This window comes from Sceloporus occidentalis, unplaced genomic scaffold, assembly GCF_023333645.1.
Source record: "Sceloporus occidentalis isolate IW3139 unplaced genomic scaffold, rSceOcc1.0.p SCAF_103, whole genome shotgun sequence".
Taxonomy (NCBI): Eukaryota; Metazoa; Chordata; class Lepidosauria; order Squamata; family Phrynosomatidae; genus Sceloporus; species Sceloporus occidentalis.
This window is the reverse complement of record NW_028317083.1, coordinates 3,397,093-3,541,271: the sequence shown is the minus strand read 5'-3', so window position 1 is coordinate 3,541,271 and position 144,179 is coordinate 3,397,093. Positions and strand designations below refer to the sequence as shown.

Below are 144,179 nucleotides of genomic sequence, written 5' to 3'. Positions count from 1 at the left end.
TCTGTAGATTAGTGTTTAATAATGCTTCTACTACCCCTTTAATTTTAGTGGAAGGGTTTTCCCATCACCTTTACCCACCATAACTTATGTGATGGTATTTCTTGGCTACCCCAAGCCTCAAATATTAAGCCAGCATCACATCCTCATGCTGATGAGTACCCAGCCCTTGTAGGCAGGGGGTTGAGAAATCTGCTTCTCTTGCAGGCCTTCTGGCTGAGGAGGGAAAGAAGGGATTGCGTATGTTTTGGGAGTTTGACCCCAGAAGAAAACAAACAGCTGTCCATGAGCGGTGATCTGGCTACTTCACCTCTTAACTGAGTTTTGCTAAAGGCTGGCTTGTACAGTGGGCAATTACTGTCAAGGCATCCATGTATAAAGTGGATATAGAAGCAAAAGGTGATAATTAGACTTGGGCACCAGGGGGCTTTCATGAACTCTTCGTGTTCGTTTTCATGTTCTCCCAAAGACGAATGCACAAGTCTAGTGATAATTATTGACCTTATTTGCATGTGCCTACCTAGAATCCCTTGTGGTTTTCCATCATCTTTACTCACCATAACTTATGTAATGGTATTTCTTGGCTACCCCAAGTCTCAAGTACTAGGCTGTTATCACGATCTCATGCTGATAAGTTCTGTTAAGGCTGAAACCGCCTGGTTTTATCATTACGTGACAAAGTAAAAAATCTGTTGGGGGAACTGTTGTGCCTTGTCCTTGATGCTGGTGGGATTTTGGCTGTCCCACACAGTAGTTCAAGGGGGAACTGATGGGCTCTGGCTCAATCTGGGTGGTCCCCCACAACAGCTCAAGGGGGGCTGCTGGGCCCTGGCTTTCTGACAGTACCATGAGATTTCTGAGGGAAAAAGAAGCGTTCTGCCTTGTCTGGTGTCTGTAGATGAGTGTTTAATAATGCTTCTACTACCCGTATATATATGACTTGTCTTCCATATAGATCTTCCTACTCTGAATCTATCAACCATGTTAAACATTAACAATTACTTGTTAATAATGTTGCATGCAGGGACAATAGCTCCTTCTTAGACCTTATTTGTAAAAATTTTATACACCATGAATCTTCTTGAACCTGTCATATAGAAATAGTTTGAAGCAAGAAATATCCCATTGCCTTTGATGCGCTTATTTAAAGCAAAATGTTGCAGTATGTCAAAGGAGTTATCTGTTTTTTTTAATATTTCATCATTTATTAATAGTTCTAAGTGACTCATACTTGTTGAAAAAGGATAACGCGTGGGGGTCGTAATTAGATTATCTTTTTTTTGTGTTATATAACTTTACAGCTTTGTTGACAGGGAACCATATAATCAACCCATTTAATCAAATATCTCAGTGACATAATTGAGGAGAAATAATTTTTAAAAGCTTTCCGCTTAGCAGATATATTCAATATTTTTCAAGCAGCTTGTCTATAATTTTCCATTTTAGTTGCTTAAGAAATTGTAGCGCAGAACAGTGGACACTAATTTTTAGACTGCACCCATTTTATAGAATACTAAGTAAGTAGTGGATATATTATATGAACAATATAAAAATAAACAATAACAATAAAAACAAAACAATAGTGGTTGATCTTAGCCAAACATCATGGAAGTTTGATCCAGCAATCCCGCCTATGGTAGGTAGTACACCTAACCTTTACGGCACCAGATGGCTTTTGGGTCTAATGCCATCTGCAACCTGAGACAGCAACATTAATTTGATAAAATAGAATAATATTAATAATAACTATTATTATAAGTTATACCAATAATATTTAAATTAATTTTATTTTATTATTCTCATTTTTTTTAAATGGTCAGTTCTTTTTCTTTTTTGCCCCTTCCTTTGGGATATATATATATATATATATATATATATATATATATATATATTATATTAATTTTAAATACAATACTAGTGATATTAATTACAAATGATATCTTGACCACTCCAATTCTGGATAACTTCAAATCACAGAGATTTTTATTTCTTATTAATTAACACAGATTTACATAATAAATCAAGACCCTATTGCTGGTGTTTTAAAGTGACCTTTTTATATGGACGTAGACTCTTGCACTGTGAAACTAATCTGTAACGTCCATGGAGAGTGTACATTGAAAGACAAATTATCCATCTAGATATTGATTTGAAGATTCATTTAATTGAAAAAGTCAATCCACTGCAAAATCCCACGGGAGACGTGCCCATGCCGGTGATAAACAGGGACGCTAAAAAACACTTCGGTTTACAACATGCAAGAGATTAACTCAGCAGTCTGCCGGCATGAACAATTCTGCTTTTAATATTTAAAAACACTATTTGAATGAGATTATTTGAAAAATATTCTTTAGGATTTTCTTTTACTTGCAGTGCTGACACATACTACCCATAGCACCTTCTTTTTTTTTTTTTTATTTATTTATTTTTTTTTTTTATTTTTTTTTTCTTCTTTTGGAAGCCCGAGGTGCATGCTCCTTTGGGTGCCGCATTCTGTGCACAAGGCAGCAGAAGCCAGACTACGATACCGAGTTCCCTCACGGAGAACTCGGACAAATTCCAACCCCCCCATGGGAGGGTCGGATCTTGAGTCTCACCCCGAAGAGTGAGACTCCTTGCTGGCTTTTTTGGAAGGGGCCAGAAGGCACCCAATCCTCCTCCAGCAAAGTCCAGGCTTCACTGCCTCTTAAAAAGAAAACAGCGTCCAAAACGTGAGTACAAAATCGTGTGCCATAGAATAGTGAGGGCCAAGCCGTGAATTTGAAAACCGTGAATTCCAAAAGGGGGGCAAATTAATTGGCACTCGTGTAAACGAAGTGAATATATAAATTAAGAAAAATAATTTAGGGACAGGCCATTGCTGGCCTGCCCGGATTAAAAAATAAATCTTAACCCCAGGACCAGAAGGTACCTGGGGAAAAGTTAGTGCTGGTAGGCCGCCAGTGAGAACGTGCGCTCACCATATGCAGTGGCGTGCAATACCACACACGGTGACTCCAGCATTTCTGCCAGGGCAATTCCACCTCGGGCTCCATTTGCTATCCCAAACCCTAAGGCCAGAGAATCAGCATAGTCCCCGCCTTCCCAAAGAGGAACTACACTTGATCTTAGCCAAAAGGCCGAGAAGCGATAGCACCTTCTACCCTAATCCAATCACAACTACATTGAAGAGATGTTAATCACTGTAATAGGATCACTTATTCACATTTGAAATACCATTACATAAGTTATGGTGGGTAAAGGTGATGGACAACCCTTCCACTAAAAATCAGGGGTATGTAAAAGCATTATTAAACATTCATCTACAGACACCAGACAAGCCAGATGACTTGTTGTTCCCTCAGAAATCTCATGGTGCTGCCACAACCACAAGGGATTGTGGGTAGGTGCATGCAAATAAGGTTAACAAGTATCACCTTTTGCCTCTATATCCACTTTATACATAGATCGCTTGAAAGTAATTGCCCGCTGAGGACAGCCTTTAGACAAAACTCGGGAAGAGGTGCAATAGCCAGATCACCGCTCATGGACAGCTTTTTTTTTTTTTTTTTTTTTTTTTTTTTTTTTGGGAGCCCGATGTGCGTGCTCCTCTATGTGCTGCGTTCTGTGCTTTAAGGCAGCAGAAGCCTGAAAAACTACTTCTGGTTCTCCCCAAGGGGATATACCAGACTAAATTCCTTCTCCCCCCTGCGGGAGGGCCGGATCTTCGGGTCAAAACCCCGTAGGGTAAGACCCCTTTGACTTCAGGTCATACCCCGGAGGGTAAGACCCCTTTATGGAAGAGGAAAGGGGCCATACGGCTCTACTATACCTCTAGCCGCTGAATCAAGCTGCAACAGCAGTGCACTGCTCAAAAACATGTAGTTGCCTTGCCGTGTTCAGTAATGCCAGGAATTAATAGGCACATGTGCAAAAACATGCAAATAAATAAGTGTCCAGCCATTTCTGGCTGAAATAAAAAAAAATTCAGCTCATTCCACAAGCCCATAAGGGTCAGGGGAAATGAAGCATGTAAGGTAGCAGAAACTTCTGTGCATATCATGCGCACACCTTTCACAACAGACGTGCAGACTGTGAAGAAGTGACTCCCGCTTACGCTAGGGAAAATAAGCACCTCCTCCCCAAGGGTACTATAGTTGATCTTAGCCATAGATAGCTTCTCCCCACAGAAAACTTTAGTAAAAGGCAAAAGATTTATTCAGTCTGAGGAAAACCCAGAGTATAGCTGTTTCTTCCATAACATGACTCATCAGCATGTGGCTGTGATGCTGACTTGAGGCTTGGGGTAACCAAGAAATACCATTATATAAGTTATGGTGGGTAAAGGTGATGGAAAACCCTTCCAATTAAAAATTAGGGGTAGCCAGAAGGCTTGTTGTTCCCTCAGAAAGCTCATGGTGCTGCCACAACCACAAGGGATTCTGGGTAGGCACATGCAAATAAGGTTAACAATTCACATTTGCGCACATTTGACACTCTGAAGGTAGCTGTCAGTTTAGTAACCGGAGTTTCTCACCACCTCCTCACCTTTATAACTGAATCTACGTTCTCCTTTATAACCACATAATCTTCAACGCCCTGATATTTTTCTCCTATCCTAGCCCACTCTTCTACCATTATCACTTTCTCATCTTTCTCCATTCTATCCACTCCTTTTTCCATAGTGAACCTATAGAAAACTTGTCTCATATATTCACATAAATTTCTTCTTTTAACCTTCCACCATATTGTTTTTTTCCTTTCTAACCTCTTTCCATTCTCTTTGTTTCTTGTTATTGAATCTTTCTTCTTTTTTAATCCCCTTCTCTTTTTTCTCTTTAGCTTTACTTTTTAACCTATCACAACTTTAACACGACCCACTGTCATCGCTCTCTTTACTTTATTTACACGGGAGGAGGTCCACACCACTGGTGATTTGGTGATGGTCGCTCCTTCCATCTTGTTCCTCCTCAACCTCCTACTAGATTATTAACACACGAGAAGGGCCCTCTTGTTCTTGTGTACTGATATGTCTTAACTGTATGTAATGTAACAGACAGCATATAGAATTGTATGCAAAAGGATATACCGTAAGCACTTAAAAGCACTTCAGACTGAAGACAATACTCATTATGACGTACCTCTCTCAACTGATAAATAAATCAATCAACAAAGTGTATTGGCGGAGGTTAAACTAAAAGTTATGAACACTTTCATTTTCTGATGTTCCAGCTACTCTTAGAAGCTCGTTATTAATGTCAGAAAACACATCATGTAGATAACAGGTCACTTAAAGGACCCAACAAGGGTGGTTTGGCTTTAAATACCTTCCTCTTATACCCTGTGTGAAATTTAGTTGTAACGTTTGAAAAACTAAGAAGAAAGATACACCATGAAGTATCAGATGTCATCATGCGTGTCCCTGTTTTTCACTTTGTAATTTTCAATAACTCATTAGTTTACAATAAAAGTATTCTCAGTTTGCTATCATAAACCTATTTTAAAAAATGAAATCTAAATATTCAAATAATTTTTCAACATGGTAAATTGTTAGTCTATCGTTCATATACTAGTCCATAAATATCCTAATCATAAATAATCATAAAGTAATCATAAATATGATAACTTTTATTATATCTTACCTTTATATATAGTTATATATAGTTATTATTTATTTTTTTAATTTTTTAAATTTGTTCTGCATCAAGAAGTGAAGGAAGTGAAAAATGTGCGGAAAACCTTAACATTTCCAAATCTGCTGAGACATGAATGCTTGAAACGTTAGATAAATTGCAAAACAATTCATTGAGTTCAATACGTGCTTATGCCTAGGATTTTGTGATGGACAGAAATAAAGTTACAAAGCAAGGGCGTAAGAATTTGTCCATCCAACAATAAGGTGAAATAGTAAAAAAAATAACCCAGTGTTAACTCCTTCATTTCTGCACGGCGTTATTTTTATGACACTTAGAACCAAGGTAGAATACTTTGCCCACTTACAATATACTTCATCTCCATTGCTAACCTATATTACACTATTCTTCCCATTAGACTATAAGCTCTGCGGAGGTACGGTAATTTTCCATAGCAGATAGAAACACATATGAAAGCCCTTACACAGTTACCAAGAGTTCTGGTTATGCCAGCAGTCCTTAAGACAATCACCATTGCCAGGACTGCCTAAACCGTGTATGTCTGATACCCATATCAGTTGTTGTATAAGTTCAAAAGCCTCGGTGGTTAATAAAGTTACAACATTACTTGTGGGATCAGGAAATCTCTGTCTCTGTGGTTTGTTCCTTTGCTGTCACACTGTCGTTCATACTAACGCTCACAGTCTATACAATCCACAAGATGCAGTGCTCTAATTTCTAATAGAAAACAATAGGCAAATACAGATCTCTTGTGCACCACAGCGGCCTGAGCCCCTGGCTTCTTTCTTGCCCATCTCCAACCAGAGCGGCATCAGCTTAGTACTTGAAATCAGACCCACTGGGGCATTTCCAGTGTCCAAAAAAAAAAGGATGTGAAAAAAGCTAAAACGTACCAAATACAAAAATGGATGGTGCTCAACAGTGTAACGCCAAAAAAAAATGCATGTGGGATAAACTAATGAGTGGCCATTTAAGTGTTGGGTGCAACGCATAAGCCGTGTGGTTTGTGAAATCTCCCAAAAGGTAAGTTGAAAACCCAAGGGTTTAGGAGAAGGACCCACCTTAGGCTTCATAGCACCCTCAGCAAGAGGATCGATGGATCGCCACCTCCAAAATGGAGACTTGCCTTAGCCAAAAGGCAGAGAAGCAACTCACAAAGCAACTGAAAAATGAAGACAAAGATCACCAACAAGACACAAGGGACTGGGTTCTTACCAACGTAGGAAAGACAAATGTTCTAAAACCATAAATGGCTGGAACGAACAATGTATAAATTGAACTTTATGTTCCATATTAAAACGCAACATCATGATTGATATTTAAATGGTTTTATGAATGGCTGGACCTCTAGGTTTGAAACATATACTTTTTCATTTTGTTAATATTGTTGAATTTGTGATAAGAGGTCAATAATGTTTGTAGCTCCCATCTTCACCTATATTTCTGTCCCATGTTATCAACCCCTTCAATTAAGCATTATATATTACATATTATATGCGTTATACATTTTATTTTGTAAAAACTAGAACTGAAAATGAAAAGAAAGAAAACAGCACAATAGTTTTAATATCTCCAAAAAAATATGATACTAGTAACAAAAAATGGTGGGAGTTCCCCTTTAAATAAGTCATTATTACTCACACTTTTTTCCTGTTAAGTCAAAAGTGACCTCATAACCACTGTATTCTTTAGGGTGAATTTGATGTCAGCTAAGAGTTTATTAAACCTCTTTTAGTACATACACAATTGATTTCGTTTGAAACTCAAGTCACATTCTGCCGACGTGACACAACCTCCTAGATGACCCCCTCCTAGGCTTACACTTCTTTCTGTAAACCTTGTGACACTTCCGAATACAGTTTCCATTCCTTGGAGTAACCTTTCATATTAATGATTGTGGGATCATTGCTTTTCAATCTGCATTCTACATCCACCTTTCAACCCCCTTGTTTCATTAGTAAGCGGAATAATAAATGAAGACAGCTAAATAATAAGATTATCCCAATTCCTTGCGACTCATGTACGGCAGTTCGAATTAAATGGACGTGTGAAAGTATGGCACATTTCCTATTTCCTTGACAGCTTATTTCATGGATCACCAAGGAATAAGATGCAGCTGCTTATTCAACAGAGGAAAGAATGAATTCTCTTTTCATTCTTTAATACTTTATATAGCCTTTTCTCTCTGTCGGAGTATGCTTTTAATGGCTCCGGAATTTTATTGGCTTCTAGGTTGGGGCAGAGAGAAGAAATTTAAACAAATGATAGAATGGTCTGCCCTAGAAATTCTTCAGGCTTCATGAATAACTACTCTGCAGATAATAATTTTAAATGAAAGATATTATATATCCCAGTTTGAATTAAGTAGATGAACTCAATCCTTATATCAATTGAACGAATATATTTGTTGGAATGTTTCCAAGACCAGACAGAAGAGATATTATGGAGGTATATCCTCGTCTCGGTATATATCTTCGCTTCTGTCTAGCCATATTTTTATATATTTTGATAATGTGCAGTAATCATTTTTTTTAATCTTCATTTTGCTCTAATAGGACATTGGTTCTTTAAATGCAAAAGGACACAGAGGTATGTCGAGTTATCACCATACCTGGGAACTCTCCGGGTCGCGGGAGCGGGTTCTTGACACGGCCCGCTCCCCGCCCATTTTTTCCTTTAAATGGGGGTGTTTCCCGCTGCTGTCAGCAGGAACTCCCCCGACGTCAGCGGGAACTCCCCCGATGTCAGTGGGAACGCCCGCAATGTCATCGGGAACTCCCCCGATGTCAGCGGGAACGCCCCCGATGTCCGCGGGACCGCCCACTGATGTCAGCGGGACCGCCCACCAACGTCAGCGGGACTGCCTGCTGAAGTCAGCGGGACCGCCCACCAACGTCAGAGGGACTGCCTGCTGATGTCAGTGTGCAGTCCTGGCCGTGTCCAGCAAGGGAAGGCTTCGGGTAGCCGAAGCCGAGAAGTTCCCAGATATGGTCATCACCAAAGTGTCTCAATCCTCACTCTGCCAAGATAAATGAATGGTGTTTAATTTGTTTAAATAGTTAAGCAGTGTTGGGAAATAGTATCAAATGCCTGGTGGGCTGCCAGCCGACAGCGCCACACACTCACACTTTCTGCTGCTTCAGTGGCAGATCAGGTGCTGCAGTATGCAGCCAGATGGTGGAAATGCCCGGCCACATGCTATGTGAGCATAAAAACGTAGCGTGCGACTGTTCATATACAGCGTCGGCCGTACTAATGTCATCAGGTGGCCAGTGGAACATCACCGGTCTGTCCCTGCATAGTGGTAGAAAGCCAGCCTTGGCAGGACATGGGCTGAGTGACAGCTGAGATAACCGCCCTAACAAACAAGGCATCCAGCACTAAAGCTATTACCCTTCTACTATTTTACATTGAAATCTGCAGTTATGTAATGCACATAACAATATAAATTACAGCAGACAATGCAAAGATAATTTCCAATAGCTCATCGAGTGACTGATAAACTGAACCTTATAGGGCTATTCACAACCTTAATATTGTGCTTTGTGTTCTCACCAGTGGCCAGTTCCAGTTTAGACATTGTTACATAATTTATTAAGATTAAAAAAATGCATTGAGGCAATTTCCTATTTCTTCTCAACAATTCTTGGCTCCAAGAAGCAATAAAAATGTTTCCTGAGTCAGCAGATCTACCTGTGTTTAATTTAATTGTTATAGTCCTTCGTGTCCACTTTATAAGAAATAGCATCTAAGCCATTTCTTAAGACATCTAATTTATCTGTCAGCACAATCTCGCTTGGTAGTGAATTCTACATCTTGACTGTCCATAATGTTAATAAACAGGAAAAAAAACTTTTTTGGCTCCAGAGTGGACGTAAGTATATTTTATATTGAACTTGTATTTTTAATTGGATACAGAAAAGATGCTCCACAAAGGTTTACGATGCCTTTCAGTAGGCCAACGATCATAGCGTTAAGTGTAGCATTGTGATTCTTCTCAGTATATTGGCTTGGGCTCCATCATGGTCCAAGTGCAAGATATGGTGAGGTGGGAGGTGGGTTGAACTAGACATAGAAAAAATAGGGGATCTAGGCATGTGGTTTACTGATTTACAGCCACCCAGATTCTGCAAGACTATTGAATACATTCCTTAATGGTTCTTTATGCCACCCATACATCAAATCTCCTACCTTAAACAAATTAATGGTCACAAGGTAATGCTCTGTTGGGAACTGAACCTGAGACTCATGGGTTTGGTGTATGAACCATTAGGCCCACTGGCTTTCAGAAGTAGGATTCCATCGTATTTAAATTATCTATATGCTGGCTCCTGGTACACCTTTTGGCTCAACTGCTGGTCGTTGGCTCACCTGATGGTCATTTGTTATCAGAGACCATTATATATCCTACCCCGGAGCATTTTATGATAATGTGTCTATATTTGTGGATTGCTTCCTCGGCTTCAGACACCAACATGGTTTTTATTCTTTGTATTTTGTGATGTCCGTTGGTGCCTGTGATCAGCTCAATTATTCCATCCCCTGCATCCAAGTCCTACATGCATATGGTGCCTAAAAACTTGTCCTTTACCTGCAGGTAGCCACCTAAAGTTAGAGGCTCAGCTGACAGGAGAGCCTTTGTGCTGTACAAGGTCCAAGGAGCCAACCTGCGTAACTCCAGTCTGACCCAGTTTCCCTAGTCCCGACACAAGGTCATGCCATGATTTTAGTTAGCCTCTCATATAGCTAAAGATCCAAGCAGATGGGAAATCTTTAAGACAGCAGTGGTTCCAGACGAGGCACAAATTATTAGAAAATTATTGGAAAAAAAACTGTTTATCTGATCTCGGTACCTTCCTTGTCGCTCTACAAGACCCGTCTAACAGTGGGGCTTTTAGGAGAAGCATTGGGCAGACGCACATATTTTATACCTTTAGACCTAACTATAGATGTTAATAATGTTAAAGTTTAGGACACGGAAAATCAAAATAAAAAAAAAAGAAACAATATTCTCTTCAGGAGGGCATTTTCAGAAAATATTACATTACTAGCATGGTGCATTGGCATACGAATGTTCTCAGGTATATGACAGATATTAATATGTATCAAAGAACATTGGTAATTACCTTCATCTTCTTTCTGCACTGAAAGACCCGCATGTCATTTTGTTCTGTTAGGAAATGTGTATTCTAATGTAATACAATCTCTCAGCAAGGAGCACTGTTACTCTGTTATTGTGTGAATTCACAATACCCGTTCTCAGTTGATGGACAGAAAAAATATAGCAATATGGATTCAGTTCTACTAAAGAGCACTTCGAGTTCTAAGAGGACCGGGGATAAAAAAAAAAAAGATCGCCTTGTATTAATTCTTAATTTGTACCCAAAGAAAATGACCTAATATTAATAAAAAGAACCTTATACAGAATAACGATAGTTATTATAACAAGCTAAATTTATCAGAATTACGCAGAGTGTCACGGAAACCCAATAGATCAATGGGGTGAGAGGGATATTCAGAAGATAAAGTCGTTAAGTAATATGGATTGTATAATTTCTTGGATGGAAGATGCGAGGACAAAAAAAATGCTACCTCGCTGTATTATTTGTAACAATTATTTTTAAAGTGACATGTTCCATAGCACTAAAAAGAGGGGGAAAAAAGAAAATGCATAATATAAAAGCAAACTGCAAGTGTAAATTTTTGTGGTATGGATATCACTGTCATTGGGTGATGCTGACTCTCTGGGGGCAAACCGGTGGTAGGTACACACAATGAGGGACCCTCTGCTTCATGTGTCTCTCACCTTAGCTATAGGAGAATTGGTTGCCCTTTGGCTGCATTTTGAGAACAAAAAACCCTGCACCTTCACTAAAGACCTCCAATTTTGTAAAAGCCACTGGGCCAGGCTTAGCGACATACGCTGGAGACTCAATAGATACCCTTGATACATTATCGATATTGAGATGATGCATGCGGGAACTGGAGAAGTCACCTGAGCATGATTAAGTATGTCTTCACATTGCCTTGTTCTTTCCTAAATTGTATCTCTCTGTCACTGAATATTGAGTGACCTTGGTAATTCTCAGCTGTATGTTATAGATGTGTGGATTCACCCAAGTAACTGGTCAACCTCAACTATGGACAGTCAACAAACATACTTAGAGAGATACTAGAACATTTGACCAACTGAATTTTCTTGAGCTTCAACTTTTGGGAATTCTGCTCTGCATCACCGTACATTCTACCAGCTGCCGGATAATCAGAGATCGGTAGAATCAATGTCTCCTCATCATTTATACGACTGACGTACTGCACTTTGTTTCTAAAACTGCTAAAATATTCGAGCACTTTCACCTCAGACACCTGTCCTATAAATAAACTCTACCCTGAGATATGCCGACAGAGCATATGATTTATGAAGATTAGCCCCACCTAGGTTAGATCACTATAAGCTATGTAATAAGCTTAGGCATTGAGGTTTCCCCTATTGAGGGGGCAAGGATGGGGAATCATATTATTTCATGTTTGGTACCTGATAGAATCTGAATCCGACCTTTGTTACTTTTCTTGTTACAAAGAATTGGAGCAGGAGGTCAACTGACCTCCCAGGGCTTCTCTGATTTGAATAGGGTCAATGTCCAAAGATTCTTGTTTTATTTGTAGATAATTATATATGTCACATGGATGTGTCTGGCATAAGAAGAATCAAGGGCTGCGTTCTTGACCCCATTTTATGTGTCCCCTCAATGAACGTACCTGTATGTTGCACTGGCCTGGAGAGTATGTATACAGCAATGTTTGTTCTGGGGTACTGTATGTTTGGGCCACTTGGCTGGCTCAGACTTAACATTGCCAACCCACCCCTGATCAGGCCCGTTCTGTATATATGTAGATGCCTGCAGAAACGAAAAGGTACTTTAGCGTGCCCCGTGTTACTGCAAATTTCAAAATTCCATTTTATTTTATTTCTGCGGTGAAAATTAAAAAAATGTTAACGGGGGGGAGAGCTCTGTGATGGGGGGAAAAAAAAGAATATGCTTTCAAAGACTGTATTTTCTTTGCTGGGCATTGTTAATGCTGTTTAGACAGCTCAGTATGTCACTGTGTGATATTCACAAGGACCTCAAAAGCAGCTTGAAGCTTTGACATTTACACAATACATCACAACACATGCATATTCTTGTATTTGTTGGAAAAGCCGCATGGTGAATACATGACCTCTTAAACAAAGATTTTTTTACTTCCTAGTATACACTGTCGGGCATTGAAAACAAATGCGCCGTGGCCAAAATCCATTAGAACAAAAAAAAACAAACAAAAAAAAAGCTGTGTTTCGTTTGTATTGGTCCGCAGCCTATCAATGATTGATTTCTTGGCTGGCCCTTTAACCCTTTCAGCGCCAGAGGAGCGTCGCAACCCCTCGGTCAGCGGAGTGTTGCGTACGGCCGCGATAATCAAAGAATTTGTCAAATTTCCTTGGTCGCTCCCCGACTAAAGGCATTGCTCTGCTTGTAATAGAACATTATACATTATTAATTTGCCCTGAAGCACTTAACATCTTTTATTTAGAAAGAGATTTGATCAAAATCATGCAGATCTGATGTGAAGTTACTTTGGTGTCGATTTCAATTTTTTTTTTGCATTTCTTTATTTTTTTTACCTTTTTTTATTTTTTCATTTTTTTTGCTAAGAGGTTTAATCTACTTACTTAAATTACTTAATTTGTAAAGTAGATCAAAAAGCAGAAAAAAAGCTCCCATATTCTTTTATGTATTTAATCCATGTGAGACGATAATATAATATATATTGTACGCATTCTGTACCAATACTGGTTAAGAACAAGAACCCATGGACATACATTCGACTAAACGCAACTTTAATTTTCCACAAAAAGAAAACCGATGCTCGTTCATGCCAGTACCTACCCTAAGAACTCATTCTTAAGCCCAGCAAGAATACAATACCATTTAGATGCCGTTTTCTAAAAAAAAAAATAAAAAAAAAAAAAATCACTAAAATGCTTTCAGAGGTATTTGCTTGTTAAAGCTTTTTTTCCCCCTAAAAGGTCATGCAGAGTCTTTGGCTGATCCTCCTAATAAAACCTTTGAAGATAGAACTTTTTTTTTTGCTAGAAATATGAGCGGATAGCACCAAAAAATGGCAAAAAAAAAAATTGCAGCTTAGCAAGATTTTCAAATAAAAAGTTCATCCCTTTCTGGAAAGTTTCCTTCTTCGGTTGGCCTGGCCAAGTCTTTAAAGACACTGATGAAAAGCTCCTATCTTTTAATACAATGTGTGGCACTAATTAGGCTCGGCAGAGTATATAGCACACCGCACTGTGCCTTTCTTTTTAGCATTATTTTGTAATTAGTGTTCAGCTGCATTTAGATCTAAATTTGGCCTCTCATTAGCAGAACGAGAACACGTACACCAAAGAGACGGCTGGATGACGGCAAAATATATATATAGCTGGAGACTTCCCAGAGTTGGGTGGCTGGAGCTCCCACTCAACTGTTATAAGGGTGTGGGACCAGGGCCCGACTGGTGATGACTTAAAGGCCAGCGACTCCCTGGTGACAAAGTGCGGACAGACATATCCAGCCGAGTGTGTGGAGCTGTTAACCAGTGGCCCACCAAGCATTTGCCTAGTGTGCCAGATGGCCAGGTTGGGCCTGTGTAGGGTTGACCATGTGTTCCAACGATGTTGGCCTTAGTTAGCCTTTACATTAACAGGATGAGTCTGTTCACTAAAAGGAAAGTTGTGAAAATAGTTTGCAGAAGAGATGTCTCTAAAGGTCTAACCTCAGTGAGCTTCTGCTGCAGGATAAGCTTGGCTGCCCCTTTATAATGTATAGTTAATTCAGTAAGAAGTCACATCACCTGCTGAATTATACATTATACATGGCCAGCTCAGTCCTTCTTGCTGGAGAAACCTTCATGTATTTATTCACAACGGATAGTGAAGTGAGGGAGCCGAAACCTCATCTCTCCAGCAAACTCTTCTTCCGACTTTCCTTTAATTGAATAAAATGAATAAACCCCAAAGACTGGAGTGGGCTGAACTTGGGTAGGTAATGTGTGTGTGACCAAATACTGCTTCCCTGCTAGGTTCAAACAATATGACTGTTTCTCCACATAATTATTATGCGCAATACTATTATGCCTCCCAAAAATGGACAAAATCTGATTAAAAATAAGTATAACGAGGTTGAATGTTGGCGGAGCATGTGATGAGTTAAAGCATGGATGCGATAGATAGATAGACAGATAGATAGATCGATCGATAGATAGATTGTCTATTGTAGGAAGTACAACATATATAAATTCATATAAATTATCTAAATGTATGGAAACATATACAAATATATTCTTTCATTCCGCTGAATATTCTTTCACGTGAGAAAAAGGTATGTTTAATGTATGGTTTGCCTTTAAGTACCGTTCCCCGTAATTCATCCCTGCTCCAATTAGTACAATGTACAAGTCCCTTGCTAGCTGCCAACAGCCTTTTAATGCCGCGCTCTTTTCCGATTGAAATGCAAGAACCGCGCTCTGTGTTTTGAGTTCTGCAATTATGCGTGATTCAGATATGCTTTAGTGTTTTTGTTGTCACTACAGTGGGTGAAGCAATTGTGCCTGAGCGAAACCTCCCGACTAGCAGTATAAATGCCAATAACAGTGTATTTAGCCTTGCTTCATTGCCACATTTGCTAGAACAATATTTACATCTGAGGCTCTCTAAGGCATCCAGTCCCTTTTTTTTCTAAATTCCTTCTTCAGGAGCGAAGTTGACCGGAATTTGTGATATCCTGTAGATTCCTTTATTGGGAACAAGTCATTGTTGCTATAAGACAGAGAGTATATTTCTTTCAGTCTGTTAATGTGTGGGATAATCTATGGTAGGGCTTTTTTTTTATTAACACGTATGGTATGGTCAGGTAGTCAGAACATAATTTTAAGGATTATGATTGATAACAAAATTGCTGAGGATGACAGTCACACCTGTGTCCAGGTGCTGAATCAGGGTATGGGTACCCACCACACAGTAGGTCAACAGGGGGTACTTTTCTCTCCACGCAGGAGGGGTACTGGTTCAATGAGGAGCTGATCTGTAAGCAATGATTCCTTAAACCCTGGCTGATTGCTAAGATGATTTTTAAGATGCATGGCTCGATAAGAGGAGAGCCAGAGATGAATGGAACATTGTATGGCCATATCCACAATTTTACCAGGTCACCCCAATTTAAGTCCTTGTTGATTCAAATTGGGACTCATGTAGAAAAATTATTCTACCGAAATCCATACCTGGGAACTTAACAGGTAACGCTACCCAGAGCTCTAGCTCTTTTGAGGGATTTGTTTCTGGGGGTGGGGATAGTCATGTTAGGGGTGTGGTTAGCCCTGTGTGGGTGGAATTAGCTGCAGACAAGGGCAGGTCTAGCATGTACTGGAAGTGGGGAGGAAATTGGGCGGGGAATGGACCTGGCTAAAGACTTTAATTAATTTATCTATTATTAATTATTATTATTTCATGTACTGGTGGGGCGTTTCAGGTGAGGACATGCAGGTTCACGTGAACTTGCATGGCCTCGCATGTAACTTGCAAAATCACAGGTGTGTATTTCAGGGTAAGCCCATGAGCCATCATACCATGATGGACCATTAAAAAAAAAAGAAACCATTATACACTAGAATGTGGAGGTCCAACCACCCCATCACACTCTCTCCCCATAAAAACAATGGTTTGGAGTGTTTGTGACAGCATTGAATCAGAGGATTGTCTATTTACTGCAATTTCACACCATTACTGGTATACAAAAAGCATACAAACACTCCCCTAATAAACTAGGGTTTATATTCCATCCTCGGAGGATCCTAAGATGTTATTCCAACCTGTTTTCCAACATTCTGTCATGAAGGAATACATTATATTACCAGAAAGTTAGAACTAAGATGTAATTTCATTTTGTTTTCAATAGACCAAAGTTAAATCAATTATTCATTAGGATATTTTCTTAAAGTAGTGTCTTAGCCTTAATTTCCAATTCCCTTAATGCGGTGAGGATCCGTGTTGGCGAGCTATCAATTATTAATGAAGTTAAAATAATATTTGTTTTACATAGGATAAACTCCTGAGGGGTCGCATTAGATCTGCTTACAAATTCCGTGTTAGATTTGCTTTTCTACACAGAACAGACTGAAATGCGGACGCCGCTCGACGGCAGAACTTTGTTTTCTAAAAAACAACTTTTTTGCTCATTAAATCGTGTGCTAAAACAAACAGATGAGGGACTGCTGTGTCTAGAATTTTTACCAAAAGAAGCTCATACTTAAAGGGAAAGTCCCATTAAGAAAACGATATATATATATAAAAAATGCAGTCTTCAAGGGAAGACTCAGTTTGCCAACACCGGTCCTGAAAGGGGTTAAACTCATTTTGCTCCAATAACCTTCCTTTCTGGTCTGAAGGCCACCATTGTTATCATTTGTGATATTTTGGGTGACTCTCCCTCCTCAAACACCATACTGAGATGAGTCATTTTTGGCAATGCTAATGAAGTCTGTTCCTCCATAGACTTTCATTAGTCAGAGTGTCTGACTGGGTGTTTAAGATAGAGCCGTTCTATTGTTTACCAGTAGAAAATTAGGAAGATGGCTAATTTGCGGCTGCCTACAAAACATTATATTATGCAAAAACTAGAACTTAAAAAAAAAAAAGAAATTCCACAATAATTATGAAAATGTATTTTTAGTTTGATGCCAGTAATAGAAATTTGTGTTAAATAGACATAAATGTTATCGATTAACTCGTAATTCCAGTAGGTGAAGACCTTGCACGTTTGGTCCATTGGAACCTACTCCCGAGCTCATGAGGCCATGTGGCCTTATACATAGGTAAGCAACTCACAACTTACTCACAACTTACTCACAACTTACTAGTCAAAAGCCCCAAAGGTGTCAACACCAAGCCACATTTACTGGAAACATATAAACCATTCGGCCAATCAGCCCATACAGTCTGCAGGGTTTCTTGATGTAAAGAATCGAAACTTTCATTAGTTCTTGAATGAATAGTTCTCTACCATGAATAGCAGGTAGCAAAACATTATTTCTGACGGCTATTATGTAGGTAAGGTTTTGTTGTAAGACCATATAGGTGCTTAACCTGGAGACTGAATTCTATCAAAAGCAAGCTAGGGGATTTAAACCATTTATCAAAGCCGGGTTATATGACTTCATTTTTCCTCTTTACATAGCAGCGGTATATTCCCGCAAATTTCATATTTCATTTTGCCTGTGTCAGCTAGCACAAATGAAATCAAACTGGTTAATCAGATGCCTTTACATTGTTGGAGGTTCATTGTACGGTACTTGTTCCTTTCGGTATTTTAGAAATGAAAAAATGAAATTCTTCTGATTTATATAATGCAAAAAAAAAAAAAAGAATTTCACCCTACTTCTACCATAGTGCAAACCACATCAGGCAAAAGGTAACCTTATGTTATTAAGAGTCCTAAGATAAAATATTTAATGGTACCCAGGGGCATTAACGAGACCTGGCCCTTAATGGCTGGCGACCTCCAAATGACATTTATGCTGTTGACGGCTGAATATGAGTGGCCGCATCATTACATTTTTTAACCCAGGTAAGTGCGGCTGGTCATATCCAGCCGGTGGACGCACACTGCGGCAGAACAGGTGAGTATAATATGATGATGGCTAGTAGCCCACGGGACATTGGCCCGGTGTGCCAGGTGGTTAGTCTGGTACCAGGGTCGGACAGAAGAATACAGTTCAGCCCTGGCGCTTTAAGGCCAGCAGCAGCCTGATGATACATGGCCACGTGCCCACGTAGCACATGGCCAGGCATATCAAGGGCGCTGGCTGCAGGCTGCGACTCCCTGTCTGCTAGTGGCCCACTGGGCATGTGCACTGTGTGCCAGATTGTCAGTCCAGGCCTGGATGGTACCCATCTATAACCCGCTCCCTGTTATGCGGCGGAGGGCATACCTGGGAATCTCTGGGTGAAGCACCGGTTCTCCGGGTCAAGACCTAAATCCTCCGACTCGTGGGAGCGGGGTCTTGACACGCCCCGCTTCCTGCCCATTTTTCCTTTAAATGGGGGTGTTTCTCCCATTGCCCCCAACGTCAGCTGGACTGCCTCCGATGTCAGTGGAAACGCCCACCGACGTCAGTGGGCAGTCCTGGCCAAATCGCGCAAGGGAAGGTAGCCGTAGCTCAGAAGTTCCCAGGTATGGCGGAGAGGTTTGGGTCCCTGGGCCGTGCCAGCCTAGTTGGCCTTCGCCAGCATATGACACTGTCTGTAGTTTAGTGACCTGTGTTCCACGTTCAGTTTAATTATAACTAATCTGCTGTGATGTTCCATTGGTTTTATGCCCACAAAGACATACGGTTTATATAGATTCGCTGATTCTAAGAGTAAACTTCTAGAACATGCCTGGCTGGAAAAACAAATTGATTTAAGCTCTGATTGCTGAGTTATTTCATGAACCTCTTTAGAATCACATGTAGTTTATCCTTGGCCATGGATAAAAAATTGATTCACATCATGAATGAACGAAATTACTTTATATTTCTGCCAAGGAAACTGCAAGAATATTCATTAAAAAGGCCCTACAACTATTGCATATACTTTAAGGCATATGATAACAGAATTAAATAATAGAATATTTTAGTTCTATTAGGAAGCAGCAAGGTATCTTTCATAGTCCTTTATTGGCTGGGTAACTTGGAATACAATGATTCTGTTGCATAGAATAACATAACATTAATTATATAACATAGCCCATTTATTTGTCTCTTTTGCTTAGAACAATTGCCAGCATGCAACTCGCCTCCCTTATATATACTATTTCTCAGTATACTGACACTGAGAAATATTAACCTTTTAATAGCCCATCGTGAAGATTCTATGTAGTGATTCACCAAAGGTCTTCGCCAAATGACTCTAGCCGTCATGGAAAACTCGACTTGTCATTCAAGCAGAAATGGCAACCATAATATACTGGGAACCAAACACCAATTAGGAGTCTTAGATATGATCACGGCAGTGTGGAATAGGAAAGAGTCCTAATGTGTGACCCTCAGTGTTTGCCCCTTCATCCTGAGAATGGGGCAAAAACCCTAAGTGTTCCCTGGTATGGTCATCCAGTATCCAACAGACACCATATGACGTACATGTGGACTGGATAAACAGCATTCAGCCATGCGTCTCCAGCAGGACCCGATGTAGCACTGGGAAGGCAATACATATGTGACCCTATCGGCCACTGGCCACAGGCAGTTACCTGGTCTGGACCTACTTCTGATCCCAGACAGTTTGTGCTCTTTTGAATACATGTTGATATCGTGGCTACCTATAAATGGCAGGTAATGGTCTTATTGAAGAAAAAAAATACAAGAAATGAAATGATATTTTTCATATTTTCTTGTTTGTTGCTAGAAAACATAGAGGAATGTTCACTTGGACAGCTTTTGAATTCAGATAAGAAGTGTTTTATTTTTCTCCTAAAAACAGAAAACAAAAGACACAAATGTTAATTACAGGATTAAAATTCTGAAAAACGTTAATGGCTTCCAAAAAAAAGATACACTCAACCTGCCAAAAGACCACATAAGCATCCTTGATATTTATTTTTTTCTGTTTCATTTCTTTTTCATTTGATTAAAAGCATAAGTGATTACAGAAAGCGAGGCATTCTGTTGAAAAAAAAAAAAGAAAAAGGAAATTGTTTTTTCCTTTTAGAAAAAAAAAAAAAATACATATGATTTGATCAACAGTAGACAGAAGCATATTCATAATAATATTTATAAACAATATTAATTCTTTACTGCTGGCTCTTTGATTAAAGATTGTTTCGGATTCCTTGTAATAACAATTTTAAGATTTGCAGACAAAAGTAATTTTGATTTAAATAAAACCGGTGCCAACAGAGAGATTTCGTAATTCCTGTTTTTGTTTTTATTCCTATATAACTCAGCGGGGAGTTGATGAGATATATTAGATTGATAACATGATGTAATAACACTGATAATAATAAGGTATAGTACTCAGGTGGCAGTAATGCCAGCTCATGTAACTTGAGTTAATGGCTGGGCAATGAGGCTTCCAGATTTCACCGGCTTCATGGAAAGGGAGGACGGTGAGCTTGAACCTATTTGAGTGTTTCCTCCTCTTCTTCGTTGACTCTTTGCAATTCACATCTTCCTTTCACGGGAGTTGTTGAGACCTTTTTGTGACTTTTCCGCTGTTAAGAAACCCTCCGGTGGGAACGCGATGATTCTCATTAGTTCCTGGAGCTCTGCATGTCGTGTCATGTAACGTAAACATCAAGAAGCATAAGATGTGACTGGCTATGGAAGCGCTAAGTAGTCTGTTTTTCTGGGGGGGGGGGATCCGTAGGGTGAAAAGTTGAATTTTTTTTAGAATCCATGGTTACGTTTCTGTCTACCACTAGTAGCAGAAGTATTTTCGTGAGGCTCTCAAGAGGGCAAGAAAGACCAGGTTTGACTTGGCTTGTCCCATGGTGCAGCTGGCTCGCCCCAACTCCAGTGTTGGAGAGTTGCCAGCTAAGTATCTCTAGAAGACAAAATAGGATTGGGTCTCCACTCTTGGGTGGGTACCGTAGGAGACAAAATAATTGGAGGGGCCTAGAAGAGTCATCTGACTTCATTGATTGACTGCTTCCTGCAGCACCGGATTACCAGCGTTGTAGTCTTGGTAGAGCCATAAGTACTGATTCCATGCAGTGTTGAAGCTCAGATACATATACACAGGGTCTGTAGGTTATCTGCTTTTGAGTCAGCGATTCTCAACTGGAATTTAATTTTGTTAATGTAAGATGAAAGATAAGGCACCATAAGCTAGGCGTTTGGGCCACCGGCAGAAACATTTCACCTGTCTCCATTTTCAAACATCAAACCCAGCTACAGTATATAAACAAAATACAAAAAGTAGTATTTCCCTCCCATGGAAACTCTGCTGCCGTTTGCTTTACAAGCATCGTGACTCATGACATCATAAGACACGAGCGTCATGACATCATCAAGTGGAAATTGACAGTATCTGTTTCCGTGGTAGAAGACATAAGGTTTCCACACCAACATTGTTTCTTTCAGCAGCCAAATCCTAACACATAAAAAAGGAATTCATCTTATTTTGTGAACCTACAATATTAAAAGCTGGCGTCGTTTAATCTGATGCATTTGATGCAAATCACCCCGCAACTTGGAACAACATTCGAAATGGGAATCCTGTTTGACTAGTGGGGATTTATCTAATCCACCATGTTACCTCCAACACGGTCTTTTTTTTAATCTAATTGGTGAATTTTCCCTTTAAATGTACGATTTGGCTCTATTTGCAATTGAGAAAAATGAGCAGCAGCTGCTGAATAAATAGCCACGGAGAAAGTTATCAATACCTGGGAGGTGACGGAGGATTATCAGAGATCTCTATGGAGGTTCTTATTGCTCCTCCGCACTAAATATGTATGTGACTAGAATCCTGATGGCAGACGTGACATCATAGGATGCTCCCTGGGTAACAGGCTCAGAAAAGGAGATTCATATATCTCTTACCGACAGCAGAAGGGTCGTATTTTAATCCTTTAATGACAGGAACATCTAAATGGCCTCATTTATGGCATCTCCCAATGTTCTTCAAAACTTATTTTTAACCCTTCGAGTACCAGCAAAGTGGCAGCCTGTTTTTAGAAGGTTTAAACAGGAGTTGTTTCAAAGTCTATTAAGAAAGATCATGGTGAATGTTTCTTAGGGGCTGTTAAATCGTCTTGCGGAAATGTTTTAAAGGGGATTTAAATGCACAGAAGGTTTTCTAGGGGATAGAAGGGGGTCTTTACTTCTGACCCATCGCACCTGATGGACACACTCCAGAGCCAACTTACATCTGACATTAATCAACATTTTACAGCTGTTTGCATCACATACATACAAATAATTGTATTTATGTAATGTCTTTCTTTGTATTTTCTTAAATACAACAGGGGCAAGAGATGAATAATAATAATAATAATAATAATAATTTTTCTTAGGGACCTTAAAGCCTGCAATATCTTCAGAAATTCTACTCTACGCGGAATCAATTTTTTTCTTTGTTGAAAGGGAAGGGAGTCGTTGGTTAGTGACGCAGCGATCACTTACCTGATACTAAAATAGTTAAACCCTGTCTGGCTCGCTTAGACCGCTTTAGGCTTCAGACTGCATTCAGGAACGGAAATTGATTATTTTTGATCGGCAAATGAGTGAAGATATTTAAGCATATTATCAAAATGGTGACAAATTTTCTCTTTGGCATGTCAGTTATTTGAATGAATTTACAACTACAGAGGAAGAAGAAAAGATTAGGGAAAATAGAGGAAAAAAATGTATCGGTAAAAGAATGCTGCGAAGGAGCGTGTGCTGGAATACTAGTCAAAAAGTAATATGCGCATACACTTTTGGGCTTGTTTGGTTTTCTTAATGGAAATGTTTGTCATTTCCTGTTGCATTAGATAAGTGAACAACTACCAACTGTTGTCTGCGGTTGGTTTAGTAAAACAATTTATCGCAATAAAATATCAGCTTAACTATACTGCCCTCTGCTGGCCAAGTTGCAGTTTCCTTCCCATAATATACAATCCTAGCATTTAACACATTTAAGTCCCAGCAGCATTATCTTCTTTATTGTGAATACAATACATTGTATCCAGTGTATAAATGACACACTTGTTATAAAGAACCAATCGAGTCGATTCATAGAAACAGAATTGGACCATTCGGCCGATTTATTCTGCCCAATTTTCCTAAAGTAAGGACTGCTTAATCAGTCGTTGGCCTCGTCTTAGATTCAGGAGCCGTATGCCTTTCCCAAATATGTTTAAATTCCCTCACTGCATTAGCCCCTACCACTTCAGATGGGAGGCTGTTCCATTTATCTACCACGTTCCTTGCTACACTTCTGACCCTCTAGTTTTAGATTACGACCTCTCTTGTTCTAACATTTCTCCTCTGAAATAAACTTCCCTCCTGTACTTTATAAAATCCCTTTATGTATCACATCGCCGTCCTTTCTTCTTTACTGCCAAGCTGTACATATTAGAGGCTAATACAGTGAGGGAATTTAACCCCTTAAGGACAATGGGTGGTCCATAAACCCATTGAAAACAATGCATTTTGAGCCTGTACATGTACGGGCTTTGTCATTAAGGGGTTAATCATGCATCGTATAGGCATAAAGCTTTACCGAATCTAAGACAAGACCAAGGACTGATTAAGGTGACACTCTATTCATTATGTCTTTAAGGATGGCCCCTTTCCCTCCATGCCACTTAAATACAGCACATATGGTCATGTGAATTGTGGTGAGAGTCGCTTCCTTTATAAATGTATTTGCATGACACCAATCTGTTTTTGATCAATTTTTGTTGGACCGGACCCCTGTAGCAAGTTGAGGCAAAAGAAAATACCTGTTTATATGTTTTATTAAGGAATGTGCAATCATTTTGATATAAAAAACAAAATACTGTCTGCGCTTCTCACCCTAATAAAGTTGGCAACAAATATATAAACATAATATAAATGAGAGGTTTTGGTTATATGAATTGGCCAAAGCATAATTAAGCTCACCCGCCACGTCAAGGCACACTCTCAATAGGGTGAGAACCTACTCTCACCTCCTACATAGTGGGCACACAAAGCAGTTTATACTGCTACCAAAACCAAATTAATGTGTTGGGGGAGGTGCAATTAAACCTCCTCCCATTTAACCCCTGGACAGCAAGCTGCAACCAGACTAATGAGGAGCCAACAACCTCAAATATGTGCAAACAGGGAAAAGAAAAAATGTCGGTGCGCTAAGCTAGTCTCAGGCTCAAATAATACAAATGTATAATATGAGGCCTACCAAACAGTGTGAGCATGCTGCAAATACAGTGTGTTGGCTGTACAATGTATACAAAAAACAAAATACTGTCTGCGCTTCTCACCCTAATAAAGTTGGCAACAAATATATAAACATAATATAAATGAGAGGTTTTGGTTATATGAATTGGCCAAAGCATAATTAAGCTCACCCGCCACGTCAAGGCACACTCTCAATAGGGTGAGAACCTACTCTCACCTCCTACATAGTGGGCACACAAAGCAGTTTATACTGCTACCAAAACCTTATTAATGAGTTGGGGGAGGTGCAATTAAACCTCCTCCCATTTAACCCCTGGACAGCAAGCTGCAACCAGACTAATGAGGAGCCAACAACCTCAAGCGCAGACAGTATTTTGTTTTTTGTATACATTGTACAGCCAACACACTGTATTTGCAGCATGCTCACACTGTTTGGTAGGCCTCATATTATACATTTGTATTATTTGAGCCTGAGACTAGCTTAGCGCACCGACATTTTTTCTTTTCCCTGTTTGCAATCATTTTGATATATGATATCTTGCTGGCCTTTGATGCTGCTGATTGACATTGAGTGCTATTGTATAACCTACTTCTCATAATGTTTCCAAAACCCTTAACTTTACCCCATTGTATTTCTTTTCCCATTAACACACAATCTCCATTCAAAATAGCAAAATTACACACTAACTGTTTCCAATTCATTCATTTTATAGCTGCCTTGGCCAATTAAGAAGCTCTACATATCAGTATAATCATCTAATAAAAACATTTTCATTGGTCTACATTTAGAAACCTTATATATAATTCAGTGAAAATCTTGGCTTCTTTACCATCTCGCTCAATTAGAAGTTAAAATTGTCTTTAAAGTGAGCAAAATGTAGCATAAACAAGTATTAATTCTACTAACGATGTTTATATGGTTTTGGCTGCGAATTTTATGGTGGCTCATCCTGAGTGGAGATATTAAATATAATAGCTGCAATTTATATGGCTTGAAACCCCCAAAACAAATAGTGCACATTAATAAAAATAGCAGTTAATTAATGAAGAGTTATAGGAAACAGGTATTACAATCTAAAACACATTCAGAATGAAATACAGACATTAGGTAGACATTTAAAGAAATGCTGGCAGTTATTACACCCTCATAGCTTTAAAAACACTGTAAAGACTATAAATTCTTTTTTTTTTCTCTTCTGGATTGAAAAGTTTGGAACAATGTCTTGTGATAGTATCCTAAATAGCTATCATGATGTGTCCAATAATGTTCCAAGGTTAAATGAAGCAATGCGTGTAAGATTCCCTCACATTGCTCGATTTTCCCTAGGGACAGGCTAAGCATATGCCTAGAGGCCCCTGGCACTCTAATGGATGATCCAGCCACTGAACCTCTGCCAAAGCCCAGCAGCAGTAGTGGCAATGTGCAGGCTACTGTAGCCATGAGCTGGGCACTCGGCAGGGCACTTTACATGACCTTGAAGTACTAGCACGGCATCTCTCACCACGTTGGAGTAGAGCCACCGAAGTAGGACCTTTTGTGTGTATGGTGTCTTTGCATGCCTACACGCTGTAGGCTTTTGCACTTCATAGCCCATAGATGTTATGAACTGGTTTTTTATTCTATCTACTATTGTAGAAGGCTAAATTAAAGACAACATTAAGGTCAAGCACCACTCCACAACTGGAAATTGACAAACATCTGCTAGATTTTTGATGACTTAAACGAGGGTTCTGGAATCTTACAGTTGGGCACAATTTGGCACTAAAGTGGTTTTGATAGACTTGTGGCCATAGCCCGCATGCCATACACCTTAATGTACCCTGTCATGGACACTGTTGCCACTTAAATGACACCTTGACAATATCTTGCTCAATCACTCTTTATCTGAACTTAGCAAATGTTAATTAATTTTCCACCGAAAAGCCTCAGAACATTCTAAAAAAAAACAAAAAACCCACCCAGGAAATGACTTTTTCATTTTCAGGCTGAGTGGAACATAAGTGAATTCAACAAAATGAAACGTTATACCCATCGAAACGTTAATTGGAAATCACACTTATTTAGAATCTCCTAGACGTTCTTTGGGAACAGCAGGGAACACCTAAATTACCTGCACTAAATACAATTTTGACGAATTGAATTAATCACAGATTACATGCTAATAATCCTGAAAATATTTTTTTCCTCAGTAAATAATGGAAACTACCTGCTGGGTTGATACTGGCGGACTACTGTGTTTGTTCTTCAATAATTTGCTTCCAATTAAATGTTCATAGAACAGTTCTCTGTAACAGAGAACTAAGTATATATATATATATATATATATATATATATATATATATATATATATACATACATACATAAAGGAATAAGGGCATGGACTGCTGTAATGACTAGTAAAGTGAAAGCACTGAAGTTACTTTCCTGGTCATTGACTATTATGATATATATATATATATATATATATATATATATTTATTGATCAATATATATATATTGATTTTCCTCTTTGTCTGTGATTTTTCTTTCCAGGGGAAGGATACTGCTAGTTTTACATTGATGTAACCCAATTATCGTTATGAGAATATCAGTGTAGAAATTAACTGTCATATAATTACCTCCCACTCATAATATCTTACGTTTCTGCACAGCTAGAGCCAATAAGCCGGTATCAAAGTTTAACTTGATATTTTCTTGAAGATGTGATGACAGCCAGATTTTTCCTTTTTCATAAACAGAAAGAGTAAGCTATCATGAGTTGGAAAAAGTGCAGATAATCTCCCTAGTCCCCAACAATCTGAATAGGAACCCATGGTCCACATTAGTTCTGTGCTTAAGGATACCACTGCTGCCCCATCATATCTGCTCCTTTTGCGTATTCCACATAATTACCACTAAAATTATTATTCCGAGGGAGGACGACGTCTTTGTTTCTCTAGGTATGCTCCACAGGAACAGCAAGATGTCAACCAGGAAAACTGAGAAATGGGTTCTATCGCACATCAACGTTTCAAGAACTTTGAGTATGGTCGTATCACAGGCACTAATCAGGGCTGGTCATGATGCAATGTCTACTATAATTTGGGCAAAACACCAAAATCTGCATGGCTTGGATTATCATTTTATGTTTAGAGTCAAGCTGGAGCCAAGCCAAACAAAGCCTTGTGGTGGCAACCGTAGGTCCTTATTTCCAGCCCACTATTTAGGGAAGGAAAATTTGACTTTGATTTTATCTCCACAATGATGCTTAAACTTTCTCAGCTCGACCTGTGCTCTGGGCTTTCAAACCAAGCCAAATCCTGGCTTGAGCATCTCTAAACTCATATAAACAGCAAACATGTGGTCGTCCTCATACTCACTTAGCTCCTTCTATAACGGCTGCCATTTTACTCTTGTCTCCATTCACATTGCGACAGATCAGACCAAAGAAACAACGTATCTACCATCGATTTTATTTTCCTTCCTTTATATAATATAAAAGAACTATAAATAAGAAAACTAATGGTGACAATTTCCTCTTAAGCTATAGCATTTCTATCTCTCCTAAGACCGAAGTTCATGAATTCCCTGTTATTTTGGGTTTTTTTGTTAAATCTCCTCGGTCACCGAATCATTACTGCTCTTCCCTTGCCATATGGGGTCGGCAGCCCATCGCAGACAGACGGGAAGATAAAAGAATAAGGAACCGACTGCGATCGGACCATTACAATAGACTCGGCGCCAGGTGGCTGCACAGCGTGTGCTCATTCAAATGACTTCAATGATCATCGGGATAACAAAATCTCCATAATTTCTTCGAAACATTGTTACTAGCAGGTTCCCTCTGTAAACAGGAACACCTGCGCAATCTAAAACGCATTTACACTAGAAAATGCTATAGGAAAAGGTACATTAATCTCTTAAATTTACCAGCCCCATTGAAAAGTTCACTTGGGCTTTAAATATAGAGCGTGTTTACCGTTCAGTTACTTTATGGAAAAGAAATGGATTCTCTTAACATTTGACATGGTATTTGCATTATAAAAAAAAAAAAAACAGACTATTAACTTTTATCTTTATATTAAACTTGTTTTTCCCCCATCTGTTGAAAAATTTTTTTTTTTCCCTTTTGCCATTTCATAGAGCATTGCACTTTATGTTCTGAATTTGCTTTACTCTAAAGAATTTTAGTACGGTACATAAAAAAAACGGCACGGCAAACTTCTGAGGCCTTTTATATGTTTAAGTTGAAGTTCTCTTTGTAGAACGTTGGAATTTTTAACCCCATTGGTGTCAAAGAGGCAAAAAAAGGCATTGCTGGGACAGCTTATATCACCCAACGGATCATAAAGCGATAGTTTCCCACAATTAATTTTAAAAATCCATTATGTTTTAATATACTTAATTATTGCATATTTAAAGGTAGATATTTTTTACAGAGCATTACTGGCAAAGTTAAGCTCTGCCTAAATTGTTGGCGCTATATTAATATAATAATAATAATAATAATAATAATAATAAAAGTACTATATTTAAAACTAAAAAAGAGGATATTTTATGATTAGGTCATAAAGATGAAGGTGAGTCAGTTTAGTAAATATGTTTAAAGAAGGCAAGGATCTGGCGCATTGGGCAAATGTCCGGTGGGCCACGGGCCAACTATACCAAATATTCACCCAATGCGCCACTCCAGCGCCTTAAAGTGCCAGGGTCACCCTGTTATTGCCATCACGCAGTAAAGTATACTGTATATATAATAACAATGCCGTACCATATTTTTACATGAAATGGACAAAAGAAAGCTCCGTGCTAATGTTATATAAAAGAAATGCAATGTGGGCCAGCATTCTTTTAATTCGCCATGAACCGTATTATGAATAAGGCAACATGATGTAGGTCTGAGTCTGCCATGATGTAACTCAAATATCATCAAAGTCATCTAATGTCAAATCCATGATCTATCCTAGCATGCTGCATCCTGATTGGCTGTTCGTTTAACAGATAAGTGGTGCGTGGAAGAGGAAATGATGTCAAATTCCAATAGGAAGTTGGAATTACAACAGGTAGAAAGGTTTTACTGCACGTTTTTCTTAAAAAAAAATGGCATAAATGGAAAAGTTCTACTGATTAACAGCAACTTTAATTTTTGTGAGTCGCTTTAAATATACTATAACAACGTTGTATAATAATTGACATTACGCTCTGCTACATTAACTCGTCTATATCAATGGAAACCATTCACTGATCATGTTGAACTATACATTATACAGAACTGATGCACTACTGAGAATACCGAATTTATCTTTTCTCATATAAAACCTATTCATGTTTCGGTATTTCTTTTTTAAAGCAGAAGGGTGCTTCGACGCGCACCGGGAAAAAAAAAAAGACCTTTTTTTTGTCTATCTAATCTATGCATTTCTAAAAAAGAATTATTAGCATATTAATAAAAGTGCTGCAGATGTTGACATGTGAAAATCTCGGCGCAGAGGAGTTACACGTTATTATTATGTTTCATGGGGAGTTTAGGGAATAAAGATTCGCTACCTGTATTGGTCTCAGAAGGAAATGATTTGTTTACAAGTTGCTATGTCATTTATTGGAGAGAAATAAAAATTACAAATAGATCGCACTGCGTGTGAACCTTTCCAACCGAACAAATTCCATCTTCATTTCCATTTGAATGTGATACTAAAAGCGTTCGCTAAACAATACGTATTTCTGTCCGTAACCCAAATAAAAAGGCAGGAACTGCTTTGGGTAGAATGAACTCCCATAATAATACAGCTAAAGTGTAACATTAAGTGACGGCTAGGTGTTCAAGAGCTTCTCCTCAACCATCTTTGATTGGTTCCAATTGTTGGAAGCCGTACTTGGTCACTGTTGTCTTCTGTCTCTCTTTCTTGTGGTTTAATGGTATTTTTGTCCATCTTCTTCTTCAATGGATCATTAAAATATATGATGTTGCCATAGATGGAACACTGAAAAACTTATTTTAAAGGTCACTGGGACACTGCCTGGTTCTTCATGAAGAAACGGTCATAAATCCTACCACGGCATTATACAGCTGAACCCGATTTTCATTCTATCCACTTCCTAATGTTCTCCATGCAATCCAAACGAGAAGATCATCTACCATCCTCGTGTAGTATAAAAAGAAGGGGCAGGAAACCCCCAGTTATGATGTGACAAGGCTTCTTGTGGCGTATGCGATAGGAGATGTTAAATGAGACATTATAACATCCTACTAGCAGAGTAGGACGCATACATCTCTTGTTAAAGTAACCTAGTGGCCACAGAGGTTGAATCACAGCAAATAGTTTGAAGGCTGATATCTGGGATAGATAATGATAAGACAATCTGGTCCTGAGAAACCAACACAACGGAGCTTGACGTAAAATCCAAATACAGGCCAAAGCCATCAACCTATACAGCCGACGGGATGAGGAGTAGACACAAAGGTCCGAAAAAGAAGTTGTTAAGCCCAGTTTTACAGGAACATAATTTATTTAAAGTTAAAACGGCAACTGGGCAGTGAAATAGTGGATTCTGGGTTGAAAAAAAATATATAATAATACGGCATCCAGAAAGCTAAGTAACGTTATCCATAAATTTCAGTCAGTTGACCCAACTTTAAAGACCTGAAGCTTTAATTATCAACATTAAGACAAAAAAGGTATCACTCCCATCTTTGTTCAATGTGGCCCCATTGTCACACCACTGATTGGCTGCCTGAAGCAGCCAATCAGTGGCAGGAAAGTGTTTCTATTAAAATCAATGGGAGAGCTTTCAGCACATGCCCACAGAAAGGAGGCCAAACGATATGATGGCTTGAGTGTCCTTTTAACTTCTCAAAACATTGTAGATTGTTCAAAACGGTGATAATTTTTTTTTGCAAAATAATAAAAGGCTTTATGATTCTAAATATTGCTTTAAAATATACACATTATTCTGTACCCCAGAATCCGGACCGGTGGATCGCGCGCCCTATGAAGACAGTGTGGAGGCCCAGCGGATACTATATTATCTTTTTTTCATTTATTTACGTTGCCATCCGAATCAGAAGTGAATGAATTCATAGCTTTTCGAAGACATAGAGCTTAAAATACCGTGCAGATAGGATTACATCTTGCCATTTAAACATGCATAGTAAACCCATTCGTTCTCCCCAAAAAAAAACTGGCGACGATGCCAGGCTGTTGAAAATGCCATTAAATGTAACGGTAGCTACGTCTTGCCAGCTGGAAGCGAGACCAGAATCAAACATAAAAATTCCATGTCGTATTATAAGAAAAGGGCAAGGATGTGGCACGTTCCCTTTCCTGCGTTCTGTAATCTGTCAGCATTATTCCCGTCAATACCAGCATTTTAGGTAAGTATTATGTGGCGGGGGGGGGAGACTGCTTAGCACAATATGTTTAAGTGCTCTGGGGCCGGTAAGTGGAAATTCATTCATTCGAGTGGAAAATACCTTAAAGCAGATCTGTCGCTTTTCACATATCCTGTATTTTACAGCTCGGTGCTCTGAACAGAAAGATGTCATTGAGTTTACAGATGAAGAAAGATCTCAAGACGCATGTCATCGTGGGAATTGACGCTCACGTTGGGCAGGGCTTTAAGCCAAGGTCCAATCGTAGAGCCGTTGCTGCTCTTTGATTGGATCCTGTCCTGCTCAGCGCTGTGTGACTCTCGACGACTGTAGAAGACGGTGTCGGGTAAATAGAGTCGGGATTCTTCTCAGGGCCTTATATACATGTAAAGCGCTGCCCCCTGCTGCGTGGGATGTATAAACTCATGGAAAGCAATCATTTACTCAGTTATACACCCCACATACTGCAGGGGGCTGCACTTTTCCTTGGCTGGTCAGCAATATGTGAAAATTATATATATGTTCTGGAAAACATGGCTGATGTTGTCAGTGCCCCTTTAATGTCACACCCTGACACCATGCTACATGTTCATTTGCGTCCATCATAAGTACATCGTCACAGCAGGACTTCCAACTCCAACGTACAAAAGTGCTTTGGGATTACAACCATTGCAATACGTAATAAACCGTTTGTCAGGACTCGGGTGATCAGGTCAGGTAGGAGCCCATGCGCAGGGGATACTTGGGGTTCAGTATGTAACCCACGGTGCATGATTATGCAAACAAATACACCACAAACAGAAATCCAGGTAATGCAGTGTATTTCATGTATATAACAGGACCAGCAAATAAGGGTAATCTAGTCTAAGCAAGTAACCGGACGTATGGCAAAATAAAATACAGGTAATAAGTCTTTTGGCAGGGAGCCCGCTTGGAAGGGCGCGACAGACAGAGAGCCCGCTTGGAAGGGCACGACACAGACAGAGAGCCCGCTTGGAAGGGCACGACAGACAGAGAGCCCGCTTGGAAGGGCACGACAGACAGAGAGCCCGCTTGGAAGGGCACGAAAGGCACACAGCCCGCTTGGAAGGGTACGAAAGGCACACAGCCCGCTTGGAAGGGTACGAAAGGCACACAGCCCGCTTGGAAGGGTACGAAAGGCACACAGCCCGCTTGGAAGGGTACGAAAGGCACACAGCCCGCTTGGAAGGGTACGAAAGGCACACAGCCCGCTTGGAAGGGTACGAAAGGCACACAGCCCGCTTGGAAGGGTACGAAAGGCACACAGCCCACTTGGAAGGGTACGAAAGGCACACAGCCCACTTGGAAGGACACAAAGCAGGGAGTCCACTTGGAAGGACACAAAGCAGGGAGTCCACTTGGAAGGACACAAAGCAGGGAACCAGGAACCGTACAGGTGCAGAGCCACAGCAGGAAAGTCCATAGACTTCAATACAAAGGCCCTGACTAAAGGGCAGGGCAGGTTCATAAAGGCAGGGTAATCCAGGTAATAAGGCCCAGCTGGATGTAGACTAGTGCTCAACCCAGGTAACAAGGCACACCTGAGTTCTGAGTGCTCCAGAGGGTGGAGGGTGGCCACTAGTGGTTGCAGATGTAAACACCACAGGTATAAAAAACCCATGGTTCAGGCAGCAAAAAAATTGGTTCCTGACAGTACCCCCTCCCCAAGGAGCGGCCTCCGGGTGCTCCTGGGACTGTAGAGAGGCAGTATCAAAACCTGTGGTAAGAATTCCTAGCCCTAGCACGTAGAGCTTTTTCAAATACGTGCAGGTCCTCCTTTCTTACTACAGTTCCGTTGGAGGCAATGACGCAGTCTGAGGAAAGGTCATCTGCAGTGCAGTTGTAAGACATAGTGGTATTGGATGCTGGATGCATAGACATGATGGCACTGTTCCATACTCTCTCTTTCTTGGCTGTCCATGCACCAGGGGTCACGAAGCTGCCCTGTACCCAGGGCACCTCTGGGGGCAGGGGGGTAGTACCTGAACTGCACTGGTTCAAGGCTGGAGTGGCAGGCTTAACAGACTTCTGTTCACGCAGCTGTTGCTCGTAATGCTTAAGTTCTTTCCTATGCACAATTGTCCCGTCAGATGCTAGGATGTAACCAGGAGCCCCTAAGGAGTGTTTTGCTGTTTGGGGTCTACGATTCTTATTCATGGGAGTGGTGGTCCCAACTGCACAAACAGCCGTGGGGTTATCAATTGCGGGTGTGTCTGTTGTATCAGCAACAGAAGCATCTGAAGACACGCTGTCCATATCAGACCAGTCGGTTTCATCAGAGATGGTCTGGAGGTCATCCGACATGGCTACAGATGGCGCAGAAGTGCCAGGTACTGTGGATTGGTTAACCCCAGGATCACCAGGTTGGGGAAGAGATAGGGTGTGCTCCAGCTTTGATGCGTTGCTGTTGTCACATGCAGGTTCCTGAGCCTGGGGTTTGTTGGTGTGGGTTGCAGAGGGTTTAGCTGGTTTCAGAGGACATTGGGTGATCCAGTGTCCCTTTTTGCCACAGTAAAAGCAAGATTCCTCATCACGCCTTTGTTGTAATTCGGTTTTGGTAAGGGGTTCACGTTTCCTAGATTTCCTAGGAGATTCCTTTTTAATACTGGTAACAGGCTTGTTGGATTTCTCAGGTGATGTAGCAGGTGTAGGTGAATGGTCTTCATGAGAGTGATTGGAGTTGGAGTCCCAGATTTGCATTAATGATTTGCACAGTTCAAGCAAGCATTCTCCTATCACTTTGATTACTGAAAGTAACCCCGCTGAGTCCTTGTAATGGCCTTTGTATTCTGTCAGGACTCGGGTGATCAGGTCAGGTAGGAGCCCATGCGCAGGGGATACTTGGGGTTCAGTATGTAACCCACGGTGCATGATTATGCAAACAAATACACCACAAACAGAAATCCAGGTAATGCAGTGTATTTCATGTATATAACAGGACCAGCAAATAAGGGTAATCTAGTCTAAGCAAGTAACCGGACGTATGGCAAAATAAAATACAGGTAATAAGTCTTTTGGCAGGGAGCCCGCTTGGAAGGGCGCGACAGACAGAGAGCCCACTTGGAAGGGCACGACACAGACAGAGAGCCCGCTTGGAAGGGCACGACAGACAGAGAGCCCGCTTGGAAGGGCACGACAGACAGAGAGCCCGCTTGGAAGGGCACGAAAGGCACACAGCCCGCTTGGAAGGGTACGAAAGGCACACAGCCCGCTTGGAAGGGTACGAAAGGCACACAGCCCGCTTGGAAGGGTACGAAAGGCACACAGCCCGCTTGGAAGGGTACGAAAGGCACACAGCCCGCTTGGAAGGGTACGAAAGGCACACAGCCCGCTTGGAAGGGTACGAAAGGCACACAGCCCGCTTGGAAGGGTACGAAAGGCACACAGCCCACTTGGAAGGGTACGAAAGGCACACAGCCCACTTGGAAGGACACAAAGCAGGGAGTCCACTTGGAAGGACACAAAGCAGGGAACCAGGAACCGTACAGGTGCAGAGCCACAGCAGGAAAGTCCATAGACTTCAATACAAAGGCCCTGACTAAAGGGCAGGGCAGGTTCATAAAGGCAGGGTAATCCAGGTAATAAGGCCCAGCTGGATGTAGACTAGTGCTCAACCCAGGTAACAAGGCACACCTGAGTTCTGAGTGCTCCAGAGGGTGGAGGGTGGCCACTAGTGGTTGCAGATGTAAACACCACAGGTATAAAAAACCCATGGTTCAGGCAGCAAAAAAATTGGTTCCTGACACCGTTCCTATGAAACCCAAGCGGCATGTTTCTCTCTAACTCAACAGATGGAACACAGCTTGAAACCAACAAGATAAATGAAATAATAAAAAAGACGTGATACAATTTTCATATCAATGTTGAAATAACTTACACGATCCCAAACATAGAGGAATTTGCTTTGCACATCAAACAAAAGCATTTTTAACAGCAAGTTTAGATAACAAACCAATATAGACTAATAAAATAAAGTGATAAAGGTTATATCTAGAATGTGTGCTTTCACCATCTGCAAGCCCTGCAGATCTCCAGGACATTCTTAAAACAAGGAAAAAATCTCAATCTATTCTTCCTGGTAAAAATTTTGCCAAACAAACAAATATCGAATAGTGCGTCCTGCAGTCTCTAAATAATGAATACGTTTCAGGCTTAGGAAAGTTTAAAACATCTTAAACTATACAACTTCAAGGATAGACTCCTGCCTGGTCCCTCCACTTATCTGATGAGCTGCCCTTGTCCTCCGCTCTCATCTCTACCACTCGTACTTGAATATAAGAGGGCTGCCGTGAACCTCTGGAAGACCCTACCTGGCTTGTGAGACCCTTTCCTAGTCTCCAGTCCTTCACGATGTTTCTTAAAGATGGGAAAACTGATAGGAAAACTGATCAGCTAACAAGTCAACTTCCCTCCTAACACTTCTTCACCTTTCCTAATCACATTTCTGGTTGGCTGGCTCACCCCAAACAGTTAGACCTCTTGTACCTCCTTCTAGATTGTAAGCTCAGTGGAGCAGGTCCATATTGTTCCTGTAAGTCTATATTGTTATATGATGCTCTTCTTGGTAAGTCCAGTTTACTCATTGTAGACCGCTGCGAAATAAGACATGTTGTTCCAGGGTTGGCTACTCAGACCAATCAGAAGGCAGAATATAGGCAGGGAATATATATATATATAAAACATTAACAAATAAATTAAAGGAACTTTGCTTGACTACACACTGAAGGTAATGATTTCAGGTAACAGAATATAAATTAGAGTGCCTCTCTCTTTCTGTATCTAATTGAGATCAAAGAAGTGAAAATCTGTAGCTTTGTGTAATCTCATCATTAAAAATATGCAGGATGCATCTATTGATAAAAAAAAAGCGCTTCCAGCAAACACAAGCACTTTACAGTATGTGCTGAATAAAAAAGGACTTGACTTTGCTATTTGTAAAACATGTCAGTTGCCACTTTCGGAGTAGCAGATGGCTGTACTAAAAACAAAACGCACAGAACAGGTTGATAAAGACATCACAGTCGTTACGCTTGCTCTGTGCAATTACAGAATAACTCGTGATGGAATTAAAATGCACGGATGTGCATCTACCAAGCACAGAAATCTTAAATAGGAGCTTGAGCAGAACACGAGCCATTCCAGCGGTACCCAAGTGTCCAAAATTCAGGTACACAAATAGTCAAGGAACAAGCTGTTGGGTTACACAGGTGGACACCACTTGGGAGGTCTTTGTGGGCCATTTGGATGGGCATGTTTTGATGTCTTTTTTTGAGCATGTGCATTTGGGGCCAAAGGTGTCCATGACGATTACACCAATGAACATTCCTGAAGTTGCATCATGAAGATTCAAGAATGCCAACAGATAAAGATAGGAAGGGCTCGGTAACCAGTGTATGGATGGGAGAAGAAGGCATGAATACCCATTAGACTCATTAGGTTATTATCACAAGCTACACTAGCTTTTTACATAGTAGTATAGAGCAAGTTCTTCTGAGATTTACCGGTGCCCAAACCGTGCTGGTCTACCTCTATCTACATCTACATCCAGTATGTCCTGTCCATTTTCAGGTGTAGACAATAGTTAAAGCCCTTGTGATGGAGTTCCAGCCATGGCCACCAGCGGCCAGGATAGACAATAGAAAGAACATTCCAAACCATTGCTTACAACAGACCTTGTTTTGGAATTCCAATGCCAACGGGAACTTTAATCCGTATATATCCTGATCACAGGTTCTTGAAATAATCCAATCATCCCTTTCTTTTCTATTCCTCTCCATTCCAGCTCATAGATGGACAGGTGGGACAATGCCCTTCATTTTTTCAAAAGGCGATGCCGTCAGCAGTTTTTATCTTTTGTGTCTTTTATTATTTTATTTTTTTACATCGCCAACAGCTGTCTTATTATTTTTTCGTTCCCCTTGCTTCTGGCCTTGGCTACGATGCTCCTTCACAGATCAAATAACTGTGTTTACTGCTCACTAATTCAAACAGCTGGCTATTACTCACTGAGCTCCACATATAATTACCAAGGGAAGAATTATAAGTAAATATATACAAGCAAACAGATGCTGTCATTTTAACAATCGATCCATCCAGCGAAAAAAAAAATCCCCACTTAAGACTTAAGTGGTGAATCTTCCAAGCATGTATATTGATGTAATTTTAATAAAATACAAAAACAATGGCAGGATGCCTGGCTCATTGATTTGAAGCAGATGAGAGCTGACATGTTTTCAGCGAGAGGATACGGCAATGAAATATGCCGTGTCTGGACAGTGTAGATGAGTTATATGATTGGTAGGGAACAAATCAGAAGTTTAGGTACAATGTAAGGAAGGTGGTAGATAAATGGAACAGCCGCCCATCTGAAATGGTAGAGGCTAATAAAGTGGGGGAATTTAAACATGAATGGGATAGGCGTATGGCTCCTGAATCTAAGTCGAGACCAAAGACCGATTAACGTTTGTGTTTCTACATCATTAGATGAGCTGAATGGTTCTTATCTGTGTTAAATTCCACGATTCTATGTAAATGCCATAAAAGGGTTAATAGCACAGCGAAGGTTTTCACCAATAAATTCCCGAAAACCTAGATTAATGGTAAATCAATGCGTCTTTGACAGACCTTGCGCTCTCGGTAATTCTGGAATTAGATTGTAAACTCTTCTGATATTTCTTTCTTTAGAGGTATCCTTATCCCGCTGACTGCCAACATAAAACAATCTCCAATTATATATATATATATATATATATGAATATATCGCTTTTAAAATACGTTTGAGCAAAATACGCCCCCTGAAATGTTATCATTGATATATTAATGTTGTTATAGGGGGAAAATAATTGAGAATACAGTAAATTGGGAGCCTTAGGTTTTTTTTTTTAATGTAAACTAAGAAATCTCAAACAGATATTGAATTCTGTCGAAACAAAGAACATTGTAAAGAGGTAACATTAAGATAAATCTTATGTCACGCTGTGATAGGAGCCCCGGAAATCAGGGACCCTCATCCATCTAGAGATGGCACCATAACATAGAATTTGACGGCAGATCTGACCCGTTCGACCCAACTAGTCTGCCTGTCTTTCAAGAGACTCAAACATTAATCAGTTGTTGGTCTCGTCTTCAGAAGCCATATGGCTATCCTATTCCTTTATTAAATTTCAACCCTGTATCAGCTTCTACCACTGCTCCTGGGAGGCTGTTCCACTATATCTACCAACCTCTCTTTAAGTAAAACATTGTTATATTACATCTAAACCTCTGACCCTCTAGCTTTATATTATGATGCATCAGAAACTGCTTCAAAATATTAGGGTCAATAGTGATATCTCTCTTTTATCTTTCCTCGCTTTCCTCCACTTTCTTCGCTTCCTCTCTTATTTCCCTTTCTTATAAGTTACTTCTATTATGTTTAAGTTATGTGCAGAACCCATGGGGAGCCCTGTCCATGGTGCTGAAAAGAGAGATCCATCATCTAAATCCCCGTGAACTCCAGCAGGAGATGAACAACGGGGCTTGTGTTGATTTCTATCCACTCAAACATAAGGATATTAATCGACTAAATTCCTTTTACCAGGAGAGCATATCAGCCGAATTATTCCAATTTTAGGACTTTATGATGTCTCCGCGTCAGAATGAATCTTTCTTTATATTTATTCACACGTAACCCCCACTGCCGCCATGCCCCCTGCTATTGTGATGAGCCCCCAGCTAATGTCTGGAACGTAGGGTTCAAGTTTAGATAAAACAAAGAGAAGGGCACAGCTGATGTTTCCATGCTGCGGGCAAACTGGCATCTACATGTGCATAAATCAAGCCGCTAATCAGATCTAAAAGCAGCAGAAGACCGTTCCTCGTGGCAAGTCCATGTGAAGGTTGTTGTGTGAATTAACAAACCTTTATTAGAACAAGCATTACCGCTTACAGGGTTCCTTATGTTACACAAACAGATCATTATTCAGTGGTACTGGCTTTCGCAGCTCCTGCGCCAGATGTGAGAATATGAGTATCGCTTGGGTAATGTTTGTAGATCCCTACCTCTTCTCTACCAGAAGAACCCAAAAATGTGTATTTATTTATAAAAAAATATATAAATGGTATATATATATATATATTTATATATAATGGTATATATATATATAATGGTATATATATATATATATATATATATATATATATAATGGTATATATATATATATATATATTACTATATAATGATATATATTTTATATAATGGTATATATATATATTTATATATAATGGTATATATATATATATTACTATATAATGATATATATTTATATATAATGGTATATATATATATATTTATATATAATGGTATATATATATAATGGTATATATATATATAATGGTATATATATATATATATATATATATATTACTATATAATGATATATATTTATATATAATGGTATATATATATTATTATATAATGATATATATTTATATATATATATAATGGTATATATATATATTATACGGTATATATTGCTAGGAACCACAAGAGGGCAGCAAGTTCAGAAGTATAATACCGCTATTATTATACAGGTAGGTTATATGTTAATTATCACGCTAACTGTAAATTATTATTATTTTAAGGATATTCTAAAACATTCTGCAGTCGTCTGCCATAAACATAAAAATACGGACAGGAAAATGATCAGCTAAGGCTGGCTCTGCCACAGACTGCCACCGACGTGAAGGTACACTGATTGGCAAGTAAAAGCTTTCCTCTTTATCGCTTTTGAATAAATGTTAATAATATTTCTCTGTGCGTATGAATAATTTTGTGATATGGTGATGTAAATGTTATATATTTGATGACTGGAGGAGATTGCAAAATTGTAGGACCTTTAGATGCCTTCTTCAGGAGTTAATACTACAAATATTTTCAGTTTCTCTGATTGCGGAGAATAGTCGTATCCCCGTGTTTTGGTGTTTTTCTCATAGTTTTGAAAACCTTGTTTATTTAAAGATGCTGTCCAGAATCTGATTCTCACATCCTAAAAATCCGAGAACTCAACTGAGAAGAGATGGCTGCCGAATAGCCTTCTCTATGGGGCGTCCCCATTAACTCCAGTCCTCCATTAACATATCAGCCTGAGCTGCCCACACCAGCAGTCCCGAACTGAAGTACGAGGCAAATTCCCGCTATATGAGAGAACCAACAACCCCAGACCTACGTTTCGGCCTTCATGGGCCTCATTAGTGGGGTGTAGTTGATATTCCTGGAGGCTCTAAGTAGACAAGGAGGCCCACATCTGGACTCACGTTTACGCTTGGGCATGAGAGGACACTGTAGAGTAGAGGACTGCATTGGGAGGCGGGTCCCCAAAAAACTTGCGGGCACGGGCGGTCTTTCTGGGGCTGCGGGCGGGAGCGGGCGGTCAGGCACTGTACCTGCGGGTCCAGGTAATCCTGCACAGTCCCGCAAGGATGCCTTCTCGCTGCTCCATTACAGTGTCTCCTATCTTGCTCCGCCCATGAACAAGGCAGAGTCACGTGATGTGACGTCACTTCCTGTGACTCCGCCTTGTTCCTGGGCGGAGCAAGAGAAGAGACGCTGTGAGGGAACAACTCGAGGGCAGCCTTGCGGGACTGCGCGGGAAATCAGGTAAGGAGGCGGGCGTGATTGGCCACAAATGTGGCGGGAGCGGGTGGGAGCGTTCTGTTGTTTTGAATCCCGCTCCCACCCACATTCCGGTAGCGGGCGGGAGCGGGATTCAGAACAGCGTGAGCGGGCGTGAGCGGGATTCAAAACAACGGGAGCGGGCGGGATTCAAAAAGCAGCCCCGCGCAAGGCTCTACTGTAGAGTGAAATCACATACTAAACTTGTGCATTCGAATTCACGCAAATTGAAAATTTAATTCAATTTGTCTATTTTGTCAAATCGTACGAATCTTCAAAAGTGAGGCGAGACCCCCACGAAACGCAGCGTACGCTGAGCCAGCGCTGGATCGGAGTAAGTATTTTACATGCAGGGAGGTGAATTCGGCCAAAAGAGAGAAAAGTTGGGGTGGGGCAGGGAAAGGTGCAAATACACAAGGGGGGTTATTTCCCACTTATTTTTTACAAGAACACAAGAGATGTAAGATTTGTGAGATTTAACAAGAGTGATGTTAAAAAATTCCAAATGAAACTTTCAACAATCGAGCTGTAAATAACCAAAGGAACTTAACCGTTTCTTAATAAATTGTCATCTAAAATGTCTGGAATACCGTCCAATGTGCTTTAGGAGTTTATTTACATAACGAGGAGAGATGGCTTACAGGGGGTAAGTAATAAGATATGAAATCAAAGCGTTAATTGTCAGTTAGTCCATTAACATTGCTGCAGCTTCTGTGTCTCTCGTGGGAAATCTCACTTGTAATAGAACTTCTGAAAGCAGATATGAAAAATATGAGAGAATGCAGACCAGACACCGCATGATCATTTATGTGCCAGCTGCTCCACGGCAGAGCCTTCTGTCCATGCCCTTCATATCCAGGTAAGTCGCATTAAGTGCTTGTTTTTAAATGTAGTCGCTTTAGAAAATTGTAAAAGATGTAAGTATACAGAAAAAAAAATAAACTTTTTATTCTAGATTTTTATTTTCGTAACAAACTACAATTTTAATTTAAAGGGGCCCTGGGTATATGCTACTTTTCTTTTGGATGACCCCAAACATGCTCTTTCTCCTGGTTCCTCTGTCTCCCTTTTCCCGCACACAATGGTATGAGTTAGGTAGGAAATGGTTGATGCCAAAAAGACCTAGGGGCTCCTTCAATCCCTTTCCCAAGGCTTTAAGTGACAGGTTATATTGCCTTCAAGGCTTCATTTAAAAAAACAAAAACATTTTCAATTTATTTTTAATTTAACTTTGTATTAAAATTAGGTTTGGGTGTTGCTTGTAGGAGAACGAGAAAGCTGTGCCAGCTTGTACTTGCCTGTGTATTAGGGAATTGCAAGAAGAAATACATGGGGTGGGGAAATAATAAAATAATTACTATTTAGGGAAAACATATAAAGAGAAGAATCGAGTAGGCGCTTGTACGCATTTTACATTTGATTCTTGATGGAATGGTCTTGACGACTAAGAGTAGAATGACCAGATAGACTATTCTTAGTTGACTATTGGGCTATGGATAGTTGTTTAGAGTTTATTAGGGGCTCCATAAGAGGAAATACATGATATCTATATCAGACACTCCTGTCCTAATTCCATTGATTTCTAGCCATATCTCACCAGTTTTTACCAGTTTCTGTCCTTCCATTCCTGTCACTTATGATAAACTTACATGGAAGAACAATACCAGAGTGCTGTTTAATACAACAATTTGTTTCAGATCACTGTTCCCTCTAAAGTAACTGTCTACTACATATAGTAGAATGCTAACTTTTATTGACAGATCTGCAACGTATCACTATTAACTCTGCCCGCTTTTGATTTCCAAGTTCCATCAATGAATACGACAAGGTCTTCTGGAGATCTTTGCTTGTTCAGCTGGGAAACGCAGGACCTGGTTACGATAAAAGAAAAATATTCAGGCTCTGTGCAGTATGCCAGCTTTGTTTTGTCCGTGATCATTTGTGTGGCCGGACTCATCGGCAATGTGGTTGTTCTTGGTGTCACTGGTTTCATAATGAAGAAACGTCAATCTAGAATCTGGTTCCTCAACCTTGCGGTAGCTGATCTGGTGTTCCTCCTCTGTCTGCCACTCAACACTGTCTCTGAGTTTAGAGAATATTGGACTTTTGGATCGTCCCTCTGCAAAACGTATAATTACCTTTCCATTATCAATCTGTACTCCAGTATCTTTTTCATTACAGCCCTAAATATTGATCGCGCTCTGGCTATCGCAAAACCAATATGGCATCACAAGTCCTTTACTCCAAAGGGCCGTCGTAGAATCTGCGCCGTCATTTGGTCAGTAACTGTTTTGTCCAGTATCCCCGCCATATTTTTAGGTGGAGAGGTTGAAACTAAGGGTAAAACAGAATGCAGCTTGTTCAATATTGGGAAAGTAAATCTTGATACAAGCGCGATTGCACTTAAATCTCTGGACATGGGCAACATTACCACATTTTCACGCTACGTAGAACAGTGTAAAACTTATTTCTGCTGTGCTAATGAAAATGCTCTAAGATTATGGAACCAGATGGTATATACAGCAAAGTGTCTTATGATCCCTCTTCTAGTAATTGGATACTTTATTCCAATTTGTGTTACCCTGTGTTCCAACATAATCATTGTCCTGCACGTCAAAAAATCCAGAGAAGTGAAACCGAGCAGACTCTACAGGATAGCGGTCGCTGTAGTCGTAACTCACTTACTGACCTGGACCCCAGTTGTCATAGCTGAGATTATTTTACTTGTTGCAGTACAGAACATGAATGTTACTTTAATGTATAAGGTAATCGTGTTCTTGCCACTGCTGTCCTGTATATGCCATGCCCACATCTGTCTCAACCCCATCACGTATGTGTTGGTGGGTTCACAAGTTAGACGTGGAATTACAGAATTCGTAAGCCGTGTCAGGAGTAGTCTGTCTTATGCTTCTTAAAGTCCGACTTCGAAGGAAATACTACTAAAATGAACTCATAGGGCAGGGGTGTCCAACCTGCGGCCCTCCAGCTGCTGCAGGACTACATCTCCCATAATGCTAAGGGGCAGGCTGGGGAGTATGGGAGATGTAGTCCTGCAGCAACTGGAGGGCCGCAGGTTGGACACCCTTGTCATAGGGTCAATTTACAGCAAAAAATATAAATATAAGCCACGCTAGTAGAATTACATTCCATCACACAAATCTAGAGAAGAAAAGGTGTTTAATGACATCATTATTCATCATATGTTAATGTAATATGTAAACATACAGGTTTATGTATTCGCTTCGCTTTCCACGGTGTCATAGCAAATATCCATATTGCCATTGTGTGTCTTAGCAATGCAAGTTGGTGTAGACGAGAACCCTGGTGTTTTTGGCGTACCTACACTCGGCATAAGGATGAAAGACAGACACTTTTACTGCATGTACAGCTGGCAATGAATAGCACTTTAAGGGTGGTTTTACTTTTTAACTATATGTCGAGCTCAATTTGTATGTCTTGTAAAATGTAGAGAATATTTGTGCATTCGAATGCTGTCGAAATGTTAATTATTAGACAAGATGTTTCATTTTTATAATATTACATTTTAAACAGGAAGAAGCAGGTATTATAATTGTTAAGTAATTAAAAAACACTGTATTAAAGCTAAAAATGCTATATCCTTCTGTGAACGATTGTGTTTGTGTAGCAAGCATCTCTTGCATCTCCTTTTTTAGTTAATAACAGTAGCAAAGGAACGAAAACCAAGAACATTTTGACGGTCCCACCCATTGCTTCCAGGAAACTAATTTCTGCCCTCTCTGATGTACTCAAAACCAGCAATAAACACAATTGTGGTTTTCCCCATTAGCAACAGCAAAGGAGGAAAAACGTATCGCTGCTAAAATTCAACCAAGCCCATTTTTTTTCAGATTAACAGCATTTTTTACAAACCAGATTTCATCTACTAAAAAAAAGTATACAGTCAACATTGGCTTGGAGATCAATAGTATATTTACTTTCCATCCGCTTTCACCTGTATGTACATGCTGGTATGCGCGAGGGCAATACCATAACCATAATGCCTTGCAACTTGTTTAGGATTGTTCCTATTCCCATATGAACGCTGTTGAGAATACCTTCATGCTGGCCAGAAAGGAAAAAAAATCATAAATATATTTATGTAAGGAAAAAGCATTTTTCTTTAAAAATAAAAGTAACTTTAAGCCAATGAGAAAGAAAAACAACAAGTATAATTACCTAAGGAACAGCGGTTTATTTTATTTATTTATTTATTTATATTTATTACTGAAAAACAAGGAGATTAGAGTTTTTATCTCCCTTTTAATATTTCTGCAGCTAGACATATATATATATGTGTATTTGTCTCAGTTGATTTAATTAGCGCACTGGAACGCATCAAATTAGGATCACTGACCATTACCCTGCCACAGTGAAACATTTGCATGTTGGATGAATTAGAGACGGTTATGTCAAAATGTAACTGGAAGCCAATGCCCGTGACATAATATGTGTAATTTGGAATAAGTGGCATAATTAGACTAATGGCAAACAAGCCTTGTAATTGTATTAAGATTAAACTGACTGATTTCTTTCACTTTGATAGAAATTGAAGCCTGCTTTTATAGCCGCTGCAAAGAGTGGGGATATACAGAAGAGTTTTAAACGATTGGTTTGTTACCTGTGGCTATCCACAGCCTGGGAATGTTAATGAACGACAATTTTATGACCATTATACATTTCCTGTGAACCTTCATCAGCCTACAGATGGTGCTAGGGGCGGACTGAGCCCATCCAGGACCCCATGCCACAAAACATCGCGGGCCCCCTGTGGCGATGCCTTTTTCTTAGACACACTTTACGACACGCCTCTGCTTAGTTAAGCTCCTCCCTTGCGATTATTAGCTCTCATATCTATTTTTCAGTGTTTGTAGTAATAAAAAAGATAACTTTTAAACTGTGTAAATACATTTTAATTTGTGGTTTTCACACATCACAAATATATACATGAATTATTTTTAAATATCAGCAGCACTTGAAAAATAAGTCATTCTAATCATAAATATATAAATACTATCTGAATATATCTGAAAAATAGTATATACTATGACGTAACTACCATCACTATATACTGAGCCAGACATTGACAGTGGTAGAGCATAACTACCCATCACTATATACTGAGCAAAACATTGACGGTGGTACATAACCACCATCACTAGATACTGAGCCAGACATTGACGGTGGTACAGCATAACTGCCAAAATTATAAAGTATGACAGACATTGAGGGTGGTACAGCATAACTGCCAAAACTATAAAGTATGACAGACATTGACGGTGGTACTGTCACAGTGCGTCCTGGGGTGGGTTTTTTGCATCAGCAACGCTGAATGCCTTGCTATTGAGCATTTCAGCTATGCCATTTAAGCCTAGAAGTCCATCGTTTAAAGTGGGATATACCAGGAGTGGCAAACTCATACCAATAAAAAAAAATAACCACTACTTCTGACTACGGCTGGTAGTAGAATTAGTGCCTGGAAAGGGTTAAAATACTAGTATTTGAAACCCCCCGAGTATATCTAGTTTGCAAACATATATGGTTGTAAAGGGTAATTTGAATTGGTTGACTCCACAGATGTCCCAAATAGGAGATAGGGCAAAATTTTCATCATGTAAAAATTCCAAGTTGATAAACTGAATTGCGCATGTCCCAAATGTGGCCTATAACCCCCCCTAAGCAACCTACAAACCCATGTTTGAGGGGGATCACTGTACTCAGGAGATGTTGCTGAACACATATTGGGATATTGAGACGTATATAAGGAGCTGTAAAATCACACCTGAAGTAAAATGTGTATGAAAAAATAAACAAAACGCAAAAAAATACTACCACAAAGTTGGCAGATGGCAGGGGATAGCAGAAAGAGACACGCTGAGGGGACGGCAGAGAGAGACACGCTGAGGGGACGGCAGAGAGAGACACGCTGAGGGGACGGCAGAGAGAGACACGCTGAGGGGACGGCAGAGAGAGACACGCTGAGGGGACGGCAGAGAGAGACACGCTGAGGGGACGGCAGAGAGAGAGAGACACGCTGAGGGGACGGCAGAGAGAGAGAGACACGCTGAGGGGACGGCAGAGAGAGAGAGACACGCTGAGGGGACGGCAGAGAGAGACACGCTGAGGGGACGGCAGAGAGAGACACGCTGAGGGGACGGCAGAGAGAGACACGCTGAGGGGACGGCAGAGAGAGACACGCTGAGGGGACGGCAGAGAGAGACGCTCACGCTTAGAGTATGGTAAAGAGAGGCACACACACTGATGGGACTGCATATAGAGGCACACTCACATGGGGGACGGCAAAGGCACACTCACACTGAGGGGGCGTCAGAGAGAAACACGCTCACACTGAGGGTACGTCAGAGAGAGACACGCTCACACTGAGGGGACGGCAGACAAAGGCACACTCACACTTAGGGGACGGCAGACAAAGGCACACTCACACTGAGGGGACAGCAGAGAGACACACTCACGCTGAGGGTACAGTAAAGAGAGACACACTCACGCTGAGGGTACAGTAAAGAGAGACACACTCACGCCGAGGGGACGGCAGAGAGAGACACGCTCACGCCGAGGGGACGGCAGAGAGAGACACGCTCACGCCGGGGGGACGGCAGAGAGAGACACGCTCACGCCGGGGGGACGGCAGAGAGAGACACGCTCACGCCGGGGGGACGGCAGAGAGAGACACGCTCACGCCGAGGGGACGGCAGAGAGAGACACGCTCACACTGAGGGCATATCAATGCAATTTCTAAAACTGTTGAACAATGATTTAAATCTACAGTTCTAAGATGCCCATAACTTCTTGCAAAACTGTAAATGCGAAATAAAACGGGATTTTTCATAAAGATTTAAGATTTCTTCTGCCTCCGTCATGTTCTCCATTTTTAGTAACTTGAAAGACAGCAGCGTTCTGTCAGAGCTCTGGCCATCACATCCCACGTAGAAGCTGCGCGATATGAGCTCAGTCCGATTTCTATCGTTTCCATGTTTTGCAACTTCCTGTAGTACTTTGTATCATGTGACCGAACAGTCACATGATCTGCTGGCGGCACCAGAGTCCTTCTACCGGGTAGGAACTAGCCGCTACCGTATGATACGGGATCGATCTACTGGAAAACGGATAGAACCGGAAATAAACGTGTGCATCGCAGAAATCCATCCGACCAGAGTTGGCAGAAAGAGAAAGTGGTACCTCGCTCATATAGTTCCGGCCGGACGCTGGAGCTTCGCGTACACCGTTCCGCTCAGTGACTGGTCCTCCCTTGTCATGCCAGGCTTTCTGTGGGCTCAGGTTCGGGCCGCTCTGCCGCTGTCTCTAGAGCAGTTCCCGGCTGATCTGGGCCCTGAAGTAGATGATAGTGTGGCCTGGTGTGTGCGGGAGGCCGCGGTCTGCTTGTATGGCGGAGACCTGGAACGGTGCGGCGGGCTGGGGCAGCTGGTTATGGATTACGGCTGGGAGAAGCTGAATGCGCGGAGCTGGCAGGAGGTGTCCCGGGGGTGGCGGGCCGTATACACCTATGGGTGTTTGTTTAAGGCCCTCGGGCTGTGCTGGAGCCCAGCTGGGGGTAGCAGGCAGGAGGCCGTGCGGGTGTGTGACATGGGGCTGCTGCTGGGAGTCCACATCATGGATAACGTACTGGGAAGAGTTATCCACATCCTGCAGCATGGAGACCGCTCGCCGGACGTGCCAGCCAGAGAGGGATCTGTGTCAGTCATGGACGGGCTTGGGCCTGACCCGGTGTCAGTCATGGACCGGCTTGAGCACGGACCAGTATCAGCCAACGGCAGGCTTGAGCACGGACCGGTACTACCCGGGGAAAAGCACCGTAACAGCCTGCTGGCAGATGCAGAGCAGCTTCAATGTGGGCCAGAATTATCCACAGAGCAGTCTGAACAAGAACCGGTAGAATCATCAGAAAATGCCCCAGTATCAGCCGAGGAAAGCCCTGAACATGGACGCGTATTACCAAATCATAAACCAGATTATAAAATGCTGCGGGAGAAGCCTGACGATGAGCATCAGAAACAAGAATTACCGATTCGGGAGAAAGAGTCGGTGGAATCCCGGACCTCAGGTTGCTGCTCCATTTCTTTATAAAGTGTTTCTATAATACTTGTGTAAATTGCACTTTTTATAAGTTAGCGAACGTATATTTATGTTAAGCTTCGGATACCACCAGTCACGAGAAGCCTTCCTATGAGTGCACCGGCCCTCTCTTCACTTAAACGTTATCTATTGACACATAGAGTATTATGGTGTATATTATAGTATGTTAAACATTTGTTATTTTGTAGGTTTGGGCTTTAAGGGACAGAAGAGGCAAAGGAATACCAACGGAGAATCGGAGCCGGAGAATGACTTAATACCAGAGGTAGATATATGGGGAAGTGTTTGGTACGATTCACTTATGATGGGAAAATAGTTTGCAGAAGACAATACTTTTAGCATTAACAAACTATTAAAATTTCCACATTAAGTCAAATATTGAACCCTTTTAATATTCTGCGGTCTGCATCAAAATGCAAACATTGTGTCTATCGACAAATTTGGTTATATATATATCTCCTTGGTCAAGTCTGCTATGAAGTCATTCTTCGCACAAAAGACGGATACAAAGTTATCTTGCCTTCATCTTTTTCTGCGTTTCGGTAGTTTGATGTAACTCATGTCCTCTCTCCTGACAGAAAATGCGTCATTCACTCATTCCTGCCGTGAATTTGGACCGTGCGATCCCAAAGCTCCACTGTCCGTCTTTGGAATACTTCAAAGAGAACTTCTTGACTTTACAGAAGCCGGTTATTCTAGAAGGCATCGTTGACCATTGGCCTTGCATGAAGAAATGGAGGTAGGAACTAGTATTGTTTAGTTTCCTAAAATAAAGGACATGTAACTCAGGAAAGAGCTTCACCGTTTCCAACTAAGGAAAACCTAAGCAGAAGCACATATAACACATATAACATGAATAATCTTTAGAGAGACTGTTAACCCCTTAAGGACAAGTGGACCCACTTTAAAATACCATTTTTTTTTCCCCATATCATCTAAAAACTGGTCATTCTGCCTCTGTGTGTTATTTGGGACATCTTTGAAGCCGGCCAGTTCAATTTACCCCATCAAACCATATATTCCACTGGCTATAAACTGATTGGGCTTGGGTCCAAAACGCATATAGACCAGTTTTAAATGTGGCAGTGGATTATAGCCTCCTAAAACTTGAGACCTTTTCTCTACAGGTTGTGCACTGCAGATTTGTTTAGACTTTAGGATGGTTGTTGCTGGAGTTAGTCGATGCGCCAAGCTGATCTTGAAAGCCTACAGTATGGAACAGCTAACAATAGTATTCTTGTTTCATGATAGCTTGATCTTTAGAATACACGGTTAAAATAATTTTATTACACTGTGTCTGTAAAAATTGAGAAATTGGGCAATGTATATTGAAAAGGGACTAAGAGACAGGAAATTCCCACGATCCATGTTTTATTCAAAAGAATATACCGGTTCAAAATTTAGTATCGCATCCCGGGGAATAGGAGAAGAATCGTATTTGCTCGATTATAAAACGCCCCTCCAAAATTTGAATATTAATGTAGGAAAAAAAGCCTGAATATAAGACTATTTATTCATATTTAATTGATATGATTGAGAAAAATAAATGTTTTGTTTCTATTTCCTTTTATTTGCCAGTCTGCCCCCCCGATATGCCTTTTAACCCCCTATATGCCACTCTGCCCCACCAGAAATCCCTTGTAAACCCCCCTGCCGACTTACCAGTGCAGCCCTAGACTTGTTTTCCGTGTTTCAGAGTCCCTGGTGTCTAGTGGGGGCAACCGGTGGACGTCTGCGCTATGCGCGCAGACAACCTCCGCTGCTGCTGGACGGTACTTCCGTCGGGGCTTCTAAAAATGAGCACAGGAAGGTCATGTGATGGCCGTCGGCAGCGGAGGTTGTCTTTGTGCATCCCACAAACGTTCACCGACTGCCAGAGAGAGAAGGATCCAGGTCTCCTGCAGCTCTGCGTGGGATCTGGATCTTAGTCTCATAGTCAGACCTCTATTTGAGTTCTGATTACAAGACAACCTCGATTATAAGACGAAGGTTATTTTTCAGAGCAAATACGGTATATCTTGGCCACACACACAAAAAAAAAAATTCTAACATTATTTTACATGCCAACAGCGTGGAATACCTTCAAAAGGTAGCAGGATGCCGAACGGTTCCTGTGGAGCTGGGATCCAGATACACCGATACGGAATGGTCTCAGGAACTTATGACTATAAATGATTTCATTAACAGATACATGAGAAACCAGGTATGTGATTTGTGTGTGTTTCAGGGAATTAATACATTTGTATTAGAATCCAATATGCTTATTAAAATAATATTGTTGGTTTAATATTGATGTATAAGTCACCTGAACAGGTAAACTCTTATACTAATACCTGTATCTTTATTTTCTGAAAGCAAGGCCGTACTGGATATCTGGCTCAGCATCAGCTGTTTGAACAGGTAATTTTTTAAAAACATTTGTTTAAAAGGAGGACTTCGGCAGACAGCGATATCCCAGTTTTTTATGCAGCTTTATTGAGTATTCCTGGCTGGCGGAGAATAACTTGACATCGTAGTTTAGCACCTATAGTACAAGAAGTTGTCCTTCTCTGATAGTAATTCGCTAGGATTATAACACTATGTTCTTAAGTTTGGGGTCACTTAGCTGTTTTCATAGAAAACAAGGGAATTTCTAGCTGCAACATAATTAGCCTTTTTTTAACTTAAACTTGGATCAGGGAACACAACGTGCCATTGGCACACAGGAGTGATGGGAGTTGATAAAGGCCTCTGTACGCCTATGAAGAGATTCCATTAAAAATCAATCATTTCCAGCTACGATAGTCATTTCCCACATTAACCCTGTCTGCACTGCATTTCATGAAATTTCTAAGTGACCCCAAACCTTTGAACGGCAGGGCAACCTTCAGAGAATATATTTGAAATCGAGCTTTAGGAGATCTATTTAATGAATGTATGGTAACCCTGGTTACAGATAAACAGAGATGTCAGTTTGATTCACAGGTGAAGAGATATTTAAATGGGGCTTATTGGGGGGGGGGCTTTGGTGAAATTATGGGTGGTAGTCTACAATAATGTGAGAAGAATGTCTTAATAGGACATTAGCCTCTGAGATAAAAAATCCATAAATACGTTTATACATTTATTTAAGATAAGTGAACTGAGAGAAGATATTGGCGTTCCGGATTACTGCTGCCTTGGAGAAGGCGATGAAGATGACATTACTATTAATGCTTGGTTTGGTCCATCGGGAACCGTTTCTCCTCTTCACCAGGACCCTCAACAGAATTTCCTGGCTCAGGTCAGTTACCCTCCTTACAATCATTTTAAGAACATGAGTAACTATCTTCTGCTAGTTTCCAATATTATCACGTTTTGATTGTGAAGGTAGAGTTTATCAAACTGCCTCCGGTAAGCAAGAATTCTGCTTCTCTAACCAGATCGTAGGAAGGAAGTACGTACGCGTCTACGCTGTGGACGAAACGGAAAAAGTATACCCGTTTGACAGCTCGCTCCTTCACAACACAAGCCAGGCGAGTAAATCCTAGCCGCATGCTGATATGTTAAACATTATGTTAAATCAAACTTTTTCTCTTTTAAACATAAATTCAAATCCCAGATTAGCCAGAGTGGCCCAGTAATATAATCCATGAAATCCCCTTACAATATCTGTATATATTACATCAAATCCTCTCTTAAAAACACATCATTGAGGTACATTTATTATACCTAATCCATAAATATAGTACGATATAAACCCTAAATTGCATTAAATACTTGAATAATAATTAGATCCATTACATAGAATAGTTTACAATACTTGTGTAAAATGCATTAAATCCTCTAAACAAAACACAAACTCTCTCCCCCCCCCCCCCCCCGTATGCAATGATACCATGTTAGTGCGATAAATAAGTATTTAAAATACATGGTCTTAAGATCTCCAAAGCTTGCCTTTTGAATATCATGTTGGTCCAAAAAAAAGGTATCATTGCGTACTGGAAAACTTTGTCTATCGGACTTATGTATATATTGAATATATGTATTTATTATATGCAATCCACAAATTATTGTACGCAACTCCTACATTAAATAGTTAATTATATTTGACTCCATATTTTTATTCTTTGTAGGTCGATGTTGAAAATCCTGACACTGACCGGTTCCCACGGTTTTCAGACGCGGCGTATCAGGAATGCATTCTGTCACCCGGCCAGGTGCTTTTTATCCCGGTGAAATGGTGGCACTACATCCGAGCCCTGGATATCAGCTTCTCTGTCAGTTATTGGTGGTCCTGACTTAGCCGTGGGGTTTAGGAATTACATCGACTCGCTGGACCCACTAACTTGCCGTATACGGAGCTGGCTTTATTCCTGTGGTCGGCCAGGAGGTGTGAGCCCGACAGGGTCACATGACACCGTCACATGACCCCACAGTAGCAATGCAGCACCTCGGATGTATGGAGGTCATTCATGCATCACACCTTCTCTTCTTCATAGATGAAAATGAAAACATTCACCGGCTTCTTTGGCTTATATTAGGCCAGTTATTCATTTTGAACTTGAAATCTTTCCTTTTAGAAGTGAATTTAACGGACAGCTGTTGTGGTTGAATGGGGAAAGAATAAAAGGGACTACGCGTCGTTCACATTTATCATGCAGTCGGTGTAGCTGTCGGTCAGTTTGGTGATCTGCATTTCTATTGTATGGCAATTCCTTACTTCCAGCAGAAAGAAAATACATAAAATATATCTATGGCCACAGATTACAGGTATGATTTGCACTAAAACGCAATTCTGCCAAGAGAACCCTGGTGAACAACATGCCTTTCTGAAAAAGGTGCCTTTTTTTTTTTCTGCCATTCTTATATAAAACAATACAATAAAAGCAGGGTTCACCGTGACAGTCGTTAACTCACTTGACATGTATGTGGTTCCAGGGCATTTGCTAAGCTGTGATATTGATCAAAGATGGGGGGTTATTTTAAGTGTACTTATTTTTATACTTTGCCCCAGGTAACCCTCTTCCTCCCGCTTTTGGCACATTTGCTCCATCTGCCTGTAAAGCTATCACCGTCATGACTCTGAATAAACTGTATTTGCCTTTAGAGTCTGTTTATTTGTCTAAAGAAGTGAAACTCTCCACTTTGGACAGAAACAAGAACAAAGGAAAGCTGGGGGTATTTCTACATAAAATAGAAGTGAATAGATGTCAAAACAGTATGACTGTCCCTTTAAACATTAACAGCAACGTCTATTAAACCAAACCAGAAATTCCCTTACACAACAAAGAATTCTTCTGTTGCGCGGGAGCAGAACCACATCAAGTAAATACAGAATCATAAAACAATGACAATGTATGTTTTATTTTAACTTGAAAATCATATAAAATAGAAATTTCTATCAAGTTGCTGTCATCTTTCTACAAAGTCCATTCATAAAAGGCGAGGATTCTCTGCCAAACTCCCACTTTAAATCCAATTTAACGCTCGCATTTTTGGGATTAGGGTCCCAATCCGGGATCAATATGTAAATGTGCACGTATTTAAACAAATTTTTTTTGTACAAAAATATTTAGGAATGTAAAATAAAACCAAGCCTGTTATAGAACCAATAGATATTGATTCCCTCTAATGGGGAGTCTCCCTCCAGTATAAACTGCGGCAGTTCTACACAAGAGAAAGGTTTTAATCAATTTCTTCTTGTAAGAACGATTTACAGTCTTGTTCTCTTTTGGACTTTAGTAACAATCTGCGTCATGTTCTTCCCCTCCCCACAGTGTCGTCCTAATGTCCTGCAGGAGTGACCATGGAGTTTGGTGCTTGGAGTCGCTGCCCATCGATAGTGAACTTTTCAGGGTCTCCAAATCTACTTTCATCAGTACGTCGGCTACCCAGTCCGTACGCCCTGCGCTATTTTGACCCCCTGCTTGGTGATCGTTGAGGCGCAAGTTGCTCAGCGTACATTCCAGCCACTCGATGCCGTGAAGCTCGGAGTTCCTAGAGGTAGGTAGGGATTCCTCGCACAGCTTTGACTTCAAACATATCAGGATTTCGCATGCCTTCAACGCAACTATCCTATCGCAGTCACAAAGGGCATCGAACAGAAACGAGAAAAGTCCCACTTGGTTAAACCTCTTCACCACTTCACTCAGCTGGCAGGAGCTGGTAGGTAACCCTACAGTATAAGGACAGCTGTTGGCACAACACGTTGTGAATGTTTGATCGGCAAAGATGTTGGCCATATCCAGGGCGTTCACTTTCACCTCCCAATCCAAGTCATTTCGGGTTACATCCAGTATCCCGTGCAGCAGTTTTTCTGGTTCACGTAAGTTCTGTATGTGATGTAACTTCTGCCACTCTATGAAAACCTTCACTACTGCTCTTCTGGGAAAGCCCTCTGTGTCCTCGGATAAAATATCCAGGAGATTTGGCACAATGCTCTAAGAAATTTGGTGAAAAAAAGTGAGTATAGCAATTTGCGACTACAAGAGGTTGCACAACATACGTTATCTCTTCAAGCGCAACACATGGACAAACACCTATAAATAAACATAAATATATAAGATCAAATCATGCATTTAAGTTATAAAATGTGTAAGCAGTTAAAGTACAGACCTCTCTGCTCATGGGCTCCTTGGACATAGGACCTTCTTCAGCGAATGTTTGGTAAAGATCAGCAATCTCAACGAGCTGACCCAAGCAGATCACTGCGCTCGCTCGAACATAACTCTCGGGGTCTTTGAGAAGATCCAGGACCAGCCGTGGGACACCTGAAGAGTTCAGCGCCTGCCTGAATCCTTCTTGTTCTGACGAAGGAAGCATGTTGATAAATATCCATGAAATAAGCGCTGGCTCCGGAAGAGAACCTTTTAGCAATAAACCACTAGAAAATCAAATAGTTATCCTGAAATAGGGGACTGCATCTCGACAAAACGTGCCTAGAAGGGAATGGTCGTTTCAGGAGGTTAGTAGTAAACGGGGGGCTACCTTTAAGGCTGTCCACGAGTTCTGTGACAAATTCTAGAGTTGTGTCGCGGTGCTCCCAGGTTGGGCTACAAAAGCGTTTCGATACCACTGGCCACAGGGCTGAAAAATATGTTGCAGACACATAGATTTATTACAAACTGATCCTGATTTTAGATCTGCGCTGAATTCTGCCCATTTCCATGCCTGACTTATTTATTCTCATTATGGCTCTTTTTTCAATTTGTATCCTAAATAACAACGTTTTATACACAAATTTAAAATGGCATTTTTAAAAAGAAATGAGCAGAGGAAACTAAATGCACCTTATTCTCCAGATTACTTCTATACGTTTTTAAAAAGTCTTGAAGGATTCAAATTGTCAGCTTGTTCTGGAAAAAAACTAGATCACTAGGATTCTAGAAACACAACAAAGGGGTAAACGTACCTTTCACAAAGGCAAGGCTGTGAGCCCAATCGTTACAGTTTTCTGGAGTCGAAGAGGCCTGCAACCATTTCAATAAAGCCTGGAGAGTCTTCTTTAAAACCTAAAAAACCACATTTTGAAACAATAGTCTGGCTACGAGTGTTCTAAGCGCGTACAGAACTCATCGAGTGTAAAGTTCTTACCGTCGGATCGCTGTCTGGATTCTCAAGATAAGCAAGCAGCACGTTGTAAGTAGATGTCAAAGATTCCTGGCTCGCTAAATAAAACCCGAAAAGGTTTAGTCACAGCAGAAAATATTTCTGCAAAAATTCAAAACTCTTTAAGTTAAAGAAAAGTCTCAAAAATAAAGGCTCGAGAGCCGAACAAAGCGTCATCGCCCATAAATTAAAACACGTATTTAGATACCCAGCATTTGTCTCACTTGGCCAACGGGAAAGTGCTCCGACGGCATCCAGCGCTGATCTCTGCACTCGGAGACAACCAATCAAAAACTTGCTGATGGTGGATCCCAACGATGATGTGGGTGATGCTTGACCGATGCAAAACTGCAGTAATGCGACCACAGAACTCAGCACGGACTCGTGGGGGATCTGTATTTTAAGGCAGTTCTGCAAGAAATTAAACAAAATGAGGAATATGTATAATGTATAAAATTCAAACATCGGGAGAACATGAGAAAATGCAACAGCCGAGAGAATGGTGAATTTGTAGAGAACTCCTCGTCATAGACCAACAATACCACCCAGTCGCTTAGCTGTTTTCATTGAAAAAGGACATTTCTGTAACATAATTGCAAAAGGGGTTTTCCAACGATCAATTAGCCTTTTAATCTTTAACTTGGATCAGCGAACGCAACGTGCCATTGAAACACAGGAGTGATGGGAGTCATAAGGGGCCATTGGAACACAGGAGTGATGGGAGTGATAAGGGGCCATTGGAACACAGGAGTGATGGGAGTGATAAGGGGCCACTGGAACACAGGAGTGATGGGAGAGATAAAGAGCCATTGGAACACAGGAGTGATGGGAGTGATAAAGGGCCATTGGAACACAGGAGTGATGGGAGTGATAAAGGGCCACTGGAACACAGGAGTGATAAAGGGCCACTGGAACACAGGAGTGATGAGAGTGATAAAGGGCCTCTGTACTTCTATGAAGAGATTCCATTAAAAATCAGCAGTTTCCAGCTACAATAGTCATTTACAACATTAACTCCGTCTACTCTGGATTTCTGATCCATTTCATGTTATTTTAATGGGAAACGTTAGCTTCCCCCCCATCAAAACAAAGGAAATTGTGTGTTCCCAAACTTTTGAACGGCAGTGTACATGTGACGCCTTATGGACCATTAAGGTAAAGTTCTTCTAGACTCCCCGGAAGTCAGCGAAACTGCGGAGCGGTTTAAACGTTACCTGATCACAAAGCTCCTTGAGGTAGCAGAGACAATGACACCAGAGTGAAATACAGGGCATCTTCTCGGACAGAATATATTCTACGGCTGCGGGATCACACACAAGCTCATCCAGCAAACCTTCAAGGACAACAAGCAATACATTTCGTACATTTCCACGCGCAAAATACTAGCTTTAAAACAAATGAATATGGAAATCCAAAATGATTCTGATTGTTTTACACAAAGCCCGTACATGTATGGGCTCAAAATGCATTGTTTTAAATGGGTTTAGGGACCGCCCTTTGTCTTTAAGGGGTTAAACAAAACAAAAAAAAAACAGATTTAGAGGAGAAAAAGGGTATGGTGACCCAATAGCAAGTTAACGATCAGAGGAGTGGAGAGTGTATTTGAAGACAAGTGAGGAAATTTAGGAAGGGGAACTGCTATGAAGACCTTTATAGGTGAGAGTCCGGATTTTAAACTGAATCCCAAAGTGTGCAGGAAACCAGCAAAGAGATGGATAGAGGGGAGAGGCGTTAGTAGAGTGATGGGTAAGGGAGATTAGCCTGGCAGCAACATTCATGATGGATTGTAAGGGTACAAAGACAACGGAGACCAGCTACGACGGGAGATGACAAGTGCGTGAACAAGAGCTTTAGATACAACTTGTGTTAGGAAGGGACAGATGTGAGAAATGTTTTTAAGATGGAGGTGACAGTATTTGGAAAGGAGTGTATTTTACCTGGCTGTCCGGAGCGCACTGAAGACACTTTCAATATATAGTCTAATGGATGAAGCAGCACAGATGTTGCTTGTAGACTAACATCTTGTGGGCTGGACAGAAAACAAAAGTTACAAAAAAAGTCTCATGACTTACAAATACACCATAATAATCTAATTGAAGGACTCCACATATCAAAGGCGACCAGCGGCGTCACGTAGCGTGCATTACATGACCCCGCTGGGCGGCTTACAGCACACGCTACACTACATTCATAATGGCAGTGCTGCAAAACCCTGAGCCCCTGGAAGTGGTTTCTAGTCGCCGTGGGGTTTGGCAACCCCTGTTTAATGCATGTTCTAGATTTTCATTTTGCCTTTTATTGACTTGGATTTGTGGCCCGCGTTCCCTTCTGACCTCGACTGAAAGGCATGTGATAAGGGACTGGGACAATGGAACCAAGTTAAGGGTTATTAAGGAAAAGCTAAAACTCAAGCTAAATCCAAACTAACCAGTAATCGAGTTTCATGATCTCCGCAGCAAGAGACACAGACTGGAAGGTGTTCAGATTTTTGAGAGCGTGTCTCATCGTACCCCAAACGTCACAGTCTGAATCACGGAAGGCAGGAAACCTAGAAGAGATTACAACATTGATCCGTAATGTTCTATCAAGGAGCCGATTCTGTTATCAACCCAACGATGAGGTGTTATTTCCACTCTTCTTCTTCCATTTACCTGGATGCAGCAAGAAGTAATTCCTCCAAGCAGAGGGCTCCGCGTGCCAGTTTTTGGTCCAGGAGATCACGGATGGGTGCTGAAACCTGCAGCCAAAGTAGCTGAGCCATTTCATTGGTGCAGCCTTTAAATATGGCAGCCAGGGTTTTAATTGACTGACTGATTGCAGTAGGGACCCCAGAACAGAGAGACCTCTCCAGGTGCGTCAGGATGACCCGTGAGACAGCCGGCAGGTCTGATATGCTGGTGGGTTTTGGGTCTGGCTGGACCTTCACACTCGTGAGAAACACGTGAGCTATAAGGTCATTGACAGCAGATGCAACGAACAAACTGGGGTCCATCTGTAAATCTAGCATCGCCTGCAACGCTCCTGAGATGAAAATGGAGATGGACAGATGAGATTAGACAGAGAGAAAAGAAAGAGAGAAAAGCATTCCCAAACTGGATTTTAACACAAGGAAGCCATTTTTACCCCTTTGTTACAAAACTTCAAACATTGAACACAAGATAAGATCTCAAGACTAGATTGCTTTACTAGAAATAAATTTATAATTTACGTTATCTATAATTAATATAAATATAATAATGCATAATAATAACATTCCAAACTGCCTATGAGGTTTTGCGGGTGTCCTACGGTTCACTCGCTTTTGAATAATTTCATAATAATTATTATTTTAATAAATTATTTCATATAAAGCACTGTACTCACCTGACCCGGACAAGAAGCACACTGCCTTATGATGCTGAACCATCCTGGTCAAACCGTTTATCCAACCCATCCTTACAACGGCGTCTCGCCACGTAATATTGGTCCAGCTAAATTCACCAAACATATCCTGGATAACGTCTCCATTCTGAGAGAAATAGAAATGTTCTATCAGATCAGACCCATTCAGCCCATCTAATCTGCCTGTTTTTCCAGATGCAAACGTTATTACATCAAACCAACATTATAAATCCCATAAATTTACTTAGGCCAGGTGCCGTCACCTTATTCTTTAAGACAATCCAAGATACAGGACAATCCAGGTCTACCTATGTTATCAGGTGGACACGTTGGCATCCTTTCACTCACCAGGAGGTAATCGAAGCCTTCCTCGGAGGCGGCAAACATTCCCGCCAGCTTCATAGAGAAGGACAGCAGACTGGGATCCGTGTCTGCCACATTCAGGACTTGCTGAAGGAGCCCAATGATGCATTGATTGTCTTCTAACAACTGTTTAGCTGGTACTAGAAGAGAAACGAGAAGAACAACCCAACAAGTGAAACAAGACCCTAGAACATATGCAAGTCTTCCACTACTTCTAGACCTCATGGCCGCCCAGCCTTAGGCATTTCATCGTAGACTAACTTATATTATCATACGCCTCGTTTTTGTGGGACATCCCAAGTTTTGTCAATTAACGGAAGAGACTACAGTGAACTTCTAAACGAAGAACCAAGATGGATAGGTTTTCCCACCACCCCAGAACGCATGAGTAAAGTCATGTGCAGGGAGATGCATCTTCTGCGGGGCATTTAGCTGGGTGAATGGGGAAAGGGGCATATGCAGAATGCCCCCCCCATGCATTTGCAAAAAAGGACCACAGGAACATTTAAAGTGACCTCATCTATCATATGCATTAAAGTAAATATGGTGGCTGGAGTGTCCTTTTAACACACACTCTACCGGACAGCTTTCACGTGAATATGTTCTCGTTTATCGCGCAGTAATTACCGGAAGAGACCAAAGACGTGAACCAGTCCAGCAGTTTCTCAAAGACGGAGTCATCTGACATAAGTTGTCTGTTGTCGATGAGGACGCCACAAACATGGGGCAGCAGCTGGGAACATTCTGTATCCATCAGAGCCTCTGTAGAAAGAGAAAAAGCCTTCAGAAATATAAAATCATGTTTGATCGGTAAAAAAAGGATTGCATGGGGCCAATGAGAAATTAACACGTGGCTAGTACTCCATGCTTCACAACTTCACGGATCCCTATCGAGTGTTCCAAACGCGATGACATCACACATTACATTCTGCACACGCTATGCGGGCAATGCCTATTTAAGCCTTTCATGATGAGGGATATGTCTTCCGCTGTCGGGAATGTTGGCAAGTATGTAAACAGTGTATGCCAATGATGTCATTAAAAGATAAAGCTGTTATGGCGTGATTGTGCAACATCAAGCCGTCTATCTATGTGCCTAGAAACCCTAAGATGCCGTGACATCGTTTCGGACCGCAAACTACCGCGACGTGAGCTTGTTATTGGGATTGTCTAAAACCAATCAGGATAGTTGGCAAGTATGCGTTTACCCTGTGTGCAACTCCTGGTCTTAAGTGGCCCCAGTTTGGCAGTTTCCATGATATAGTAACCTCCATCCTTAACTAACAAGACATAGTAAATATATAGGAATATCTAATACCCAAGGACCCTTATTTCAGTTACTGTCATAACAGAGATGACCCCCAGGCCTCACACTGGACCTGCAGGTAAGCCTGACTCCAGGAAGCACACTCACCCCAGTCCAGCACGTTAAAACCTAAGGGAAGAGGCGGGTCAGCGCCATGCAAGGTTCTGCGGAAATGGGCAGCGCCATCTTTGATCAGGGAAACAGTTAGCCATTGACCCAAAGACGCCATCTTACTTATGGGAAAGGAACTTCACGCTCCGCTTCACTTACTGTACCCACATACATTAATAACATCGTCAACGCCAATTGAGTTTGACTAGAAAGCAAACTCATAGCTCCTCCAAACTAAACGAGTGATTTGAATCTATTTTGAATGGACTCTTGAAATGTTTAAGGGGTTTATTACTGTTTTTAACATGATGTATTCACTTTTGTAAGAGCGTTTAGGCTTTGCCCAAATCAAAGATGGCCGCCACTGCCTCCGGGAGGCCGGGTCCCATGGAATAGGTCCGGGTTGCGCTCGGTTGTTACCCTCCTTAGTTGCGGTTGCTAAGGACTCGCTTGGGAGGACGGAGATCCTCGGGTGGTCGGGCCTATACAGCTGGGGGGTGCTGCTTGATGGCAGGGGGCAGGTTCGTATAGGGGTAAGAGAGCTATTAACCCGTTAATGAGAGTGCTGGGTGCTTGCACTGTATGGGGGTCTGCAGTAATATGACATGCGTCCTCATAATGGCTTAGCTTTCAAAACACGTAGCAGTAATAATAATTAATAATAATAATTAACAATAATAGTACTGTGCCAGCCTCTACGTTCATCGCTCAATTACTTGATTCATTTTGGGGGGGAAAAGTTCTTATATTATCTTTTGTTTCCGCTTGTTCAGATGGTTATGTGATGCATTACTTGTTGCCCTTTTTGCCCATTGTACAGTGCTGTGGCGTATGATGGTGTCATATAAATGAATAAATAATAGCAATATTAAATAAAATAGAAACATTGATTAAATAATACAAATATTTAAATATATTTCATTTAAAAAAACCATAAATTACATTTCCAGTGGATACAAAGTAAATAAGGAAGCTCGTTTGTATGTGTTAGAGGTAACCAGGGACCTCCACGGGTTTCCCGCATGGGGCTGTGGCGTATTCTGGCCTCGGCCGGCAGATCCGGGGGGGGATGGCAGCGTTTCTGCCGCATAACATGGACCCTCAGGCTCCCTGCGAAGCCGCTTCTCCATCGTTTCCTTCTTTGCCGAGCTTCCTATAATTGTGGGGTTTTGAGATATGACATCATATCCCGACCCCTAGAAGTTAGGATAGTTGCGCAGATTGGGTGGCACCAAAAGGCCAATACATCGCTGATGTTAGAAAATAGCCTGGGATATCAAACTAGTCATCTTGGGTGGAATTGATACTCTGAGAACAGTGAAGCTGGAGAACTTCCCTCCTGTTTTTCGGCCAACCCCATATCTGGTGGAAGGGACTTGTCTGTCATTATAGTAAGGTCCATCTATAAACATAAGAAAGTCCTGGACCCGCTCATATAAGGGACTTCAGGTAGGCTGGTGCTCTAAAATAAATCTTGAGGGTCCCCAACTGGACTACAGAGGTCAAAAATACTGAGCTTTTTTCTTAATGGCCACCATTGACACAATAATAGACTCAAATCTTGAGCTTTGCTCATAGCTTTCTGTGAGATATCGTTAATATCCAGTAATGAAACCTCTTGTTCATAACTTCAATATGATACAAGGTCGCAGCATTGATATATCCAAAGCCCCATCCTTTCCAATGCTGCCTAACATATCTTTTTTCTTTCCAGTCCGTCGTGGAAGAGGTCTGAGTCCATCCGTGGAGCCGCGTGTGATTGTTAGACCATGTCTTGGCTTTCAGCGCAGAATGGAACAGAAGCCGAAGATCTGGATGATGTATGAAGTTCTTGAAAACTAACCCATTTTTTCCCAGAATTTCCTGACCTTTCCCAACTCAGCTCGTGTCGCCTACCGGCCGGCTCATTTTCTTCTGCTCTGAACAGACAGTGATCGTTGTCTGTCGCTTCCAGGGGATTTTGAAAAGACCCCTTAAAAATGACCTTGATGTCCTTCAGAATCTCTTCTTAAATTGTAATGGCACAGAAATGGCAATAGAAATATTTAGATAAAAAATCTCTAGTTTTACAGCAAATTTTACGCTCCAAGTATATTATGTTACTTGGCTTTTATTGAGACGATCATTATAGGAAAATTTCAAACTAACTTTTTCATTTGAAGTTTCGCATTAAGCACCCACCTGAATTAGACTTTCAAGTCCTCTGATCGCTGCTGCAAAATATGACCTAGATTCAAACGTGTCCTTACTTATTGTTTGCCTCTGCCGTCTTGAAACTTGGATTGAGTTTTAAGTAGGTGTCTTCGGCTTCATTAACTATACATGGTTTTCTTGCAAACTTAAACAACCTTTACAAGCCTTTGAGGAAAGATCAGAGTTCTGTGTCCTAGAGCTTACAATCTCTTTCTTCTATTTTCTTTTATATGTATCAGGAGGTCGAACATATTCCGGATGATGGAGATTCTGCCATAACGTATGAATCGGACACGGATAAGGTAGGATATAGTCCAAGAACATTCGCAACTGCTTCGGTTAGTGGTTGCCACTTCTCCGTCTGTCGCTATTACTACGTACCCTCCTATTTATCAAGCCGTCTTCTAATTTCCTTTATTGAATATAAAGGTTTAGATTAATTTCAGGTGAACTGGAGCTAAGGGGTTTATTCACTAAAGCTGTAGTTGGGTTCTGCTGAAGCATTTTGGCTTAGATGTTTAATTTTAAGATATAAAGGACCTTGATAAGCAGCATTGTTACTGCTGTAGTATAACACTTTGGGTAATGCTTTATAAAAGGTGACCCCCTTATTTCATCTCCAAAACCAGCGTGATTCCTTCCTGTACATACTGGAATGAAAGGAGAAGACAATGTTGTCCCATTGGGATGATTATGTCTATCAGATTCTGTTTTGTTTTATTGTTTGTTCAATAAGTCATGTTCTCCCAGATTATATACTGAAGTTTTCTGGCTTTCCTTGCTCTTCTTTAATTGCGAAACCTTCTTTCCAACAGAAAGTGAAAAAGAAGAAAACAAGCAAGTCTTCCAGGTTACAGAGTAAGTATCACTATGTATACCATTTACACAGAATTTAACGTCTAATGCACTTTAACTACATAACTTTCACGCTCAGTGTACCCGGGGAGACGCTGTTGCAGGGGGGGAGAAATGGTGTCAAAGCCCATCGGTCTCAGAAAAATTCTTCGCCCTCCAACCGGTTCGCCCTCGGGTTGAGCCTTTTGGTTTCGAGCAGCCTTGGGCCTTTCTGAGGATCCTCCGAGACCCGGGACAGACTCAAGGGTATACATGCAGAGCGGACAAGCCGGAGTTCAGGATAAGCCAAATCAATGCCGAGGTCAGATACCCGGAGTTCAGGATAGTCAGCATCAAGGCGAGTCAATTAGAGGAACAACACTATAGAACACACTAGGATGAAATACAGTGTGGTAGACACGGGCATGACCATCAGAGGGCAGGTAAAGTGTGCTTTATATCGGGCTCAATAAGAGAACGAGAGCCAAAATCATCATTGGCACCAAATTCAAAAGGGGTGAAGTAAGTCCATTAAGGACATGCAGCCGCGGCCATCGTGTGTGTGAGCGTGGATGGCTGAGGAGGGTTCTTCGGAGGATGCTAACGTAGGAGGACCATCAGCATGGCGTGGGAGAGCGGAGCGTTGACATCCCTGGCGGCTGTCCACATCCTCAATCACCCTTGTTGTTTTTTCCCATATTTTAATCTCATAGATGCATCAAGTGGGATTAAGAATGTTTGATGCATCGAAATTTCCAATGTCTTGTTTAAATATCAATATATATATATTCTTGCTTTTTTTATTATTAAAAAGCTGTCTCTGCAATGATTTCTCCAACGTTAATGTACAAAATAATGTATCTCGCCATTGTGGAGACCCTTCTACAGATCACGGTCCAGTTCATTAAAGATCCCTCCTGGTTCTGGTCTCTCTGGTTGACATGGATCTATGGAAACATCAGCCGATATCAAAATAAAATATGTGTATATCTTTTTTAATGCAGATTCTCCATATCTCTCAAACACTAAGCTGTGTCCTAAAAAGGCTTCTGTGTGGCGGTCGTTAAAGGGAACTGGTCAGATGCATACTGAAAACCCAATGGCCAAAGTACCGAGGCAGTTATGGCTGGCATCTCTGAAACAAGGCAACGGTGAGGACTTCTAAGTCTTGCTATAGACTCAAACCAGTGATTCAAAATTCTGATGCACGAGGCCAGCTATGGAAAAAAAAACCAGCTTTTTTTCTCTACAAATTAATTTTCCCTGGGTATTCTTCTCCAAAATATTGCTCAGATTTTGTGTTGATAATAAAAAAAGTTATGTTTTATCATTGAGCAAATAATGGATTTTGGAATTCAGCCTTAAATTGGCATATTCTAGATTGTAAGCTTCTTGAGCAGGACCCACCTGACCTCCTGTTCCTTTAAGTCCAAATTGTTATGTGAGGAACTACTTGTTTTGGTCTATTTATTAACTCACGCTAATTTAGCTTTGCAAATTCCAAGCACAATGTTATTTGCTAATATTCTATTGTGTTACCTTCATCTTAGAAGGACTTTTACAATCTCTTTCTTGAAACATGTATTTTCTTTATAGTGTAAATGCATGTTGGTAGAACCTTGACCAATTCACCATTTTTATTACGTTAGCCATATTTTAATTAACATTTATCATATCATCGTGCCCTCATATCCCAGGTATGGCGCAGCCTCTGAGATCAGATATTGACACGGGTCAGGCCTGGACTAATACTGCAAGCAGCACTCCAGATTATCTCAAGGAAGCTCTTGGAATGAAGAAACCCAAATATTCCCGGTCTTCCAGCAATGGTAATTACGAACCATCAGTGATGATCACATCTGACACTTTCTTTAATTTAGACCGGGTTATCTTGAATCTTCCGGGCTGGGTCATTTACTGATATTAGTTCATGTCTAACTAAATAAATTTTGTTATTGGGACCCTGCAAAGACAAGCGCATTGAACATGGAAGGAACACACATTAAACTTGGATAAAGTTGACCTAGATGGCTCCCTTTCCTTTTTTGCAGACCGTATCATAGATCTTTAAATGTATACATGTTGGCACAGGTCCTGTTAATGCCATTTGTAGTATAGTTAACAGATTAAAAGGATCAATCTTATTGAGCAACAAACTTGATTAATCTTAGTCCCTCGCCATGTTGGGCACAAATATTTTATATTGAGGGCCAATTATGAAAGGGTGTTCATTTAAACATACAGTATGTGTGTGTGTGTGTGTGTGTGTATATATATAATATATATATATATATATATATATATATATATATATATATATATATATATATATATATATATATATACCGTATATAGAAGTGAAATGCACTAGACCACCACTAGGGGGAGACAGACATCTTAAAATTATCCTCAATCACCCTTGTTTTTTCATACTTTTTTCCCATAGATGCATCAGATGTGATTTAGAATGTTTTATCCATCGAAATCCAATGATTTGTTTAAAAATATGTCTTTCCTGTTTCTATGCGCACCTAGGTTACATTCCCGGCACCCCAGACTACAAGGAGAAGGAGGATATGTATGACCACATTTTAGACTTGAAAAAGGTATGTCTATGCACAGGGGCGTAACTAGACGCCTCAGGGCCCGGGTGCGAGAATCTGTTAAGGGCCCCCCTCACCCCCCCCCCCACCCCCTCACCCCCCCCCCCAAAAAACATGATTTTTACCCAACAATTTTTTTTCAACTAATTCAATTTACATATTGAATCATATCTAAAAAAATCAAAGAAAAAGGGGCGCATGTACAAAGGGCATAATCCAGGGGTGTCCAAGTTTTTTCTGCAGTGGGCCACTTCATCAGAATTGTATACGTGCGCGGGCCGCACTCATTTTTCACTGTGACAAAAAATATGGCCTTTAATAAAATATGCAGATTAAAATAAAGTAAAATGACACAAAACCTTTACTCTTCCTCTCACTGATTTCTGGGCCTTGAAAGTTTTGCGACTACAAATTCAGGATTCCCTAGATTTATTCTAGGGATGAACTAAAATGAAAATTCTGGACCAAAACATTCAGGGTTCACTTAGCCAAAACCGAAAATGACCCCCACCTTTAAAAATAATAATAAAAACTCACATGTTTAATAAAAGTAGGTAACACACAATTGGACAAAATTAGCAATATGACTTGGCATGATAGGAGTGTGATTGCTAACAGCAATCACACTCCTATCATACCCAGGCAACCAGTAAATGCTGGTACCTAGGCATGATGGGACTGTGCTCGCTGTGATTGCTGTTAGCAATCACACTCCTATCATGCCAAGTCAGCCAGTACATGCTGGTACAGGGTGGCTGTAAGTGATGTGCAGACCCCATACTGCTGGCAGCATCACTACACAAGGGGGGCAGCTAGCTAGGTTTCAGCATGTACTGGCTGACTTGGCATGATAGGAGTGTGATTGCTAACAGTAGTCACAGTCCCATCATGCCTAGGTTCCAGCACTTACACATCCATCCAGTAAATGCTTGAACCTAGGCATGATGGGACTCTGATTGCTATTAGCAATCACACTCCTATCATGCCAAGTCAGCCAATACACGCTGGTACAGGATGGCTGTAAGTGATGTGCAGACCCCATACTGCTGGCAGCATCAATACACAAGGGGGGCAGCTAGCCAGGTTTCAGCATGTACTGGCTGACTTGGCATGATAGGAGTGTGATTGCTAACAGCAATCACAGTCCCATCATGCCTAGGTTCCAGCACTTACACATCCATCCAGTAAATGCTGGAACCTAGGCATTATGGGACTGTGATTGCTGTTAGCAATCACACTCCTATCATGCCAAGTCAGCCAGTACATGCTGGTACAGGGTGGCTGTAAGTGCAGACCCCATACTGCTGGCAGCATCACTACACAAGGGGGGCAGCTGGCCAGGTTTCAGCATGTACTGGCTGACTTGGCATGATAGGAGTGTGATTGCTAACAGCAATCACAGTCCCATCATGCCTAGGTTCCAGCACTTACACATCCATGCTATCACACACACACTCACACACTCATTTATTCATATAATCATTAATTCACAGATTCATTCCCTCAATCACACACACTCATTCAAACACCCTCCCCACCCCCTTACCTGCACTGCATCTCCCTTCGATGCCGCTAACAGACTTCAGCAGGGGGCGCGGCCTCCCTCTGCCTTCTCTGCTAAAGCACAGAGGAAGTAGGATGTCACGTCAACACCGCTTCCTCTGTGCTGTCCAGAAGACCCTCCCAAAAGTAAGTAGTAGGGCTTGAGGTGCGGCTCGTGTAAGATCGGTTGCCCTGGCTGACGATCTTACGCGGGCCGCACCTCGAGGTCTCGCGGGCCGCATTTGGCCCGCGGGCCGCATGTTGGACGCCCCTGCCTTATTTAAAAAAAAAAAAAAACGTAAAAAAGATTTCGGGCGGCCCCTTGGCTTGGGCCCCCCTGCCGCCGGGGCCCGGTCGCGGTCGCGACCCCTGCGACCCCGGTAGATCCGCCACTGTCTATGCATTGTTTACAAAGACATTCAATTCCTCATGAGAACCATTTCAACCACAACGTCTGCCATAGTCCAGTCAATCTAGAAATCTCACAATTTAGTTCATTTTGGTAGTTTGATTAATTCCAAAGGCCTAGTACTCATTGTTATATGTATTTTGCATCTGTAATTATCTTCCCATTGATCTAGATATTACACCATTCAGCCCAGGGTGTGAACATCTGTAGTATGTATTACTAGAGATACTAGAAACATAGAATTAGCAGTTAAGAGCCATTCAGTCCATCTAATTTGCTTGTTTTTCCTGATGCAAAGGCTCAAACCATAATCAGTCCTTGGTCTTAGATTCAAGAGCAGGATCTCCATCCTATGTATGTTTAAATTCCCTCACTCTATTAGCCTCTACTACTTCTGGTAGGAAGCTGTTCTCTTACTTCCATACATTACATATAAACCTCTGACCCTCTAGTTTTAGACTATGACATATTTTTCTAACATTTGCATCTATGACGCCCATTTTCCTTTTTCAGACACTACAAGCTCATAAATCGGAGAGCGATATAACGAAAACAAAGCTAAGAAGGTTGGAAGAGGAAAACAGCCGTAAAGATCGACAGATCGAGCAGCTCCTGGATCCATCCAGGGTCAGTTATAAACCACACTTTATTCCTCTACATCTTTACATTTGTATATTCAGCCCTTGCACAGCCAAAATTTTCAAATTCCAAAAATAAGTTAAAATAAAAGTTACTTTGGCAAACGGCAAATGCATTTTATCAAAAAACAAAAGTTTTGCGGTTCTTTACATATGGAGATTTCAGAATTTATTTTCTATCTTCTTTTACATAGTACTTAAAATGCAAAGTCTAGTTTTCAAGAATATATTGTGTTTTTATACTCAGAGTTCAGAATTTACAAGGAGCCTTGTGGACAAGAAAAGTGACAACAGTCTGGTAAGTTAAGTGTTTCAGTTCTCTGAACCCCTTCTCTGTATATATATATATATATTTGAGATTCCCAGCTCGCATTCAAAGTGTGAGCTTTTGATGCACAGGATCCTGTTTTACCTTTTACAAGATATTTCTAATACCATAAAGAGGAAGTTCCAGTATCATCATTTTGATAGCATCGGAGCGGATGTGAGAAGCCTCCGTGTTTATGAATTATGCAGACAGTGTAAAACTGAAAATGAGCGAGAGAATGAGACAGAAAGCAAGAATGAGTGATGTGCGAGACTCTCAGAAACAAAGGATAATTCTCATGAGACTTTGCAGGGGAGTTGTTGCTTTCACTCTTTTTTCACTATGAAGGGCCAACACTAGAACTTTTCTCCAGCAAGAAAGTCTGAGCTGGCCCTGCATAGTGCATAATTCAATTTGTAAAGCGACTTCCAAAAACCTTTGATTTAACTATACATTATGCAGAGGGTGCTAAGCTCAGATTGGACCTTCATAATGTATAGTGAAGTTAAGGAGCTGAAACACAATTCTTCTGCAAATTCTTCTGCCAGCTCTCCATTAAGCGAATAGACCCCAAAGAGAGACCCACACCCTTCACAAGTCGGTGAGAGACGGCTCAAAACATTTTGCAGGGTGGTGGAAGGGGTTCTGTTCTCACATACTCTACGCACTTTGATGGTACATACAAAATCTGTTGTTGTTTGCAGAACTTCTCTACAGCACGAGAAGCTGACACTTCATTTATTATGTAATATAATAACGTATTGCTCTGCTTTTTCTTCCTCTGTTCTTTGTTTTAGCTTGTAAACACGCTCAAGCAGAAGATCTTGAAGTTAGAAAAACAATGTAAGGAAAAGGATAATGCTCTAAGGTATGATTTAATCCCGAGTACCATGGTGGGTTGGAAAAAGCAAAATCAGGAGAGAAAACACCTAAAGGGGGTAGTATTCTGGATGCCACAACCCAATGGTTTACTGCCAAGGAGCAGGGAAATATTTGTCTCTACCTTTCTCTTCCTATTCTTGCGTCTGGATTCATTAGAGATCACACAAGGATATGACATCATTAGTCATCGTAAGTGAACTTATTCGGTAATATGGTACCATCTGACTGTAACTTAAGTGTCTTAGGTAGTCTGGGGATGCCAGGCCCAATGAGAAATGATCCCGTTGTTTAAAATCCACCAGCCTTATACTATGTGTCATTTTCTCAATTTGTGTTCATTTAGCAAACTGCAGACAGAGCTGAAAACCACAAGCCTGGAGGAGATGAAGATTGCAATGGAGGCCTATTATGAAGAGGTAAATCCTTAATGGGTCTATCACAAGAAATTCACAATTATGTTTGAATATACTCTTATGTGACACAGTAGAAAGATGGCTGAATTATCTCTTCAGCCATTATCTCTTCAGCCTTTGTGAATACATTTATCTAGAATCACTTACAGACATTCCAGTCGTCATAATTGCCCCCCAATGTATTTGCACCATTTATGTTTTCCAGGAATTGTAGAATGCATTATAAGAACTTATTAAGTACTTAAAAATGCATTCTTCATTGGTGGGGGACATTGTACTGCCATAGCTGTGATGGAAACCAGTAGGGTAGAGTTATTTTCCAAGGGCCAACAATCTAAGATCTGTAACACTGAACAGAAAATCCTGGATGACTACTTTTTGGTGGGGAATGTGGGTTGACCTTTTGGTTCTCACATCCCCTTAAATACTTTAGTGATTCCACTCTTCGGAGGGGAAACCAGAACATCTGTCCCTCTCTTGGTCTCACCATGTTGAGAAGGAAGGGGATTACGTATCCATTTGGAGAGAGATTCCCGAAAAGAAGAAGTTTGGGGGCCTGGCGTTCCTCTGTGGCCTTACAACAGCACTGGCACCTTCATCATCGACATGCTTTTAATGTATATTATATTTCAGACCTGCTAAGTTCCATTCAACACCTCGGAGATGCATGAAAATACAGAGGCATCTCTTAAAGAAAATGCTGTTGAACAAAAATAGCTTGAAACGTGTAGGCTTAGAATGTTTGCCGTTACTAGGCTTTGTGTTATGGACTTCATTGAAGTATTGGGTTTTCTGTATTCATAGATTCAAAGGCTACAAATTCTCCTGGCTAAAGCCGAGACAACAGAGAAGAGGTGTGTATTTTACATGTAATTTACTCACTAATGAATACACAAACAGCACAGCGGACCGAATACGTTTGGTAAATCCATTGCTGAATTATGCAGTGATTGGGGTTAATCGTGAATGTGCTCCCTCTCCTGTTATGAATTAACGTTAACAGTTCATACAAAAGCCGCTAGCAAAATCTAAGGAGCCCTGTGTATGTTAGAAGTCAGAAATGACTGCATCCTCGAAGGAAAAAACAGTTACAAGTAGTGAAAATCCATTAGTCGAAGATACTTATCATCTGGGATCTATTATACTCTGGCCAGCAACCCCTTAAATTGTGCCGTTTCTTTTTTTTTTGTTTTATAATACATTTTTTTGCACACGTTTATTTTATTTGTGGCAGATTGCCCCTGGAAAGCAAAGAATCACAGAAAAGACAAAAAGTGCTGAATTCTGCAGTGATGAGATTATCCAAACAAGTAAAGGAACTTCAAGAAGAAAACCAAAGCTTAAAAGCCGATCTGGACAGAGCATTGGCCCAGTCCCCTACGTCAGTCAGATCGAAAGGTACTATCTAGTGCATACAAGCTTAACGGCAGCCACGCTAAATAAGAACGCATATTAAAGTGAATTTCACAGCAGATAGGTTTTTCCTTTTGTAAAGACTCAAACCTCAATCAGTCATTGCCCTCATCTTAGATTCAGGGGCCAAATGCCTAACCCATAAATGTTTAAATTCCTTCACTGTGTTAGCCTCTACCACTTCTACTGGGAGGTTGTTCCCAGTAGTGTACTTGGGGGGGGGGGGGGGATGCACCCTGGGTGCTGCTCATCATGGGCACACAGAGGTCCCAAGTCTCCCTGAAATTCTCCGTCAATGTCTCCCTACCCTCTCCATGGACCACAGAGTCCCTGTCTCTGCATCTTCTCTTGCTTCTTCTTCCGTCTTCTTTCTTCATCCACTTCTACCCGGAATCAGCTTCGTTGACTAGGCCTCCCAGAGTACTTCCGCAAAAAGGGGCGCGGAGCCACGGCACGCAACCACGTGGACAGCCTCTCCCCCGTTCCTCCAATCGCTCCACCCTTTTGAAGAAACGCTGTTTGAGGCCTGGTCAGCGGAGCTGATACCAAGGAGAAATAGGATGAAGACGGAAGAAGAAGTTTGAAGAGAAGAAGCAAAGCTGCGGGAAAGGAGATAGGGACATAGAAGTGGTCTGTGCTTTTACATTGTAAAGTGTTGGTTGGGCAAATAATCTGCCCCAGGTGCGAAATATTCTATGTACGCCTCTGGTTGTTCCACTTATCCAGCACCTTCTCTGTAAAGTCAGACTCCCTTCCCTTACGTCTAAGCCTCTGACCCTCTTCTCCTCCTTTGAAATAAACTTCCGTCCTGTACTTTGGTAAATCCCTCTACGTATTTAAATGTTTCTCTCTTCTCTCCTCCCAGCCGTACGTACTGAGATCCCTCAGTCTTTCCTGGTTGTTGTTATTGTTTTCAGATGTTTTGAATTTGATTATAAAAGTTCGGTGAGTCTAGTAAACATGTTTATCTTATTTCCTAAAAATGCTTAAATAGGAATCTGTTTTTCGATTGTTAGGTTATAGTGATTGGAGCAAACAGAGGCTGGTGAGGAGGATTTCCGAACTCGAAAAGGTGAGAGCCTGGAAGCCACGCACCCTGCCGTGCGTTACCGACTTTACTTCTAGAACAGGTTCCGATAATCGGGGAAGGATTTCTCATACAGCAGGCGGCTCTAGCAAGGCAGCTTGTGCAGTTCCAGCTTCACAGAATGCCTCTGGTTTTATATAGTGTGGACATTTATAGTATTTACAACTAAGGATATTAAAAACATAGAGAGTGACAGCGTCTAAGACCCATTCGGGCCCATCTAGTGTCCTCGTTTATCCTGAAAACACCCTTAATCAGTCTCGTCTTCAGGATCATATCATATGGGTTCGGAATCCCTATCCCACACATTGAATTCCCTCGCTGTAATTAGCCTCTACCACTTCTGCTGAGAGGCTGTTCCACATTTTTCAGTAAGCTAAAACTTCCTCACATCAGGGGTCAACAAATTTGGCCACCCTAAAAATTTATGAGCCCACTTTTTTCTTCCTCGATCATGTTTTTTTCATATATTACCCCGTGGTCTGCGTTTAAAGGATGTTTAATGGGACAATACAACATTAAACACACGTTTCATCCGTGCTGCACCACTTTGTAGGGTACTGCAGTTAACCCCTTGATGACCAGGGGTATTTTACACCATAAACGCTCAGGTTTGTATGTTTAGCCATTATTCATACACTTACACACACTGACACCATACAGTAACAGAAACACATGCTCACAAACACCTTACAGTAATACACATGCTAACATTCATGTACACGTGTGCTAACACCATACACTAATACACACACTATATGCTGACATACACACTCAGGCTAATGCCATACTGTAACATACACAACACCATGCACGCTAACGCTACAATCTAATATACATGCGCACACTATCAAACAACATACACATACACTGGCTAATAATGTACATATATAAAAACACACACTAACACTATGCGCACATACACACTGAATCTGGCACTACAATACTGACTCACACACATGCACACTGATACTCACAGACGGACTCCAGCACCATACATACACACACTGACTCTTGACACAAGAGCATACACACACACACATTCACAGACGGACTCCAGCACCATACATACACACACTGGCTCTTGACACATATGAAAATATCAAATACCGGTATGTTGGGGTTTTTTTTGTTTTTTTTTAAATGTTTAGAAGTTGGAGAATCAAAGTCCATCCCCCGAAGCGCAAATTAAAACATCTCCGGTCAAACGAGATCCCAAGTCTCAGAAGGAAAATGACTCTTCCAGCATCAAGCCCGACCTTAACGAGGAATGTGAACGTTTAAGGAACCTGGTCAAGAAAATCAAAGAAGATCGAGCTGCCCTTCAAATCCTTCTTGGCTCCAAAGAGTACGGAGGCTTTTTTTTATTTTTATTTGTGATGTCAGCGAGCGTTTAGAGGCCTTCAAAGTGCTATTCCACTTAAGCCGTCTACGTGAGGCTATGCCATTAACTTTGCAGAAGAAACTCGGTCTGTCCTATTAAAATTTCACATGATAGTATTGTTGGCTAGAAGTCAAAGTTTAGAGGATTTAAGATGTATACGTGGAATGAATCTACTACTAAGCGAAATGATTTAGCGGTGCTTTTCTGCCGTGCCAAACACATCTCCCATCTCACAAGCCAAACTTACCAAGTACTAGTTTATTCATCGAGATCGTCTCGGCTATTTATCTACTGACGTTCAGACATACGAAAAACAATAAGGACAATTCTAACGTTTTATGGCTCTTTAACGGGGAAACCCCTGGGAAATCTTTCTTTTTAAAAAATCATAAATGAGTTAATTTTCCACAATTTCAAATATTTGATGAATTGTGTTGCGCAGAAGAAGAAGATGATATTATTGTTACATTAAATCCTTATGATTTACAGAGCCCGGATTTCGCTTTATAGGTAATAACCTGATGTCTTTTTGCAGTTAGAGATGTTAATGAATATTCACCTTGATAAAGAAAGAAATGGCAGATGAAATGTATGATCTTATTAGCTCTGCATCCTCCCCTGTGCACAGTAACGCCATGCGCTATTAGTTTACGAATGCTTTGAACCCAGTGAAGCTTTTGTACAGAAATGTGGTCTTTTTCACCATAGAAGACCGGTCAGTAGGTTATATGCTTTCTAAGAACCCTTTATAAATTCTGCTTCAAATCAACTTTATTTACATGATCCACCGATGTTCTTCTGTTCCCAGGACGGAACTTAAAACACTAAAACAAGAAAAGACGGAATTAGAGAAGCAATTGCAACGTTTGAAGGACAGAAATGAGGAGAGGTATGATGGGAGTGATAAAGGTCCATTGGTACACAGGAGTGATGGGAGTGATAAAGGTCCATTGGAACACAGGAGTGATGGGAGTGATAAAGGGCCATTGGAACACAGGAGTGATGGGAGTGATAAAGGGCCATTGGAACACAGGAGTGATGGGAGTGATAAAGAAGTGATAAAGGGCCATTGGAACACAGGAGTGATGGGAGTAAAGGGCCTCTGTACGCCTATGAAGATTTTCCATTAAAAATCATCCATTTCCAGCTACAATAGACATTTACAATATTAACCCCGTCTGCGCTGGATTTCTCATCCATTTCATGTTATTTGAATGGACAAAATGTGCTTTTCTGTCAAAAACAAGGACATTTCTAAGTGACCCCAAACTTTTGTATGGAAGGGTAGATTCTTTGTCTAGGAAAATATGGCCTCAGAGCAGGAAGTCTGAATACCTTAAAAAGCAGGAGGATAAATAAAAATAACAAATATGCCAGTGTTGGGGTGGATTTCTGTGCTGGATTGAGTTTTTATTAAAATGTGATGTTTTTCACTCATAGGTGGCCAGTTTATGTCTCTGAATATTCCCCCCCCCCCCTAAAGTAATTAAACATACTGGATTTGGGCTTTATTTGCTTTATTTCAATTAGTGAAGAGATTCGGAAGCTTAACCAAAAAGTGAAGAAGCTGGAGGCTGAGCTGGAAGATGAGAAGCATGAGAAGGAACTTACCAGGAAAGATGTGAAGAAGGTAATTTTTAAGTATGTTTGGTGTTATTTCCCACAAATTTAGAATTTCATATTTTCCGTGTTGCCAGGACCCAATGTCATATTATAATTATAAAAATATAATATGATTAGCCGCACCAACCGCCATTTTGCTCAACGCACTTACAGAATAATTTTTTTTTTACTGCGGAAAACATTAAAATGCTTTTAAAACTCGTTTTTGGTGCGGTTGCTTTTGTCGGGCAGAATGATTCGCAAGGATCCCGTCCAGGTTCTGGAAGGAGTGACCAGAGTGCGGTGTCGGGGTCCGTCTCCTCCGCTACTGCGAGAGAGAGGCAGCGGAAGCAAGAAGCCGCCGATCTCATCCAGAAGAACTGGAGGCGATATAAGAGCAAGGTACTGCTTACCGGTACCGGCCTTCGGGACGCTTAATTGTTACCTACAGAGAATTTTACCAATCCAGAGAACTAATGAGAAAGCATTATGTGCTCCAACTTAGCAAATGCCTTAAGGTGGATCTATCATTTTCCCAACTCCTACCCTTTACGGTTTAGTATGATATGTCATGGGGCTTACAATTAACATTATATACACCACCTTTCAAAAGTTTGGGGTCACTTAGCTGTTTCCATGGAGAACAAGGACATTTCTGGCTGTAACATAATTGCAAAAGGGTTTTATAAAGATCAATTAGCCTTTTAAACTTGGATTAGTGAACACAACGTGCCATTGGAACACAGGAGTGATGGGAGTGATAAAGGGCCATTGGAACACAGGAGTGATGGGAGTGATAAAGGGCCATTGGAGCACAGGAGTGATGGGAGTGATAATGGGCCTCTGTACGCCTACAAATTTAGGTGAAAAAAAAAGCCTAATGCATCTCAGTCAATTCTAGTTTGGTCAGACCCTTTGAATGTATGCAGTGGAAGAAGCTCTGCGGAAATGTCTGGTGCTGTATAAATAAAACATAATAATAAATGTAAATTCTAATGTTAAGTTACACTTATTTTGCAAGCTTTGGCACGGAGTTGTTTAAGTTTCTTTTTCTTTTTTTTTCTCACAGAAAGAAAATGCTGAATTGGAGGTAAGCAAAATGATTTCTGTCCATTGATAAAAAAAAACGTATAACCATCTTAATTAGTGATAATTGAGATTTCTTGCCCAATAATATAAGACAAAATATATATTTTTTTCTACTTGACTGAGAGGGTGGAAGATAAGTGGAACAGCCTCCCAGCAGAAGTGGTAGAGGCTAATACAGTGAGGGAATTTAAACATGCATGGGATAGGCATATGGCTCCTGAATCTAAAACGAGACCAACGACTGATTAAGGTTTGAGTCTTTACAGCAGGAGAAACAGGCTACTAGAAGGGCCGAGTGGGTCTTATCTTCCATCAATTCTGTGTTTCTATATGTTCCTATATGAGCTCTATATGAATGGCTAATTGGCCAGCTTCTATTACCATAAGGGGTTAAACCATATATCGGGATTGACTAATGCAGGTTGGTTTGACCTCCCTTTAATTCTTTGTGGAAATAAATGAGCTGTGCCGTATGTGTATAGTATCTGCATCGCCGTCACTTATTCCTGACCCGCGCCGTAAATTACCGCTTTTACCTGGCCATATAAATTCCTTTACTAATGCATCAAAGAACATTCCTGAGATTAAGGAGTCAGCGATGTCAATGTGATTCTCCCGAGGGCAGCAGAAACACTTTATATCCCAGCAATGTCCAACCACGAAGCACAGCCCTGCTCCTGAAATCTATCTTAAAAGAGCCTGATGTGCCGCCTGACCTCCGTGCCCATTCTGCGGGCCTTACATCTCACTAAGACGCAGATGGCTTCATTAATAAGACTCCGAACGTGGCCAAGGCACCTGATTGGCTACTGATGATATCATCATACTGCCTCCCGACTGGCCGCTTCGTAGTGACATATCGTCTGCGATCTCATTATGATTATGGGAATCGAGATCTAGAAGCCTCCGTTTCTTCCATCGTACATTCGATATGCTATGAGGTGCGACGTTTATTAGAGAGGAAAAAAAGAACATTCTTCTTCAAACACAGATTTAGTTATATCTTGGAGATTTTAGAATGAACCCAGCCTACTGCTTCTACACAACTTTAGCTTAATTATTATATTATTATTATTTAAGTATTATATATAATTATTATATTAATATACATATATATATACCGTATTGGCTCGGATATAGGCCGCCCTCGTATATAGGCCGCACCCTAAAAGTTTGGTGCTTTTTTTAAAGAAAAAAACATGCTGCCACTCTGTCCTCTCCCCCCCCGGAGATATCCTGCCACTCTCCTCCCTCCCTGAGATATGCTGCCACTGTCCTCCCTCCCTGAGATATGCTGCCACTCTGTCCTCTCCCCCCCCGGAGATATGCTGCCACTGTCCTCCCCCCCCCGAGATATGCTGCCACTGTCGCCCCCCCCCCCCCGAGATATGCTGCCACTGTCCTCCTCTGCCCCCCCCCCCGACTTGCCGGCACCGGAAGTTGTATACGCGTATTGCGTAGATGTCCCCCGCCGGCCCCGCAAGACACCCGGGAGTCTGCTCCGGTAAATCGGGGGGGGGGGGGCAGAGGTAAAACGCATCGTGCGGACGGTCCGCACGATGCGCTTAGACAACCCCCCCGTGGGAACTGCTGGCAGGGGAGGCTGTCTGTGCGTATCGGAGAGTAGGATGCAGGTCCCCTGCACCGCTGCGGGAGATCTGTATCCTAACCCCGCTGCCTGCCCGGCGCCCGGGACTGCATGACCCCGAATATAGGCCGCACCCCCACTTTAAAGACTTAAAGTGGGGGGGGAAAGTGCGGCCTATATTCGAGCCAATACGGTATTTATTACAATTAAAATAAATATTACAAAAATTCAGATTTCTTTAAAAAAGGAGAAGGGAAATATATTTTTTTTCCAGCACTCTGCAGCGTGTAAGAGATGGATTCTTCGATAACAAGCATAAGGAATCTTAAATAAGAAGGAATATCTTCTCAAAATATTTTTTTATATGTTCTTGTTTCTCCTTTTTGTAGTTTTGGTGCTGTTCATTTATGACCTCATTAAGCGCATCTTGTATGAGAGATTGTGTCACCAAACAGAACCTTATTTTATCCGATGCTACTTTGTACAGAGACGCTCCCCCCCCCCAATCTATAAAATGGGTTATGCATATAAAGTTATTCTTGCGCAATGTTCCTGCTGATTGCACCATTCCAATGGTTGCTATGGTGATAAGGCTAGTTTTAAGAATTGTCCAGGATCACTCTGTACAGATATATCCCCAAGGTTCTCAGTCTTCCTGTTGCTGGAAGTAAATGCTTTTGTGCGCTCTATATCATCGCCAGCCTTGCCGAGTTGTAGTAACGTTAACGGGTTGGTTTTCGCACACAGGTGGCTGAAATGCTTCAGGCAGCCATTCGAGGGCACTTAGCGAGACAGAAGTACTTATCCTCAACAGGACCTCGTTCCAAGTCTCCCAGCGCTGACAGTCTCAGCCGTCAGGTGATTTGTGACCCCCCATTGTTACCGTTCAGCTCTGTAAAGTGGTCCTATGTCATATGTTTGACTAGCAGTAAGTAAACAGAGAATGGACTGATAAAAAAAAAAAAAAAGGAAGGGCTGGAACCCTAATGACTTCTGACCACCTATGGTGACGTTTGTGGGTTCGCCACGTTGGCAATTTGGGTGGCTGAAGTTATCCTGCAACTGTCTCGCCTGGAAATTAATTCTTGGCTGCACCAAAATCACCCTAGATAATAACGTATTGATTATAGACGGGGAGAACGGGACTCCAAGAATCATGGCTGATATCCTATCATTGTAGGACCCACCAGATGATGGCAAGAACGAAGACGACTCGGTCAGTTTTCTGCAGGCTACTTTCAGAGCACATCTGGCTCGGACGAAAATGCTCAGCAGCAGGTGCGGTAATGAATGTGAACGGATCGGGTCATAGTTAGGTTTAACAGTTCTATGCATGATAAATTGTATCAAAGTTTGTCTTCTTTTTTTCTCTCTCTCTCTGTGCCGTTACTATTGGTGAATTTTACCGGGTGAAACTTGAAGGCGCTAACATTTAGGTATACTGTGTTATGCTAAACAAGAGCATCTCAAGATAATATACGTGCTACCATCTCCCACTTTCAAATAGTCTTCCTTCGTGTTTCTAATTTTCATAAAATAATAAATTCTGGTTAAAAAAAAAAAAGCCAGAATTTATTTACTAAAATCTCATCATCCGGTTGTAGAGGCCGAGAGCAGAGTTACAAAGCTAGCTCTGGAAATGCCAGCAAACCGATGCCTTTTATTTTCAGGTCCGGAGAACTGAAGGACAGAGACAGCCCTAGCAGAATTCCAAAAGAGAACGCAAGGTCATCGTTTTCACGCAGGTCTCCCAACCGCGATGCTCGATACTCTTTAGGTAAATTAACAAAACATTGAGAGATGGCTTTACTATAATTGTGATAACTTTATGAGTTCTTTAGATTTTTTAAACCTCAGTAAGAGGGTCGTCCTCCGTGGGTTGACTCAGTCCTTTTTGTCATCTGCTTTATTACTTGATCTACAGCTGGTGGAAGCTCTGGAGACCTCAGTAAGGATCTGATTGAAGAGCTAACATCAGAAGAAGAATCAATTCATAACAGACCAGGGTCCATCAAAGGTTCACCACAACGTCTGCCTTTAGGTAAGTGAGAACTATTGCGCAATTTACAAAAATATAAAAATGTTTTCCATGCTTTTAATGCCGGGAATATGTTCCGTATCAAAAAATTCAGGGAAGAACCAGCAACCTGTAGAAGACTCAGATGACTCTGATGGCATCATCATCGTGTCTCCATCGCGACCCACAAGAAGAAAAGACTCTGGTTTTTAGAACGGAAGGAATGCTGTTGCTTTGTGCCTTTTTAAATCTCGTTGCCGTTTGGAAAAATCGTTTAAGCGCCCAAATGGTTATTTTTTTAATAATCTTTATTCCATTTCTTTTAAATTCCTCTTGTATACTTTTTTATTATTTTTCTATTTATTTTTTTATGTACCAAAAATAATATCTTGATGCATCTTTGTGCAAAAGCAGTGTCTGTTTTTTTGTTTGTTTTTTTTACCACCAAAGCCATATGTTGTCTCCAGTCGCTAAGAACTAATAGGACAATGCCGGGCAGACTCTTCCTTGCCTGTGAGAGGGCGCAACGTCTTCAGAACAACACATGGCCAATTTGAGTTTGTGATGAACCTAGTCCAATGCAGGCAATAGCAAAGCTGTCCATCACGGTGCTCATTCTTGGACAGCACCTTAAAATCAATTGTCTATCCCCTAAGATCTACAAGGAACTCAACAGTAGAACTTGGTAGGTCCAGTGAAGTCAACTGTGTTCTGTTGACCTCCAAAATGTTATTAGCCCACTGAAGAAGACATTATGAACATAGAATTGTGCAGCTCAGTTGCGATCCTACAACACCAATGCATTTGCAATTTGATCTATAAGGCTTCCTAATGGCTCAATTTACGTCTAAAAAATAACTTTTTTTTTCCTGAACCTATTCCTTTTGAGGTTCTCAATTTGAGGGAAACACATCCTTGACTCAACTCCAAGAGGAGCTCATCTGAAAGATGTTTTTTTTTCCATACCAGACATCCTATTTCGAAATCCTATTTTCTTGTTTTGACATATTCATAAATTAGAGCAGGCTTCCCGGAAACTCTTTAATAATGTATAGGTACGCATATGCCAAGCATGGCACCGGCAATGATTTTATTAGTAGATGCCGAACCACTTTAAAGAACCAACACACGCAATTCGGTGTCTACAGCACTAGGTCTAGCTTTCTGCCATTGCTTTAGAGGGTCGATTGCTCTGATATCAATAATTGACTAAAGTCACTTATTCGGACCCAGCTACAGAAACATAAAATACAATTTCCTTATCAAAAAATAAAATATCTGGCTAGTTTTAGATGCTTAGTATTTATTTCATAACATGTATCAAAAGATTCTAATTTCAGCACAGAAATTTGTATTCAATTGAAATATTCAATGTTTAAAGATGCTTATTAAATACATAACTGATATCTATGGAAACACTTGGGATTGCCCCAGGAATTCGTAAATTCTCCTGAGTCTATTAATACTTCATACAGAAAAATAATATGAAAAGGTACGAATTTCATCAGGGATGAGTGAATTTGAGCAGCGAACGTTTTATTCTTCTAGTCGCTGTTACATTGTGTGATCCTTTGGAGCTTTCTGTTCTCCAGAACTTCATGAGCCAATCAAGCTCTGGGTTTTTTCTTTACCCGGACTTTGCAGAAGTCTGTTTAACGCACCGGAAATGGGAAGTGTCTTTTTTTTAATTAAACTCTGTCTTGGGTAATATTGCTGCAGCCGTTACCGAATCTGACTCAGGAAATTATACCTGAACGATGTGACATGGATATAGATGTGAGACTAAAACAAGTTAAACGACACGTGATGTGACCCCCCACGCCATACGTAACACATGCACACGCTAACACACATACCAGCTCATGTCAACAGACACTTTGACACACACATACACACTCATGCTAACACACATACTTAATAGGCACTTAGTGTAGCTAAATTACACTCCTCTCAGTTACACATACATAATCATGGTAACGACCACACACGCTTACACTCAAGCTAACACATACATACATACTCACTCTCTAACCCTCTCACTTACTTACATCTTCCTACTTTACTTACTTACCCGCCCCACCCAATCAGACGGGGTAGATGAGAAGAGAAGATGGGGATCAGACTGATGAGGGAATACAGAGAGGGGAGGACTGATATTAAACAAGGTGGGAAGAGGGACAAAGTTTGGGGGTCACTTAGCTGTTTTCAGGGAAAACAAGGACATTTCTGGAACATAGGAGTGATGGGAGTGATAAAGGGCCATTGGAACACAGGAGTGATGGGAGTGATAAAGGGCCATTGGAGCACAGGTGTGATGGGAGTGATAAAGGAGTGATGGGAGTGATAAAGGCCTCTGTACGCCTATGAAGAGATTCCATTAAAAATCAACCGTTTCCAGCTACAATAGCTGGAAAACATTTACAACATTAACCCCGTCTGTGCTGGATTTCTGATCCTTTTAATGTTATTTTAATGGACAAAATTAACTTTTCTTTCAAAAATCAAAGTGATCTCAAACTTTACAGAGAGAGAGGAGGGCTGAAATCAGACAGGGAGGAAGGGAGCTCAGAGAGAAGGGGGTTGGCATCAGACAAGGGATAAAGGAGTGTATGTACAAGATAAGGCATCGGGCATCAGGGTAGGAGACGGAGGGCTGGAATCAGACTGGGGAGGAGGAGGATACAGAGAGAAGAGGGCGGGCATAAGACTGGGGAGAGAGTGAATACATAGAGGAGGGCTGGTACCAGGCAGGGAAGGGGGCGGATTCAAAGGAGCAGGGTAGGTACCAAGCAGGGAAGGGGGCGGGTTCAGAGGCAGGAGGGCTGGTACCAGGCAGGCAAAGGGGCGGATTCAGCGAGGAGGGCAGGTTCCAGGCAGGGAAGGGGATGGATTCAGCGAGGAGGGCTGGTACCAGGCAGAGTAGGGGGTGGATACGGAGAGAGGAGGGCCGGCATCGGACTGGGAAGGAGGGGCTGAATCTGAGCGAGTCTACGGGAACAAAGAGCCGGATCTCGGCTGCAGAGACCGATCCAGACAGGGACCCCCGTGTGTTATCTGCCCGGGGACCCGCACACCCCCCGGCTGAGGATGAGCTGGGGGGCAGAGGGGAGCATCAGCCCCCAATCCGGTTAATGAGCCTCTGAATGGACTGCAGGGGGTCAGCCTGAGACCTCAGCGGAGCCCAGCAGCCCCCGATCCCCCAGTTCCCCCCCCCATGCCCGTGAGCCCAGACCGGCTGTGAATCACCATGGCCGCCGCCATCAGCTACACCCCACCTTGGTGGGTGAATCTCCTGCACCGGCTCCCCCACCTCAATATACAATGGGAGACCCTGAGTGGGGACTTCAGACCAGAAGACCCCGACTACCAACAGGTAAGTCATCAGGTGGGGGGTGGGGGAGGGGAATACCTGCTAAGGAACTGGGGGTCTCTGGCTGCACAATGCATTGAAAAACCACCCACCTGGCATACATAGGGTTAACTAGGAATAAATATTCCGCTGTGTTCAGGATGTAGACTAATTGGGGGGGTTTCTTGCTGCATTGTTATTGTATGCATTGGATTCTTCATTTTGAATATAAGTATTACATCATCAGTGATGTCATTGTATTGCCTTTATCTTTTCTATGTGTGTGTGTGTATATATATATATATATATATATATATATATATATATATATATATGTGTGTGTGTGTATATAGCCGTGACCACTTGCTTATCTGACCCGGCCGGCCCGTTTTGTGTGACCCGCTGTGCCGTGAGATAATGTCACCTTAATGTAACAATGGCAGGAAAGCCCACACATGGTGATGCCGTGTTTTGCGTGTAAATAAAGCTTGTTCCCCACGCAGGGGGTGAGTTTATTAGTTGGGGGGGTTGCATCAAGATTACGATCACTCACATTTATTTATATAGCGCCAGCAGACAACGTAGCGGCGTCGCCGTAGGAGACAGTGACATTATTTACCATGCAAGAAATCACCGTCCCTGGTTTTGGGAGCTTACAATCTATCGTGCATGAAATGTACAAACTGCCTGGACTCTCAGATTTTGCCCTAAAATTTATACATTTTTACTTGTTGCAGAAATGTTACAGAGTAGCAGACTGTGATCATGACATCATAGTAATGTAGGGTGACATGTTGACCTCTTTAAGGGATGACTTCTTGAGATGTATGATGTCATGCAGGCTGCATATTGGTTAAGAGCGTCCTGTTGGATCAGATCACCTTGTCTACTGGAGCGTGGAATTAAAGTATATATTATATACGGGACCAGCCTCTGACCAATCAGTGCAGCCCGTTAACCCTTTGCTCTATAGCCTTCCCCTATACATTTTCCATTAGACATTTTTTTTCTACCATATGTTTCTAAATCTAAAAATGGCCGACGGTCTAAATATACATCCCAGAATCCTTCGGGGTTTTTTTGCCGGCTGTAACGGTTTATCACACATTTCGTCTGTATACGGATAAATCAGACTGAATATTTTTGGGTATAATTGTCGGTTTTTGGGGTCAGAGGTCCGGGTTTAGTAAGATTATTTATGTGTTTTGTTAATCATTTGAACGTGTGCTGATGTCAGTTTGGAACCCGTACAAAAATGATGTCATTCTGTAGAAAGGCGCGATGAGATCATTACCCCCCCTCCTTTCAAAAGGTGTTTAACTCCTTTATTTTTTTCACGAGGGGCAGATTGTACGTTTTTCACCACTGATTACCCGTTTGCCCCGGACATTATTCCGATATTTGCCCCTCTAATCCGTCCGCTGTTTTCTGCTTCATAGACTCAAACCTTAATCAGCAATTGGTCTCGTCTAAGATTCAGGAGCCGTATGCCGATCCCTTGCATGTTTAATGCCCTCACTGTATTGCCCTCTGCCATCTCTGCTATCTCCCTTATCCACCACCCTATAAGTAAATTCAAACTTCCTTACACCGGCTTCTTGTTCTGAATAACACTTGATACGATCTGAGTCCAGACAGGCGGTCCAGGGTCTATGCAGTGGCAATCAAAGGGTTAACTATTGCATTCTGCCCAAAATCAAATAAGATTCTTAAAACAGGTGAATGAAAAAGATGTTCCGAAGTGTTACTTTACTGAAAAAGGTAGTAACTAAGTGGAACAGGAACCCAGCAGAAGTGGTAGAGGGTAATACAGTGAGGGTATAAAACATGCATGGGGTAGGCATACGGCTCCTGGATCTAAGACGAGACCAACGACTGATTAAGGTCTGAGTCTTTACATCAGACTAGACGGGCCGGATAGGCCGGATCTTCCCCGTGGGATTCTGTTTCTCTGCGCATGTTGGTGTCGCTGAGGCTGCCCGTTGTGCGCTCAGCGCTTCCGAAAACCTTTCTATGTTTGCTCACAAGCCATAAAATGACGATGTTTGCAGAATGTGGTGGCCGCTTGGCCGGGAGCTCCGATTTCAGGGGGTGACCTCGGCAAACCATCTGCTGCGGGCACCAAGCGGGTTTATGTCGCGAACGTTCTGCGTGTTCTCAGCCGCTGCTTTCTTACAATGTTCCGATCTAGATAATTATTATATATATTTATATTATATCTAGATATTATTTTATATGTTAATCTAGATTTGTATAACATACAATATAATAACATACACAGGACCCCCATCAGAAGTCTAGATTAGCATAGGACCTTATTCCTCCCCATGCTTCTCCCACTGCCCCTCACCGTGCTGGCCCCAAAGTCCAGAATGGAGTGTCCAGGGCCGGATCCATGTGAACCCAATGCCCATGAGTGACCTGAAAGGGGTAGAGGGTCCTTAACAGAATTTGGAGGCTCCCCCGTACTCTGATACCGCTGTACCCTCTGATGGCAGCGCTGGAGATTCGTTTGGAATTTCTCGAGACTCGCGCTTATTCCGCGGGTGTGCTGGCACTTAACTCCTTTTCACTTCTTCTTCTACACACACACACACTTACATACACACACACACTTACATACACACACACACTTACATACACACACTCTTACATACACACACTCTTACATACACACACTCTTACATACACACACTCTTACATACACACACACTTACATACACACACTCTTACATACACACACTCTTACATACACACACACTTACATACACACACTCTTACATACACACACACTTACATACACACACACACTTACATACACACACACACTTACATACACACACACACACACGTTGGGAGCGATGATTTATCGTTGTCTGACCCCTTGATGTGAAGACGTCTCTAACCCGTTATCCCGTTTGCCTCCGGGGCAGATTCCTATCGTTAAGAATGTGGAGGTGGAATGGAAGGGTTTTTTTGTGGGAAAAGCTTACTTTGTCAAATAAGGGAACGGAGTTAATGGGGTTTTTTTTGGGGGGGGGATAAGCAGATCTTGATTGTCTGATTTGAGTGATAATTCTAAGCGTGTTACACGTGTTTCTGCATGAAAACACTTCACCCCCACACGGGACAACCTCCTGAAATGACGGTGCCCTAAAAAAGGGACTTGGGTCACCGGTCTGGTGGGACCTGCTGAACGTTGTCTTTATTTCTTGTTTTATATATAGCGCCATCTTATTCCGTAGCGCTGTATAAACCCCTGCATGAAGTGAAGGGAGGTTCTTTGGGACGGCAGGCTGAAGTTCAGGGAAAGGTAGTTCCCTCCGGGTATTAATAGAGGTCCTGAATTTACGCGGCACCAGCTCTCCTCGTAGGCCCCGTTCCTCCATCCGTGTATCACACGCTCTGCGGGGGTCCTTCCGTCTTCCTTGTCGATGTCTCTGTACGGAGGTTTGAAGTCCGGTCTCACGGAGAAGAAAGGTGTAGGTTCCGTGGTAATTTAGGACACGGTATTGGGGGAATTGGTTGGATAGCGTGTATTCCATACATTATACAGGAACACGTGATGTATGGATTCACCTCCCGGGTGCTGTTACCTCGGGATCTCCGGTGTCTTCTCCTCCAGTGACTGATAATAAGACCTCGTTCCCCGGAGACTTGTGTATCCATTTCAGTCTTTAGTGATTTTGGTTATTTTGTTACAGTCCAGGAAGTCTTCTGGTGGAAGTGAACCCTGGGGAGGGATAACACCAGAAATGCTAGGAACGCAGCGATGTGCAGCGTCTTCTTTAATTATATTTATTGGAAGGGCTGACTCAGCGTCTTTGGCCTGGAGTAATAAAAGAATTGCCCTGTAGATAAGAGGCGTCCCTCGCAGTCAGGGAGACCTGCGGTGCTGGTGTCTTCCAGAGATGGTTAACATCACCTGTGGAGCTGGGCCTTACCGAGAGGGTGGAGGTGGTAGATCGGTGCAACGACCTTCCAGCAGAAGTGGTAGAGGTTAATGCAGTAAGGGAATGTAAACATGCCTGTGATATGACTAGACTATGGCCAGGAACTGATTTAGTCTTTACATCAGGAAAAATGGGCAGAGCGGTTCTTTTCTGCCGTCAAATTCCATGTTTCCATCTCGGCGCCGTGGGAGCCATTGCTCCAGATCCAGCTGGATCGTTGCCGGTTGACTTCTCCTGCTGTAGGTTCGCCTTGTAGCCAATAAGATGTCCAGAGGTGCAAGAATACCCGAAAATGTAAGGGGGGACATTCAGCCAGTTTGGTTCCAATTAACACAACCTGACCGTGGTGGGCCAAGTCAAATACTGGACTCAAACTACTCCACTTCCCCAAAAACTCCAAAATACAGGCGGTGTGCACCCTTATCACGCAATATAACAACGATCCACGTACACAATGATTATGTTTTTAATTTAAATGTAATTGGGTCTAATTCTTTATATAGTCATTTTAAATAATTCTTGTGTGTGTGTGTATATATATATATATATATATATATATATATATATATAACATACATACAGCTGGAAAACCCATTTTAATTTTGTGAAAAATACAATTGTTTTGGAACAGAAAATGTAAAATATAATTAAAATCTGATTCAAGTAATAAAAGTATTAATGGGGGTTATCAGGTAACTATGGCATCGCCGGGGTGCTTTTTTTAAGCTCCTCTGTGTATCTGGCTTCATGGACAGTAGTAAATTCCTTTGATATTCTCAGGCGGAGACAGCGTCTGGGTCCTGCTGAATTGCTTGGATTTTTTTTCCTCCCCATGGTATGCGATTATTTTGTGGTTTTTCCCTCGGCGTGTCTGATGTCATTAGTATGGGGGTTGTGTGTGTGTGTGTGTGTGTGTGTGTGTGTGTGGGAAAAACAGGACCTATTAAGTGTAGGCTGAGTATGTCAAGCTGTCTATATTTGCCGAAACATGTTCTGGTTTTAATTAGAATTTGCCTGATGAGACGCCTAAAAAAAAAAAAAAAAATTATTATTATTCTTTTATATAGCGCCATCATATTCTGCAGCGCTGTACAATGGGTATTCAATTATTTAAAAAATTAAAAACTAGAATTTTAAAAAACTAAAAAAAAAAAACAGCACAATATTTGAAAAATGTTTAACTTTTAATGTGAGCAAGAAAACAAACAATTATGGGATTTTGTCCTTAAGAGAAACGGTACTGTTGCATATTTAGTTACATCTTGCGCAATCTGTTTTATTCATTTTATTTGCTTGTCCTGAGCCAGTGGAATTTGGTTAATGGACAAAAACCGTACAACGCTGCACAAAAACACTTAACCCCATTTCCATTATGCTACACCTCTCACCTCCTAACATGAGAAAAGCCCTCCACCCTTTATTCCCACCGTCACTGCTTCGTAGGTCTCGGAGGCCGTGAGAATGGAAGATATGTGGACGTTTCTGTTAAAATAACAATTATTCCAGCTCTGACATTAATCGAACTTGTGCAATATAACCAAACATGTTCTAGATTGTAAGCTCTTTTAAGCAGGACCCTCCTTACTTTGTAAGTATAGATTGTCATGTGATAAACTACTCCTTATGCCGCTGTACAGCGCTATGGATTATGATGCCCCTAAATAAAATAAAATTAATAATCATAAAAACATCCCTGCAGCTCATAATCACAAAAATGACATTCTTTTTCCTACCCAATGTTAACATAATAAATTTATATACATATATAATTATTGTTATTATTTATATCTATATAACATATATTATTATTATATATTATTATAACTAATATATTTTTATTATTTGTAAAGGTTATATAGATAAAAATTATGTGTATTAGTTATAGATATCAATTTCTAATAAAAACATATATTCATATATAAATGGAGTGAGGGGTGTGGTCAGATATATACGAATGAATGATAATTCATCAAAAAAATGTCTAGTCCTCTACAGGTTTTTTTTTGTGCCATTTATTTGAATACGGCTGAAAATGGTGATGGACGGCTTGTGTATAACACTTCTAGGGACAGGCCCTGGAGCCTCGAACGCGCGTTCTGCATGAACGGGTAGATGCCGTCTCTCACAGGATGAATGAGGTCAGGAATTAGAATGTGCTTTTGGCAAGAAAGACAAATTTCAAGTGATATTCAAGGCTTACACACTAATTTAAGAAAAATAGTAATACATGTGTATTTAAAAAAAGTATCCTGCGTATAAGCTTCCTCCCTCTGTACAGCGCTGAGAACAATGAGTGAAATTAGAGTGCAAGCTTTCAGGACGACTTTGGTTTTTCCTTGAGACGTTATGATAGGGAGAAGGTATGCCTTCTTACATCAACAAGAATTTTGCCTCATTCATATTTTTTGCAGGGAACGCTTAATCGTCATGTGACACAAAGGCAGGCACTGATAGGTTGTTCCCATAGAAACATCAAAAGATTCTTAAAATTCTCTGTTTTTATGTGATTCAAATTTGAGGGGAAAGAATAAAATGACAGTTCTGTAAAAGTTAATATGTGCTTAACACGCTGGCGAGTGTAATGTCTCACAGAACATACGTGTCCTAGACATGTCCTCCGTTGACATAACTGAATTTTAATTTGCTTGCATTATAGGAAAAATCTATTTTCAATATTTTCTCCCCCCCCCCCCAAAAAAAGATGCCATTGGTCCAATGAGGAGGAATGACTTCAAATGTTTCCAACCAGAATCATTTTTTTTTTAAATAAATATCACCCAGTTAGCAAAATCTGTAATATTCCCATCGACACATTTCTTGGTTTTGCTTCAAGTGTAAAAGGGACAGTGAAAAGTCTTTGGACCGGGATTAATTGCTTTCTTTATCCGGCTGCCTCCTCCGTTACCAGGCGCGCGTGTTATTGGGCGATTACGATTTCCATTCTTCATTAGGGTAAAAGTAATTGTCTTTGTGATTCCTAGACATCCCTGCTCCTTTCGCTGTTGACATGACAGAGGTTAAACTGGACGCGCATGGGCTTCAGACAGACGGAGTGCTAATGTATGGGTAGGAGCAGCATCTAGATGCCTGTTGTTAAAGGGACACACGCGCCGACACGTGCTCTTTAATGCATAAGATTGCGTCCCCCTTCGAAATCTAGAATCTCCCCATATGTATTTGCCCTTTGCCCCAACACCCCACCTATTTGCCGTGCAGAATCCACGTTCGTCCGTTCACTTAGCGCCAGCGTTGGCTCGGGGAGTGTACGTGGAAAGCGTTTCCAGCAGCCAATCATTGTCAAGAATCATCGGATCACGGAGGAGCTGCTGCTGCACTTTAACAGGCATTCTTCTTTAGTGGGGGGGGGGTGTCGGGGACAGCAAACTGTCCCTATAATTCCTGGAACATGAATATAACAATGCTAATGTTGAGTTATCAAAGTTTTATGTGAGATCTGGCCCTTGCAGATTAAATATTGTCTATGTATTGCGTTAAGCGGTATACTAACAGACGCGCAGATAAAAGGCATAAAACAGGGACTGTGGCTTGTCCAATACCTGCATGACAGCAACAAATGGTTAAAAACCACAAGCTTCCAAAGCATTGTGCCCTAGGGACTCATGTCATTGACACTCTAGCCTGCAGGCCATGGAAACAAGTCACACGCCTCAGACATTCCAGATGGTCCAAGAGGGTGACTTTTGTTTAAAGGGACCTCATTAGAGGAGTTGGTCGGGGGCGGGGCTTTACCGAGACTTATATACAAGGCGTCCAGAAGAAGAATAGTCTATTTTTTTATTTACAAATGTTTCTTGTTTCTATACAAATTATTAAGCTTTATCAAGCCAAACGTAGGACTGATTGGTTTAATTTTTGGGTTCAACTATTATGGAATGTGTGATGTTAAAAACAGACAAAATTCAGGAAATGGATATTTGGGTTATGCGACCAGCCATGAGAGTTTATTTTACAAAAATGTTGAATTTCAGCAATTTGCTTCAGTCAAACAGCGCTAACTTCCTTCTTGTAAACAATAACTGGGGAGATCGTAACACAAAGCAGATTGCGATCGACCTAACAGATAGCCGACGGGGCATAAAGTGGGAACAGCCGCAAGTGGACCTCCCATGTCCTCCACCGTCCTCTTCCTGCTCCAGAACTGGACGGAAATATTACCTCCAGCTTTAAAAGCCCTCCAGCCCAAATTACCGTATCACAATGTGCATTAGCCCAGGGTCCTACTATTTGCCCTTAGCAGTATGGCGATATTATCCTGGTGCCTTCAGTAACAATGACTCGAGAAAGCCAGGTTAGACCTTTGCCTCGTGAAGCGCACCTTCCACCAGGCCACAAGTGTCCCAGTTGGAGTCAGTTATGGACCTAAATTCACTCAACTAGATTTCTTTTAATTACAATTTCACCAAGATTTGGGTACATTTGGAAAAAAATCACTGATGCTTCATATAATTATTAGCTATAGGTACCTCATTTAAGGTTTGTAGACGTCTCAATCACTCATGCTGGTGTGGACTAGAAGAAATCATCTCTTAAAATCCGTAGCTTTCTTGCCCCCTACTTAATCCCTTACACCATGTAGCCCATTCCCAATCCATATGTGACGTGGTAATTGTTGGCATTAAGGATCATCTATGATATTAGTAAAATAGGAACAGTATTTTTCACCTATGTCGAGAGAAATAAATGCCAAATTATTATTCAGTTGTTTTATATAGCACCATCATATTCCGCAGCGCTGTACAATGTGTTGGCTGCAACAAACCCGTAATAGGTCTCCTCCGTTATTATACATCGGATCCTTCGTCAATGTAATTAGTGTTTGATCTTGAACATTTGGACGAAGCGGTTCTGATGTTCTGTTTCCCACTTTTTGTTTGGTGATTGTGACTTCTTTCATCACCGGTAATGCAGATGTTCGCGATTGCATAAACTCTCTTTAATCCAGCTGGAAAGGAAGAGAAATAATCTGGGTTTTTTTTTAAATGTCATCCTAAAGGAGAAAAAAAAAAAAAGTATTTTTGGCGTGCAGTGTATAGGATGTTAAAAATAAATACACTGTCTGAGAGCTGTTGGCTATTATTATAGTAAATCGTAGAGTCCTATAAGCATTTCGGAACTTCAGAGATAGAACTCGTCCATCTGGAGAAGAGACCTCCGAGTTCCTGAAAGCTTAGGTGGCTACCATTTTTTCTGGTTGGCCCAATGCAACTCCATCTTTTCTTGGACCAATACGGATATATTACGGTCACATTAGAAAGGGGGTTAGAATGCGCCCCTTGGAGGAGTAAAAAGATACGGGTGAACATTTTTTAATTATTAAATAGAAGCATAGATTTTTTGGTGGCTCAGCCCCATTCCCGCCATGTAGTCTGCCATTTTCTCCTGCTGTAAAGACCTTAACCAGTCGTTGGTCTCGTCTTAGATTCAGGAGCCATGTGTCTAAATTCCCACTTCTGCTGGATGCTGTTCCACTTATCTACCACCCTCCCCGTAGAGCAAAATACAGATGGAGTTCTTGGATTACTGCTGCATGTACAGAACTCCAGCCTTGGCTGTATTTACAGTCGCCCGGTAACATTCTTTACAGGCAAAATAACCTCCACCTCCTTTCTGCCGGTGATAACACATTTGTAACCCGAGCCGTGGATTTATTCGGCATCCGCTGCTTTGATCTGTAGGGATAAACCTATAACTAACGTTGGCCTCGGTTCATTCATCTCTAAGGCTTCTGCCATTGAAGCGGCTCTGGAATCCGTTTACTGTCTCTGTATCCCTCCCACCAGTGACAAGTGTCTGTAATCCAGATGTTGTAGTCTTTACATTTGTACTCTTTTATGTCATGCTTTTTTGCCCCGAAAAGTCTCAGAATAGACCATTTTTCACCAAGATCAATACAGCTTTAACTTTGTTTTCTACTTGTGTAATACAATTACATTTAGTGCGGTTTTCACACAAGGCAGTAATCTGTCTTTAGGATTCTGCCGAAATGTGTTTTGTTGTTTTTTTTTTTTGTTGTTGTTGTTTTAATGGCCAGGGGATCGTTTATTAAAACATTTCCAACCGGAAACCATTCGGATACAGTAACACTACAGTTTAATCTATTCAATTACTTGGATCTCGCGGGGTATCGTGCCTGGTCCCCTGTAAGATTTGATGGCACCCAGGAGGGGGCAGGGATAGGCGAAGTTTCCGTACAAGGACACCAGCGTCTGCGGCAAGGTTTGTGAAGGTCTGTAGAACATCGTTAAATTGTCTACCGCAGACCCCAGTAAATGTCCACCATGTGCAATGTTGGTGCCGACCCCTCTCTTACGACATCTGACATTCTTTGCAGATGTCCTGCTCGGGTGCTCTTCATGTTCTGCTGGTTTTATAGTGAGGTCTGGCTTCCAGATAATATTTATGGCAGGATGTGGCCTATGAAAAATACTCCATTTTCTCTTCTTCATGGAAGAAGCCTTGTTAGCCTCCTTGGCAAAGGGAGCACCGAGTAGATCAGACTTCAAAACCTGCATTGAGGAGGACCAGGGCACAGGCACCAGAGGCCACAGGAGGACCTGAGGGCAGATGTTTTGAGAGCGAGCGAGAGTTCACTGCTCATAATTAAACTTTCTCTCGCACTTGCCCTATTTCTGGGATGTCTGTTACAGTTTGTGGGCAACAGGGAGCCGCAGTTAAAATGCAGGAGACTCCGGGAACTTCCGGGAGAGTTGGGATGTCTAGTATATCATCCATCACTCATAGATCGGTTTTTAAAAGCCATGGAATTGAATCAGTAGCATTTTGGGTATACATCTGTCCATACATGACATTCTCGAGTTCTATTATCAAAAAGAAATATGGCAAAGTTCTAAACTGTGATGTCCCTCCAATCAGGACGCGGAGGCCAGATGGGTCTTTAGACGTTCAGATTATGGGCAGTATAAGTGTATAAGGATTAATTAAAATATCAATAACCGCACATGGTATAGATTGCTCTGTTGGTTTAAATATAGTTGTTGTCAGACGACGCTAAGTCAGACCAACATGGATTTAAATCACTAGGGAGTTAACTCCATTCTTTGGCAGCCAGAAAACTAATATTGTGGGATATTTATTGCTTTCTCATTATTCCAATTAATTGAGCGTCCATAACATTTTATTGAACATTTCCGCACATCTGTATGAAAGTTAATTAGTTAATGATTTTCACAAACCACTAGAAAGCAGGTACTCGGAACTCACAACGGGTATATTGAGAACATAATTTAGGATCTTTTTAACGTTTACGGCTTTGTAAGAAAGATTATTGGCCCCCTCTTTGTAAGTAGGGTCATACACCTACATTCACCCACAATACACATAAAAAATGTTCTGAATGAGCCACAGAAGGCTAGTTCTTTCGCAGTTGGCTAGTTTGATCTTGAAAGCTCCACTGGGACAACTACTTGCCCGGACACGATGGCGGACTAACCGAAACCTGTAAAATACCCAACGGAGATCTCTATCCCTGATACTTCTAACCAAAAGGAGGACAGTCTGAGCACCCTGATCCTATTGGGGAAAAAATAACTGATTTCCTTTATCATAGCTTCAGAGCTCTTTTCAGGTTTACCTTTAGTCCTTGGGTGTTATATCATGGCAAAAAAACTAGCTATTTTTACATAGGGTGTTATTTTTTTTTTGACAAGTAAATATTTTTAGACTGTGTTAAATTACCCATCAAACAACACGGCAAGGAAGGATTTTTTGGAGAGAAAAAAATATTGATGATACTTCTCTTTGTCCTATAACCCATCAAGTGCAACCAAGTTTGAGCTGGCCGGCGTGTGGGGCAAAGTCTGTCTTATTATTCATTGTTTTATATCGCGCCAACGTATTCCATAGCGCGGTACACTTTGTATTGTAACAAAAAACTGCGATTATCCTTACTTACCCAGTGATTGCTTTTACCAATGACGTCTATAATATGATGATTTCTGATTTATTATAAGATTTTAAAAAAAATAATATATTGTAGCTTAGAGGTCCCTTTAAATAACACTTAAAGGACAGTTATCTTGTATTTTAACTGGATATAACCATGAAAGAAGAATGAAAACTAATGTGACCGGCTTTCTTCTGATTTAGCTGATAATAATCTTTTTCTATGTCTAGATTATATTTAACTATTTTGTGTCTGCTTTTTATTGTGTTAACTAGTTTCTTACTTTTGGAAAATCCCTATATTTTCGTCATAAGATTATATTTTCCAGAAGATAATGTCTTCTCAAATGAAATAGGTCTCCTGTAGCTCAGAGACGGGTGAAGGAGAACATAACAGATGTCGATTCCTGAAAAAAACAACAAGCCAGGCATGACTGTCTTTTTAAATTATTCCTCCGCATTATTGGGATGCTTTCTGCATTTCACCACCCACGCTGAAGACCCAAAGCCCCCAAATGGCCAGATACTTCTGTAAATGAGTGTGAAACCCAAAGCCCCGTATAGTCAGATATTTCTGTAAACCTGTTGGTGGTGGAGCCACAAGCTATTATTTCCGCGGTACAAGAGTGCTGATTGCCTTTCCAGTTTTTTCGCATCTTTATTTAGAGAATACAGCTGTAAATAGCGGCTGTTACAGCCTCGCTAAAACATTTAAGTGCTTGCATCATATTACTATGTATACAAAGTTAAAGGGACCGTGCTGGACTTTAAGCACAGCATATGTCATAGTCACAAAGTCTTTAAATTATTATTATATAATAATAATATTATTATTAATATTGTTTTAATAATATTAAAACAATATGCCCCAGTGCCCTACACCTAATGCAATCCCCTTTTGTCTCTGGATGAGTTGAGTTGTGTTTGACGCTTCTGCTCTGGCTCTCCATCCATTGCCCATAAATGGGGGCGAGCCCCACATTCCAAATATGGCCATGTCTCCTCCCATGAGGAACACAAAGCGAGGAGCTATGGGAGCCAACCCATGGCAGTTACCAGATATGCTCATATCCCATGGCTTCATTATTAGTGACTGCGCAGTTCCTCGTGGGGTGAACCAATATGCACACCATATTTTCTGATGTTGTTGTGGCTCATAATCCTCTTTGCCCGCAGCTCAACCTACTGCTGCTAGGGCCACAGAAAGTAACGTTCACTACGAGTCACTGACTGTCTGATAAACAGTCCTGGCAGGCAAATTCTACAGACTCTACGTGAAATCTTTTATTTATTTCTGTCTTGGTAATTCTCCCATTCATTTAAAATAACTGGGGCTTAATGAAAAGAAAAAGTAAGCTAAAGTTGCACTCGAGTCCATGAGAATAGATTGCATACAGATAAGGAATGAACACAAAGAAGATTATTTTTAGCTGACCCCATCAGATTTTTTTTTTTTGGTTACCAGGCAGGCATAGAAAGCCAAGTTGGCTTCAAATAAAATGAGGTCATACAGACAGAGCTCTTGCAGCTTGCCATTGTGAGCAATGCCGCACAGCCTTCGTCTGATATACTCAGCAGCTCATATTGTTCATGGAATCGGCGCAGACCTTTACTGCAGAAGACTGATTCTGTGCTTTGGTTTCAATGTAACATCTGGACAGATTTACTGCAACGAGTCTTCAGTGTTATTAATGCTCGATTTTACAGATGAAGATGTAGGAATAGATTTCTGAGGGACCCAAGTCCTTCTTTCCTCCATTGATGACGCTTTTTTTTTTTTTTCTGGGGGCTGATTAACCCATGTCTGCTATTTAATGGAAACCCCCAAGCCAAGGGGCATTTGCACTACATGCCCCATGATGATTCCAGGCTGGATCTTTGCCATCACTTTACTGATAATTTGACTTAAAATACACAAAACAAAAACTTTTGGGGGTGCTGTTCAGAAAAACTCGGCTATATGTTTATCTTTGATCCCGTTTCTTGAAAACTAATTTAAAAAGTTCACGCCCCACCAGTTGTACTTAATATTGCTATAAGCAAGTAACCACAAATACTGCCTCATACAAAATCCGCCATGAAACCAAGATGGCTGCTTCCAGTAGCCTTCTATTAGTACACCCAGAACAAGCTTCTCCAACTTTATGTCGAGAAACTTATAATAGGGACATAATAATGATAAAATTCAACAGGGGCCCATTGGCTCCTTAGCTGGAATGAAGAATAAAAAAAAAAAAGCCCCTGAGGGCCACATCTGGCAATTAGACCTTTTTATTTGTCACCAGTCAATTATCTTAAAGCCATCAAAACGGATTGTAAATATAATTATATTACGTCCCCTTTTACATTTATCTGCTCTTTTCCATGAGACCAAGTCTAGCGATTTAAAGAAATCCATATGAAAATCCACTGTCTTCGAGTCCGACGACTATAAATGCTGTGGCTGGTCTTGGCTCTGATTTAATTCCCCAAATCCCTCGGTTTCCTGCGTAACTCCAAGTGGGAAAATCATTCCTTCCTGATTCACAAGATCTGCTTTTTTTAAAGTCTGAGAACATTAGTTTAGGTTGTTGAACGGAGTCATCGCAGAACCATTGCGTTGTTAGCCGTGAACCTCATTAGCTGGAATCCCGTAATACAATAAACACCATGACAATTACAGGTTACCACGGTAATTACCGAACAAAGCATTTTATTAAAAAACAATAAAAAGCATAAATTCCCAGTTGGCATAAATGTCTGGAAGCTGCTAAATTCTAAGTACCTGAAGCGAATCCCTTGTGTATTGCAGTAAAGTACAATCAATAAACATATACATTCGGGTTAGATTAAGTAACGTGGCGTTAAGGTGGCGTTCCAAGGTGAGCTGAGCTCTCTAACGTGTTACGCAAACAAACCTTAGTAGATCTGTCATTTTATTCTTTCCTATGAATGTTAAATCATCATAAAAACAAAACCCAAATGTTTAAGAAGCTTGGGTTTCTATAGCAACAGCCTATCAGTACCTGCTTTTAGGTCACGTGACAATTAAGCATTCCCTTAAAAGTGTTAAATTCGGGGGGTTTTCGGCATGAAAATCTGCCAAATATATACTTTTTGGATGGTTTTAGCTGGTTTATCTGGAATATACATATTCTCGTTTGTGGTTGTGCATATATATATTTTTTTTTTAAAAATAATTAATTTGAATACGGTTTTCATATCTGCTGAATTTTTGTCAATCCCCTCCATTGTACCAATCCTGGTCCTTTAAAATCATAATCTGCCTGCGATTGTGTAAGGAAGAAGAAATCTTAATTTTGTACATTTTGTGCCCCCCCCCATGTCATAATTATAATACTCAGTTCCTCATTATGAAGCGTTTGAGCTGGAAGCGTGCACCGAAATAGCTGTATTATTCAATAAATACATTTTTACGCTGTATCGGCAGTTTTTTCAATAGGGCCTAATTTACTGGAGCCAGCATTTGCCGCTGCATTGATTTATTTAGAGTGCTCTGACGTCTCTCATTGGAAATTAATTTGTGATTTATTTTTTTTTATTTTTTTTTTTTATTCATGTTTAGTCTTAGTAGGCTTCACCGATAAACACCATCTTGGAAAAAAATATGTTAATATAATACTGAGACAGGGCCGTTTGGTCTGTTTATGTAACGGTGGTGACCATAGCTGGGAAGACACACACTTCCTGCCCATTTCCCACTTTAAATGGTGGCGTGTTCCATGGTGTCAACGGGACCGCCCACCAACGTCAACAGGACTTCCTGCCCACATCCGGCAAAGGGGGGTAACCGGAGCCCCCCTTGCGGGATGCGGACAGTAAGTAAACGCAAAGGTCCATTAGACTTCCCAGTGGGTTCTTGAAAAATGGATTGGGTCGCAAAGTGTGCCACGTGCCGGCAACCCCTATCCCGTTCCAGCATGACTGTGGCCCCTGTGCACAAAAGACCATAAAGACACGAATTGACGAGTTTGGTGTAATGGAAATCGAATGGCCTGTACAGAGCCCTGATCTTATCCTCGTCTAACGCAGTTGGGATGAACTGGGACGCTGATTGCAAGCCCAGCTTTCTCATCGAACAATGGACAAAAATTCCACCGGACATTAATTTTTAAAGATATTTTTTTCTATAAATAAAGGAACTTCAATTTTATTTTATTAATTTTTTTTAGAATTTTATTCTTTAGAATTCTTCTTATGAAAGGCACTTCATGGCCCTTGGTATGACGCCAGCTCCCAGCAGTGCTTTATTGGGGCATTCACAGCACGGGATGTAGCCTTTTGAACTGTAGAGTACACTGGAAGTCAGTGGGTGACAAATGATAGAATGGGCTTGAAATCTAACAGGAAAGGAGAAAAGAGGGGCCATTGATCGCACTGTGGAACCAGAGAGAATTACTTGGCTTTCTCTGTAATTTGAACTTGGACAAGACCATGGAAATCTGTTTAAAATAATCTGCCCAAATGATGTAAGGCGATTAACTTATGGCCTGCCGTTTGTATCCGAGTCTAACGAGAGCATCCCGCACAAAGCTGAAGAGGCTACGACAAGCCAACTTTTGTCAACGCTAGTAGCTCGTTCAGACATCTGCTGATGGGTCGAGTGTCCGGCCAGAAGGAATTCATTTTATTCCCTTACTTTGGGTACTTAATGGCAGTAAAGAAAAATTAACAATAGAAGATAAAAATACAATGGGTTGCGCAGTTATTAAGCTAGATATTCCCAGAGGTTCCCAAGCTTCTGAGATTTGGGAAGCCAATGTTTTAAGTATTTATGCCCCAGAGAATTTTGCTCACTGCTGGATCATTTTAGGTCTCTTAGGTTGTCCATTCTGAATGCAAATTAATGTCAGGTAGGCAAGTACTTCAAGAAGAACTCATTAATGATGTATCTGACTTGGTTGATGGCAAATAACATGGACCTCCTGGTGAACTTTCTCCTTTAAACACTACAGGATCTGAGCTATTCATTGAATTTAGCAACGGGACACAGTTCAATTTTATTAAATCTCATTTGTTTTCCTATAATTATGATTTCCGATGTATACAATGGGCAACTTGCGGTACTGTGATACCCACATACCCGGCAAACATTCTGAGCTCCTAGAAAACAAGTCACCAGAATCAGGAATCTGCACACACCACAGGAACTCAGGTGCTTAGCTGTGCCAGGAAGGGCCAGCTCCCCAGTAAATCAAAATAGAAAAAAGCTCCAGGCACTCAAGGGTTCCACTCAGGCAGGTTTATTTGAAGGAGAAGAACAACAACTTTTCGAACTTGATAAAGACCTCATGGTGAGGTCGAAACGTTGTTGTTCTTCTCCTTCAACTAAACCTGCCTGAGTGGAACCCTTGAGTGCCTGGAGCCTTTTTCTATTTTGATTTCCTAGAAAACAAGGACACTGGGGGAGGGAAGAGGCACACAGGTTCTCAAAGAGGGACTGTCCTTTCTATACAAGGACACTCGGGGGCTATAACAAGTGAAATGTTTCCTGTCACTCTGATAACTCTGTGGGGGTGAATGAGACGGGATCGCTAAGCAGTGATTCAGTGTGTCTGGCACACGCTTATCTTTTCGTGATATGGCGTATTCGCTTGTAGGAGTTCTCAGTGCTGCCTACTGGAAAAAGTGTTATCACATATGGTTTTAGTAAATAGCGGCTAATCATATCCACCCACTTTTATTGCAAATATATCTCACGCTTATTTAACACCTTCCCTACCGGAAAAATTTTGACCTGAGGTCTAGAAGTATATCAATGAACTGAACATGTCTTCTTACCTCCCAAATGTTCCTATTCAGGAGACGCAGTCTCTTTTTGGGATGGCTGTGTGACAGGCTCTAAAGTAAGGGTGTTTTATGTTTTTTAGATTATACTGTATAAGACCAGGTATAATCCTGTTCTATGGATATTCCTGGGGGCTCATCTTTTTGTTTAATGATTCTACCAAGATGTGGAACTGTTTACACGTATCAGAGAATGTGATGATATTTCCTTTCTTGTATTTTTCCTTTTTACCACTAACGATGGGTATTGATGAGCCCGTTGCTGACGTAGACACCTTATGTGAGACGTGATTTTGTCTCTCTTTCAGTCTCTCATGCTTCTGGCCTGTGTTGCGCTCTCCTGCCTCGCTCTGGACCTCTTGTTCCTGCTCTTCTATTCGTTTTGGTTCTGCTGCCGTCATCGGAAAACAGAAGAAAACACAAATGCGGATTGTTGCTGTACTGCCTGGTGTGTCATCGTTGCTACTTTAGTTTGCAGGTAAGAGTCTATGTTTTATTGGCCTGGAAGAAGATCCCCGCTTCCCGGAGAAAGCTGAAACTTGACCCAGAGATCAGAGAAAGCAGGCCTTCTGCTGGAGACCCCGGGTCAAACCCAGAGTCTTTCAAGGAATGTTAATAGGTTTGTTCACTCAACCGTGAGTTCAGGTGGAACATTGCAGCTTGAATATTTAACTATGCATTGTGAAGGACTACTCCTAGCTAAGGAGGGTTGAGTTGACCTTGAATAATGCATACACAAGGTGAGAAGGTTCCTTCACAGTCTTCTCATTGATTTTAATGCGCGTTGTATAGAGTCAGCTCAGCCCCGCTAACAGGAGAATCCTTCTAAAATGTGAACTTCTAAACACATGGGGAAGTCGGCAAGATAATTTTTTCTTCACAGCCTCCCAGAGAAACCCATCTTAGAGAATAAACCCATCGGCCTCTCTGTTTTGGGCACTGCCTGTGTGTTTTTTAGAAAATTATAACGCACTGTGGGTCTTTCTCCCTTCTCTTCAGTTGAAAGTTCTTCTTCTGGGATTTGTTACTCTGGGGTAAATGGTTAAATCCCCAATAGTGTCCTTTTTTTTGTGCTGGGTGATACCCCCTTAACAATAAATTCATCTCACTTGAAAAAATCCTAGATTCAAAAGTCTGAATAATGAGCAAAAGCAATGGATTCTTCCTTTGGGTTAAAAAAACTGTACTATGACCACTTTTTGTCTGGCAAAAGATTTCAGGTATGTGATAAACTTTGGAATTTGAAATTTAAGGTTTAAAGGTTAACTTTATTATTTTTTATTTTTTTTTACTATTGCCTTGTGCAGGTCAGTAAATTAACATATATTTTATGCAATTTGGATAGCTGGCAAAATGCTTATTTGCAAAAAGAGTATTTAACTTGAATAGTGCAAAAATTAAACACAGGAGTGCTACCTGTTGAAAATGCAGGTTTTAATGTTTTATATCCATGGGCTTTATACCTTTGTACCTTGGTAGGAGGTCATTGTTAAATATTTGTTCCGGTGGTGAAAATAGGAAAAATAAATAATAAAAAAAAAATCCCACCGCTGACACCAACACCAAACAAATTCAAACACCCTAACACCCTAAGTGGTTAACTTAAAGACAGAATGCTATTTATTTCAGATCTTTACTCTAGGGAAATCATGTGAATGCTTGCAAACTCTCACAAACCGGGATTATTGGACTAATCATTTATGATGCCCGGCAGTGATTGCGGGTTCCCTGTACCATATGATTACCATTGTAGTAGGGAGGGTATTTTAGGAATGTAAGCGTACAGAATATACATTTTCCTTCTGGGTTATATATAGTACTGTCCTATTTCATGATCTTTTTCTGAGCAGGTCCAATTTATCTTAAGATAAATTGTCATTCAGTGGATTCTTTTTTTTTCTCCCACAGTGATGGAAATTGATCTTGAGGCAACACAACAATTTGACAAATTCCAGTATGTTTCTTGCGGTTCTCCTGTTATTCAGAGACTTGAAATCAATGTTGATCTATGGAGGGGCGGTGGGATATTCTGGTTATTAGCATTTAATGGGAACCAACGGGAATGAGTTAGGCACTAAGGTAGCGGTGAGCACCGTGACGGGGTACATAACCCCCAAGCTGTCGTATTTAAGGAGTATGTTTCTCTCGATGAATTAGAAAGGGAACTCTTTGTAAACCGCTTTAGGGTGTTCGGTAAGGCAGGACATCATTAGCATTGCCGCAAAGAGCCAGCTCGGTGTGGTGTTTGAATGCTGACCTCCAGATCTGGGGATAAAAAAAGTTTATCGGAACAATGTACGACACAACCCAGTTCTTGTCCGTCCTACAAAAAACACTGAAATACATTAAAATGTCTTGTTTTTTAGTTGTACAGTGTATAGGTGAAAAGATATCCCCTACCTACAGTGGGACTTACCATCCATGCCTTCATGAATATCTTTTCCCAGCCCCCAGTCTATCGGACGGCCTGTGATTTACTGCATAGAGATCAGAGGCTCTCGTCGGTGTATGGCTTCCCATTGAGAATCTTGAATATATCGGAACCCGCTAGAGGCTGTTCCCTCATCTAGAAATAGAATTTTTCCTCGGTTACAGAAGGATAAACTCGTAATTAGAAAACCAAATTAACACCTCTCGTGAGATTTCTATAAGAATGAAACGCCTTCCGTTGAGAACTCCTCTAATGTAATATGAAGTCAGCGCCGTTAGTCTATTAATATAAAATATTCTGTGTTAAGTCAACACTTTTCTCTGCGGCAAAGTTTTTTTTTCCCCAGTGGGGTTGCTTAGGGGTTAAGAAACTGTATCAATGTAATTAGTTCTAAGATTTTGAGTGCCTGAGCCATAAATTAGGTCGCTGATCTAAAAATGTAGGAAAAAAATGTTTTCAAAAAAACTTTTCATTTAAATTTATAATTCATTTATTAATAGGTAAAAACTTGTATCATAAAGAGTCCTTTTTAAAAAAAAAAATATGTATATTTAATATTAAAAAATAATAATATAGGAGTCATCCGAGCCTCCCTGTCCTCCGCAGGATATTTCTGTATGAAACGCTCTGCAGAGCTATTAACCCCTTTCACACGCCTATTTCCACTCAATTACTACAAATATTCCATCGGTATCATGCTGGAGTACATTACTTAGAGCCTCCATCAGGAGTCTGTTGGATAATCTAATTGGGCAAGCGTCCCAGAATGAGCAGCGTTTTACTCGTATTCACCCAGGAACTATACCAATGATGTAATGTAACAGCGGAAGAATGAACGAAGAACGAGATCAAAGACACGAGCCCTGCTCAGTATTATCTGATGGAGCCTTTAATAATTCTCTCGTTCTCCATTCTTGTTAATTTCCTTTCTGCAGAAGGCATCATTCCCGAATGTGAGGTTTTGAAGGCACGCTATGTTGATGTGCTAGCCGCCCGTTGGCCGTGAACATAAAGCTCCCAGTAATAATAGTATATAAAGTGCCCGTGAGCCATCGCCATTGCGAGAACGTGCCGCGGTGGGGCTTGCGGTTCTGCAATTACACATGTGCAATCCATTCAAGATGTAGGTCATCTGCTGTATCGGCCTCTCACGCTAATTTATGGCATGTTTTACATCATGAGAGGCCTGGAATATCGGCTTCGCTGCTATTTGTAATAGACGAGGGTCTGTTTTATGATCAGGAGATGAATGCCTGCCAGAAAGGAAGGGTGTCCTCTACTGGGCTTCACGCAACACTAACTTCAGACACGTAAAGGGTTAAAGGCTTTTTCCAAGAACAATCCCATGGGAATTTGGGGGTTATACAGTATATATTATATATAACGTTAACCGGGCACTCGCTAACCTTGTATGTTGACCAGCAATCACCCAATACTTCCCAAACTAGTTGCTTGGAATGTTCAGGTGACCTCTGACATGGAAGCCGGAGGGACAAAAAGCACGACTGAATTTTGTTAATTAAATTTGAATTAGAATTTTTAAAAAAATTGCCAGTGCGCCTGTTTATGACCCCCCCCCCTTTTTTTTTTTTTTTTTTAATATTGGAGAGCATTCTCATCCCTCCTGATTAGAATAAAATAAAAGTATTAAATGGTTTCGCCTCTATAATAAACCATTATATTTTTTCTGCTAGGTTCTGTTCTGTGGCGTATTTTTTTTTTTTTATTTTATTTTTTTCATAAATCCCTTCTTTGAAGACTGGAAACTATTATATATTTTAATTCTTACCTTCATACTGTTTTTGGCCCCTCCCCCTTCTCCCACCCCATCACTAGGGCAGATGTATCAAAATTGTAGCCAATAACTACTTTTTATGATATACAAGTACCGGTATATCTTGATACAGCTTTATTTTGATGCGATTAAAGATTTTTGAGAAAGGATTATGAGGTCTGGTGTTTTCTTAGAATCATGTAAAAAAAAAAAAAATAGCGATAAAAATTCTAATCCTTCTCTTGTTATTTTTATCCTCTTGCAGTGCTGGCATTGCTGTTGGTTTCTATGGCAACGGGGAGACTAGCGATGGCATCCACAGAGTGACATATTCGCTCAGACATGTTAACCGCACCGTGGCTGGAATCCAAGATCGGGTCGGTAGCAAAAAAAAAAAAAAAAAAGATGATTTTTTTTAATTATTATTAATAACGGCTTCACAATCCTGAGCGTTCTGTATTCTAATAGAGTAACGCCATACACAGAAACATCAAATTTACCCGCAGGTCAGACCTATTCGGCCCGTCTAGGCCCATCCTGATGTAAAGGCTCAAACCTTAATCAGTCCTTGGTCTCGTTTAAGATTCAGGAGCCCATAAGCCTCCGATGCTTCTTCTGGGAGGCTGTTCCATTTATCTACTATTCTCTTCGTAACCTTCTGCCATAACAAACAGAAATTATGTCTACATTTGAAATTAGAAAAGACATATAATGTATTCCTGTGGATCCCAGATGTGTAATAAAAATGTGCATTTTCTCTCCCCCCTCTAAACTAGAAAGCTGCAAACCGCCCATGGCCAGTAACCAACTTATTGGTTTCTCAACAAACCGTAAAGTGGATCGATTTGTCCCTTTCCCTATATTTTCAATTTCGCAGTGCATTAAATAAACTCATATAATCGTATTAACATAATTAATATAAAATAAGCACTAGATATGTATTAGACAGGGCCAGCCCTACAATGGAGCCGACTGGGGCAATTGCCCCAGGCGGCACTTCAGAAGGGGCGGCACTTTGCCGCCCCAAGCGGTTTTTTTTTTGTTTTTTTGAAGCGGAGGAGAGAGAGAGGGGCACCGAGTGATTTTCGCTTACCCGCTCGGCGCCCCTCTCTCTCTCCTCTGCGGCGAGTTTCCCTGTTCGGTCTCAGTGCCGGCTTGTAATGCAGAGCGCCGGAAGTGACGCGAATTTCCGGCGCTCAGCATTACAAGCCGGCACCGTGGCAGCACAGGGAGACTCGCCTCGGACTGTTTAAGAGTAAGTACCGGGGGGGGGTAGATAATGCCGCCCCCCCCGGCGTCGGCGGGGGGCGGCATTTTAAACTTCGCCCCAGGCGGCGTTAAGTCTTCGGCCGGCCCTGGTATTAGAAACCTGCAGGACAGGAGGTAGATGAGATCATTCTAGTCTGGCCACATTTTGCCACCATTTGCGTCCATCAAAAGAAAGTGCTCTACTCAACATCACCGAAACAAAAAGCTCAAGCTATATAAATATATAGTGTTGGTAAAAGAATTGAGTTAAGATGAAAGCTGTGAAGATGATCGTTCCTCTTTAAATCCATTCCCGTTTTAATCTCTCAACCTATTGCGCCAATGCTTTCCAGGTCTTGGATACAACAGTTGCTCTGAACCAAACGGTGGATCCGAGTCTACTAGAACTGGAATCCATGTTTACAAAACAGACCGATTACCTTCATATTGTTCAGAAACTCCAGGGTCTCTTGTACACCCTGGTTCAACAAACCTCAGAGATCCCCTTCTGGAAAAATTCGGATCTTTCGTTGGATGATCTGGCAGCCCGCATAGATCTGTATGATTGGTACCGGTAAGCTGATCTACTTTCCGCTCTGTAAATATTCACTTAGACTACCATGCGATAGGAGCCAATGTTTTCGTGCGTGTGCTGGAGCAGGAAAATTGTACATTTTATGAATTGTAAACCACGGTTCTGAATCCAAAGTTGGGAAGACCTGCCAAATGTTGTGTCTGTTCCCTGCGATGGCGCCAATTGCTGTACGGCCCACACGGAGAGATTATTCAGCGTTCTGAGGACACTCTTTGCTCCGTAGTGCTTTAACTCTGATAATAGCTCGTCGCCAAATATCTGCGTAGTCTTAGATTGGTATTTTTGGCGTTTTGATGAAACTCGCCTGGTTGGTTGTTTGTTTCCAAAGATACAAGCTTCCTAAATCATACTGCGGGTCACCAAAAACGGCCATTTTTAAATCCAAGAGAAATAGCAAAGAAAGGGTTTAACCAAGATGACCCCCCCCCCCCCCTCTAAATAAAAGAACAGATCTTAATTGATTATTTTTTGTGTCCTCTCATCTTTAACTTTATATGAAAAACCTTCGGACAATTTTATCAAGGCTTAAATTGTGGGATAGATTAATAATAATATCTGAGCATCTCCCTTTTTTTACCAGATCGGTGAATCCCACTTCTAACACCAATTTTTTATCAGGCTGGTTACCCACGCCAACCCCTCCTGCTCCCCTACTTTCTACTGTATCTTTCTCGTTTTCTTCTAAAAGCCATGTGAAAATGACATTTTATTCAATTTAATAAATGTGACTTCATTTTGGATTCTCGTTTCCCTTTAAAACAAAACCAGAAAAACTTTTTTTTCCCAGTTTATGAAGAATGTTGCTGTGAAAGTGGAAAACGTTGGCCGGAGCAACTTATCATTCTATTTCTTTTATGATATGTCTTGTGTCTGGCGTGGACCCATTGAAACACTGCTACAAGCTAATACAATTTTTAAAAAGTGTTAAGCCCCATGGAAAGCTAAATATTTTTTATAGGTTTCTGTCGAGTTCTAGAAGTAAATCCCAAATTCCCATGAGTGAACTGCAGCAACCGTAGCAGCTTTCTCTCCTGCTGGGCTTTTGTACTTGTTTATCATACATAGACTTTTTATTGGAAAAACTGAAAGCGGGGCAGTCCTAAAGAAAATAAAATAAAATTTTATTTTTATTTAACACTAATAAAAAAAACCCCAACAGAAACAGACCCTTTAAAGATTGGGAGATAATTACTTGCAAGTAAAGTAATAAACAAAACTAGTTGACTCAGTAGGTCAGATACCTACATATCAGAATTTCCATTCACACCCCTTACGTTGTAGAAACAGATTAGAACATTTTTATATCGTTTTGGGTTTTTTTTTTTTTTTGTTTGTTTTTTTTACTACAATGCAATGATTGGACTTTTTTTTTTTTTTTTTTTTGTTTTTTTTACTTTAGTCACTGTAGAGCTCAAATAGAGTTCCTTAAAGCGTTTTATCTCTTCATCCCATCTGTTTCCTCACACGAGTCCAGAGAGGTCTTTAAATGCATGAAATAATTTAATAATATTAAAAAAAAAAACAACTAATTGGCCTGCAGTATATTTTAATTTAACCAAAACCCCTTGGATTATAAGGCTGTTTGGTAACAAGATTCCTCTTTTCGTTCTGTAGGTGGTTGGGGTACTTGGGGCTGCTACTTTTCCATGTCCTCATATGCCTGTTGGTGCTTTTTGGCCTGATCCGTAATTCCAAAGCCATCCTTGTGGGGTAAGTCGTCTACAATTCCTCATTCTTACATCCTATTAATTTAGAAATTCTTGACATTTTGCCAAAAAGACAGGAAAAAAGATCTGGATTGTTAACCCGTGGAAGAACATTGTCAGAAGGTCTCAGAACGGCCCACTTGCTGGTCTTTTGGCAGTAAAACGAGATTTGCAGATTTTTTTTTATTTTTTTTGCAAAAGTCCACGACTTCGCCCGTTGCCATGGTTATACAAGCTAGCTGGGTTGCTGTTTTACTGCCAGAAATGTTTCTCTCTAATTCCTTGGAGTCGCAGGTTTCTAATGTTTTCACAGGAAGGGATTTTTCAGCTATGGGAGTCTTAGTGGCTTTAATATACATTTACAACAAAAGAAATCTAGATTCAAAAGCTCTTAACATCATCTTGACCACCACATTTAAAGGAACAGTCCCTAGATTTCCAACTTCTACAATGAGAAGGCTCAAAGTCTGATGCTAGCCACAGTGTTCCAATGGGCATGTTAGAGCAGAGATAATAGGGGTACATCTTCAAAGATAAGAACGTCTTTCTAGTAACATTTTACATCAGATACAATCGCTCTTATTTTTTGAGGGTATACTTTTCAAGTTTCATTCAATAAACTTGTTTTTAAGAGGTTTAGCAATACCAGGTCGCAAAGATGCACACAAGTGACATATGACTTACATTTACAGCATTGTCCAGATAAAATAAAATGTGCAGACGATACAAAATGTATAAATTCAGAAAGCAGGACATTGCGTAATATCCAACAAGCCCTGAAAAATCAGCCGTATGTAAGAGAAGGTGATGCTTTTTTTTTTTTATATATATATTTTGCTTTTTTGATCACATACGTACAGATGCAGTCTAACAATCTGTCTACTTTTTTTCCCCATTTGTTGCATTGTTTTAACCAAAACCATAATGAAAGCAAATGTTTGCAACATTGTTATTCTGCCCCTTTTGAATCCGTGTTTAAACCATTTGGAGTTCTCTTGTCCTGGCTTAGGAAGACTTTGTGTATCCAGTTTAGCAAGGCTTCCAAATTACCGACAAAATGGTGATCAGGAGGTTATTGGATAGTCCCGTGTTGGTCCAAGAGAAGATGCGTCTTAGTTGAATGTGACCAATTTGTAAAGTTACAGAAAGTTTGGGTACATCAGAGGTCTCTTCTTAAAATTAAAACATTCTTCACGCAACAAACTACATTGAGCTGTGAATCACAAGAGTGGGGTGAGAAACAAATTAGAAAATCATATAGGTATTAGGAAAAAATGGGCCAGCTGAGACCCCCTACTGGCTTTCGTGCCACCCCCCAGCTCTGCAGCTGCACCGAAGAAATGTTTTTACAGCCCAGGAGTCAGACGGATTCACTTCTCCACCTGTTTCTCTCTTAATCTGTTGTTTTGGTTTAGCAGGATTTCCCGGCAGTCCCGCGGGTCCTCGGCTTTTGGGCTTTCACTTGGCTTTCAGCTCTTGAAAGTCTGTAATTCTCATTACTAATTCAGAGGCAGCGTTGCTGTGCTTTGAAGCTCCCTCACTCTTTTGTTTAATCTTTTGCTGCCTCCGTAGCAGCCTCTTCCAGTTCACACGAGGAGAACGGTGAATCGCAATGTAGACTTTCTTACAAGAAAAGAGGTTGTCCTCCTGTAAACCGATGTATTTAATCAGGACCTACTTTTGCTTAAGAAGCCTAATAGTATAACAGCTCATTAAAAACATGCATTCCGTTGCTCTGATTGCCACACCAACAAATCTAATTAAGAAAGACGTATTTACGGACGTACCAGTCGTTTCATCATTACAGTTGCTTAACGAAGTAGGTGTTGTGGTTCTTCTCCAAGTATCAGAAGATATGATATCACATTGGCCATTGGTCTACTCACTTGTGCGTTTATCGGTTCTGTTGGTACAAGCTGTCAAAATTACCCTGGATCAAACGATTAGGTCCCAAAGAGTCAACGTGTTGACTTGCAAGTGATTACTGGTATATTAATTTGCATTTAATATCATGGAAAAACATCAGATGCATGAATAATATTGAACACATGCCAGGCTAGAATTGTTACTTTGAAACATTCCAGGTCTTCAAAGTAGACCGTTCTTTTCACATGCGTCATTGAATGAAGAAGGCATGGTTTCTATTTTTGATAACCTTTTAACTGTTTTCCTTTCTACTTTCCGTCATATGGAAATAAATTAGAAACAGATCGGAACTTTGTTTTAGAACTTTCCAATCTTTTACTCGTTTTATTCCGGCTGTCTCTGAGCTTCAAGGGGCTGCGTCAAAGTAATTAGATGGATGAAAGGTTAACGGCAGATATTAGTACGTGTTCACCCCTATATATATATCCCATGACTTTATTCCAAAAGGTGTCCTCTGTTGATGGGAAAAAAAGTGATGAAATTCTGTTCGCTTTATATAAGAAATCTTTATAGCGTGTTCCACATTTTAGATGTAAAAAAAGTAAAGAAATGTCATGTTTGGCTGAGCAGGGCTCCCGTTGACTATACTGGAGTGTCGGGTTTTTCCCCTGATCTCTGTAGCACCTCAAGAGAAAACATGGACTCCACAATTCCTTTTGAATTAACCCTGTGGCTCTCCCTATAGAGTTTATCAGGTCCAAACCACAGAGGGATCCAGTACAAATGTTACTAGGGGGCTCCACCTGCTAGAGTTACTTAAATGACCTTTCAGAAGACAATCACCTTGAGAATTCCCAGCATCATCTTAGCTGGTTATAGATGCTGACGGATTAGTGGATATCTGTGAGGTTCCTTGTTTCTTTAACACTTCAGCTGAGTGGAGAACCCAAGTGTTGCATCCAAGGGCCAACAAATTGGCAACCTGAATGACCATAGCAAGATTACCAGCTCCTCCGGTGCAGTTATTATTGGCACATCCTCCTAAACAGATGATCCTATTATTCATATGACGAAAAAAATAAGCAAGCTGATAATGGATTCTTATTTCGGGTGTCTCTTCCCGACTTCCGTTAACCCAACTCTTCTTATGTTGCAGCGTCTGTTTACTCGGAGTACTTGCCCTGATCATAAGCTGGGCATCCATGGGTCTGGAGCTGGCCGTTTCCGTGGCAAGTATCAATATTTTTTGCTTTAATTTACTGTAAGGACCTGACTTCATTCTTAATTTATGAACTTTCTGCTAAAAGTCAGATAATAAATAATTTAAGAAGATAGATTACGAAGCACCACTTAGTATCTAAGGACCTTCTGGGTGATTATTTTTCCCCTGGGTCCTTGGCTAGTCAACAATAATAATATTAGTGAATTCTAGTTTGTATTAGAAGACAGGGAAAATAATCCCAGTCTTTGTAAGGGCCGTAGCCATTCAATGTTTTAAAGCAGATAAGATTTAAAGGGACAGCTTCCTGTCTTAAGTAGAAGCTGCAGCTCCCCACCAGTTCCATGCTCTGATGACAGGCAAAGAAGCAAATGCTGAGAGGTAGACAGAGGGGCAAATGCACATGGGGAGATTCTTGCAAGGGAGACACCATGTACATTTAAGGGGACCTCCCAGCTATTGTATTCATTAAAATGCATATGATGGCCGGAGTGTCCTTTTTTACATACGTCTCATACAATAATAAATCCTAGCACAAATACTGTAGCCGTATTGTGTGTTGCGGTTTTGAGTGACGGATACTTTTCACATGCCGGACTTGTTCTATATTAAGACTAGAAGATTGTCTCATACATGACATTTACTGAAGGTTTGTTTTTTTTTTTTTGTTTTTTTACAATTGATTTCTTTCTTTCCTCCTTAAGGGGTCCAGTGACTTTTGTGTAAATCCCGATTCCTTTGTCTCCAAAGTGATAGAAGAGAATTCTGTGCTCAGTGCAGGTATTTAAAAAAAATAAAAATGACTATAAATCTATTACGTTAACGTTCCTTCACTAAACTCTTTAAATAAATATTAAATATACAGGGGACGGGGGTCCTGCTCTTCTGAGTTTACAATCTAGCCCAAACTGGATTAAGAAGAATAAAGTGAAATACCAGGTTCATATATAGTGTGTGTGTTTGTGTGTATATATGTATGTATGTATATAATATATATATATAAATATATATATATATATATATATATATATATATATATATATATATATATATATATATATTGGGACATGTGGCCAACACTTCTTACTCCTGATTACCCTGGAGTTCTTAGTCAAAGTTGTTGCCTTTTATTGGGTCACTAAGCATTCGGGAACTGAGAGGTCTCTTCTTCAGATGAGATGACTCAGAAGTCTATTTCAGGCACTTAAGATGGACACATCGAGACCTCTAAGTTCCTGGAAATGTATGTGACTATATCTTATTCTACGCAGGCTGAAAAAAAAAGATACCACCTTCGACTAAACAGACCAGCACAGCGATATCCGTCTCCTTTATTACCCTTGATCCAATTCTGCCTCTGTCATTAAAAGCCAGATGCCCTTAAACGACTATTTGCCATTTACAGAGGAGCGAGTGATATCTCCGTGCTTTTTTTCCTGACACTTGGGTCTTTCTTTTCATTTGAAGATTTTTTTTTTTGTAGCTGATATCATCTTCATAATCATTCTGTAAATCAAGGGTTAAAAGTTGATCGAAGGATTAGTCTCTGCTCACTACATTCCATACATCAAAGTATTACCCATTTATGAGTTGATAAATGGCCGGATTAAGGATTTTGTGCCATCCCCGCAAAAGGCAGAGGTTAAAGAAAGACTGAGCTTGCCGCATCCCCGACATACACTTTTTTCTCCCCATAGAATAACTCCACTCGTAGTCCGCAGCTGCTGCTTGACCCTACATTAACACAGATTCAACAGAATGCTTAATTTGTGCTCGGTTAAAGGTGACACATCCATTAAAGCTGGAGCAAGGTGACCTACAATAGGAAAAAGACCCCAATATTATTTACGTCCGTCTTTGTAATACGGTTTTAATACCGGTTCATGTTAGGTAATAACTCAAAAGAGTTAAAAAAAAAAAAAAAAAAAAGAAGAAATCAATATGGTGTAATCAAGTCCGGAAAGTGCTTTTTTATATTAAATTAGTATAATCCAGCTACTTTTACATAATGGCCTATAAGTAGTCCCATCTGCCAACACATGGCCGCTAATGGACACATCTTCCAAAGTGCTAGCGCCGTGTCAATGACATGTTACAATTCATGTTTTACTATTCCCTGTTTAAATGAATGTAAATGATAATGATGTGCCTAAAACCACTTTAAAGGGACAGTCCCATGTCCCTGACACCTCTACCATGGAAAAACGCGAGTAAAACGAAAAAGAAAGCATTTACCCGATACAGAATTTTCAGCCACGATGCAAAACTGTCCTCCATGATCATTATCTGGAGGTTGGGATTTAGGAGGATTCTATAGAATCCCCCCATGCACTTGCAAAAAGAGCATTAAAGGGCAGCTCACAGGGACCATATGGGAATTTAAAGGGTCCACACAGCTATCGTATGCATTAAAGTGCATGCGATGGCTTTACATGCTTCCCTTTCTCTCGGTAGTCTTGTAAAATAAAAGGGCTCCGGCAATAATTTCTGTTCCCTTTTTCTAAAAGTGTCTTGACCAAGAAGATAGGCTTCTGCATTTAAGTGCTTTCTCTTATAAATGATTAGAGGAACAAAGCCTGCATCAGTCTTGGGTTAATACTTCACCAAAGTCTTCAGCTTATCATAAAATTCTGAGTTGATGAGTTCATAAAGAGAACATAGAATCTGATGTCAGATCAGACCCATTAACCCCATCTAGTCTGCCTGTTACTTTCCTGATGTGAAGACTCAAACTTGAATAAGTCCTTGGTTTCATCATAGAGACCTCTATACATTATAAAGACCTATCTCAGTCCGCTCCTGCTGCGGACCCTGTCCCAGTCCGCTGCCTTTGCTGGCCCTGTGTAATGTATGGTTCCATCAGTGAGGGTTCTAACTTCCGTTAGCGAATATAAGTAAATGTGAGGGATTGCATCCTCTGCATCAGCTGCCGGCATGGTAATGGACCGTGTGAGGTGCGCGGTCAACTATATTGCCCATCCCTGGTTAGCTAGGAAGTAGTATTATATTGTTATTGCTAATTGCTGTTTTAATGGCTGTGGTTGGGCAATAGACAAGTTATACCGGGACAATTCTAAGGGGCTGATGATCAGATGGCCTACCCAGCGCCAACGTAGACTAATTAATTATAGATAATGTGTGTCGGCCTCCATCGGCTTTTTTTCAGAAGAAGCTTTCCTGTCTGAGTCTCTGTCCGAGTGTTCTGTAAGATGCATTAAATATTTAGTGTTGACTTCATTTTGACATAAAAATAAGGTGATAAAATGAGGTGTAATAAAAATGGAACTGCTGACATAACAGATGCTCATCAACTCACACTCACTCTGGCACATGGATACTTTATTTTATTCTTGCTACCTTTTAGCCTCAAACCCTTAATAATCAGCCGATAAGTTACTGTTTCAGTTTCACCATGGCCCATTTTTGGGCCAAATGTTTTTCATATGATAAATCTGGAATACTGAAAAAAAAACAACTAATGTTAAGAAGAGTCAGATGACAATTCACTCTCCTCGACACTAAGGCATGTTTACAAGCGGTAGTAACTTCACCTGAGGGACTATATATATATATATATATATATATATATATATATATATATATATATATATATATATATATATATATATATATATAATATAGACATGCCCTCCAATCTACCTGCCTTCCAGTGATCATGGTTGGCCGGCTGGGAAGTCACCTTGTTTTTTTGTTTTTGATAGTCCTGTTTGTCTGTGGCAACACCATGTGCATGTACCTCATCTCTGGGTATGTACTGTATATTGTATGCTAATGTCCTTAGAGGTGTACACATCATTACTTCTACAGATATCTAGACTTCTAGACAGGCTAGTCTTACCCCTTTTTTATTCTAGTGCATTTATAATGGTTTTTGTAAAAACAACTATATTCGAGACTAAGGAGAAGGGGGGGGGGGCATTACTTTGGCTAGTAACAACCGCTTGAGGTTGGAGTAGAGTGCGACCAAGCAATATAGATTCGTATCAAATGTACTAAAAAGAATATCCCAGGCCATTGATTATCGAAATGTGGGACTCCCACAAGAATATCAATAGGCTTCTAGTGGAACCAGACAGAGGTACTCTATTGTCCTTTTTTCTGTAATGTTTGTTTTCCAGAAATGAGGGAATTTTTCCCAATAACATGCTTAACGATGGAGTTTATGATCCTTGAAAACCGTGTTCCTGATGTTTTTGGCCAAACAGCCATGATTTGTATCATTGGGAGATTTCTGTTGGAAGACCACCAGCCACCGATAGAAACAATGTCTCCACAAAGCTGAAAATGGCTATAGTTCGACCAGACATAAATATATGGATTTTAAGGGAAACAATTCTAGCCGTTAAGATTCACATATTAACCCGGGCACACTAAAGAACAAAAGGTGGAAAACTAGGAAAAACAAGAATATAACAAAATCCAAATCATGAGTGTCCCAGCTTCTTCTTTAATTATACTCAAACATCATCAATCCCTGGCAACGACCACTTTAATAATTTTATATAAGCGAGATGCTGAAATATGCTTAACAGTATTTGAAATGTTTAATTATTTGGAATGAAGCTTTTAATTTTTTAAACATTTAGAATTTTCTGTGCTGTGAAAGTTCTCCATAGTTTCCGGCTATATTTCCCAATGTAAACCATCTTCCACCGATCTGTACTTTTATTGATGCCTGTTGGCACTAAGAAACGTGTTTTTCATTGTTTTTGCAGACATTCTAAACTACTATCTGGTCTGTAACACTGGATCCATCAACCCCTTCCAGCAGGTATGTAATAAAATACTAATATTTCAAATGTTACAAAGAGTCAGATAGCAATTCCACGCTCCGGGACAATAGAGATTGGGTCGTGTCTGTTAACATTGCTTCTAATGATCAGGAATATTTAGCGGCATTCCAAATGATTCTCCTTAGGGGTCTGTATGGAAAGGAAGTTTGATATGGGAGGTGCGTGACCTTAGAAGCTTTTTGCTCTTTTTGATAGGGAAGGGTTGAGGAAAGACTAGTCCTTCTTCACTGAGGACCATAAACTGGGACAGTCTTGCTTCTGGGCTGTGTAGAGTCCTGAATTAACTGGCCATGTATGTATGTATGGGCATCGCCCAGTACAGGGCTTTAAACGGGCAGGTGGCCACAGTACATAGCCATGGCTGCATTGGCAGACATAGAATCCAAACTCCCTCCACGTGAGGCTACATTATCTCAAGGGTTTGTTGTAACACCGCTCTGAACGCTCCGCACCAAATCACTTGTCAGAATAGGGGAATGTTACATTGCTTTCCCAATCTAAGTGAATGTATACGTGTCTCCCAAAGATGTTGTCTACTGGTCACAAAGCATTGGTGGAAATGCAAGACGATGTTCTGGATCTCTTGAGGTCAGCTGTGAAAGAGTACCCCAACTCGAAGGTAAGGCCTAGTATGGGTTCCTGATTTTCTGCCGAGGACAGTATTTTGATGTTGGCTAGTTTGCTGGAACCCGTTAAATATTTTACAAAACAAAAATGCCTACGATGTGTGTGGGTGCAGGGACGTAAACGACCATACGCCCTGCGCGTTTGCTAGCGGTGTAGTTGCCCTTTCGGAAAACGACCATGATGTTTAAGAAACCAAATGTTGATTCGAGCTAAAACTCTTGCCATCTCACTGAACTCTTATCCTTTTTATCTTAAGGATTACCTCGTACGCATTCAAGGCATTCTTAACTCCACGGAGATCAATTTACAGCATTTAACAGCGCTGGTGGACTGCCGGGGTTTGCACTTAGTAAGTTTTGGGGTTTATCGGCCATGCTTTTGTATGATGAACAGTAAGGGTTGGGCTTTCATAGTAGTCGCCTCTGTGATGTTAATACTAAGGGTGGATGTTTTTTTTTGTTTTTTTTTGCCCCAAGGATTATGTGCAGACTCTCACAGGTTTTTGCTACGATGGGGTCGAGGGGCTCATTTACCTGGTCCTCTTCTCCTTTGTGACCGCGCTGATGTTCAGCTCCATTGTATGCAGTGTTCCTCACACCTGGCAGCAGAGGAGGTAAGTGGCATGTATGGATAAACTGCATTTGATTCTAGGCGTATTCACTACCAGGTCCTACTTATCAACATGATCTGTAAATTTCACAAACCTGTGCATGAAGCTGCCATGTGTTGACGAGGCAGTGAAACACCTAGGTTCTAAAATAGATTGGAAGCATAACTGAAAATCCTGTTTATTTTACCCTTTTTTTTTTTTTTTGTACCCTAACCTTGATTTGATTTTTATTTCCTACAGTCTTCTGCCCCGTGGATCTTGCGCCGCCCTGTGTCTGAAACACTCCATCCCATCACTTTAACCCAATCCTCCCTAACTTTAATCTTTATACCTAGTATGAAGGAGACATATAAGAACAACCCTGTGTGTCTGAACTGTGTATAGGAAAACCATTCATTTTATTGAGGTCCACATTCCCTGTTTATTGGTGGGTAAATTGTATCGGAAGCATACAATTTTTATATATATATATATATATATATATATATAATTTATTTATTTTTGGTAATATACATTTCCTTAATTTTCTCACCTTTTTGTCCATGATTTCTCATTTCTCGTGCACTACAAGGTACATTCCCTTTAAGTAACAGTCAGTGGTGAGAGTCTCAGAGTGTTGTGAAAAAAACGCTTTCTGTGATACAACTGGTTAAAAAATGACGGTTTTGTCTGTTTCTTTTTGAAACACCCACATTATGTTTCCACTTGTATGATAGCTGCCTTTCCCTGCCAAATGAATATCAGAATTCACTATTACAAACCGCATTCAATGTCCTCCGACAACAACAGAGAGGACTGCCCGGGACCTACATAACTCTGATTACCCAAAACTCGCTACTGCCACCTGGTGGATGCTCTCTGGAAGTACATGTACATTTCCACACCTGCTTTGTACGCCTTGCACCTCTGCAACAGTCAATTGTAATCTATCCTCTGCTCTCGAAAGGTTAAATTTTTATTCTGTTTTATTGCACTGTGCATATCTGGGGAGTCTGCGAGGCAGTAATGCGGGGGAAATCACGGGTTTGTTTCACACGGTTGCACGATCAGGTGAAATTCACACGTAGGAGCATTTCATAGCTGAATAGCTCAGCTCACATACAGAGGTTCTCCCGATGAGGCTGTAGGCGTTTAACCCACGCAACACAACGCACTGCGCAGCCTTCTGGGAATATAATTATTTTAGTGATCTATTCCACGGTAGTTTAATACATGCTTTAGGGTTTATTCGTGAAAGCTTGAGTTGAAATAGGATGATTCAATTCACAACAGTACCTACATTCTTCATTAACAGCGGTGTCAGAGCCATTAAACTGTCCCTTTATTTTTCACTGCTAAACCTGAAGGATTTCTCCTGCAAGAACAGAGGTGCCCTCCATAACGCATAGCTCAGAAGATTTGTTCCACCTTTTCTGCGATGTAACACTTTCATAAAAACAACATTTCTAAAAATAATTCTTTGACCGTGAATGATTTTGCCTCATTCATAATTATTCAGGGAGTGCTTAATTGTCATGTGACACAAAATCCGAAGCTGATAGGTTGTTGCCATAGAAACTAAGGACCATCAGAGGAAAGAATAAAATGACATCATCCAGGCTCACTTACAGGTTTCATGAATATCAAACTTAGTCCAAAGGAGCCTGAAAGAAGTTGTATTTTGCTGAGGCTTTTTATTTTTTATTTGGGGTTCTACTTTATTCTGGGGTAGAATAACATTTAGTTTCAATCTTTGACTCTCCCCCCCCCCCCCCCCCGTTATTTAGCAGCGTGGCTGCTCCTGATCCAGAAAGTTGGGATACTCATTTATACTTTTGGCTCAAGGACTGCTAAGGACTTAAATGAGAACTACTTTTTTTCTATTTAAAACAATATTTTCCCTTTTTTGTTCTAAAACGGTTCTAGTGTTTAGACACTGGCATATTAGCCATTGGTATGGGTTCAAGCTCTGTTTGCGAAAGTCTATCCTGGACTTATCATACTGTCTTGTGGTGAACAATAGAATGACTCGGTCTTAATCTCCCAGTCAGACTCCCTGACTTATAAAAGTCTACGACGAAACAGATTTCATTAGCATTGCCATAAAGCATCAGCTCAGTGTGGTGCTTGACAAATAAAATATCACATGACTGACAGCAATGGCCGCCTCCAGGTCTGCAGATAAAGGAATTTTAATGGAACAAAATGAAATAAAATCAGTTCTGATCTATGGTACTAAATACAGCGCTGGATTTTATGCTCAATGAAGATTTTTTTTTTCATGTGGCTCCCCCATTCAAACTAAAGGGGAAACTGAAATTTAAGGACTGTCATTGGTTCTGAAAATTCTCTTTGGACTCTGTGTAGTCCGGAGAAACGATTGGAACTGTCGCCTGCTGTGAGGTCCTTCGAGAGTAGCTTAACTCAGTGACTCGCATCTAAAAAACCTTCCCCAGAAATCATTCTTTAATCGTGTAAAACGTATCCTTCTTTATAGCTTTTGCTGGAAACACCTAATTGTCATGTGACTTAAAAACCGACACTGATAGGTTGCCAGAGAAAGATAAAAACCCTTGCGTGAAAAGAATAAAACAGATGTGCTAAGCTTTACTTACTAAGCATACTAGAATGTGCAAGCTTCTATGTGTTTTACATAAAGATGTGCTTCAAATATAACCCTTGCCAGGTTGTCCTAAAAAAATAAAAAAGCCTGCTGAACATCAACTCAGACACAGGCCCTGTGTTTTTGGGGAGATAAAAATATAAAACAGCGGCCTTCTCATTGACTTCTTTCCTCCAACCAGGGCCAATTATGACGAAGAGGAAGAGACCACTACCCCAGGCAACCGCCAAACCCATGATAACCTGTACAGGGTGCACATGCCCAGTCTGTACAGCTGTGGGAGCAGCTATGGTAGTGAGACTAGCATTCCAGCCGCTGCACATACTGTCAGCAACGCTCCTGTGACTGAGTACATGTGAGTAGCCTTCAGAGAACCATAGACTAAGGGCTAGCGTATTAACCGGTCCCTGGGGGACCTCGCGATCTCGGGAAGGGGATGGACATGAGTGGGTTTGCATTGCACGCGGGAGATTAGTGGTTCCTCCTGCCACTTCTAGAAGAAGCCACCATTCCGAAAACTGAAAAGCCAACAAAGGGCCACAACCCCCTTGCGTATTGTGATGGTGCGGAGGAGCCATGCTTACTTCCTAGATGGCCTTGGCTTCTTATCCCCTGCAGTCAAGTTGGAGTCAGTTTAGACATAGGATCATAGGAGGTCCCTGGTCCCACCATAGGATGTCCCTAGTCAACAGATACTCATCAAATAAAGCCCTTGGTGTTCTCAGACATGCTATGTGTTGTAGAAATGTTGTTAATACAGGGCCAGTCCGTCGTATAAGGGATATAGGCGGCTGCCTAGTGTGCTGTGCTGGGACGTAGCACCAATTCTCTGCTGTGTTTGTAAACACGTACATACTGGAGATGTAGTTCACATAGGGAGCTAGAAGCCTTAGGGTTGGTACTGTATGGGGGGCTACAAGCAGGCTTGGAGTCCCGTATGGGCAATTACATTTCCAACTAAAGTTAGAGATACAATGTATGGCTCCATCGAGCCGAACTGACACCTGTAGGGATGCTAGTCTGTTTGTTAAGCAACCCATTTTGTCCATATTCTTAATATGTTTTTTCCCCTTTTTGTTAATCTGCAGGAGTCAGAATGCAAATTTTCAAACCCCCCGCTGTGAAAACACCCCTTTAATCGGCCGTGAATCACCACCTCCTTCAGTAAGTTCTTACCCCTTTACCAGACTTAGTTTGCGATGGCTGATCTTATCTTTACTACCTTTCTGGCTATGGGAACCTCTCTTCCCTGATTGCTCAAAGTTATTAAAGAAAAAAGGGGGGTAACCCACCTGTCTGTATACCCTCGGACTTTCTTATTTTTACGTATGATATTGCACTCTGCCTTTGGCATATTCCTCTTTCGCTACATCATTCATGGTCCTAGGATATAGTAGCTACAACTCAGTTGACTGCACATGTGTGGCTGGTTTTAACAACATACACACACGTGTCTATATGTAAAGCTGTGTGTCGCCACCGAGCCCATGCATAGCTGTCTGAGACCCCCACGTCTGTCCCACCTGCCCCATGTATCCAGAAGTTGGGGAACATTTAAACTGGAGAACGATGTCACTCATGGTCGGAAGAATTTACCCTTCCTCCTAGTTTCCTAAACTTTAGTTTTTGGGATGCGTACCAAATTTTGACTGGTATGACAGTTCTGTCTGTAGATTAGTTCTTGTTACATGATCATAACTCTCGACATTTGAAATGGCCAAAGGACGCTTTTGTTTTAGGGTTCGTGGCTAGTGGACATGAGTTCGTTGACACTGACTTCTTATGTGACTGTGACCCGGTCTTTATGTATCTAAAGAATAATAAACTTGTTGCACAATTTGAACATATATATATATATATATATATATATATATATATATATATATATATATAAGGGGTAGTAGAAGTATTATTAAACACTCATCTACACACACCAGACAAGCCAGAAGACTTGCTTTTCCCTCAGAAATCTCATGGTGCTTTCACAACCACAAGGGATTCTGGGTAGGCACATGCAAACAAGGTTAACAATTATCACCTTTGCCTCTATGTCCACTTTATACATGGATTCCTTGAAAGTAATTGCCCGCTGTACAAGACAGCCTTTAGACAAAACTCAGGAAGAGGTACATGTGCCTACCCAGAATCCCTTGTGGTTGTGAAAGCACCATGAGATTTCTGAGGGAAAAGCAAGTCTTCTGGCTTGTCTGGTGTGTGTAGATGAGTGTTTAATAATACTTCTACTACCCCTTAAATTTAAGTGGAAGGGTTTCCATCACCTTTTACCCGCCATAACTTATGTAATGGTTATATATATATATATATATATATATATATATATATATATAGTGACTTTTAGGGCTGTAGAACACTGTGACATCACTCCTACCCAGCAAACATTCTGAGCTCTTAGAAAAGCGGGACATCAAAGAAGGAACCTGGGTTCCAAACTGGGACACTTGGGCGAAAATATTATATACCCAAATAATATGACTTCTTAAATTAATAAGTGGTGTCTTTTGCTTCTAGTTATTCCAAAAAGACTTAACCACATTTAGGTAAGGTGGAAAAACCTATTCCAGGCGTTTATTCTGCCCAACAGTTTGGTTAAAGAGACGGCATGCTTAATATGGATAATATATTTAACAGTTTTGCTGACAGAGGGGTTTGTGGCATTTTACAGCATTGCTGTGCGATTTTCTGTGGTTTTATATGTAGAATTTTTAAGTTTCAAATGAGAATTTTTAACACTTTCCCCTCCATCTGGCTGGAAACAGCGTTAATAGAATAAGCTGAGTAGATGGGAATGCTGTTACTGCTTTAAATGTTCACGGAATGCTTTGCCGTGGGATTTTACTGCCGTCATCTGGTTATTGAAGCAACAAAACACTCCTGTCTCCTGCAGTTATGCTGTAGATGGATACGCGGGCACTATTTATTATTTATTTATTTTTGTAAAGAAAAAGAATATTGTAATTTTATGCCGTCCAAATAATGCCTCTGATTTCGAGGGTCAAAATCTAGTTTCACGGGATGAGCGTTGCAGAAAGCGCCTACGTTGTCTGTAAGACTGATGGCCCTGCCACATCCCCGTGTCCCCAGAGGCTACTCATTAGAGAGAAGATTGGGAAGGGTCATGCGAGACTTGACTAATTAAAAGTCATTATTCCGATATCCCCGATTGCATCTGCTCATTACAGCCATTGGCTAATGGGACGGGCAGACCATGCCAAACAGATATTTCATTAAAGCTGCGCATTTTTCTTTTAAGGTTTCGATTCTTTTTTCGTGTTTGTATATTCAAACATGTTGACTGTGTAGTGGTAAATAATTTTAAAGCTCCAGCCCTTCTTTCCCCCAAATGAACAATAATGGAAAGGGGGGGAAAGATTCTGGGAATGCCACGTTGGAAATTTTCCGAGCAAAGAACCATTCACCGTAAAGGTCTACCTCTGCTTGCGAAGTATGACGATTGATAATATGTTTGCTCCGTGTTATGAAAACCCAAATGTCTTGGTTTGGGTAAGGGGTATTTGGGAAAGAAGCCCCAAATTCAGCATTATTGCAGCCATACTTAAGGGGTTATGCATAGGCATGCCAGTGACATCCAGGGTGTTTCTGAAGGCTTCCCGTAATTTAATAAAAAAATTAGGTATTTCATAACTAGTCTTTTATCAACCAAAAGGTGCAAGATGTGGAAATTCACCGTAAAAAATGTATCAAACAGTAGGTCTGGTTTTAGAAATATGGGTTCTTTCTAAATACCACATACTGGTTAAAGACACGGCCAACGTTAAGTGATAATTACCCGCCATGCTTGGACACAGTGGGTTGCGTGTTGTGGTCCTGTAGCTGCAAAAAAATTCGACTCCTATATAGCAGTAAATATATGGCTGATATTTGTTATTTGTGTTGTTGACTCTTTTTTTTGGTCCCCCGGTCAGCCCTAACCCCCGTATGTTTCCTTCTTGACCCAGGGCTATTCCTGTAGATCTATAGCTCTCCCCCTCTTACTTACACGTTGGCGTACATACACCGTGGCGTGTCAGCTGCACTGTATCATGTTTCATGCATGTTCAGGCTCCACTCTCTTTTTCTCTCTTTCTCCTGCTACATCGCAGTTGTATTTGGCTGCCATGGACAGTAGCAGCCATTTGAGCTGGCAGTTTAAACCCTTGGACAGTGCAAGGACGTTCTGGTAACAGCGCCCGCTATTGGAACAGGTACTGATACAAGGTCCTCCTTTCCCTCACTCAACCCTTGTCCTACCCTAAATCCCCGCACTGTTCTCCTCCTTCTCCCTGGCGAGCTCCTTGTTTTTTTTTTCCACCCCACACATTTCTTCTAGCAAGACCCGCTCACGCTCAGTATGGAGGCCCAAAATGGACTCCACCGATGCCAGCAGCTACATACGTTATGGACATCGTCACATATCCGGTATTTGGCATGAAGAGTGAAACCATTTCCCTCTAATCGGTGTGTTCCCGCAGGCCGGAACCCACAAAAACTGTAAAAGAGACAAAAAAATTGGCTGGCATCTAAAAAATGTTTCCCAGAACTTGGCTCTTCTTAGCTTCTCATTAATTAATGGCATAAAATAAACAATTTAGCTAGGTTTGTGGATTCTCACAACAATAGAGCGCATTATGCATTTGTGCGGGAGCTTAAAGGAGCCCCCCAGCCCCATTTCCATGATAAAAGCATAACTGGGTCCGTTTTGCATAGAAATTAGTGCAGACATTGTTTGGTTTATTTGAGTTTTTCTGCCTCATTTAACTCCGCCCCCAGCTACCTCTACTCAAAGCAGGGAGCATATCACAGTACACTTCTCGCACATGCTCAGAAGACCTCCCATTCAGGGGGCGTGGCAGCAGCCATTCACACGTATGCTATCTGGCACATTCAGGTTGGGGGTGCTACTGAGCATGTGCCAGAAGTCTATTTACCAATGCTTCTGCCCTTCAATCTACCGACCCGGTCAAGTTCAAACCCCGTTCATACCCTCATCATTGCAGCTTTGATTTATTTTCAGCTCCTTTGAATAAACACCTAAAAATACAAATAGTTTGGGTACCACTATATCAGTTTTAAAAAAAAAAATGTCATGTGCATCCATAGCCTACATCCTGCGTAAAAAAGAATAATCCATCGATTCTGTTAATTTAAACAGCATCTGATCCCCCCCTTCCCAACCTGATTTTATCAATGATATTGGGCAACATGCCTCGGAGGCTATATAATATTTTTCTTCTTTGCTCTGATTTTTCACAATGCTGGCTTCCGTTTTATTTCCCTTTTTGTGGTAGTGCTGGGAACTATCAAACTATATTGGAAAATTTCCAGTGGCCTAAAAGAAAATCAGAGAAAATAAGGGGTTCTTTTCTCTTTAGGGTTAGATCCATGAGTATTCACTATAGGTTTTGGGATCTTTGGGTTGACCATACATTTTTACAAAACTTGGGGAAAAAAATCTTGACGGTGTGGCTAAAAACAACTTCCGGCTTTAACAGATTGCCAAAATTCTTTACCGGTGTATCTGCTACTTTTACTAATATTTCATATATAGAAGCACTCGTGTTTTAGTTAATGTTATATGCATTTAATAAACAAGTGGAATTAGGGGGTGTAATAAAAACCAAGCTTCTTACTCAACTTCATGGTCTATATAAGAGATACGGGCATGAAAGCCGTTTGGCAGGACCTACACAAGAACCACACACCTCTTCCGAAACATTCCAGCTTCAGCCTCATTTAACCTTCCTCACCGTATTGTCTTCTCTCTCTCTCCGACTTTGCTTGTCCCGCTGCCCAGCTAACCACGCTTCGCTTACACTCTGCATCGTGGCTCACATTAACGTGTCACAAACATGTCATACGCTTGCACGTTTGTATGCATGAAGAACCGCCGGGCTAGGACCTGCTTGCCAAATGCTACTGTGGTCTATATGTCATCTAGATTACTCTGGTCCCTTAAACATTTGTGCTGTTCTTTCTCTCCTTCCCCTTTCACAGGTGTTTTCACATTGACCTCCATTTAGCAGAAAACAATGATCATTCAGTGGACATCCTGTCATACTCTCCCCTTTTGTTTTCATGGATCCAGTTGTCGTTCCTTCCCCCTATATTTTAGGATGATTCAGAGATCGGGGGACCTGTGGGAGCCATTAAAACGCACAATGTCCAAAAACATTAATTTGAACAATAATAAGTCCTCACAAGACACTATTATCCATTGTTTCAAACAAGGCACGGAGCGGAACGGCCTGATAATATAAATTGTATGTATGTAAAAATGTGTAGAGCCCTTAGAATACCATTTTATTGTATGAGAGTTGGCCGCCATTTTTAAAGTAAGGATAATCCTATCCTGACGTACGTTTCGCAACTGGCCGTGACTTCATCAGGGGAAACTTTCTCTGTGACTAAACAATAATTCCGTGTCAGGCAGTATAACTTAGCATTTATAGAAGGAAATAAGAATACAATCACCCTCGCAATTCATAGCAGTAGACCCGTCCAGCGGTATGGGCATTGGTCAGCTGGCATTATGCGTTCCACTATGGGAGTTTAGGTGCTCGCTAGCTTCGGTGGAAGATCCAACACTCGTTCATTGTGGGCTTTCCTTACCGAGACAGCGTTTTTGGATCTAGCAGCATGTCGTTTGAAACGGTGCATCCTAGTGTTTCATTCCTAGAGACGTTATGATACAGGATACACTGTACCCAATCACCAGTATTGGGATTTAGCTTTGGGCCGCATATGATCATAGATTTTTATTGGTTCCTGATGATTTTAGTGGGAGCTTAATACATCCTGGGGAGCTTAATAAATCCTTCATGCGGTTCAGTCGGGAATGATCCCTAATTTAAAGGGGGCACTCAGGGACACTGCATTACAGTGCATATGATGCCTGGAGTGTGTCCCTTTAGGTACCCCTAATAATGTTATGGAGAGCCTAGCATGTTCAAACCGCTTCCATAGACTCTCGGGAGTAACACCTGCTTTGCTTCTGAAAATCCCCAGATGGTTACTTTTCAGAGGAACGTGGGTATGGGGAGTGCAGGACTTCTTAAGGGGGATAAAGAATTGTCTCGGATTTCTTGTGCTGCCATTGGTTCTCTGGGGTTTTGTGTGATGTGTGTCACTGGACGCATTTTTTACATGGAAATGATCCTTAATCGTATTCTTTTGTCACCAGTTACTGGAGAGGTAAGACTATGATGTATATATCATTTACAGCGCTTTAATTTCATTTTTTGGTTATTTCTATGATGTATATGCACCTGTGTTGAAGTCGGCCGCGTAATGTTCACTTTTGGTAACCCAAGGTTCATGTATTGAATGACTTCAGTTTTCATATGTGCATAACGAGCTTTGTACCTTTTGTAGTGTCCCCAATCAACCTGTTTACAATATTATGTCTTTTGTATGTTTTCTATAAAATTCTTAGATTTCACACTGTTTAGATAGAGGAAGTATCTGTTTTCTGTGTAGATCTTCTTTACTTGTTCATGCCCTCATATTATCACCTTTGCGCATGAGTTGTCTAACCAAGCACTCTCTGGCACAATGTGGTCCATTGGACTCTACTATGGCCTCTAAGCCTCGCTGGTGTTCCTGTAGGCTTTATTAGGTTACATCTGTTTTTAATGGGGTCTAGCCAGGTATCATGGGAATCTTGACCCGCAGCACTCCCCATTCAAAAGGATACGTTTAGATAAACCACACAGTGTTATGAATGGCACGGCGTTGGAATTAATCTGTGTTGAGTCAAATAGACTGCATTGAGTCTTTTGGATAAGCCATATTACTCTCAAACCCTGTGTGCTACTCGGCTGTTATACTTTACAAATTGCAACGTTATGAGAAAATGTCTAATCCACACTTTTTTGTTTAACATACAGCATTTTTTAACTTTAAATTCTATTGTTTTCACTGTATCTTTTTTATCTTTTTAATCCAAGCCTTGGCCAAAATGTTTTAAACATCCTGTTTTTGTTGGCAGTTCTATTGTAAGAGAATTTCTGCAGGATTAAGGGCAGTCGCAGTTAACAAAAATCGTATGTTAAAAAATGTTTTGGTTTTTTTTTAGTATCTGAAACTAAAACATATTCACTTATATGTAGTTCCACCAGGCAGGAATGATAGGTCAAAGCGCATAATAATGAGTGTGGCTTTTTGTGATACATATGTCTTGTTACGTTGTAGCTTCCATCAGATGACACAAGCTGTAAGGAGTTGTTGACCAGACCTATTTTGTCAGAGCTGTTGTCGATGTAACTGATATTAAAACATATATTTCTTTTGATGGTTCTAATTTCTGTTTTTTGTGTGTCCCCCCCCCCCCCAGTATACTTCCAGCATGAGAGCGAAATACCTCGCCACCAATCGTCCTGAAAGTGAGCCCCTACACTAGTGCAAGTGACCCCATCCCAACGTACTCGAACCCAGCAGGTCATACCCAGAACATCTCAAACCCGAATCCCTCCTCCTCGGATTTCCAAACCTACCGCTCATGTCTTGATCTTGTGCAGAAGCAGCTTAGGAAGAGTCACCATCATGTTGCCAGGAAAAAAAAAACAACGTGGAAAAACAGCACTAAGGGGATTTGATCCTTCACCTCCAAGGCTCCAGATGTTGCCTTTCTACGGATCCATTTCCGCACACAATGTTTCGCCTTTTGTGTTTGAGGTTACGGAGTCCCCGCATGTAATGTTTCAAACACTCGTTTCTCATTGTTTTCTCGTTGACATTTTTTTCCAGTTTTTTTTTTAGATTCAACGCCAAAAGATCATCAGATGTTTTACCCTAAAATTGGGACTTTTACCTTATGCACAACGTGTTACTTTCCAAAGTGCAGAGAGCAGCTTTTTTTTTTTTTTTTTTTTTTTTTTTTTTTTACGGAATCTTTGTTTTTTTACATTTCTGGAAAGTTTTACTACATAAATGAATGCACGGGGGGGCATTGTACCGGATCAGCGGCCCGGCTGTTTTTCCGAAGCATTGGAGTTATTAGTTGAATTTACTATATAATTTACTGGTTGTTCTTAAAAGTACTACAAAAGGCAGGGTCCCCCAACTTAACGTATGGACAAACGGTCATGGGTTGTCTAACAGATCACATATTAGCACAGTGTTACCCGTTTACTAACCTCCGTGATAGGACATAGGTGACCCTCTTTGTAAATTGTACTCCATTCAGAGAATTGGGTATAGCTTCGGGTGCTTAACCCCACCGGCCTACCTTATCAAATCTCATCAAAATCTAGATGCATCGCCATATCCAAAGCCATCGTAAAGTGTAGAGAAGGTCCGAGATCCCATAGAAAAAGCATTAAACGTTATCTAGGACTGTAAGATTTACAGGTGTTTTGTAGAACCTACTTGTATATTAGTTATTTTATATTTAATGCAGAACTCTTAACAGGACAACAGTATTGTCAAACCAAGTCCTCAATCTGCAGTCCAGCCAAAACTCATGATAATCTCCTATAATATTAATAATATCCATATTACAGAGTAGTTTACCCACAAGATGTACCCGGCATGCCTGTGGAGTACTGTAAGGGACTAATAATAATATCATCTTGTAAAGCATCTTGTTATCCTTGTTGAAGAGTTGGAATGTGCTGTCATATAATAATATTAATTGGGCTGATAACACAATATTTACCCGCATAGAGTCTTGGATAGCCACCACCATTCCCCACCTTCAGATATTACACCCCAATTTTAACTGGTACTTAAGTTGGACTTTGTACCTAGTCCTGTATTTTAGTGAGATCTGCTCTGATGATTATCATATTATCCTCTAATCATTTTGAATTTTGATAACGAATTTTGTTAATGGCAATCAAATTTCATGGGTTGTATATTTGGCCAAATCCTCCCATTTTTTTATTTTTTTTTAAACATTATATATTGACCAGTACGGCTTCATAAAACCCCCTTTTAATGCCACTATTCTTGGCTTTCTAGGTGTGCGTTTTTAACTAGCAATGAATTTGTAGCATGAAAGGAATCTTTCCCCGTTTCTTGTAAAAGTGGATAACATATTTGTTTCTTACATCGTAAGAAGAGCTGACTATCAGTTCCAGCGAGATACATTTGTTACTGTTGAGGGGTGGGGGGGGGGTTAACATGATGTGGAATCTTTCACCATCTCTATAACTGGAAAACTTGGCAAACTGCGGACTTCAGCAAGAGATACCCTTAGCTCTGTGACACATCTTTGGTGCTAAACATATAGAGTGAGTTCTCCGCTGGAACGCTAGAGGTGCTAAGACCTCACAACAACGCGTGGAATATTACACCAATTTATTTTCAACACATCTTGTCTTACGCGGGATAACTTTGCGTCAACGTACTGCACTCGGCTTGTTTCACTGAGGTGGGTACGCAGTGCGTCTTAAGTGAATTGGACTTTAAACGGAGCCATTTTTGAAGCACAATCTTGGCGCATTTTGGTTATGGCTTCAAGGAGGTTAGGTCTCCCCCCCCACCCCATATATTTATATGTAGAAGACCTAGAAAAGTTCAAACAGACATCTCCACAATGTGAATTGTAAATAGCATGTTGGACTTTTTCATTGGTCTGTCTTGTAACTCTAAGAAAAGGAATTGAGTTCAGGACGTCGCCCTGTTCTAGAAGTGTTACTGTAGTGTTTGTAACCTGTGTTTGATATTACGTGGTCCAGCCTGCTTGCTGATCAGCTTGGACTAAGCCTTTTCAAGTGGATTTTACTCATACGTTTTAAGAAAATGCATCAGAGGCTGACTTGTTATGGTCCTCTATACCTCCTGTCCTCTTGAGGCTGTGTTTCCTCTACAGAAGTAGACTTTCTTTCTTTCTTATTTTAACAAATCTATTTCTGTGTTCCGTTTTTTTTTTTTGAGACTTAAAGGTTGTAGGCTTTGCCAGATAATGTCCCGATTAACACATCCTATACGTCTAGTTACACTGCACCCATCAACTTCCCACCCCAATACAAACAGACCTGATATCCGACGAGACTAATGGATATCGAAATACAAGGTGGTTCCAGGTAAATCAATATCTTTCGCACCATTGTGTTCTATGACGCGATGTGTTCATTTGTACATAAAGGATACAGATATTTCTTCATTTAAGCTCTCGGGTTAAGTGTGTCCTTCTACAACCAGGCAGTGATGCTTATGATCAAAAACCCATTTGAAATGGATCTCGGAAAACCAACCCAGGCAAAAACAAATATTTTATATTTATATCGATAGTTCTTTTTTTTTTATTATTGTTGGGTATTTTGAAAAAGGAGCCAGTGGGAAACAAACAAACAAAAAAAAAAAAAGTCCAGGTGAACTTCTGGTTTTGAGAAGAAGTCTTAATGCCAGATATCCCTGCGGTGGTACGGTGAATATGAATGGTCTTAACATAAAGCGATGTCTTCAGAAGAGACATTACGAAGCTTAACACGAGGGTCGTATGGATAGGGTTACAGAGAATGGGACACCGAATCACCAAAAGCTGGCTTATTCTCTAGTATTTCTTGGTGCTGAGTAAACTTTCATGCCACGTGGACTATGCAATTCCAGGCTGGGGTTTTATGATTTGGCAGACATTGCAATGCAATTTTTAGATTTTATTTTGTTTACGATAGTCACGATGTTGCCGGGAGTCTTGTGGGTGGTTTAACTAGAGAAAACATGGAAGGTCTATGGTAGGGGGTAGATGTTTGGAGACATTATTCACGGTTCTCCATATGCCCCCGGCTGTTGCATACACAGTGTATCAAAAGGGTCAGTTTTCAATGTTCAAGCATTATTTTATGATGTACTAAACCATGAGCGATGGGAAAACATACCACTTTGTATGAAATAAATATAGATAAGGGAAGTTACTTTTTAAATGGTGGACATCCACCTCAAAGCCACTAATGGTTCCCTTGTGGTCACCTGAATAATGACATTTGGGTTGTATAGTAAGTGACCTGCCCATTGTATATTTTTCACTTATGCAATAGGACTCTGATTTCCTTTTAAAAATAAAATGTACACATGATTTGTTCATAATCTGTTGGGATTGTTTGTAGGAGATGTTTCTCATAAAAGTGACGCTATTGGAAGTAACAATGTTTCAGAATGTAGCAAAGAAAATAGTCCTACGTTCACAGAGCCAGATTTACACTTTAAACAACCCTGTGAGGGTTACCTGTAACATGCATTAAAGTATGCAATATCATCTTTTAACATGATGTGCCTAAATAAACTGAACCCTACATCAAGTCCAGGCAAGCACTAGAACCTCACAATTGGTGGACTTTAACTTTTGATATATCAGGCCGTATGTATATAATATATATATATATATATATATAATTACTGGTTTCATACATTATTATTGTACTTAGATCTCCAGTACAATACGGCAGAGGTCCACAGGCAGAGACAAGGGAGACAATGCCTACCTCCATCCGGAATTCTGACACGGTCTGAGAGTCATGTGAAGTGATAGAGAAGCAATTGGCCAGATTTGGTTATTAAACGAAAGACAAAAGTTTTAGGAAATGAGCAGGCTGAATGTATCGAAAGAAATGTTGAAAGAACAGCGAAACAGAGAGGGATCTAGGGGGGAAATGTACCTTTGACTCTAATTTTGGCTTTATACGCCCTTGAAAACGTTCTACCAACACCCATGGCATGGATTTTTTCTGCATTAGGCTGTCAAGAAGATTTCCAAAACCAATATACTGTCTACATTAGTTAGTGTAATACGACTTTCTACCTATTGTACAGCGCTACTGAATTTGATGGCGCCATATAAAACAATAAATAATAATAAGAAGAAGTCTTCATTATAGAAAATAAACATACCAAATATTTTTTAAAAATCATCCCGTTCCTTATTTTTTATTCAAAAATAGCATTCTTAATAGCAACTTAATCTCTGTCCTATTGCATAATCTTGTAATTTTTTAAATAAAAAATACTAATTTTCAAGGTTTACTTGCACTTATCCAAATATTTTTTTTCTTTTTTTTAAATAATTTTTTAGTTGTTATGTTAAATCTGATGTATGAAGCCATTTTTGTTCTATATTTCTTACATCCTTTGTTGTATTGCGAGCCCCCCCCTGTTCCAAACAGAGGGATTTATATATATATATTTTATTTACTGTGCTTTATTTTGAGAAAAGATGAATCCTAACTGTATTTTCTGTGGTTTCCATTCAACTTGGTTATGATGTTTTAAAATAAAATTTACAAAATAGAACAAACATAAGCAGCTTTTTTGTGTTTTTCTTTTTCTTGGACTCATTGGATTTATTAAGAAGAAAAAATAATAATTACTCTTGTTTTTATGGATGTAAAGTGATTTCACATTTAATCTCATAAAAATTCAGCTTTGGAAGCTACAGTAAATGTTCTTATATCTTAACATAACATATCAATAATGGTAATCGTTCCGGAACTACTTTAGAAAAATGTGCCTTGTGTAGCAAATCCGGCATGACTATTTCACCTGTGCTCACGTTCCACTTATTCATTCGTCCTTCTTTTGGCATCCAAAATATTGTGTAATAAATCATTAGAATACAAAAACGATCCAGGTATATCCTCACAGGTGAGGGTTTATAAAAGCAACAAATCCAATATTAATTAAAAACCAACATGTGGCACCAAAACCATAGATCAGGATGACCAGATGGACACCAAGGTTTCAATAGTATATTGTCGCCACACGTAAAATGTTAGATGGAAGGGAATGAATATTGAAAGGACACAAGTGGATTCAAGAATGAAGGACAACTGTAGAGGATGGAGGAGCTGGTAGAGACATAAAGAGTGGGGGAACTAAGATAGGGCGTTGGAGAGTTAAAGGAAAATGCCATAAGAGAAAGAAGATTATATCCAGGAAAGAAGATGGGGAAGGAAAGAAATGGACACGTCAAGAGAAAAGTAAAGACAAGAGAAGGGAGAGAGGGTGGATGTAGTCTACAATCTGCATGCTCCAAGTACAAATATTACAGGTACCCCTCGGTAACCAAAAAAAGCTGTGCAAAAGGCTTTGGGGGAAATAGCCCTTCAGCAGAGCCCAGGATTTCTCAAGGGAAGTCTAAGAGATATATGGGGGAAAGGACAGTAACAAAATGAATGAGGGGAGCATTAGAGATCACACAAATAAAAAAAAAAAAACATGAATGAATGAATGAATAACTTTTTATATGAATAAAGGCAGGAGAAAAGGATGATGTTTGACCAAAAAAGGACCAAGAGAGCCGGGAGAATGGGGGACTAAAAGATGGTCATGCAATGAGGCAGGATGTGGAATCGGGGCGCCAAAAGAGGATTTTCAAAAACAATACAAGCTATACGAATATTTCACCCAAAATTCTGCAATCCTGTCATTTGGCTTTCAATCTGTGATTTTAAACAAAACACTTTGGAGGTGTAGAAGACTGTAAGGAGTCCACGGTGATGCCAAAATGGAGAGCAGACACACCAAAAAAAACAAAGGTTATTGGAAAAATGAATTATGTTCCTTTAAGGATTAACATTATCTACTGCTGAATGCCAGAACCTTGTTGTTTTATAATAATATCATTTTATTTTTTGAGTGCCAAACTTTCAGGTAGACCGACCATGCAAATTTTTAACCAAATCTCCTGGGAAACCAATGCAAAAAGCATATATATTAAACAAGACACATATTAATAAAGCAAAAGAAAACATTTACAGGAGACACAACATAATGAATATTATATATTCCCGGCACACATTGCCACTATGGTTTAAGGTGGTAAAAGTGGTGCCACCAAAAGAAACAAGTCTGGTTGTAGGAATGTTTCCTATACTTGATTAAAAATGTAGGACTTTTTCACTCTTTAATAATATATTTGTATTCTATAATACGATACATCTGGGCCTTGTTTTTATCATCTGCCTAGATCAGGGAAAAATGAGCTGAATAGTTACATGCCACCACATTATACGTTTCTATGATTGTAGCAATTGCATTCCATATGAAAAAGAAATCCTGAATGATGCTTCATCTTTTTTTTCTGTGTTGGCCAAATAACCAACGATTAAATTCCATCTTTTAACCCATTGTACAGCGCCACGGAATTTGATGGTGCTATATAAAACAATTAATAATAATAATAATAATTTCTTGCAAAACATCTATATCCATTTCCTTAGTACTGCTACATTTAGTAAAGAAACACGCTGATCTCACATCATTCCACTAGGTGGCAGTGTATGCGTGCTGATGGGAGAGATTATTACCATTTGGGGCAGAATATTCATTAAAATCAGAAGGTTTTAAAGAGTCTTCCACTTCTACAGGAGAGCCAGAAAAGCAATTTAAAAGTATATCAGGGTAACGCCAAGATCACCTATAGGCAGCTTATTAATATATGTATAGACGGCACAGAAACCCTACATTGGTCTCAACGTAGATGGAGGAGCCATATGCCTATCCCATGCATGCTTAAATTCCCTCACTGTATTAGCCTCTACCCCCTCTGCTGAGAGGCTGTTCCATTTATCTACCACCCTCTCCTTTACATTACATTCGCCATCAACCAACAATTATTATAAACAGATGATTTCTGTATGCTTCATTAAAAATAACATCATTCTAATAACTAAATTAATGTTATAAGTTAGATAGGGCATGATGGGCAGGGTCGAGTTGAGTTTAATATCTCTAAGTTGCCAGCCTAGCACGGTATAGTAGCACATTTTATACTGCCGAGTGCCGACTAACCACAAAGAAGTAACTTTTGAATCTTTCTTTGTGTCTTCTTTCCTTTTTATTTTATGCATACGCATTTATTGAATTATTAGCCTGTTTGTTACTATTATTGTTACTCTGCTGTAGTAATAAGTAACAGTATTATTATTATGTTCTATTTATATAGCGCCAACAATTTATGGAGCGCTTAATGGACCCTGGATTGAGTAAGCAGGTTCTGTAGAGAGTCTAGAATCAAATCATTAAGACCCACAAACTCTGGAAACGTTCTATCATATGCGCATTGCGAACTGCGTTGGGGAGGACCGTACTCATTACTTATTCCTATATACAAGTCCGTGCTGTTTATGTCTTAGAATATCCCTGTAGACCAGGGGCGTCCAACCTGCGGCCCTCCAGTTGCTGCAGGACTACATCTCCCATCCTCCTCAGCCAGCCCCTTAGCTGAAAGAGCATTATGGGAGATGTAGTCCTGCAGCAGCTGAAGGGCCACTGGTTGGACACCCCTGCTGTAGACATTTATCTTTGTTATTAGTCCATGGACTGGGTAATTCAGAAGAAAAGGAGGACTTGAAAGGAGACAAGGAAATGTAGCAATTTATGAAAACTTCCCTTTTTTGCAAAGAGGGTTTGTAAATTATGCACTTCTAACTATAAAACAATAAAAAGTGAAAATAACGCAGAATACTGCTAAGGACCGAGTACTTAAATAAAAAACATTCCTTCCAATAGTCTCAATTCTTCGGACACCGTCCCTCTGTCCCGAGTAGCTGCCCCGCAGTCCCGACTTTTATATGCCTTAAAAGGACAGTATCATATTATTTTTAACATTATTTCCTTAATTAATAAACCTTTTTATTTTTTTTCCGGTGTTTAAAGCGACGCGAGTTTGAACTACAAGCAGTTTACACACACCAATAAACCTTTTTGTTTTATGATAGTTTCGCTTTAAGCACACAATGTCCTTTTAACCCTTCGGCAGCCATATAAAGGTCACACCGTGGCATGGCGAGTATAGAAATGTCACCGAAAGGACATACAATAGCTGATATGACCCTTTGTCTTTGCTTACAGGAACCTTGCAACCGAATAACGCTGCTTTGTTCTTAGAATAAAAATACTTTGCACAGATGTTTCATGTTTGTTTTTTCGCTCAGGAAATGCACTTTTTTTATTTCAATTTGTAAAAAAAAACCAAAAAACCCCTTCTGCTTAAAGAACCAGCGGGACACGTTAAGATGTAACAAGGCCAAGCTACTTTGCTGTTTTGGTTAGTGTTTGTTTAGTGAAAGCCGACAGATGTGATCCTTACCGCGTTACGTAACCACGTCTCCGACCGAGAGCTCAACAGAGACAAAAAAGATTAAACGACAAAATCTGCTATAAAGTGTTTTTCTTTGTAGCGTCAAATAACAGCGTTTTTGATCCTTACGGCTCCGTTACATAAACTTTAACCTTTCACCTTAAAGTTTATTGGCTGCTTTTCTCAAATCCTACATTTTACAGCTCAGTACACTAAATAAACATATATAATGGTGTTTCGAGGTTAGGTTATAAGTTATACATGTATCGGAAACCCAACTTATGTTTATGTCATGGAAGCGGCCATCTTGACTTCCTGTTCTCAGGATCTGCGGAATTATCTTTAGTAATTAAGTTATTTCTGACCTATTGTTAAGTTGCCGATTGATGCCCATTACTTAAGCCAAAAGGTGGGGCGAATAGAAAAGAACAGGATTTGGATCTGATGGTTTTACCATGTTTTGGCCCAATGTCGGCTTAAGAAAGTCCCTTAAATTTGAATACCTCCAAAATTATTTTTTAACAAACTAATTTATGGTAAATGGCGTGAAAGTGACTTTTCTATTTAAGTTACTTTAGGAGGTGGATACCAATCTTTGTTAGTAAAATGAACAGAAAAGCTTGTTTTTTCTCTCAATAGTTTCCTTGTAGACCTTCCCTAGGCTTGGAGATTCCAACAATGTCCACCGCTGTGCTATACGATAGAGATATTTACTCACTGAACGTACGATGTGGGTCAAAGGAGGCAAATGATTTAATAATATGATATAAAGGGTGAATCCAGTGAGTTTTAGAAAGAAGAAAGCATCATAGCCACCAAGCGCATGTATCCTTACTATCCTTACTTTAAACCAGCCAAATCTGTGTTTGTCTGTACATTTGGTATCCCAGCAACTAAAAACTTAATTTTTATTTAACACATAGTGCGAATAAAAAAAACCTATGGTTTAGAAAGAAGTCTGATTTTAATGAACATTATTGAGGGAAATATTCCTTTAAAAAGGATAGCAATAAGCAACATAATTGTGTGCAATCAGAGTAAAGACGGAATTAGAGCCATGCCTGAAACAATGGAATTAAAATGTTAGATCCACCGCCTGATGGTTGTCAGAAGAACCTGTAAATACAGTCTCAATTTTTTAAATGTCCAATAGCTGTGTTTACAGTAGGAGAATATAGACTTGTGATTGACTCACGTGGTTGCCGTTGTTGACTAGTACTGGCTATCTACTGATTCCATCACAGGTACTTTTATTAAATGGCTCAGAATTTGCGCTCCTTACAAACCTCACTTTATGGCATCACTTTTATTGTGCTTAAACACGGCACAAATAAACCATAGCTGCTTGGGCCATTGCTTCTTCATAAGACCAGTTAGGTAATGTAGAGTTTGCCTTTTTTGTTAACAAGAATTCCTATTAAGAAGCATTGGAGAAATACTAGCATGTGTAGATACATGAAATACTAGCATGTGTAGATACATGAAATACTAGCATGTGTAGATACATGAAATACTAGCATGTGTAGATACATGAAATACCAGCATGTGTAGATACATGAAATACTAGCATGTGTAGATACGCAATGCAATGACCTTACATATAAACTCTTTGAAGGCCACATACAACAAAAGTATTCTAGAAAGAGGACAAAACAAAATTGGGACACACTACTACAGTTACATCTATGAGCGGCCCGTGACACCAATATCATGTAGTAATAATAACAGAAACTCAACAATACGGAATAAAACATAACATTATTTCCTCAAACCTCTCTAAACCCTACACGGTATATAATACTTTATCATTCCCCATGTAGAGCGTCCTTCTTTATTCCTGCACCGCAGATAAAAGCTAATAATTATTCGGTGCTTTCACTTGCTCCCGTGGATGTGAAGGAGGATATAACTTGTAAACTCTTAGCACAGACGATGAGTAAAGGGAATATTTTGAGGAGCGCTGATGGGTGTCGGATGGCCTGAGAGAGTCTTCGGAGTGAAGTCTCCGCGTGTAAATGTTTTACCAAAATTTACCGCATCACTAAGGATTGGGATTCAGCCTTATTAGACGTTTAATGGCCTTTGTTGATACTAAAGGTTTTAACGACCTCTCTGGTCCCCACGTTCTCAAGAAGGAATCTGCCCCTATCTGTAGAATCTCCAGTGTTCCTCAGACTCCAGAAATCCAATAGGTCTGGAAAGAGATCACCAGTCCAGGGACACGTTAACCCTTTTATGAACTGGGAGTTCTGTAGAACGACCAGAAATCCATGTAAATATCAACTTAGAGCCTTTAAGCGGTTAAGCAGAAGTTTGTGAACTGCGACAATGCCCATTTTATTCATTTGTTATAAATAAAACCTGTAATTAGTCAGATTTAGCACAAATAATTGTATGAATATATGTTTTCATTGACAAAGATGGAAATGGAAGTTAGATAGGTCGGTTTATGGAAAATAAATCAGAGTTTAGATGACAAAAAACTGATGAGGCATTAAAGTAGATCACAGAATTAGGGTAACCAGTGCCAAGGTATGATCTGCCGAGATGCTTGATTGCAAAGACAACGTGGGATAAAGAACTTGGATGGCAGCGATATAACAACAGGAGTAACGGGAAGCACTTTGCCTCCTTTCATTTGTTTCCTGGCATCTAAAAAGAGAAGATCCAGATATGAGTATCTGATGAGTGGCTGAGGGACCTGAATATGACAAAAAATTCTTGAACCCATTGAGGTAGCTGGAGAAGACACATTTGGACCAACTTGGCCCTTCGTGCAGGAGAAATTCCCACGGTTCTCCCATCAGGTAGCCATGTTTCTCCTCGACTCACTGTTTGGTTTATATACTTCTTCATGTTTATTCCACGCTGAACAACGGCTTGTTTTATTTAATCTTTGTAAAAACCTGGTTCACCTGGGTCTCAAGGACACTTCCCGAGAGTAGTTAGCCCTGAAATGCTAGATCTTCTGTTTAGATCCCACATCTTTGTGAAAAGGAAAAGGTGTGGGTCAAGGGACTTCAATAAATGAGCTTTTTATTACATCCTACACATAGAAGAGGATGTTTGAGTTCCGACTCCACTGATCACCAACTATCACCAATAAAATGTATCACATCCTGGTGTCACCAAACTGACGTTGGCCATAAAGTCTTGTTGTATTTTGTTCTTGAACACAGTGACGACTCAATGGCTACTGTAGGTCTCAAAGAGCCATAACCAAAAGATATGTTATATGTAACATTATAGCATGTATTTCTCATAGTTCCAAAAGAATATCCCCTATATTTACTGATAAGGGCATTATGGACGACTGATGCTTTACGTTGGTTATATGGTAGCATCACCAGTTGTGTGGATGAACAAATGCTGTGAGGTCTATCAACCTAACAATGTCCAGAGAGCTGAGCTTCATTAAAGAAGATACTAGTCTGAATATATGTTACCTCTGATTAGGTTATTTATTCCATAATATGGAGAATAAATAAATATCCAATTACCAGTAAATTTAGGCGTGGAAAATATAGGGGCAATTGAGGTCTAATAGCGACCAGGTCAAATTTCCCAAAGTTTCTAAATGTAAGGGGTCTCTAGTGTCATGCTCCATAAAGATTTAATCACAGAGAATGGTTTCTATAGCCTTTTCATCTGCAATAAACCAACATCCGAGACAATACCATTAACACAAAGATGTTCTAAATGCAGTATCGCTGCCAGCAGTAGATAAGTCTAATTGGGCGACGTCATTTACAGACCACCAATGTGAGAAAGAACTAAAAGGAATAAATGAAAGGAAGGTATGAAGAATTTATGGGGCCCAAAACAAACAGGGGGATAATAAACATGAGAAACTCAAACCACTACTCCGGGAACAAATGGGTTCAGTCCAGGTAAACCGCCAACACATAGTAACCATAGTCTTCAACTCCATCTTAGGGTCTTGGGGTGAAAGGGTTATATTCTCGGGTCACGTAGTCTTCGAGGATTTTGTGATACTTTATTCTTCCCTTTAACACTGTATTGTAGTAGAATGCCACGGTTAAATATTCCCCAGGGACCACTTTCTTTCTTGTCAACGCCGGCAAGTTACTTTGTGAATTTCTCGTTAGATCATTAAAAAACTATTTCCCCGTTGTGACCATAACGTTATTATTATTGCCACCTTTTATTTATTAAGGGCCAACAAATTGCGCAGTG

General features: G+C 40.7%; 4 protein-coding genes, 1 non-coding gene and 1 pseudogene across 6 annotated transcripts; 3 read left to right on the top strand and 3 right to left on the bottom strand.

Moving 5' to 3' along the window:
• Window positions 1-2,946: 2,946 nt before the first annotated feature.
• Window positions 2,947-3,128, bottom strand: LOC149283555 (U2 spliceosomal RNA). The gene has a single exon (XR_016277919.1). It is a non-coding gene; the product is annotated as a U2 spliceosomal RNA (small nuclear RNA).
• Window positions 3,129-4,096: 968 nt separating this feature from the next.
• LOC149283554 (U5 spliceosomal RNA) lies at window positions 4,097-4,220 on the bottom strand (annotated as a pseudogene).
• Window positions 4,221-48,557: 44,337 nt separating this feature from the next.
• On the top strand, window positions 48,558-53,968 carry LOC149283553 (lysine-specific demethylase 8-like). Its single transcript, XM_089497486.1, has 7 exons — window positions 48,558-49,307; window positions 50,288-50,448; window positions 51,780-51,912; window positions 52,065-52,109; window positions 52,822-52,971; window positions 53,111-53,203; window positions 53,804-53,968. The coding sequence occupies exons 1-7, from the start codon at window positions 48,558-48,560 to the stop codon at window positions 53,966-53,968; spliced, it is 1,497 nt and encodes a 498-aa protein (XP_089353612.1).
• A 1,440-nt stretch (window positions 53,969-55,408) lies between these two features.
• On the bottom strand, window positions 55,409-62,557 carry LOC149283552 (integrator complex assembly factor BRAT1-like). The gene is made up of 12 exons (XM_089497485.1): window positions 62,437-62,557; window positions 61,650-61,784; window positions 61,008-61,162; window positions 60,642-60,786; window positions 59,930-60,299; window positions 59,707-59,826; window positions 59,216-59,307; window positions 58,493-58,611; window positions 57,503-57,689; window positions 56,658-56,756; window positions 56,286-56,476; window positions 55,409-56,110 (listed from the first exon to the last, which is right to left on the bottom strand). The coding sequence occupies exons 1-12, from the start codon at window positions 62,555-62,557 to the stop codon at window positions 55,409-55,411; spliced, it is 2,436 nt and encodes an 811-aa protein (XP_089353611.1).
• Window positions 62,558-67,165: 4,608 nt separating this feature from the next.
• On the top strand, window positions 67,166-82,653 carry LOC149283551 (IQ domain-containing protein E-like). Its single transcript, XM_089497484.1, has 17 exons — window positions 67,166-67,295; window positions 68,002-68,072; window positions 70,534-70,647; window positions 70,906-70,956; window positions 71,763-71,833; window positions 72,191-72,263; window positions 73,495-73,658; window positions 74,591-74,618; window positions 75,912-76,108; window positions 76,953-77,033; window positions 77,675-77,774; window positions 77,999-78,148; window positions 81,171-81,281; window positions 81,604-81,701; window positions 82,028-82,200; window positions 82,348-82,464; window positions 82,556-82,653. The coding sequence occupies exons 1-17, from the start codon at window positions 67,166-67,168 to the stop codon at window positions 82,651-82,653; spliced, it is 1,827 nt and encodes a 608-aa protein (XP_089353610.1).
• A 3,034-nt stretch (window positions 82,654-85,687) lies between these two features.
• On the top strand, window positions 85,688-131,360 carry LOC149283550 (protein tweety homolog 3). Of its 2 annotated transcripts, none has more exons than XM_089497507.1 (14): window positions 85,688-85,813; window positions 103,761-103,930; window positions 107,923-108,034; window positions 109,259-109,479; window positions 111,115-111,210; window positions 114,229-114,301; window positions 114,996-115,071; window positions 119,028-119,083; window positions 119,632-119,724; window positions 119,989-120,081; window positions 120,209-120,345; window positions 123,126-123,299; window positions 124,033-124,108; window positions 131,295-131,360. In XM_089497507.1, the coding sequence occupies exons 1-14, from the start codon at window positions 85,688-85,690 to the stop codon at window positions 131,358-131,360; spliced, it is 1,569 nt and encodes a 522-aa protein (XP_089353633.1). The 2 variants fall into 2 exon arrangements, with proteins under 2 accessions (XP_089353633.1, XP_089353632.1); XM_089497506.1 differs by lacking the exon at window positions 131,295-131,360 and adding an exon at window positions 127,066-127,146.
• The last annotated feature ends 12,819 nt before the right edge of the window (window positions 131,361-144,179 follow it).

Excerpts from the sequence above, each read along its gene's own strand:
- LOC149283553 (XM_089497486.1), top strand. The coding sequence starts at position 48,558 with ATGAGCTCAGTCCGATTTCTATCGTTTCCATGTTTTGCAACTTCCTGT. Across the intron at positions 51,913-52,064 it reads ACAGATACATGAGAAACCAG|CAAGGCCGTACTGGATATCT; the intron begins GTATGTGATTTG and ends ATTTTCTGAAAG. Across the intron at positions 52,972-53,110 it reads AACAGAATTTCCTGGCTCAG|ATCGTAGGAAGGAAGTACGT; the intron begins GTCAGTTACCCT and ends TTCTCTAACCAG.
- LOC149283552 (XM_089497485.1), bottom strand. The coding sequence starts at position 62,557 with ATGGCGTCTTTGGGTCAATGGCTAACTGTTTCCCTGATCAAAGATGGC. Across the intron at positions 58,612-59,215 it reads AGTGCGCTCCGGACAGCCAG|GTTTGCTGGATGAGCTTGTG; the intron begins GTAAAATACACT and ends TTGTCCTTGAAG. Across the intron at positions 56,111-56,285 it reads AGGAGCCCATGAGCAGAGAG|AGCATTGTGCCAAATCTCCT; the intron begins GTCTGTACTTTA and ends CAAATTTCTTAG.
- LOC149283551 (XM_089497484.1), top strand. The coding sequence starts at position 67,166 with ATGGCGCAGCCTCTGAGATCAGATATTGACACGGGTCAGGCCTGGACT. Across the intron at positions 76,109-76,952 it reads ATCCTTCTTGGCTCCAAAGA|GACGGAACTTAAAACACTAA; the intron begins GTACGGAGGCTT and ends TTCTGTTCCCAG. Across the intron at positions 81,282-81,603 it reads CTGACAGTCTCAGCCGTCAG|GACCCACCAGATGATGGCAA; the intron begins GTGATTTGTGAC and ends CTATCATTGTAG.
- LOC149283550 (XM_089497506.1), top strand. The coding sequence starts at position 85,688 with ATGGCCGCCGCCATCAGCTACACCCCACCTTGGTGGGTGAATCTCCTG. Across the intron at positions 114,302-114,995 it reads TGGAGCTGGCCGTTTCCGTG|GGGTCCAGTGACTTTTGTGT; the intron begins GCAAGTATCAAT and ends TTCCTCCTTAAG. Across the intron at positions 124,109-127,065 it reads GTGAATCACCACCTCCTTCA|TTGTATTTGGCTGCCATGGA; the intron begins GTAAGTTCTTAC and ends GCTACATCGCAG.